This window comes from Heliconius melpomene, chromosome 9 (genome assembly GCF_056956725.1).
Source record: "Heliconius melpomene rosina isolate 202511_hmr_F chromosome 9, ASM5695672v1, whole genome shotgun sequence".
Lineage (NCBI taxonomy): Eukaryota > Metazoa > Arthropoda > Insecta > Lepidoptera > Nymphalidae > Heliconius > Heliconius melpomene.
The window spans coordinates 4,660,613-4,768,060 of NC_140397.1; the positions used below are offsets into that span (position 1 = coordinate 4,660,613).

The following is a 107,448-nucleotide window of genomic DNA, read 5'->3' on the forward strand; positions in this document are numbered from 1 at the left end:
TATTTGAAGTCGAGCAACTTTCTCAGGATAGCTCTATTACAATCAGTTAATTAAAAATAAAGTAAACCAAATTACAATTCTCGTCATTACAAATATAAATACAAATTCACACCAGATTGTATCGAGCGGCTATATTAACAATTAACTTGTAATAAATTAAATATCTATGTAAATTCTCTATAAACTCTATTTAAAATGTCGCCCTCATTATTCTTTTTTTTATTTTGACATCTTAAAATGACCATTCGATTTTTTAATTATTTATTTATTTTTTTATACGCTAACTTGAACTACTTATACGATATATTTCACTATTAAATATATATAAATTATTTATTAAATATATTTATGAAATTATTTTCAGTTTTCAATAGAGAGATGCGTTAAACAAGCTCATTTTGGGTGACGTTTTCTAACAACAAACTTTGCAAATCGTTGCTTAGCAACGGTCGCATAGCGACGGTTGTTATTAACATGGCGGAATAAATTGCATGTTAAATTAATAAGTATTTTAATATATTGGTATATATCGAAAATATTACAAATATGAGAAAAAAAAGTATCCTATGTTCATCCCGAGATTCTCAAGTATCTCCATATGAGTATTTTATGACAATTAAATTAGCGGTTTGGTCCTGATTGCTTAAAAGACAGACTGACAGACAGACAGAGTTACTTTCGAATTTATTATATAAGTATGGATAGGCAAGCATTTGTCCGCTATCTCACCTGGTGGTAAGTGTCGATGCGAACGATGGTAGAGCATGCTTGCCTAGGTAGTGCCTATTCACTCGTTCTTTAAAGAGGGCCAGGTTATACTTGTCGGGGAACAGTTCAGCAGGCAGGGAGTTCCACTCCTTAGCCGTTCGCATTAGGAAAGTGGAGGCGAAGCGCTGCGTACGTAAAGGTGGTATATCGATGACATATGGGTGATATATCTAGTGTCCCGCAGATGGAAAGGAGAAGAGGGTACTAAGTCGTGCAGTCAGTACTTCTGCACATTCCCCGGAATGTATCCAGTAGAATATCGTCAGGCAGGCTACTTTTCAACGATGTTCAAGGCTTTGCAGCTTTGCCTCAACAATCGCTATTTTCGAAAACCGAAAAATAAAGACTGCTACTATATCATATAAATAGATAATTGTTTCAATGATTTGGGTAATATAAGAGGTCCATTATCCAGGGATTAACAACATATTTTGATAAACTGAAGTGTTATTTTCTATTATCAATATAATTTTCTTAATTACGATAATAGCAATGTATAAATACTTGTATGCTTAGTATGTAGCATTATTATTTCAAAAATAACAATATGCGTGCGATCGTGGTGCTGGCTCTTGGGCTGGCGGTTGCAGTTGGTAAGTGGACGTTGAATATAATATGAAAAATATAATAGTATAATAATATTGTAATGGAGCTTTGTTATTCTTTTTTATTTAATTAATTGTAATTATATAGTATACCTTAGCTTTTAAGATTCGATCAAAATTTTATTAAAATCATTATTTGTATTTGAAACATCGGTCAATTAATTCTACTTCTTCATTTATTTTAATTTTAAATATAAACACTTCTATGTAATTTTAGCTGCACCGTCAAACCCCCAAAGAATTGTAGGGGGTTCTGTAACTACAATTGGCCAATATCCATTCGCTGTGGCTATGTTATTTTCGTCATCTGGATCTGGAAACTTCGCACAATCTTGTGGAGGTGCTATCATAAACAACAGAAGTGTTCTCACTGCTGCTCACTGCTTCTAGTTAGTATTCTTGTTAACGTTTGATTGAGACTAGTATTATTTATAAGTAGAGCTCACGTTATAAATTTTACTTTAATATTTGCGCGTTTCGCTCTTGACAGAGCGGTCGTGGTCGTCCTTTTTAAAGGTCGGTGGTACGCCACACAGTCTATACTATACTCTATACCATACACTATAGATATATATTTATTAGATTCACACTGTATCCCGCATACAGCAGGATAAGCAGAGGGAATGTTAAGACATTTCCTACCTTACTTTCCACCCAGTTTTTGAGACATTGTATGTGAGTGGCGGAACCCAACCCACCAGAGAGAAGCATTAAAGATAATTAATTGCCTTACTGGGAATCAAGCCCGCAACAGTTAGGCACTATACTGTAACGTCATTTAATGATGTCTTACTCTATTAAATATTTCTTTGGTATCTCATCACTTTATATTTGTAATCTTAATCCATGTTGACTATTTCAACAATTTAGTTTCTAATAACTGCAATATTTTATACAGATATCTTTCATTGTGATGCAATGATTTTTTATATGCAATAAACCTAATAATACTTGCTTTATTATAGTTCTAGACAAGGAAATACATGGGTACAGGATCGAGCTGTCCAATGGCGTGGTCGAGTTGGCTCCACAAATGCACACAGTGGTGGAGTTGTGCACGTATTTGGCACTCTCATCAGACACCCACAATACAATCATGCTCGCCAGGACTTTGACCACGACATTGCAATTGCTCGTGTGACTTCTGCATTTTCTATGAACAATAATGTCCGTGCTGGTAACATTCCTGGACCTAACTACACTCTTCTGGATAACCAAGTTGTATGGGCTATCGGATGGGGACAGTTGAGAGCTGGTGTAAGTATTTAAATAAAACAATGTATATATCTCGTCATGATGGTATATCAAAAACATATTACATTATACATTCAGGTTTTAATATATTTGTATGTTAGTATCTGGTTGCATGGATGGAGGCATTTTTATTTTTCTTAAAAAAAATACAAATTCCCAAATATCTGCTGAAGCGTTAAAAAATGCTAAAATGCTAACATATGGGGGTAAAATGGATAGGTGCTTCTGCCCTCTACCCATAGACCTCCATTGGTCTGTACATCAAGTTACCCTGTAATATAAAAAAATAGAAGTACGTTATATATAAAATATAAATTAATTACTATTGATAGCATCTGTATTGTAAATTTCTATTCAAATTCCAGCTTTTCCAACCGACATCTGAGCAACTTCGTCATGTGCAAATATGGACCGTGAATCAGGCTATCTGTAGGAACCGTTATGCCCGAATCCGCGCGATTACTGACAACATGTTGTGCTCTGGCTGGCTCGACGTCGGCGGCCGCGACCAATGCCAAGGAGACTCTGGTGGTCCTCTTCTCCATAACAACGTTATCGTCGGTGTATGCTCATGGGGTCAAGGTTGCGCTGAGAGAGAATTCCCAGGAGTTAACGCTCGTGTATCCCGCTATTTCAACTGGATCCAAAGCAATGTATAAATTTTACAATTAAAGTAACGTTTATACCACTTTATAATTTTTATTTTAAATAAACCAGATTTAAACTTCCTTAAAAATAATATTTTTACTAAGCGTCTTAACGGTATCTTTGTCATAAAAGGCCAGGCCGTGAGGCTACCATAGGTAAAACTAGTATCCACTCATTATTCTCATTGCACATAGTGCTGAGACGCCACATGACACATGAGCATTGTTTCAGGCAGTATCTCATCAAAACATTCTCGTCTGGCAGGATGACTGGCTATTATTTATTTTATTCAAAGCCTAATAGCATATTTGAATCTAATACAGTTTATTTTCAACTATGGATGCTACTAATTTTATTTTTTTCTTTACGTTGCTCTTTCATATGAAGCTTTAGGAACTAACATTTTTTCTTAGTTGCATAATCTCCAACAAACATCGCCACGATTCAATCTTCAAAGTAAAGTAATTGAAGCCAATTTTCCTTCATAAATCTTAAAGGGCCGTCAGAAGACAATTGAAGACCTAACAAGCTCGCTCCTGAGTGTAAGCTGCAAAGTAAGCTCGGATTACAGCAGGGCTAGCGTTATTTATAGCGGTTGCTTTTAAGATAGATCCTGAGATTTTTTTACACTTGACATATTTAGTTTTTGCGATGGCACGACGAGGCCTTTAGTTTCGATTTATGTAAATTTAATATGCCGCTTTAAATATATAATTAATGTTCTAGACAGCATGACAGAACGGTATTTGCCGTAGCCTATAGAGTTTAAGTTTACTATAGAGTACCTGTAAATTTATAGGATACTAGCGGCCCGCTCGCGGTTACACCCGCGTGAACTATGTTATTATTAATTTCTGTCTCCATGACTACGTCCTAGTGACGTCAATGCAAAATTTGAGACTCATAACATTTTGTAGTAACGAAGTTTCATACAAACTTTCAACCCCAAAAACAACCCCTTAGAAGTCGAATATTGCAAATTCCCGTCTTAGCGAGCACCTACGTCCTATAAATAACTCCTATGCAAAATTTTAGATTCCTAGCACATGTAGTTTCTGAGATTTCGTGATGAGTGAGTGACTTTTCGAGTTTATATATATATATATATAAATATTTGTAGGATATATTACGTCATTCATTTTGGTATAGCACTGTACCTGGGGCCAGAGTTACGTCAAACTCTTAGAATTTTGCAAGTGACAGCTCTTAGTCCCATTTGAACACGCGGGCGAAGCTGCAGGTCTAATATAATCCAATCTAGCTTCATGCTGTATCCCTAGCAGGGTAGTCAGAGAGTACTGACTCTACGGAGTGACTCTACTGACTGAGACGGAGTGCCAAACGCAAGAGTTTAATATACCGCAAGAGATAGTTTTACAATGTTCAAATCATCACTACTGTTGAGTCTGCATTTTATTGCAGACTCACTCGCGGCTTAAACAACACAATTACACAATTAATTATGTTAATCTTGTTTATCAGTACGTATCTACTAAATATACTTAGTTATCATTATTCTACATTATCATTTTAAAAACAATATATAGATATTGGCAATGTGTAGACATTGAAATTCAAATTCAAATTCAAAATATTCTTTATTCAAATAAACTTAGATATTATAAGCACTTTTGAATCGTTGAATGAACATATGAACAAAAAGCTACCTCCGGCACCGGTTCGGAAGGCAGTACTGCTGAGAAGAGCCGGCAAGAAACTCAACAGTTGCTGTTTTCAAAATCAATGGTACAATCTATTACATTAGTTGGCTGCTATCCTGCATTACATTCAATAGACATTAATTCCATACATGTTTGTCCTCTAAATATTCTTGAACAGTGTAATAAGCTTTACTTGTCAGAATTTTTTTTACTGATATTTTAAATGTTGGAAGTGGCAAACCTAGAATACACTGCGGAATTTTATTATATACACGTATGCTCAGACCCATAAAAGATTTATTAACTTTTTGGAGACGAAAACTTGGAGTAACAATCTTATCTTTATTTCTCGTTCCTATCGAAAACAATCGTTATTGAAAACAGAAAATGTTTCCTCCAATTAATTAAAACAGTTATTTTATACAAAATTCGTCGAACACAATATTTTATATGGATATATATACCTTTTTTATTTATGTAGTATATGCATGCATGTAAATGCTAATCGTATCAACAAAATTAGCTTTAACTTAGTCATTTAGCTTTCTTTTCATCCCATCAAACATAGTGAAGTAGAGTAAAGAAACCAAGAGTTTTTTAAATATACAAAAACTGTTTATATTTATTTCTTTATCTTTCAATTTGATACCGTTATATTTGGTCACATATATACCTACCGATATCCATAACAACACTCATTCTCTCTGCCCCCACTCTCTCAAATATAATAAAAATTGTAACCGATTGTAAGCCAATATTAATTAAAGCTAGATATATGGATACCCTAGAATTAATTGAACAGCTGGTACATAAAGTGTATTTAAAGATTCCTCTACGGCAATTCAAAGTGCAGGTACTGAATCGAATAGTTTTCTACATTACTGGATCTCAAAGCTCGAAACACTCGAATCTAATTGGACGCAGTCGAATGCACTCCGAATACGATTATGTAAATACATTGAAAGTATGCCTAAGCGTATTGTATGTTTATGAGAGAAGGTACATAAGACATATGACGTCATATCAGTAGATAGACTCCATCCCGCTCACAGCAGGGTAGGCAGAGGGAACCTTGTGTTAAGACACTCCGTTCCCCATTTTCCGCCGAATTCTGCAGGCATTGCTTGTTGAGTGGTGGAACTCAACGCTACGCTTTGACTCAACACCAGAGCGAAGAAAATGGATTTATAAAATACTTCATTTCCTTGTGTGGAAATCAGATCTACAACGAATGAGCATTTATGCATCGATTTTGCCGTATTTTTTCCGAAATTCGCCACGCAATCAAATCCCATAGGGTACTTCCAGTGGCCATACAGTTACGAAAATTGAGACGAAGTGAGAAGTTCCAATACAAATAAAGAAAAAAGCTCTTCCGAAGTTGACAAGTCCCACTTACAAATTAACTGTCCCATATGAAATGGTGGGAACATGCAAACTATGAATGACCTTCCTGAGTTGTTTCCTGAGCATTATGATTTGGGGCTTGGCCGGTAAATATCCATGGGCGAAGGTTCTCCATACCATCGGGTGTTTCTTTGGCCCGTTTACCCCTTTTAGCTATAAAAAGAATGTTTATCGTATATATTTTATGCACTTACTTCTTAAAACAATGTCTTTATAAGTCCCTAATCGTCTTTTCTCTATTTTATTATTGTTTTTGATTAAAAATAAATTAAACACATTAATATATTTTTATTTATATCGTTGATTTCCCAACGGACTGAGCACTTTAGAAGCTTTCGTATTCATCATATCTTCTAATTTTTTTTTTCTCTTTATAATTTATCCTTTCTGTATTTTTATTATTATTTTAATATTTATCATGGAATTATCTTAAGTCTACATTGAAATTGTATTTAAAAAAATGTAATAGCTGCTGTCACAATTATTATACCATGTTGTCAGAAACAATCGACGTCATAAAAAGATTGTATAGGTATTTTCATCAAAGATAAGAAATATTTTACGCTTAAACTGCTAATTACGTGAGGAAATGATAAAAACTTTATATAAGTAGTTTTTAACATTTTTAAAATGTTATTCCCCACTTACGTTTTCTAAATAAGTATTTTAACATTATAAAGAATAATGTGAGGCCGTCGGTGGGTAGAAAAACAAGTTTGTCACTATAAACACAACGGTTGTGGATTCGATTCCTACTAACTGAAATATTTAATATTTTGATTTCGTCGCTCTGCTCTCTTTGAGAATACATATAGGTGGCACCGATGACTTTTCTCAAACTTGTCTCACTTTTTGAATTTTTTTTTTTGAAACCGTATATATAAACCCATATCAGATGAAAACATGGCTTAGATATAAAGTATATAGAATGTTCATTTGAGGTATATTCAACAGTTATCAAAAGGAAAGGCCAAAGGATAGGATAAAATCAAAGAGTCCGCATTCGGTCAATGACCCATCGATTACTGTAACCTTCCGTGTTGAAAATCTAAAATAGTCTAATAAAATAGCGTTACTACAGTTTTCCATTTTATAATATTTCATACACAATAAAATTAAAAATGTTTTTATAACCTTATTTTACAGAACAAGTATGCCCGTGGTATAAAAAGTCCAATTTATTTCAGGAGGATAAAAATATGACTTATATTTAAGCTCTTAAGTAAACGAATATAAACGAAGGATTAGTTGTCGTGTAAATATTACAAAAAACTTAAATATTATGTTACGTTTGTGGAATTTTCCAAGATTGCCTGAACGCTACTTCCGGCCTCGGGCACTTGTTTTGTCAATCAAAATATTTTTACGTTTTTTTACTTAGTAAGCTAATAAATAAGGGTTTATAAAGTAAAATCTGTAGAGTTTATCATCTCCGTACATTTTTTGAAGGTAAGACAATTACTATATATTTATATAACAGTATATACAACAGTAATAAATCTGGCTTTACTTCGCTATCACTGATCATATTTGTTAAGGAACATCCAAGTTCATTCAAAAAATGCAAGAGAGTAAGTTAGTTAAATTACTTAATATATATATTGTTAGAAATCGGAAGCGGTTAACGTTTTTAAAATAACACGATAAAAACACATACCTTCTATATGTTTCCAACGTACTCGGACAGAGGTTCCACGTAATTACAATAAGTGACATCTATCACTCAATAACAACACTACGCACTAGATACCTTCCAATCAGGGCTTCCGCCTTCAAGCAACTGTTCCCGTTTGACACAATTCCACTGCTTTTATTGTCTTTTTCACCTACCCACTTTTACACGAATATGTTAACAATAATTATATTATTTACAAATATCTCTATACCCACTACGAAGAACTAACGAATAAATCTCTTGGCGCTTACACTAGTCTGCAAACGTTACTTATTTGTAAATAAATTTATTTAGAATAACTTAAAATGCTGATATTTCAATATTTCAAGGAAATAGAATATTATGTAAGTTTAAACCGTCTGTTAGTCAGCAATTGAAACCTAACAAGCGAGCATTTGGGACTAAACTACAAAGTAGGAACATAAACTTTACGTTTCCTTTAGGGTTGCCAGTAGTTAGCAATAAGTTAATATTTAACCAGACTTGTTCCTAATTTATTATCATATTATAAATATCATATATGTCTGTATTATATCATATTTTTAAAGATATATCTACACTTATAATAAATAATAATAAAATCTGTTTTTATATCAATAAAACTTATAAAGGCAAATTTATTACTACGGACTTTTGTCCTAATAAAAGAACCAACCAATTTTTATTGAAAAGGTCAGTTGTACCAAACAGAAAATATTAATTGCAAAAACTTGTAGCACATATAAAAACAGAACTGGCACTAAATATTTTCCTTGCACGACACAACAATTATGTTTAGTTTTCTTTATAACTTTCATTTCTATTTCGTGACATTATTGCAAGGTTTTCCGGTCAATTTTTAATTTAAAGGTCTCACCAAGACAAACGAGCCTAAAAATGATCTATCCACTTTTTTTAGTTGAGAAGTTCCTTTGGTCTATTTTACTAGTTTTTTTCCATAGTATATTTTAATACATAATTTGATACTCATATTACATGGGTGTTGAATTGAATTGAATTGAATTTTTGATATATGACATGGGTGTTATCCTCCATTTTGTAAACGGCCATTTTGTTGCGGCTATCATTTTAAATTAAGAGTTAAGGTCATAATCTAAATTACAGCTGAATCGGACATTGGGAAATTGAGCTTGCAAAATTTCACACACACTAATTAACACATCAAATTAAATAAAAGTAACAAAATACAGTCCGCGTGAGTTAAGCTGAGTTTTGTATTTGTGTGTGTGTTCATATAAATAAATAAAAATAAAATAAAAAAGCCTTTTATTTCCCAATGTACAACAAAATTTTACAGTGATTTTTACAGTTTTTGTTTTTTTTTTAATTTATGAAATAAACTAACTTCTATTACATTTTACTTATTATTATTATTGTTTTTTTTTTAATTAATATATATAGTGTATGAAATTAACTACAATTATAAGTTTATATTTTGTAGCATTTCGGACTTTTTCCTTAATTTGTAGGTTTTGATTAGGTACGCGGCGTATTTCATACTAGACACATATCTAAATATTCGTATCTTTTGTTACGTTGACATGGAAGCTTAATTTATTTAAATTTGATATAAAGTACGACTTAATATTTCCCTACGATCACAATCTTTTGAGAGACGTACAACAAAGCGGTCCTATAATGGTTCCGATAATTTTTCCTTTTTAGGCATAAAACTCTTAAACTGTCTCGTAAAAAAAGTTAATAATAAAAAAGAAATTAAATTGAGCTAATTAATATGAACCAAGCTAGTAGCCCTCGCTATTCGTTAACCGACAGCTAGTCGAGCGGAGATGGGCTTCGGGATTCATTTAATTAGTTTAAAATTAATGAGACGAACGTTTAGGTCGATACTAAATTGACCTGTAAAAAAGAAAATAAGCTAATACGTTATTTTAAAACAAAAAAGCTAAATTTATATGAATGGTTTTAAGTTTAAGGAAGGAAATAATTTTAATATTTTATAAGAGAAGTAAGAATAAATTATTAATTGTCGTTAAGTAACAAGTACTAGTAGAAGCACTTGTCTCTCTGGTGACATTCAAACAGTAATCTAAGGTTGTATTTTTTTTTTTAAATTAGATTTTAAATATCAATAAAATTAACCACTGCAAATACCCGATTCAAAATTAACCAAAACTTATAATAAAAACTAAAACATAATTAAGTACATACTTAAGTATTTTCTAACAATATCTAATACCTAAAACCTGCGTGACAACTAAGCCTATGAGCCAATCCTATGAAAAGCTTTAATTATAAGAGAAATATTAGTTTCATGATATTAATTGAAAAGAAATAATAAGTATAAAAGTACAATACATTGATATTATAATAAAAACTTAAGAAAATCTATAATAATCGTATCTTCAAATCAGCCAGGTCTTATCTTTTATTAAGGTATTAGACGAGTAATTCAATTACCAACGAACACCTGTAAGCCAACATTTAATCCAATTCTTACATTCTATTTTCTATATTACGATTTCAGTAGGTATCCAATATTAATATGATGTATTATAGATATACAATTAGAAAATATGTTATACATTTATGTATTTTGGTCTAACCACCGGGGACGCAAAAGACCGTGCTAAGTAGAGTAGGTTGAGTAGGAAGGCAGACCCTGGTAATAGCCGGGATTAATGCCAGGAAGAAGAAGACATTTATGTATTTTGGCACATTTTATCTATCCTATATCTTATAAAACAAAGTCGCTTTTCGTGTCTGTCTGTTGTTTCTAACTCTTCTTCTTCTAAACCACCCAACGGATTTTGAAGCAGTTTTCACCATTAGGTCGAGTATTTTTCGTAGAAGGTTTATATATAGTTTATTATTTGTACATTCTTATGTAAATTAATATAAATACGATAAATGTGTATAAAGTCCTACCCGTTGAGACACTTTCGCGCATGCGCTGCTCTAATGGTAAGTACTATATGAAAATAATGTACTGGAGTATTGTGCCTCTTAATAAGATCAACAAAAAAGTCCGCGAGAGCATATTCGTATCTTTTAAGAATAACGTGTAGTGATCATATTTCTGTCTAAAAATAATAATTTCAATATATTTTTTAATGTGAGCGATATTTTTCCATAATGGTATTAATCCTTATCCTTTAAAATACTTTATTAAATTTCTACGTTAAACGAAGATAAAATTTGCCTTTTACACTATTTCGAAATTGCGAATAGTTTTACAGGAAAACGCATTTAATTGTTGACACATCCCGCCGTTGACACATCAGCTGTATGTTACTCAAGTTTCATTTATCCCTTACTCTCAGCATATAAATAAGTATATTAGTTACGTTGGCCATTTAATGTAGATCAAAACTGTCTTTTACTGTTTTTCATTTTAATTAGTACTTTAGAAGTTGTTACAATATCAAAAAATCCTTGCTGCGAAACGGCTCGCCACTCGCCATGCGTTTGCCGCGCCCGCCTGACTTACAAGCATCGGTGGTTCAGTGGTAGAATGCTCGCCTGCCACGCGGGCGGCCCGGGTTCGATTCCCAGCCAATGCATTCTATTTAATTTTTCTCACAGGCAGCCACGTAGTGCTTGCTTTTCATCAGGGACAGAATACCCTCTTCAGCATTAACCACAAGCTCGAAAAAAAAACCCGCCTGCCTTTATAGCAACGAAGATTTAGATGCGTTTGCACGTATTGGATAATTGGAGTTGAATGTATTATTTCAGCGCGATATATTTGGTTTCCTATTTTTTGTAGTAGTTATTAGTAGGTAGGTTTTTGTTTATAATTTCTTCCGTTTAAAAGTAGTCATTTAACTATCTAAAAATAGTCATTTAAATATATTTTAATAAGTACTTGAAAAGATTAGTAGCACAGATTTAATATTACGGTACCTACTAAAAAAATCCTTGCTGTGTAAAGCAATTGGGAAATCCTTATTGAAACTACGAAAATGCGGGTTGCATTAGGGTTTAATTAATTTTCACATTGTCTTAAGTGCTTTGCAAACATACATTATATGAATAATCCAGTAGTAAAAGCGGGCGAAGCCGCAAGAGGGTCGCTAGTACTTTTAATAAAAAATAAAAAAAATTGGTTAGAATGCTTGTAGCAACGCCCGTACATTGGTGCTCACATTATTTCGTATTTGAAGGATTAGAAAGAGAAGAGAATAATAAGAGAAATAAACGTTATGACTAAAAGTTAATAATAATTCATATTATAATAATTTAAGTTTCATGGTTTATGCCGTATATTGTCTTTCTTCTCTTTCCTAAACGAGAAAATGAAACTAATTCAACCTGTGTAGGGATTGTATTCACTACTGGGATAACAATCAGGCATTATTCCACTGCGCCACTATGACTAGCTAAGCTTATAAACTTTTGTGTAAGTATATTTAAATATTTGTTTTATTACAGTTTTACATTCACTTTTTCACTATATAATATATTTGTAATAGAAATTCTAAATATGAGTAACACATTTAGAATTTCTATTAAAAGTATTTTCTCCATACTAACAGTTAGTTACATCTAAACAAAAACATTTCAACTTAGACTTACAATAAGTACTGGTATTAGGCAGGGTAGGAGATTAGAAAGCCTTTGTCGCTCCTAATATTGTTGATACACTTTTATATATATATATATATATATATATATATATATATATATATATATATAAATATATATATATATAAATATAAATATATATATATATATATATATATACCTAGTATTATTTACAGGAAAATTTCTTTTGTAAATACAAAATAACGTGCATAAATAAAAATTATAGATATAATGTAAATAATCTGAAAAATAAATCTTTATGACAAATCACTTTATTCTCTCTTTTAAATAATAATAAACAACATTCCTTGCAGATGTCTACACAAAAAAATGCATTTTCTGACTTGGTCAGAATTTAATTCAAAATATTTTCCTTGATACAATTATATCTGTAGTCAAGTTAAAATATTATTAGATCTTATAATTACTAAACTTGTCTATCACAAATATTTATTCAATATTTTCGAACAATAAATAATGATTTGATAGTAAAATTTGAAAATCTAAAATTTATTAATTATTATTAATAAGTAGACGGATTCTTTTTTATAATATTTAAATATTTATTCCTGTCAAAAATGTTACTTTCTTTGTATCATATTTTTTAAAACGAAGAACAAAAAAAGCTTACTTCTTTATTAGGTATATATAGTCGCGGATCTGGCCAGAAGACTTTGTTTGTAATAATTAACAATCTTTGTACAAACTCGCTTATCGGCCCTTCATTGCTCCACCCCTATTTCCCTCAAATGCTCCCACCGACTTAATTAAAAGATAACTGGATTCTTTTTGATTGAACCCTTAAAGTAATACGTATTAAAAAAGATAATACTTTCACTTATTTCTATTTTTTTTCATGATATGTAGTGTTATATTCCTAACAGATAAGCATCCAAAGCCTTGACTATCCTTAAATATTGTTTTATAAATTGATTCAATGTATAAACATAAAATAATAAAAGTAGTACCTTTACTGTGATATTTGCGAAAAATATCATGAAAACTAAACTAAAAAGTAATAAACAAATTTACTTGTCATAAAGTTAAATGTACTTTGATTTTGTTAAACAAATATAATTAAAGAAAGATCTTATAATTTTGAAGGCGGTGACAACCTTACTACAATATCAAATTAATAATCCTGTTTGTTTTACTTGGCACCGACGTCAAAATTTAAAAAATCTTTCATTAATTATTTTTGTTTTATTAAAGAAAATTTAAGATACCTAACGAAAAACCCAATTAACCCTATTAGCAACTAGGTTATGTACTAGGTATATTTATATAAAAAAAAAGAAATAAATATATATAAAATAAAGAAAAATAAAGATTTTAAGCGACCACAATTCTAAAAATAAAGACATTTTATAAGAAGCTGCTTTAGAACCATGAAAGCAATCTGCATAACAGTGCTAAAACAAAAGAAAATATTTCACGAGACGTCTACATAATCCAGCATTATGCATGTTTTGTGGTTTAAGCAGTTCCTTGTTAAATAAAAAATAAAATATTTTACCATATAATTGAATTTCACCGCAATGGTAAAAGTAAGTTAAAAATGCAATGCTATAAAATTTTAAATTATCACATGTGGATAAAATTTTACTAGTTTATTTATAAGAATCTCATTTGTTCTATTAATAAAATATTTATGTTTTAATATTTCCTTTTTCTTCGCTCTGATAATAAATCAAAGCGCGGCGTTAAGTTCCGCTACTCAAAACGCAGTATCTCAAGAATTCTGCTGAAAGCGGAAAACGGAAATGATTGAACACAAGATTCCCAAGTACCCTCTGCCTATTAAAAAAAAAAAAAAAATCAGGTTAAAGAAATTACTCTAATGCTATTAGTGTCTAGTCTCTACTTATGTACTTTTTTAATAACATTATACCTCCTACACATATGATATTTACTTTACATATAATTTATATATAATATATATAACCCTTTATTAAGGTTTTTTAATCCGATTATATAAAATAACAAATTTAAATCTGCAAATGTTTATGTATTTTAAGCAGTAGCATTATCTACTTAAAACAGTGCATTACCCGGTGTAAGGTGTAAGGCATGCTTTCATATACACGACAAACAGGAATTAAGTCGACGCTCTAATATAACACGAAAAAGGTGTATTTTATACTTGGGTTGAAATATTTTATAAACTACTAGTTCCTACCTAGATTTTGTCCCTAAACTACTAAATAGTTGTCTAAGTAAGGCCGTCATGGTTCAGCGGCACAAGGGTGTGACTGTAACGCGACGGTTGTGAGTTCGATCCCAACTCGAGGAACTGGAATATTTATTTACGTTTATATTTCCAGTTCTTCGCTCTGATGGTTTGTCATTTTTTTTCCTGTCAGGCAATATTTTTACAAAAAATTAAATCAATTCAAATCATCTTCACGCTGTATCCCGCACACATCAGGAAAGGCAGAGAGAACCTAGTGTTAAGCCACTCCGTTCCCCATTTTCCGCCGAATTCTGGAGGCACTGAGTATTGAGTAGCGGAACTCAACGCCGCGCTTTGTCTCGACACCAAGCGAAGGCAAATGAAAATAAAAATTTTAATAAATATTTCATTATATTTCTATAGCGTTTACAGTTACATACTTTTATGCCTTTCCACCACGACTTGCTTCGGTTCTAGATTTTCCTTGAAATAAATATCTGTATTCATCGTTGGATTCCTATATCAATATGTACACATCTTTAAAATTGTTTTTTTTCCTCATTTATCAATGAGTGAAGAAAATTTTACTTAAATAATTTTATCGTCCATAATATTTTTACCTTGTAAGTATAATCGGGGACTTCTCGGTTCTCGCGGATAGCTATTAGGTGCGACTGACAGTGACACGGTCCTTGAACAGGAGTGGGATGCATTTGAATATTATCTCTCCCTTACAACTATTGCATAATAAGAACCTAGAACTGTTACATCATTTTTAGGGTTCCGGACCTTAAAAGGTAAAAACGGAACCCTTATAGGATCACTTGTCCATTTGTTTGTCTGTCAAGACCATTTATCTCAAGATCGCGTAGAGGTAGCAAGCTAAAATTGAAATGACAAATATTCAGATCTTTGGTCCCATAAAGCACAGAAATGAAGCTGCTAAGTCAACGAAATAAAAAGATAAGAGTGTTTGTGCTATGCTAGCACCTACCTACAGAGCACTTACCATATACCTACAGTTATGAAATAAACGGCAATAAACTCCTCTGGTGTTGCACGGGGTCGTGGGCGGCGGTGATCACCATCAGGTGACCCATGCGCTTGTTTGCCTTATCATTTTTCCATAAAAAAAATTATGAAATGTACATATATGTTCATTTCACACAAAATGATAGCATATGCCCGCAAACCTAAGTTTCTCAACAGCTCTCCTCTCGTCCTGTAATTGCTACGGAAGCATCCATGTGTGAGTGCGACTCGCACTTAACCGGTTTTTAACACTCAATATTACTACAATCTTACTATCTATATCTAATTCACTTCACGTAACTTCTTATCTAATTTAGTATGAAATTTATCTTGATAAATGTTTGGCATTCTGCGTACAGGCCGCGATAAATCAGCAATATCTCACCGCGTTTCAGTTGCTGTCCATTTTAGGATATCAAATGATAGAAAATATCAACGCAATCTTATCTAACTGAAGGACTTAATATTAACGAGTCTTGTCTAATTAAGTTCATTAAGAATTATTTGATAAATACGATAACATTAGTCTTTTCTTTATAGATAACTAGTGGACCCGAACGCGGCTACGCCCGCTTGGACTATACGAATATTTATAAAATATATTTATGAAATTATTTTCAGTTTTCAATAGAGAGATGCGTTAAGCAAGCTCATTTTGGGTGACGTTTTCTAACAACAAACTACAAATCGTTGCTTAGCAACGTTCGTATAGCGACGGTTGTTATTAACATGGCAGAATAAATTGCATGTCAAATTAATAAGTATTTTAATATATTGGTATATATCGATAATATTACAAATATGAGAAAAAAACCTATACTATGTTCATCCCGAGACCCTCAAGTATCTCTATATGAGTATTTTATCACAATTAAATTAGCGGTTTGGCCCTGATTGCGTAAAAGACAGACAGACAGAGTTACTTTAGAATTTATAATATAGGTATGGATAATGTAATATACTAAATCCAAAATTATTTTAAGAATAGACACGTCATTTTATTACAGACTAGTGGACCCGAACGCGGCTACGCCTGCTTGAACTATAAGAATATTTTCGCGACGGTCATACTCATACTATGCCGCCCGAAGGCTAGATCATTTCGAATCAGTGACATCTCCTTAATTATTTATTAGTATATTATACAGTAAACTATAATTTCAATCTAGATAAAATGCTAAAAGTGACTATTATATTTATTTTCATAAGGATGAATATCAAAATGTCGCGGTAACGGTTGCGTAGCGACGCGACGGTTGTTATTAACATGGCAGAATAAATTGCATGTCAAATTAGGAAGTACTTTAAAATATATTAATTTATATGTATAATGTAATGTTATATAGCCTATAGCACTTTTGAAGAATGCAGCTTTCATACAAAACAAAAACAATGTAAATCGGACCAGTAGATCCAGAGATCTTAGCGTTCAAACAAACAAACAAACAAACTCTTCCGCTTTATTATATTAGTATAGATAGACTAAGTGTAAAAGAATATTATCAATAATCGAAGAGACAAAACCTCATACTCTATCCTGCATGTAGCAGAACCGGCAGTAACCAGTATCCCCCCTTTTTTATTGTTTTCTACTATTCTAACACAGATAATGATTACTTTGATACAAGCAATGCATCACCGCAAACCTCATATCTAAGCTTAAATTAATGAAGATATCTGATATGTCCATAATAAATTTACTCGAGGTGCCGATGCTGAATGTATATAGATTGGTTCATCTATCTTCCGTGTAGGAACTATTGAGACGAGCTCGTTGCGGTAACGCCTAACCCCATATGTAGATACAATATTATAGATAGGTATATCTACATAACATATATCACTGAGAATTTAGTTCCTATATTTGTTGTACTCTTTGGAATATATTTCTTTCCCTATTTTCCATTCAATTGCGTGTTGAGTGGCGGAACTCAACGTCGCACACTGCCTGGACACCAGAGCGAGGAAATGTAAATATAAATATAAAAAAATCACATTTCTTCCAGTGGGGATCGAACCCACGATAGTTGCAATTTACAATCACCCGCTTGTTCCCCTGCGCCACGACTGGCCTAGATGCCTTCAGAATTCACCGGAAAATAGGGAACGGAGTGTCTTAACACCTCCTCTCCCCCTCAGCCTAGCCTACATATATAGATATATTACATTAAATTCACTTCGTAGTTATTCTTTTTTTTTTATTCTCCAAACGGAATACATAGCAAGTTAACAAAAGCTTGTTTTCCTGGGAATATTTGTCCTTGAGCAACGCGCTGACTTTGAAAAACAAACTTCTGACAACCTCCGAAGAATATTTAAAGAGCTTACCATGTATCCCAAGAACTACGTCAAATACGAGAGGAAACTTTTTAACTTATGACACACAAAGAAATGTTTTAAGTCAAAAGTACGAATTCACGTCTTACTTTTGATTTATTCGGACTATGAGTGAGACCTATTATGTTAATTGTTAAATCAGCTCTACGTTGTATCCCGCACATAGTAAGGTAGGAAGAGGGAACCTACTGTTAAGTTACTACGTTCCCTATTTTACGCCGAATTCTGAAGCTTGAGTGGTGGAACGGTGGTCAACGCCACGCTTTGCCTCGACACCAGAGCGAAAAAATTCATTACCTCAAGTGGGATTCGAACCTGCAACCTTCTGATGTATTAAGCAAGTTACATATAAATAATATTTGATATATACCTACGTAAGAAATACGCTTATCCGCTGTTGACATAAAACGGTAAAGTTCCTCCATCGAAGATAGTTTACTCATTTAGCGTTCAATCTAAAAGCGCCGCGGGCTCTTTTAAGGTGCCTACAATCAAATTTACCTGCATCTTGCCAGGTTAATCGATTATTAAAATGTTGCCATCTTATGATGATTAAGAATTATTTAAAAAAAAATTAAAGTGTTATTCCACAGTTAGGTAAAAATAATACTTATTAAGGAAATCTATAATAATTAGAACGTAGCGAGATTTAAACCCGCGCCTCTTGGAAACCGTCCAAGCGCTCTGACCACTGAGCCATACGTTCTTTTGTAAGTGTGGAATAACACTTAAAAATAAGCGACAGTTGAACATTTAAGAAGAAAATCGATAGTAATAAACGACATAATCCAAACAACCCAAATCTTTGTGTAAATGTCTAACTTTTATCCAAATTTTGGGTCATATTCACTAAATATCCTAAAATATAGGCCATGGCAGCCTTCATTTACTGAGTGACAAATAATATATTTATGTACGTAAATAAACTAAACATAGGAAGGTCAAGTTGGAGGAAGTATTTTATTAGGGTTAAACAATAAACGTTACTATTTAAGATTTTTGTATATCTGTCTTGAATTTTATTTTGCTCATATAAAACTAAAGTGTTTATTACGCTTTGCATTTTAGATATACCCACAAATTAAATGGAACCACATATTTTGTGTTCATTCATATAAGTATTTATAAAATTAGTAAGCAAATATCTCAAATATCTTTGCTAAATATCTTAAAACAGACTAGATATAGTATCAGAAGATAGTAACTTATCATACATTAGCCAAGAATCGTTGTTAGGGTGTAATGTGTATGGATACATCTGCAATGCCAAGCAGAGCAGGAGTTACGCGACGCATTTAAAATCGACTCTGAAGAGACCCCGTTCTCCACCTTCCAATTATTTATAAAACATTGGAACAATCGTGACGCAGCTTTCTCAACTTTCTCTCTCTTCTTCTCCGGGAACAAAAGGAGTTTTGCCAATCATCATGCAACCTGGGGTCGTGGGCGGCGGTGATCATCACCAGGTGACCCGAACGCTCGTTTGCCTTGTCCTTTTTCCATAAAAAAAAAAAAAAAAACCTCCTGAAAATTTCATGATGTATGAGAAACAAATTCTTAACACGGATTATTAAACAGGCATCTTAACACTGGGCTCCCCCTGCCCGCTATCGTTACCCCGCTATATGCGGGATATAGCGTGAAGCTAAAAAAAGAGAAACTCATGTTTATGGTGGTCCATCACCTCAAATCAAAACCTCTTTGCCCAGTAAAATATAAAGTACCCAAATAAATATAAATAAGATATCTTACAACTATTTAAAAGAGACTATATTTATTTACGGCCTAATTCATCGGGATCTACTCCAGTACCTACAGTTTTATTATCTCCACCTCAGGTTTATGGTCTATAAACTCGACGTTCATTTGTTAGTAGAAATATCTAACACCATTATATATTGTCGACCAGGTGTCCTGTGGAACGTCATATTTTACAACTTCATCCACAATAAACCTTTTTTTATTATTGTTTCAGTTATTCTTTTTCTCAGTTGGAATTGTGGTCTCAGATAAGCGAGTTATCTAAAAGAAAATTTAATAATTTATGAAAATTTATTAATTTCATGAATGGACGAATGGAGAAAGGACCAGTGCTATAAGCTATAAAATAATAGGCTTGATTTTTTATTTTATTATATACATATAGGTATATTAAACAGGCTTATTAAAGGCCGTCATGGCGCAGTGGGAAAGCTTATGTAAACGATTATTGGATGATTATGGAATCCGTTCCCACTCGGGCAAGTGAATTACTTTCATTCTTCCACTCTGATAAGACAAAAGAAAGTGGAGGAAAAGAAGAAGCGTTTACGTCGGGCGTAAAGTAGATAAGGAAGTGTAACACTCTCTGTTATTTGCAGGATAGTGTTAAGATACTCCGTTCCCAACTTTCCACCGAATTTCCGTAGCATTGGATGTTGAGTGACGTAACTCAACGCCGGGCCTTTGACTTGTTAACAGAGCGAAGAAAGTAAAATACTAAATCATTCACCCGCGTGGAAATCGAATCCACAACCGTCGCTTTAAATTATTTAATTCAATTTCGATGTTTTTACGTAATCCTTAAAACCAAAAAATTGATAGTAACTATATAAAGTTAAATTTGTTTGTAAACTTAAAATTAAAAACTATACCTACGAAAAAAATTATTCATCAATTACATTTATATACGTTTTTCACAAGGTTACATTGAAGGTGAAGAACGCACTGAAAATTTAAAACCCCCATTAAAGTGGTTAGAGTACAATCATCCTGTCAGGTATGATATATTACCTATAAGCCTATCTAAGTGTCGGCTGTAACGACCATTTTTTTCCAACAATTCATTCCATTCGCGACGTTTCTATTGTCTACAATCAGCTCGCTACAAGAAATTCCAAAAAAAAATAAGATAAATTCCTCCAAATGTCTTTATTTACGAGCAACACTCTGTACCCAACGACTATCTCTATACCTAATGGCTTTACGCAAATGGCGGACAAATCTAAAAACAAGATAATATTTTTGGATGTCGCGCCAGCTCGTACTCCACATATGAAACCCATGTCCAGCAACTCGATAGCACCATTACATGATAACTTAATAGCCCCACAAATTAATAGGGATATTATATATGAGAATATAAAACCAGTGTTCGCTTTACTTCGTATTATGGGAGTTCTTCCCCTAACGAGACCTTCTCCAGGAGTGAATCACTTCCAAATTGCATCTCCTTCGATGTTATATTCTTTTATATTCTACGTTTGTCTTATTGGCTACATATCATACCTGACCTTGAATAAAGTGCAAATATTGCGTACAGCGGAAGGGAAATTCGAGGAGGCTGTCATTGAATATCTATTTACGGTGTATCTATTTCCTATGCTGGTAGTTCCAATATTGTGGTATGAAACAGGGAAAATTGCGGGCATACTGAATGGATGGGTTGATTTTGAAGTATGTAAATGGTTTTTTTAGATATATTAATTAAATATTGTCTATTGTCTAAACTAAATTATGATTATTTTTTTAATTACAGATATGCTACAAGAAATTATCTGGAAGAAATTTACCTATTAATTTATATAAGAAAGCTTTAGCAATTTCTGTAATCATACCAATATTGTCGACAAGTTCTGTCGTCATCACTCATGTTACTATGGTGCATTTTAAGTTAATACAGATTTTACCGTACATTTTTCTAGAAATCCTTACATATATTTTAGGGGGGTATTGGTATCTTTTATGTGAAACTTTAAGTGTCTGTGCAAGTATACTTGCAGAAGATTTTCAACAAGTAAGTTAAATAATATTAAATGAATATTTATTAAATTCAATGGTCCTCGAATGGCGACCACGTCTCGGCAAAAAGAGTACAGGCCGCCCTTCAACCAAGTGGACCGACAACCTCAAGAAGACAGCGGGAACCCGCTGGATTCAAAGGGCGCAGGACCGGACGGAGTGGCGAGCATTGGAGGAGGCCTATGTCCAGCAGTGGACTTTAAAAGGCTCATGGATAGATGGATGGAAATTCAATAGAAATATCTATATTATCTACAATAGAAAAATAGTCGTTAAAATATAGACAAATAATGTTTAAGTAATAATTAATTATTAATTTAAAATGTTTTTTATTATTTTAAAATTATACTTTCACTTTCAGGCACTACGACATATAGGGCCCGCAGGAAAAGTAGCGGAATATCGCGCCCTTTGGATACGATTAAGTAAATTGGCCCGGAACACTGGCGTCGCAAATTGCTATACTTTCAGTTTTGTCAATTTATACCTCTTCCTCATCATAACTTTGTCCATATACGGCCTTCTTAGCCAAATCTCTGAAGGTTTTGGTATCAAGGATATTGGACTGGCTGTAACTGCGTGCTGCAGCATTTTCTTATTATTTTTTATTTGTGATGAAGCCCATTACGCATCGCACAATGTGAGTAGAATAAGGAATTACACAATAATTTATTCATATTACGTACTTAGCTATAAATTAAGCTTAACAAGTCTTTTGCACATAGATACGTACTCGTACATACGTTTGCACAAAATATAATTTTCAACATAAATAAATAAATAAATAAAAATGTTTATTAGGATATAAATCTTTATTAATATATAAAAATCGCTCGCACAAATGTCTTTTATATATAATAGAAAGACATAAAAATAATACAAAATCTGTGCATAAGCGCTCGTAACTTCTGTTTGTGTTAATTTAGAAGCTTAATTTTGCTATGATCCAAAGCGATAGAGAGGACATTTGGATATTTCATTTAAATGTCCGTTTGCTACCTTGACCTACACGTTCTTAAGATAAATGTGATCTTGACAGACATACAGACGAAGAAAAAATATATATTGCACAACATTAATAATGTGCAATATATATTTTGGTGGTGGCGCGGCGGCACAAGGGTGTGACTGTAACGCGACGGTCGTGGGTTCGACCCCACTCGAGGAAGTGAAATATTTATTTAAGTTTATATTTCCATTTTTTCGCTCTGGTGTCAAGGCAAAGCGCGGCGTTGAGTTCTGCAACTCAATACGCAAAAGTGGAGAACGGAGTGTCTTAACACTAAGTTCCCTCTGCCTACCCTGCTGTGTGCGGGATACAGCGTGAAGCTGATTTATTTACTTATAAAAAATCACTTTTCAAAACTTAGCTATAATTATAGTAAAACAAATCTACTTGTAACCTATTCTCTTAATATCGTAAACCATTCTTATACTTCACAGGTGAGAACAAATTTTCAAAAGAAGTTACTCATGGTAGAGTTGTCTTGGATGAACACGGACGCTCAGACCGAAGTCAACATGTTCTTACGCGCTACTGAAATGAACCCTTCTCAAATAAGCTTAGGCGGCTTCTTCGACGTGAATCGAAATCTTTTTAAATCTGTAATTTATGATTTTATGAATTATTAGTTGTTAACACTTATAATATATTTGTATATCTTTATTGTAAATAATAACTTGACATTAATATTATGAATGTGGATGTTTGTAAGGATATTTAGTCCACTTTCACGCAAAAACTACTAAACGTATTTTGATGAAACTCTACAATAATTTAAATTATACATCAGAATAAGATCGTCTTAAAATTTATCTAATTATTTTGTATATGTTCTGGACTAATCTTATAAAACTGTGTAAATTAAAAGTAATAACAGTAAAGTAAATGTTGTATAACCGTAAAAGATGAAGCTAATAACTAAATGTTACACATTAATTTATCTTAGGTAGGACAAATAAGTTTCTTCCTTTTCATAAAAGTTTCTTTTTAACATAAAAAAACAAAACTATTTTTAAAACATTCAGTATTATGTAAAATGTATTGAATGTATTTGAATAGAACTGGCTGATCTATTACACCAACACCAATTAGTTAAAGTGCAAAACTTACTAGAGACTATACAGAACGAACCGCTCATTTACGACTGAATTCTTAAATTACATATAATAAAGAATATTTACTTTTCAATAAGTAACGACATGAAAAAAATTATAGAATAATATATATTTAAATAACAACATTATTTTGAGAAAGGTTACCTACTCACAACCATCACGTGTGCGGGATTGATTTATTATATTGAAATAAATATTGAATCGGTGTTTAAAAAAAATGACTTTTTTCGCAATTATCTTTATAAATATATGTTAAAAATATTTTTACAGCTTCTTGCCACAATGGTGACCTACTTAGTTGTATTACTCCAATTCCAAATAAGTATACCTGATGAGAGTCGAGGAAATGAATTGAACGAAAATCAAATTCCTATTAACGAAACTATAGAAGAAACCACAAAGATTACCACGTCTACCATCGCTACCACCATCTTAACCACCCTGGCGAAGAAAAAAAAGAAAAATTAAATGTTTTGCTGAGATTTTGGGATTATCATTTATCATAATTAGGATTTTGGCCCAAATATTCCTTTTACTCTTTGATAATTTAAAGCTTATTTGAGTCTCAATATTGTTCTTTACAATCTTTACAATCGTTCCTCAAATTCGTAGTTTTAATTTTCAAATATAATCTTGTTAGGTATTCGTTTTCGTCCTTTCAAGAGGTTGAATTTAAAATTCAGTAAATCGTACAGGCTTTATTATATTGGCAAGTTAGAACATCGTCAACTTGTACTGGACTATTAGGATGATATTTGGCTTGGTCCCTGGTGGTAAAAAATAGCCAAGTCAAACGTGTCAAGCAAAGTCGAGTGAACAGAGAACTCGGCGCCCATATAGATTTCTCATTCTTTGTTTATTATTTTTTTACTTCGCTCTCATTTCACATTTATGTTTTTAATGGCATATCATTACTTTTTGTAAAGAAATACTATTACTATTAATCATTAAGTAATACTTTATAATTCTTAAAATCCCTTTATTTTCCAAGTTCTTTGACTTTTTCTTACCTGATAGTAAATATCAATAATTATTCGTTTTCAGATGTTTAAACGATAATATATCAATGACCGTTAGAGTTAAATTGTTGAAATTACGTTGAATATATATGTACATCACAAGCTACAGAGTTTTAAGCTCAATAGTAACTTGAATTTGGTTCGTGTAAAATACACATTACACGTTTCCCGCTTTTTACTTGGCTGTATACGCTGGCGCGTGTCTTGATTTACGTAGTATAAATGAAAAACATTTCTATATTGTTTCGTTTTATGCAATGCTATTTATTTCTTTCCTTTGTGAAGTAGGAGACCAGAGATCACAGAACACATACCCAAAGGGGCCAGAGATGTCCGATATAAAACTATTCTAATAGTGGATAATAAAACTTTAAAAGGATAAATTATTTACGCAAAATTAAAATACAATATAATTAACATCAATGCAGAGTAAATAAAAATATATATTTGACGTTCCATTTTACGTACGCTATTGCATAGTTGGCTTGTCCCCGCATTATTTGTCACTGGAATTGATAGCCCAACGAATATTCCGGATGAACCGAATGTCAAACAAATAAAATCGCATTCTTGAGACACCTAGAAAACGCCTATAAAAAACCAAATTCTTCTAATTCAGTGATTTTTATTGAGATATATATATATATAAGGAAAATTTTTAACCATGGTAGACTACAGCAAATGGAAAGACATCGAGGTTAGTCTTTATTTTAATGATTAAAAAAACAAGACATTTTTATTAAAATTTTTATTATTACTTTTAATTTTGTTAATTTATTACTTATTTATTTACGCCTAGATTTCTGACGATGAAGATGAAACACATCCAAATATTGACACTCCTTCGCTTTTCCGTTGGCGGCACCAAGCCCGTGTTGAACGCATGGAAGAACGAAAACGGGAACATGATGAGCATGTACAACGTAAAGCTGAAAATATTAGAAAACTAGCTGAAACTAAAAAGAAGCTTGCTGAAGCGGCCCCTGACAGCACCGATCTGGAATCTTTGAAGAAGTGTCTAGTTGAACTCGAAAAAGAAGAAAGAGCAATTAAATCAAAGGAAGACGACTTGAAAAAGAAAGAAAAGAAAACTCCATGGAATGTGGACACAATAAGTGAACCAGGTTTTACGAAAACAATAATTAACACAAAAGCTGGTAGGCCTAAAGATGAAAACTTAACAGAGGAAGAAAAGGAAGCAAGAATGAAAAAATTTATAAAGGAGAATGAAACATTATTGAAACAATTTGGTATGCTACGTCGGTATGATGATTCAAAACAATTCCTTTTGGAGCACAATCAATTAGTTTGTGAAGAGACCGCTAATTACCTTGTCATTTGGTGTATTAACTTAGAAATGGAAGAGGTAATTGTATAATTTGTCTATCCATGCTTAAGTTGTGATACTATTTTTAGAGGGCCTAGTCTTTCTCAAAAAACATGACATCTGACTGTAAATGCAATGGTTGTAGGTTTTATCCACTGTACAAAATTAATAATATGGTGTTGATCTCATGAAGTGTTTTATCACTAGGTTATCAGTGCTATATGCCAGTAAAAGCAGAAAAATAAAAGAAAAAGTATTATAATTATTTTAGCCACTTCATGTACTTTTACAGAGAACAGTTATAAAGAAAATTTTAATTTCAGAAACATGACTTAATGGCACATGTGGCTCATCAAACTATCTGTATGCAATATATGTTGGAGCTCTCTAAACAGCTGGATGTGGACCCCAGAGCCTGTATAGGTTCCTTTTTCTCAAGGTATGAAAATAATATTTTATAACATTTGTATATTATTGTTTTGAAATAAAAAAAAATATTATTTTGTTATTATCAAGCATTTTCGCAGAGTGGGACAATCTAACTGTAAACAGAATAAAAGAAAATACAACAAACCTTACAAAATTATTACTATAGGCAAATGGAACCATTTCAGCACTGTACTAAGATACAGCAGCATTTCCTGCCAAATTTGAAAAACTAAAAACAATGTCTTGAAAGTAGGTTTTCTCTGCCTAACTCTCTGTGTAATGCAAATAAGTGAAGGTGCTTTGCTTTCAATACCAGAGCAAAGAAATGAAAATATTAATATATATTAATTCATTCTGCCTAGTGGGAATTGAACCCACAACTGTCGCGTTTACAGTCATACTGTGTACTGTGACTACATCACAATAACCTTATCTTTTAGTTATATTACTTATTTCTTTTTCATATAAACTATACATTACATTATGTGACCATACCTAAAAATTAATTTAATAATTATAAATAACTAATCTAAAACAGGATTCAGGTAGCGGAAAAAACATACAAGGATTCATTTGATGTTGAGTTAGAACAATTCAAAGGTAGAATCAAAAAACGTGCTGCAGAAAAGATTCAAGAAGCCTTAAGGGAACAGGAGGAAGAAGAAAAGAAAGCAAGATTGGGACCTGGTGGCTTGGATCCTGTAGAAGTATATGAGGAACTACCTGATGTATGTCACATATAAATATATATATTTTTTGCTTCACATTGTATCCTGGATATGCTAGGGTATGCAAAGAGAACCTAATATAAATACACTCAGTGTCCAGTGGTGGCACCTCAATTTATCTTATATTATTATTATTTCTATATCTTTTATTATATTCATTTCATAGCTCTACAAGAATTAAGAAATTAATATAATTAGTTTTAAAGTGTTATTCCACAGAAAAATAATTATTTAGAAAGTGGGGAATGGAGTGTCTTAACACTAGGATCCCTCTGCCTACCCTGCTTTGTGCAGGATACAGCATGGAGCTGAAGCTAATATAAGAATTTGTATGTAGCAGGACTCAAACCCGCGCCTCCTGGAAGCCATCCGGGACATTTCCATGTATGAATATAATTGATTTCATCTAGTGGGAATCAAACCCAAAACAGTCACATTTACAATTAAAATATACTGTACGGTTACTTGTACGGTTACTAAAATATATGGTTTTGCCGGCATTATGAAATGGTATTATCTAAGAGTAGCATATGGCATATTTGAAATGCACGAGTAACTCTGACTGAGGGTACAGTGGGTTACAAGGAATAATATAATATGTATGTGCCTTCCTTGAGAAATTTACAACAAATACAATCCAAACAAACTTTTCAATTTGAACCAGTAGTTCCAGAGATTGACGCATTTAACGAAACAAATCATTGATCTTGCTTTATTTTAAGAATATAGGAGTATAAATTATATTAAAACTCAAGGAAATAATTTTATAAGATACTTTTTTATTTCCCCGTAAAGCATAGTATTAAATTAGGATATTTGAGACATTTTTGTTACAATTTCAAACAATATAAAATGGGGAACAGAGTTCCATTAACAGATCCAGATCCAGATTAAGTCTAACTTAAAACTGACAGTTGTGGGTTCAATTCCTACTCAAAGAATGAAGTAATTCATATTTTCTTGCCCTGGGATCGGATCGGAATTGAAGGATCGGAAGTATCTTAATGGAGAATGTACTGTCTCCATCACTAGGTTCTTTCCCAGGTTCCCTATGCCTACGCTGGTAATATCTGGTATAGAATGTGTGAAGCTATAAGCAAAATAATATTAAATAATAATTATTATGTACAAATATTACAGGAATTAAAGAAATGCTTTGACTCCCAAGATGTTCCAATGCTCCAAGCGACCATAGCCAAAATGCCTGAAGAAGAAGCTGTATACTACATGAAGAGATGTGTAGATTCTGGTCTGTGGGTGCCAGGCAAAAATGATGAACCTAACGTGAAAGAAGACACAAAAGACACTCCCTCAGCCAGCACTGATGACGTAGACTGATTAAAATATTACTTTTATGCATTTTTACTTTTATATATTTATGCTAGTATATATATTATTGTGTATGCAAAAGATTATTTTGTTTTATAATATGTGTTACATATATATGTAGTATATAATAATTCTCTAATGTGAAATAGTAATTCCCTATGTAAAATCTAATTTGTGATATTGATAGAAACAAAAAGCTGTATTTAAATGTTTCAATTTTAATGTAATCAATAATAGCCTCCATTATGACAGTAGTAAAGCATTTATGTGACATGTTTCTTATTTTATACTAAAACACAATATAATGTTACTACTACCTTAATTCGCACACCACATAGCTGTATATTTAAGACAATTATATATTTTTTTAATAAGCAGAATGCAAAAAAAATAATGTTTTTGGCATCTTTTGAAAGTTCCCGCAGATGGAGTTAGCTGGTTTGCTAGTTAAGGTATCGAAGTGTTGATTTTATTTGGCATTTGCAAATTTATGTTATTATTCGTTTCTAAACAAATACATTAAATTTTATATAAATTAAATTATACATTTAGTACTTTAAAAAGTAAATTCTAAAAGTGTTCTAAACTCATAGTATAAGAATTTCCCTCAGTACATTTTTTAACATGTTCGTGTCGATTTTCATTTTTAGAATTCGCATTAACTCGTAATTCAACTGTAGATTCATTATTAGGTTAATGTGACATCAGTAAGAGATATGATACGTCTTTATATATACATATATATATATAGTGTTAAAAGCTAGCATTACTTTGACTTTTAGATGAACGAACAAGCATGTTATTTTGTATATAACAAAGCTGAAAACAATACAAATTAAATTATGCCTGATATTTTATTGTTTTCTTTTCAATTTAGACAAAGTATATTTATTTATTTCCTTTTTAGAGTGAGCAGAATTCACCAAGGGCAAATAAATTTTCGGGACATAAATAATAAGTCTACTGAGAAGAAAATTCCAATTCCCAGAAAATGCATTTGAGTGGGAAATAGAAAATACTTTTTTCTCCAGAGTGAAATCGAACTTGCGATTATTACGTTTACAATCACGCTGTCCACTGCGTCACGATATCTTTTGAACATACAAAATATTGACGTTACCCTTTTTATGTATGTAATTAATTCAAATGAGTATTATATTTGTTTTAATTTATTCAGAAACTCATAAAGCAATAGACGAAAAATTCCAGAAAATTAGTGGGATACAAGTGATGTATGCCGTCACTGCGAAAAAATGGCGAATGAAAATAAATACTATTGTTTATCTAATTAACGATAACCCGAAAAACATTTCTTAATTTCTCCCATATATTTCAAAAATGCTTATTGGCTGAAACCTTTTTATTACCCCCCTAGGGATACAGCGGGAAGTTAGCTCAGGAGTATTTTTTTCATCTTCACGCTGAATTCCCGCGTGTAATTAATGGTGATAGGCAGAGGAAACTATTAAGCCACTGCGTTTTCAAATCACCACCATAATTTCGAAACATTGCCCTACGTCTAATTCAAATCCACCCTTAGTACTATCATAGTGAGGAAATGAGAAGAATTATTTTCCCCGAGTCGGATTCAAACCCACAATCTTCCTGCTTAAGTCTCTAAAAAAACAGAAAAAAAGGTTATGAAATAAAAATCCATGTTTAACTTGTACTTTTATATAACAAAACTACATTAGGTGACCGCGCTACGTGAGCACGTGCGACGGTAGTTGCGGCCGACCCTCCAGTTTGCTGTAGTCTAAGTGGAATTCTTTCGCCACCTAACACAAACAAAACATATTTATTTATCTTTTATTACACACTATAAATAATGTAAAAATAATCAGAATAATATCAACTAACCTTGCGCCAATTGTGCGCATCAAAGAAGTAGTAGGTGCCGCGCTCGTACGTCGACGTCTTCTCCACCATTGGCATGCCGGGCGCCTGCGAGATCCACACCTTCTCCTCCATGTGGTACCGCCACTCGCGGTTGTATCTATAACGACGGTAACAAAAGATTTTATTCATTTAATTTTTTTTTATTTCAAATATGATAACTTTTCTAAAATTTTTAATATTTACTTTACATCTAAGGCTAAATTAAATATTTCAAGAACGCTATATCGGTTTCTGTTACGGTTACGGATATTAAATGATTACGGATTATATCCGGTAGTTCCGGATAATTTCGTTTACGGCTATTTAAGAATTCGCTGTTTATAATTCTCTTTCCTACTTCTCTCGCGTTTAAAACTATCTCTAACTAATGATAATTATATAACCTTTTAGGGTATTTCTTTTCCTAAGATCAGTAAGTTTTACCGGTATTATTCGGTTTTTCGAGTATAGAAAAATAGCCAGTCTGAATATCGAAATATTATAATATTTTGCAGGATTTTGTACGAAGTGCATCATAAGCCATCAATGAAGAGCTGAATAAATTCATTAGTTGAGTAAGTTATCTATTGATCATTTGCTGGTTTTTGTTTCAATGTGCTCTGACTACTGAAGATTAATTGCTTCTAAAACTTTCTCAAGACAACGTGAGCATCGACCGCCTTCTAGGTGTATCCTAAACCCCACCAATAAGTGTTTAGGTGTTTCTACTGCCTCTTTAAATATGTAAGCAGTTTTTTCAGTTGCTAGAGAAACCCCATATTACCAAGTTACTTTAATCTCAGAAAACCATTTGTATTGCATTAAGATAGAATTGAAACAGCGCTGGAGACTAATCATGAATTAGAATAGAATTTATCCGCACCCTACACATACATATATATTTTCAGCTTTACTCTGCAGCCCCTCTGCATAGTGTTTTTGTCATCAACACTTTAAATGAAACCAGTTTAAACTACTCTATAAAAAAGCCTAGTACAATTAAAACAAAAGAGAATATGAAAAAAATAAAGTGATTTTTTCAAACAAAATAAATAATAATATAATTGTTGTAAAATAAAACGCCATTTTTCAAGAACGACGCACACATACATAAACATATCAAAGCGACACTGTTGCACACACACAAAGCGTCACGGCCGCACACACACAAAGCGACACTGGCGCACACACACAAAGCGACACTGGCGCACACGCCTCATTCATGAACTCTCGTCGTAGGTATTGGCGGTGAAGTTCAATTGCGTAAAATAGAACGAGAGATATCTCTCTCTGGTCCTGGTATGTTTTTTGATAATGTAAAGTGGTAGACCGGCAACGCTTTTTTAGTATTTTTGTAGTAGTAGGTGTTTACGTCACTGGTATCTATTCGTAAATGCGTAATACAATAGGGATACACTGATTTAAAAAATCCTATGTCTAAGCTGTTGAAGAATCTTGATTATTTTTTTTAGGTTTGGATTTGAAATATGTTTCCCTATATCCTGCTCCCGTAAAAGGAGCGCAGACGTTTCCGACGTTCGAGGCGCTGCATGTTCAGTGACAGCACTCAATCTTTATTACCAGAGCCACGACCCTACAAACGTCGTATTTTAGTCTAACGATTATGTCCCTACGGCCTACACATATTAATGTATACTAAATAAAAATAAAAACCAAAATGTACTCACAATTCCGCAGCAGCAGCAATCTGTAGGACGTCCCCCACAAAACAGTAGAATAAGTAGAATAATAAATCCTCCTTGTATCGACTTAGCCGCAACGGCGCTAGTTTTTCTCTTATTGAACCATTGATCAAATACTCGGGGGGCACGTGGTAGTCCATGTCTTGTGGCCTGGAAATTACATTGAAATATATAATAACAATAATAATAATAATGACAATTAATATAATAGTTATAATTATTACCAGAAGCAGCTTCACGCATTTTTTACATAGCAATTACTTTATATTAAAACACTCCCTGCTCTCCCCCAACTTTTGGACATTGCGTATTGAGTGGCGGCTTTGTTGTTGTACCAGAACGAAGAAATTAAAATAAATAATTCCTCTGAGTGTGAAGCGGAACCACAACGTTCGTATTTACGGCCATATTTCATGATTAATTAATTGTATTAGTAATCACAAATAACACTTTAAAATGAGCTTACAAAATAATATTAATGACATCATTTTGGGAAATATTTAGATGTATCCGATTCACAAAATACTAAAATAGATTCAAATTGACAAAACGAGCAATGCAAATTTCCTGGCCCAAAAATCCTTTTCCTTTATATATGCATGTGTGTATTTTTGTATGTCCAATACAGTAATACATAAATAAATAAAATAAAAATAGAAAAAAAAATACCTGCACGGCGTATCCGCCCAAGGCCCAGCAAAGGTAAGGTACAAATTGTCAGGTGAATTCAAATTTAGTCCCAAAGCCGTTAAATCTTGGCCTAAGGCTAAAGACACTAAACTCGGGTCCGATTCCGCCGCTCTAATAAACGTTAATAGACCCACTATGCCAAATTGATTGGGTATCATCGTCTCTGGTATATTCGTCACTTTGCCTGTAAAAAATTTTTTTTTATGTTATTATAATATATAAAAGATCTATAAAGTAAAAACATCTAGTGTACTATACAATATTATAATAACACAAATGAAAATATAATTACAACATGCAAAAATTAAAGTTGTTATTGTTTCTATAAATAATACAAAAATTTAAAAGACATGCCATGAAAAAAAAGTACAATAAAATCATTAACAACAACAAATTACGTATTTCAGGGGAAAAAAACGCTTGAAACAAACATTTAATTTAAAAAAAAAACCCAAAATTACTTACAATTATTTTACAACGTTATCACTATCACAAAAGAAATCTATCTATCTCTATTAAAAGAAAAAAGAAAAGTTCAGAAAATCTACACAACCTAAAACAACTACTAATAAATTTTAATATAAGAAAGATATTTGGCAAAAAATGCTTACTTTTCAAATAATCATACACACCATAAAATTCCGTGTGTGCTCCTTGACTGACAACTTTGAGGACAAAAGAAATAGCAAGTTTTTATATTAACGTTAATATATAAACATGCACTGGCTCTAAATCTTATAAATTTAACTAAAAACATTAGTTTGCCTTTTAGTAACATAACAATTTAGTGCTTACTAAGCACTGATTAAATATTGATTTCTTCATTCAAAGCAAAACCAATAAATTAAAGAGTTATTAAGTTAATTTTCTAACAAATTTATCCCATACCCAAAAAACTATAGCATGGCTTTCATTTCACCGAATATATTGTTATTATATTCCAAATAGAAAAATGAACATGATGTTGATACAACAAAACACAATTATAAAATCATTTTTCTATACAACCAAAGGAATCAAACAGCATATAATTAACACTAAACCAACTAGAGTACTTTTACTTTTTCTTTATTTTATGGCTACTTAAATGAAAACCTGTAAATTAAGGTGGTGTCACATGTTCAAAAAGTGCGTAACGTAATTTGGGGTAGGAGAGGAGGTCAAAATACTGCAATAATTTCAGTTTAATTCACTATTTTGCCAACAAGAAATGCATACTTAAAAAATCTTTAAGTAAGTTCTTGCAAATTCCTTCGTAACAGATTTTAATAATATTGGTTTACAAGACCAACTGACGTCACATGGCGTCCAGTGTTCCCGTTTTAAATAGTTTTTTATTTATGGCATTTATTTATATTATATATTTAAATATATATTTTATCGTTTATTAATCATAGTATTTTTAAGAGAATTTAGGCCACTCGAAGTACTCAAGGACTCACTCGTACTAGTGCACAGCGTACACGTTGTAGAGCAAATGCTCTCAGAGTACTCAAAGTAGGAAGACGTTACATGGAGGGGGGTAAGAAAGGTTTAAAATCTGCAAAAATTGTGCTACGTATTACTTGAACGATCCCTAACCATAAAATTTCGAAAGTTTTCTTACTCTTATAAATTTAGTGTCACTGGTAAAAAAGCACAAAAAGTAAACAAAACAATACACTCACCTTCCGGCGAGGTCTGTATGCCCTTGCGGGGCGCCCCCTTGTCAGGCGCGTAGTCGGGCGCAGGGGGGTGCCCCGCTGCGCCCGCACCAGCGCCCCCGCCCGCCGACGTGCCCGGCAGCGCGGGGAAGTCCTCTGATGACATCGTGAACTCTGATTGCTCGGATGTTGGCTGCTTCACCATACCCACTGGGACAGGTGATTCTTTATATACATTTTAGGACTACTAGTACTACTAGCTTTGTAGGGCACTGTCTGACTCTTAGTTACTGACGCCGAGGTTGTGGGTTCGATTTCAATGGGATAATGATTATATTTGAAATGATTTTCATTTCTTCAAGCCAATAAGACAAGGCGATTGATACTCAACATGCGTCTATATATTAATATATACTATACTGCAATTTGGGCAGATAATATAATATTATCTGCCCAAACTGCAATACATGGCTTACAAGAAAAACTAAAAACGAATTCTGGATTATATATTGTCGTGTAAAGTTAATGAGTTGTACGAATTATTGACTAAATAGTTTATCTGGTAAAGTCTTGCAATGATAAATTACTATTCAATTTGACATAATCATTGGGCTATGCAATCAAGTTAATTTTTTTTTACAATAACTTTCACGGAGCAGCAAAAACGCAGCAAAAATTTAGGTCATCAGTTCGAGAGCAATCAAATTGACAGTTTAGAAACTTAGGATTTTAGTTCAATATATAAGGCCTTTTGTATTTTTCATCTTTACATAAGTATAGCAGTTTAATTTTGTCAGTTTTCTTATAAATCCCGTTAGAAAGCACAAAACAAACATTAAGCATTTTAACATTTTAGGAGCCCTAATAATCTATACTTATTACTACTTATAAGATCGTAGGAGGATCGGTGTCTGTACTTGGAAGATATTTAAACATTTTATTATTGGGAACCTTTATTAACGTAATAGAACCCAAAACAATGATTTTTAAAATTTTTGTCTGTTTGTCTGTGCCTTTGTAATCGCTAATCTCAGAATCGGCTTAACCGATTTAGACGCGGTTTTCACTATTGGATTCTGGAAAGCTTCCGAAAACATGTACACTCGTATACAGAATACCGTTTGAATTTAAAAAAAATTAGACAACATACCGTAAGGTTTAGAGCCAGGGGGCGGAGGCGCCGCTGTGGGGGCCTGGTCGCCGGCCCCTCGGGCCGTCAGCGACGGGAACTCGCTGAGGTCCAGGAGCGGCGGCGTCGACGTGTCACCACCCTCGCCAAACACCGAGTGGTAGTTACCCGCGTTGAACCTCGACAGATTCGCCATACTCGACTATACATACCATTGGTGGTGGTCACTAATTGTTTGATAGATGGACTACAGTGCTAGTGGTCTAGCCGTGTTAGGATAGTGTCCGAACGAAATGTTCTTCAGCCAAAATCGAAACAATATATAATCAATTTCAAAATAATTTAATATAACCAAAAAAGGTGGAGACTACGAGTGGGTACTGTACAAGATAACAAAACAAAAAGCCAAAATCTAAACAGAACTTTTAGACTTGGGTCTGGTCAACTTCTGACTGTAATCGAAACTATGGCCTCAGCTTTTTTAGTAATAACTAATTTAAACTAAAGCTGAATATTCAGTCGGACACTAATCTTAAGTAACCCCAAGAGCATAGAATAATTAAATAACATATAGTTACATATATATTTTCCATGACCACTTATTTAAATAAAAAATTTTTTTTAAATATATGATTAAATATAATATCTACCAACATAAACATTATCGATATCTCTTGTAAAATTCACACAGATGCAGTAAAGAAGTCTAAGGCAAAGTAGACAACAAAAAACATAATTATATTAATTGCTAAATTTTCTCTTACTAGTGTCTTTTGCAAGCATTATCTTACAAAAAAATTATAAACTTAAAATTCAAATAAATCTATTACAATATGATATAAACACAAAGTATAGCAAAATGCCATTGTTATATTTCCACATTGAATATTATAGGACCAAATCAATTAGTGAAAAAAATTCATCTACAACATATAATATACTGAATTACCAACAGTCCTGTATAATGAATATGAAATCCAATTATACAATGTATTCAAAAGAACTATGTATATGTATTTAAGTATTTAAAAAAATCTTTTTTATTAGGTATAGTACAAGAAAATGTTATATTATTTTAAAATTATACATATAGCATCTGATTGATTAATTTTAAATCATTTTAATTTTTCCATTGTAGTAGACAAAGCAGAACATTGGGTTCCTCAATTCAACAAATAATACTTGAAAAATCGGCCCCAGCTTTATGCAGTTGTAAGCAATTTAATTTCCTTCTATTCAATATTGTATGAAACATGTTTACTTATTCAATGCTAGTAAACACTGATTTATGAAATGATATATATGAATATTCAAGTAATTCTCACCATTGAATTTGAGTTTGCTTGTGACAGTGGTGTTGCCATAGGCACTCTACGATCTGCAAATGTTCTTTGTCCAAATAATGTTGACCTAGATGCCATTGTAGGTGGAGCTCCTCCTGGCATAACTGTGGAGCCCCGTCCTGGTGACAGGGCACCACCAAAAGTCGGTGTCACATGCCCCGAAACTCCACCGACCAATCCTGAACCAACTCTCCCTGGAACTCCTCCACTTGCTAGGCTTCTAGGTGCTTGTTGAAAATTCAGGTTTGCCATACCCTGGAAGATACAATTTATCATCACAATTACTAATTCAAATATTAGTAACTACACATTACTAAATAAGTATTTTCTTAGTCTGATAACAAACAAGGGTTATTTGTCACTTATTTGAATATCAATAAGTCGCTATTTATGTAAACAGATTAGGTATAATAATATATAAGAAGAATAACTGTAATTTAATAAATAGATACTAACATTTCATGCTGAAAGCTCTATTTCCAATTTTACTTGAATTTAACTTCGGATACAAATTGCATAGTAGATATACAGTATTCTGACACAATATATTTTATTTTAGAATTAAGTTGTACACTTTTTATTTCCTTACTAGTATATTCTAAAAGGACAATTTTTAATTTAATCATTTAAAATTTTAAACTTATTAATAAAGCTAATTTATACTTCTTGTTGTGCTGTAAGTGGTAGGTAACGTGTAAATGTAAAAATGTTGATGTATCCAAATCTGTTTTCGCAGCTTGCAAGCAGCTGGATATGGCAGCAGCTTATACAAATAAAAATTATAAAGTCTTACTTGAAGAGAGATGTACAATAAATAGTCCAATATATAGATAATTTTGATAAGGAGAGTCAATAATAACAAATTTAGTAGGTATACATATATCAAGATGGTTATTTATTCGACTGTCAAACAATGGCGACGGGGACGTTTCAAGTGTAATTCTTCTTAAAATAAATAATATTTACCTAATGTGTTCAATTCAGTCCTTGTATTAATATTTTAATAACCGTATGGTTGTTTCATAATCGAGTTTTCCTAGCAGAAATAAAAATATCCACTCGAGGATACAAACAAAAGTTTGTTGACTGTTCAATTTCTAAGGCAATTGCTCTACATACAGAATTTTATTCACAAATTAAAAGTGTTTTCATTACAGCCTTTCCATGAAACACTGCTATAAAAAACTTAAAACTTTATACATCTTTGTATATCTAAAATAAATGAAAACAATATCACTCAGATTTGTCGAACGCCACATTACCCTAAACAACTGTCGGCCATATTGTTAAAGCGGAACAAGTAAATGTAATCACACGCACCCTCATATTTAAAGTAAAAACATCTATTAAGGTTCAGTAACCAAAGTATTTTATTAAAAAATAATTATAACAGTAATAATTAGTACTTCTTCCAAATATAATAATCAAAATGATATCGTATAAATATTATTGAGAACGTCTGTTGACTTAATACGATTAATCACGATTTTAGGGTTACCGTATTAAGAAAATCTTTCGAAACTAGGGAAGAAATAAATACTAATAAAATGTTATCTAGTTCATCAACATTTTATCTAAAGTGGTCTATATAAGTAAAGTATATAAATGAAGTAATATTATATTTATATAAAAATATTACAATAAACTGAATACAAACCTTAAGGGGGGTATCTCCTTTAGAATATCGTTTTTTCATATTGGTCAATTTACAATGCGTCATATGTCTTCAATTTAATTTATGTACACTATACTAAATATGTATTTTTTATTTATTTTTCAAATATCTCATTTCTTAAACTGGCTCTAATACTTCTTAGTAAATATTTATGTCAACTTTATTTTAAAAGTACCCGAATTATATAGTATTTTTTAATGTTATATGAAAATTAATAAATCCCATTATAACACATGAATAGGCATCCTTGGAACGTCATAATCAAAGAACCATACAATACCGATGAATATGTTATTATAATAAAACATTCTAAAAGGAAAAATGTTTTTAAATAAGTATACCGTCAAATATAAGTAAGTTTTTTTTTTCATTTCCATGGATAGAATATATTTTTTCTGTAAAATAATTATATTTTATCAAATTTTACCACATTTATTTAACCAAAAATCATCAAACAATCATAAAAAAATATTTATGAAAAAAAATGCTGTAAATTTTGAAAAATTGTCTATGGTTTTAAATGGTAAAAGATCTACGAGCATGGCAACATTAATGATCATATGATTGTTCAATGTAGAAGCACGTCTGATAGGCGTCGACTTACTTCTTCTGGCCAGTTTTTTTATTTCTGGCTCAATATCGGCCGTTTTACGTGTTAGTGGTGTTAATAAATAACTATCAGCCATGGCGCTCAGCGACGCAGATGTTCAAAAGCAGGTAATATATTGAATAATACCACCTATTATTCTGTAAAATTTTACACGTCGTAATAGACATGGGTTTTGTCAGATTGATTGATTTGCGAGTTCCAATGTTTTATATTGACTTTTATTTTAACATCAGGCATTAGTGCTTTGAGGTATACACTAAAATGAAGATGTTTTTCATACATTTGCCTTTTCTCATAGATCAAGCACATGATGGCCTTCATCGAACAAGAGGCCAATGAAAAAGCCGAAGAAATCGATGCAAAGGCCGAAGAGGAGTTCAACATTGAAAAGGGGCGCCTTGTCCAACAACAGCGCCTGAAGATTATGGAATATTACGAAAAGAAAGAAAAACAAGTTGAACTCCAAAAAAAGATGTATGTGAATCTCTACTAGATTATGCTATAATGAGGGTAAAACATCTATAATGTAGATAAAAAAAAAGTCGAGATAACTTGGCTAATGACAATTCTTATATTAAATAACATTTCACAAAGTACTTAAATAATTAGAATTAGGCTTCTATTTTCTATTACAATAGTTACTATATGTTAAAAGAGCTATAAAATTCACACCTGTTTAACATTAGCGTATTGGTATTGTATAAAATGTAGCTTGATTGATTACATGTGAGCATAAAATTTAAATTCTGCTGTTGACCACTTTCTGGGTCTCCCTTTGTTTCGGCTGAAAGTGGATGGCAGAGGGATTTGGTACTAGGTTCTTTCTACCTACCCAGTTTCTTGTTGAAGTTCAGTATGAAGCTAACAGAAAAATACCTCCTCCAACCTTTATTGACCCACTGCTGAATATAAATCTCCTTTTTGGATTTGCAATTGATACTTTTGCGTGCTTTTCTCATTCCCTATTAGCCCATTATTCTGTCAGGACGGATTCTGACGAATCAACAAGTCATTCTAGGTTTCATTTACCCTGCTTAGGCTAAATTGATAGTATATCATAGCAAATAATATAACAAGAATTTTGAAGTAAATGAAGTGCCCCAACAATAGGTTATTTTTTACCTTGGGACAAAACTAGACATGTGTTATTCCTTTTAACCTGATATTGTATCCAACATAAACCAGGATATGAGAAACCTAGTGTATTAACAGTCCAGACTGTTAATCCTAATAAACTATTGGGCTTGTTTATTTTCTTTTTAGTTTTATGCAGTCGGGTTTTTTGATGTATTTAAATATTTTTTTATTAGTTAAAAAGTTCCGTATTTACTTTGGAATGTAAATATTAATGAATTACATTAATAAATATTAATTTGTTTACAGCCAATCTTCGAACATGCTGAACCAAGCCCGTCTAAAGGTACTTAAAGTGCGTGAAGACCATGTGCGTACAGTACTCGACGAGGCACGCCAGCGCCTGGCTGAAGTGCCTGGTGACGTCAAGTTGTACTCAGATCTGCTTGTTACCCTCATTGTACAGGCTCTCTTCCAGGTACTAAATAACTATTGTTTTATTGTTATGGGCATTTTCAATTAATTAATAGACATGAGTTTTTTTATTACATTAATTACTTTTATTACGTTAATTTCATGTGTATGTTTGTATTTGTTTTTGAAATACTAATAAATTTTACCTATTGATATATAATATCTTTATGATTTAGATTATTAATATCTATCTCTGATATTGGGCATCAAACTATATAGTAACTGTTGGAAGCTCTTTAGTTATAAATTTATATATGTTTTTTTATACAATAAAACTTTGGAATAGAACATTAGAAATAAATTAATTTTCAGCTGGTAGAGCCCGCAGTGACACTCCGCGTGCGACAGGCCGACAAGAGCTTAGTAGAGTCTCTGCTTGGCCGAGCCCAGAATGATTATAAAGCCAAGATTAAGAAGGATGTTGTGCTCAGTATTGATGCAGACAACTATCTAGCTGCTGACACTTGCGGTGGTATTGAGCTGATTGCGGCTAAGGGCCGCATTAAGGTAATTTTATAACTTTTTATCTTATACTGGCATGGATATGTAGAGACTCACCACTTCCCCGTTTAACCTTTCGAGACATCATATGTTGAGGGGTGGAACTCAATCAAAACTATAAATGAAAAGAACTACTAACTAGACATACACTAATAGTGTCCATTATGTAAATTTAATTATTTTTAAATTTTAAATAATAAAATTGTAATTTTTCTTTCTGATTATAAACGCGATTGTGGGTTCGAGTATCAAAAGAGGGAGTAATTTTTTTACTTTACTTTACGGAAAAAAAATAGATTTCTTATAATAATAATATTCTTTGCAGATCTGCAATACATTAGAGTCCCGCCTGGAGCTGATCGCCCAGCAGCTGCTGCCAGAGATCCGTACCGCTCTGTTCGGACGCAACCCTAACCGTAAATTCACCGATTAAATAACATATGGTCATTCATATTATTAAAACATTTATTTAAATTTTCTTAGAAATATAATAATATTACACTAAGTGTTTTCCTTTTGCCTAATTAATTATATATTATAATAATAATGCGTACAATTTAATCGCTGTTTAGAAATATTTAATGGAATGTTAAGTCAACAGAATGTTTTATGTGTGGTCATGTCATTACACAGTAAGTACTACTGTGCATTAGTTTCGCCAACTAAAGTATATAAAAATACATATTTGATGTAAAATGTTTTATTGTTACAATTCATTCGTATAATTCAATGTCTGTGTATTTAGATGTAGTTATAGGATTTCAAAACGTATTAAGAATTATTATGCTCTACATAATCTATAGTACTATCTCTAAATTCTGTAAACCAATGCAATTTATTATATGAGCAGTATTATTACAGCACAACAAACATCAAGTTTATAACATATTTCTGGTTCTATATAATATATTTATATCATTATGAAATATCAATTATCAATGTTTATTCTTATATTTGCAATAGTTGGGAATTATTGATGGTTGTAAAATTTTAATTTGACGGCAGCATCCTATACTATGTTCACTTAAATCTATAAGATTTGACTGACCGCAGCATAGTGTCAAATGAAAATTTTGCAATCTGGCAACACATTCCTATCTACATGTTTAACTTGTTTTGGTCCTGGCAATATTGTTTGTAGCTTGCTTTCGATACAGTACCGAGTGTAATCACTCTTAAAATTTCGTATCTATGTATGTTTCCCATAATGGCACTGTTAAAATTATTATGTAAATATATAGATGTGTTAAATATTGATGGTTTTATTTATTATCCCTTAATAATAATTATGTACTGTAAATTATATTATATTATGATTTTATAAAGTTAGTAGTTGTATATTTATGTGACACAATAACTCACTTTTTGTAATCCTTAAAATAGTAAAATTTATTCTAAAATCCTACCACTAAAATTATTAAAATTGAAATGATTGCAATACAAACAATTTATATAGTATAATTTAATACACGATGAGTTCTTTTATTTTAGTTTCTTTCTACCTCGCACATAGCAGGGTAGGCAGGGTAGCAAACCTAATGTTAAAACACTTCGTTAGTATAAAGATAGTTCCGTCTTACACTCCGCCAAGTTTTGGAGGCATTGCGTGTTTAGTGGCGAGACTCGATGCTGCGCTTTGCCTCGACACGTGACTGGTGAAAATATAAAATATTCCACATCGAACCCACAACCTGTCGCGCTTACAGTCGCATGTTCGTGCCCCTGCGACTCCAGCGAGCTGATAACTAATCAATTTAAATAAAGAGAAAATCAAAACTTTTGTGAGCTTGTCCACCAAAATGCAAAATAAGAAAATACCTATGATCCACGAGGGCGATATTAGAATTCAGCTGTGACCAGTGCATATTAGAATTCAGATCTTAGATATCTTAGATCAGTTGCAATGGTAAGTGATCACATGATAAACTTTGAATCACATGATTTCACTATTCAGGTACCTAACATCTGTATGGTTTGAAGTGTTCATTATAATTAATAAAAAATTAACAGCATTTACATGAAACATATTTATTATTAATTAATAAATAATATGTATAAAAAAAATTAGTGTAAATAAAGAATTTATATAAATTAGAAACAAAAAATATGTTGTGTGGCTGTGTGCTAAAAAATTTATTCATCAAAAGGAGGTAGACCAAATAACTCTGGTTTGAATTCTTCTAAACTTTTCAATACAAGTGTTGCTTCTTGTGTTAAACTTTTGTCAACTCGGGGATCTGGCACCATTACTACTTGCATGCCAGCATCCCTTGCAGCTTTAACCCCATTTACCGCATCTTCAAATACTAGGCACTAGAATATAAAAATATTTGGAAAAACATGAAAACTTTGCATATTATAAAATTCAAACTTAACTCCGTGTGGCTTCACAATGATGGTGGAAATTTTATCTTGAATACAACATAAGATTTCTCGAAAATTGGGGGTGTGGAGATCAGTAAAATAAAATTAAAGTTCTCTCTGCCTCCACCATATGTTGGATACTGCATGAAACTGAAAAGATGAACTAAATTTAAAATATAATTACTTCTTCTGGTTTTGGTTGACTAGAAAACTTAGAGGCGGCAACTAAAAATATGTCAGGGTATGGCTTTCCTCTTTTAACATTAGGATCTGATGAACCAAATGTTTTATAGTCAAATAATTCAAACAACTTTGTATGATGTTTATCTACTTTAAGATGGTAACTTTCTTTACTTGAACTTGTTGCCAATCCAATAGGAATTCCTTTATTGTGTAAATGATTAATAAGTTTTTTAGCACCTGAAATAAAAAAATAATTTATTTTTTCTATTTTAGTTTTTTTATTAACTTTGTGCTATTCGTAGAAAGTACTACTTCAAATTGAAAATTTATATTTGTGTTCAACAGTATAGGCTTTATTACTTTATGTTACAATAAATAAGATCAAGACTTGTTCCACTCTACTTAAATTAAAAATGTTACTTTACTAACCTGGCATAATTTCTGTGTCTGGAAATAGAACTTCAAATTGTTTTTTACTTTGGACTACAAATTCAGCTGGTGATATAGGCAATTCAAGATCAGATACAATTATTTCTGCAGTCTCATGACCTTGGCAACCCATTAATTTCAATTTTAAGTCGAATGTGTAAGTTTTACCATATTGCGATAATATATTTTGAAATGCTACAGTATAAAGATCTTCCGTATCTGCAATCATGAAGAATATAAGATTTAATTAATTATTACATGATTATTTAAGTAACATAGCAGAACTCAAAAAATGTTAACTTACTTAATATTAGGCCGTCCATATCAAATAGAACATGACTAACTGGCTTGAACATTGTGAAATTATAAAAAAGTATATTATAAATAAATATATTTTTATTTATATAAGAAACACTTGTTTGTGAAAAAAATATACCAGTGTTTAGGTGCAAAGAAACGATGGTTTAGTTTGGATCTTGGAGTTGCAACGATTAAAAGAAAAATGTTAAACGAAGCCTCGTAGTTATTACTTTATATTCAATACATTCTTATTAATTCTTTATGTATCATATTGCTAATAAGCATAGATCAATTTACATCAAGTAATTATGAAACATTAAAAAATTAAATCAATAAAAATGAAATCATTAAAAAATGTAAGCACTAATGATAAAAATATATTTTTATTTTGAAATATATTGTACTTAAATAGTTAAATATAATAAGTAATTAATTAAATAGTAAATGAAATTATAATTTCATTTTTTTTCTTTAAACATTTCAAACATCAAATTGACAGAACCAACCAATAAATCAGTAATTGTATAAATCAGAAACAGAACGCCATAAATAAAGAACAACAACAATAGATCAGAATAGAAAATATTCTTGCATTTTTAAGATAAAGATTAAGAAAGAAGAAGTTTTTGTTTTTTTTGAATCTATTAATCAATATTTATTTTATATGTTATTACTTTGGAGTAGAGCGATCTAGATATAAGTAAGTATATCTTGTATGGGAGCAATACTTCGAAACGTCAATTTTCCTTGTATAAATAGATTTTATGATAGTTTTTGATAATTTAAATAAATAAAAACTTAACGACTTTTAGAAAATAATCATTTCGTAAAATTTACTTTATAGTTATACTATTAAATAATGTCGCCATTGTAGGGCAGTTATTATATGTCGGAATAATACTTAGTGGAACACTGGTGGTGGGTTTAAATCTCGCACGAGGAGAAATGAACTCGTTTTTACTCTTAAGTGGCGGTTCTCAACGCCGCGCGCGTCCGTTTTTACCAGAGCATGAAACTGAAAATAAATGATTTCCCTGGCTGGGAATCGAACTAACAACTTTCACCGTCACCGTCAGACGATGACGGCCATATTGTTTTATTTGTATTGCCATATTGTTTACGTACAAAATATAATACAAATAAATAGTGTTAATAATTAAATAAATAAATAAATACAGATGTTAATTAATCAATTATTAATACTGTATTCTAAGGATACATAATAAAAAATAAATATAAAGTTTAATTATATATAATATTAATATATAATTAAACGTATAAAGATTAATTATAATAAATTTATTATATATATAATATATAATTAAACTACATATTTTGTAATTTTATATAGGATTTTATGTGGGCCGATCCCGGCGGCACTGCAATGCCGGGCCGACCCGTGACAGGAGTGGAGCGAGCCCCGAGCATCCCGTCAGCTTACAAAAATCAGTTTAATATACTGGTCCCGCGGTGCGGGAACTTTCAGATATTAAGCTGAAAAGAACAGATTTGTTTTTTTGAGGACTTCCCTCGGAAGAGGGTGAAACTATACAATGAATAGTAGCTTAACATAATACAATTATATACATAGTATATATACTGACTAGAAACTTAATATAACTGTAACACTATAATATAAAGTAAAGTAGTCATTTGACGTCTATTGCACTAATGTCACTATTATTATAACTATTGCACTAATGTCATTATTATTATTACTATTGCACTAATGTCACTATTATTATTATTATAACTATTGCACTGAGATCACTAAATAATACTGAGAGATGGGTGGATAAATACTAGATTCACTGATAGCACTGAGTTCACTGTCGTGGTGGGACTTCAGCCTCCGCGTATTGCCGGATGCCACTGACGTGCTCGACATAGATGTCACGCGACCAGCGGATGGTGTCGCTGACCATGAACCTTCTCATCATCCCGGCGTAGTATTTGTTAATGCCTAGAAGGTCCAGGGTTTTTTCATTGCGGCCGTCCCAGGCTCCGAGGGCGCCGACGACAAAGGCAGCCACTTTTACAAGGTAGCCGTCTTGCCGGAGCTGGTCGGCGAGTGCTGCATATTTACGCAGTTTCTCGGAGCGGGCGGCTTCTATGGCCGCGGGACGGTTCTCGAACGGCACGCAGACGTCGACGATGGTGATTTCCTTGGTAGCGGCGTTGCGGAGAACAATGTCCGGGCGCAAGGTTGACTCACGACCTCGCGTGCCCTCCACCACTCTGTCGGAGGTGATGACGGCTCCATCCCTGCGGTGACCGCTCGGTCCGTTGGCTGCCTTGACCAGCCGGTGCACGATGTTATGGTGGCGTTTCTGGCGGGCCGCAGCATGCACACCGCAGTGATTGAGGACATGCGGAAGCGTCTCTTGTGCGTGACCGCACTTACGGCAGCGTTTGTCGTTGCCGACCAGCCAGCGCTTTGTGCTGTTGAGCGGGAGGACGTCCAGGCGTGCTCTGTGGATGAACCGCCAGTCACAGAAGCGGGTGTTCCGGCCCGTCCGCAGGAAATGGTTGGAGCTGGCGGTTTGAGAGGTGACGGCAAAGACCTTACCCTGGTCCGGCTTCCTCAGGAGTGAATGGGTGTAGGTGGCCATAAACTCCCCTCTCAGTCTACGGTAAGCTTCACTCCTCTCCCTAGCTCCTATGGTCGTGCCGTCGCGGAGATGTAGCTGGAGCTCTTGATGTTGTTGGCTCCAGATCCAGCGGCAGCCGATCCTTTTATTCATCCGCCCAGCCGCATTTCTTACCCTGGCCCAAAATGATGTCTTCGCAGAGCTCCGGGGGATATCCAAGTCACCCGAGAGGTAGCGAGCCATGTCGATGTTGCTGGGAGTCTTGCGCAGGCGAGCTGACACCGTGTCCCTCAGCGACTTTGCTGCCAGACCGCTCACCAAGGGATCTTTTGCGTGCAGCATCCGGAAGGCGTGCGCCTGTGTATAGGCCTCATATAAGTCGCTGAGGGGCAGCAGGCCTCCCCCTCCGTTCGATGGTGATAAAAAAGCAAGCTCCGGACTGGCTCGTTGAGGAAGAGCCATCCATCCCTTGGCCAACTTCCTCACAACCCTATCTGCCTCCGCCAGATGTTCGCGGCTGATCTCGGCGCCCTGCATAGCAAAGTCCAGTCTTGGCAAGATGAAGGTGCCAGCTGCGTCTAACTTCTGCCAGGGGGCAAGCAGCGACTCATCAATCTTTCGCAGATCGGTAATCATGCCTGCGAGTGTGCTGCAGGGCGTCTGATGGACCTGGTATCCCGTAGGTATTCCAAGGTGGGAATAGGTGTCATCCGGTCCAAGGGCTGCGATCTGTGCGTCCTGGACAGAGTATCTGATGTTCCGCACTCCGTCCGGCCCAATGTGTAAGGAAGCACACTTATCCGGGTTGAAGGAGAGGCCAATCGCCCGAGCGGCCTCCCGGGTGGCCTCCAAGTGTCGCTTCATGCCCTCCTCCGAGTCCGCCAACAGCACCAGATCGTCGGCGTATGCCAGGACGCTCAAAAGCATCTCATCGTCCAACTTGAAACCCACGCCACTAGATGTTGCGTGGCGCAGGACAACTTCCAGGGTGAGATTGAAGATGTCCGGGCTTAGTGGACAGCCTTGTTTGACGCCAGCCTCCATGTTAACGATGTCAGTGAGTCCGTCGATCGTGCGTATATTCGTTCTGGATCCTATATAGAGGCGCTCGATGACGTCGCACACACTACGAGGCACTTGGTGCTCTCGCAGGGCGCGTGTGATGGAGGAGTGCGGCAGCGAAGAAAAGGCAGCGGAGAAATCCAACCACACCACCACCAGCTCTCTCTTCTCCTCTTTGGCTCGATGTATGGCCTGTTGCAGGACAAAGTTATGCTCGAAACAGCCTTCATAGTCCAGGAAGCCCTTCTGCGATGGACTGAATCGGCCGTTGACTCGAGCCCAGGTCTTCAGTCTGTCCGCGAGTAAAGCCGCGAACAGCTTTGGGCAGGTGTCACCAACGGCGATGGGCCTCCAGTTGTCGATGTTGTTGACATCCCCTTTTTTAAATATGAGGGATGTCGTGGAGTCTTTCCAAGGGTCCGGGATCATCTGCAGCCTCCAGACCGCATTATAAAGAGCCGTGATGACATAGGCCCCGCGGTCGGTTCTTCTGATTTGGCTGTAGCGGACTCCATCCGGGCCTGGTGCAGTGTCCGACCGGGACCTCAGCTTTGCGGAGACTTCTTTAGCCGAGAATGGGCTTATCAGGATGTCGTTGCTGTCCTCCGCCGGGGCCGGTAGGTCGAAAACATTCGGCCAGTCAAGCTCACCATCCCTCTTCCGCGCCAATGCAGAGAAGTGCTGAAGCACCTCCTGTTTGCCGATCCTGCAAGTTGCCGTCGAATCCTCCAATACTGACTGTAAGGCCCGTTTACGGTTACTCCTATATAGGGCCTGCAGACGAGTTGCCTCCTGCACTCGGTTGCTCGGTTGTTCAGTTCGACGGGCTTGTCTCTGCGGCCTGTGCCGGGCGGCGGCACGTTCAACACGCTTCTGGAGGAAGCGAACGACCGCCTGCGATGCATCGTCAAGCTGGTGTTGATTGGCAGCGGCCTCGTTGGTGTCGATGAGGCGCTGCTGCTCGGCTGTGGGTCCGCGGGCGATCAGTGGTTCGTCGCGAGAACAAGGCGAAGCCGCCCGGGAGACCACAGCTGCGGCCCGTAGTGAATGATGACTGCTTACCCCCGAATTCGGTGTTTGCTCGGGCTGACTACTGTGAGAGGCCGGCGATGCCGGCGCAGCAGCCAAAGGAGGCGTAGGCTCGTCCACTGCAGGAGCAGGTTCCACTTCCACTGTTAGTGAGGCCTCAGGTCTGGTCCTCAGGTTACGCCGGATGTTTTGGCGTCGTTGTTGATCGGCAACCCCTGACGGTGGTGGTAGTACGGTGGCTGCCAGACCTTCACAGGTGGTGGCGTGATGGTTGACCAGCTTCCTTGGGTACTTGGATTGGTCCGGAGGCTCGTATCCACATCCTGTACATCTGTACTTGACCGTCCTCCCTTGATGATGTTCCTTGCAATGTCTGATGAAGTTCTCAACACGTCTAGCACCCGCGTAGTGTCCTCTTCTTCCCATGCACAGCGGGCAGGAGATCTCGGTGTTCTCGGGGACAGGGGAACGAACGACGATGTAAGAATCCTCGCAAAGGATGACGGGATCGCCCATGATACTAGGCTGTAAACACTTCACTTTCACTTGATCTTCACATTTGGCACTTTACACTTTATTTACTTTGAACATGTTACACTACACTAGTACACTACACTTTGATTTTAGCCAAAAGGCCGAGAAGCGATAAATAAAAGTTGGAAGTTCTTTCCTCCGGCGCCGTGGCGCTGGGAAACGGTTGCAGGCAACAGCCCTCTGACCGTGGTCTCTTGCGGTGGCCATTACGATGGCCACGTCGTTGGAGTGGGCACTAGGCCCGGTGGGGTTGTGGCTGCCGAGGCAGGCACTGGGTATTGGAGGCTTGTTGGGGTGTAGGGGGGGGATGAGCGTTTGCCACCTGGGCGGTCAGCCCAGCCGAGTGAGACCCTTGGTTGCCCCAAGGGAGGCCCAGCTAGGCGACCAGCGACCGAGGAGGCTGCTCAGGAGTCGGGGGCTGAGGGGGAGGGGGGGATGATATCCCTCGGCAGGCGTTTGGCGGCATCCGGCGGTCGAGTGTGGAGCGGGGCGATGTTGCGTAGGTGCAGGTGGTCCGAAGCATCGGCGCGGCGATACGCGTTGCTCGCGAGCCGGCCGATGTGATCCTCCAGACTCTCTAACCGCAGGTCACGCTGTAGGGTAGCGTTCCTGACGAAGTAGGGAGCCTGGGTAACGCGCCTGAGGGCAGCGTTTTGGACCACCTGCAGGATCTTCTTCTGGGTTTCGCTGATGAGCGCGTACGCTGATGAGGTGGCAAAGCTGATCGCTTGGGTTTTGGCGATGTTGAGCGCGAGCCTCCACTCCGCCAGCCAGTCCGGCAGCAGGTCGAGGGCGCGCTGGAGCTTCACGGCTGCGTGATGGGGTTTGATCGACTTCGTGTACAGGGCAATGTCATCTGCGTAGAGTGCCAGAGTTGCGTCCTGATGCGTCGGGATGTCGTCGGTGTACAAGGCGTATAGGGCGGGCGATAAAATGCTGCCTTGGGGGACGCCTGCGGCGATAGGGTGGCTGGACGAGATCTCACTCTCCACCCTAACGCTGAACGTCCTGCCGGAGAGATAGCTCGCCAGGATTGTGGCGACGTGGTGGGGGATGCCTGCTCGTAGCACCTTGTGCAGCAACCCCGGGTGCCACACGCGGTCAAACGCGCGTGACACGTCTAGGAAGGCTGCTGCGGCAAACTCCTTCTTATTGGCAGCCGTGGCCGCGAAGTGTACGACTCTGGCCACCTGCAGCGTGGTAGAATGGTCGCTGCGGAACCCGAATTGTTCATTGCGCGGCTGGAAGTGCGTCTGTATGAGCGGCAGCAACAGTTTCTCGAAGAGCTTTCCAACCGCGCTGAGGAGGGTGATCGGTCGGTAGCTGTCCGGGTCTCTCGGGTTCTTCCTCGCCTTGGGCAGCATAATGACCAGGCCCTTTTTCCACGCCTGGGGGAAGTATCCCAGGCGTAGACTGGCGTTGAAGAGCCTGGTCAGTGCGGCGACGATCCTAGGAGGGAGATGGCGGAGCGCGCCATTGGTGATGCCGTCAGGTCCGGGCGCCTTCTTCAACTTCAGTCTCTTGATCGCCTTTGAGACGGCCGTCGGAGTGAAGAAGGGAGGAGGTGGCAGGGGGCGTGCGGGGGACGCTAAAGCGAGGGCGGTGTCGGCCTCCATCTGGGCGTGGTGGGCAGGTCGCTCGCTCTCGTTGGGCCGAAACGTGGAGGCCAGGTGTGTGGCCAGGATCTCCGCTCTCTCCGCCGCGGGATAGCGAAGAGAGCCGTCCGGGTGAGACAGAGGGTGCACTGCTGGCCTCTTTTTGGTGAGTTGGCGGCATAGGCGGTTAAGAGAAGGTTGCTCCTCGTCCGCCTCCTCTATGCGGCGTTCCCAGGCGTCGGCGCCGGCCTCCACGAGCGCCTCGCGGACGCGCTCGATGAGCCGGTTCAGTCGGGTTTTGATAGCGGGGTCCCTGGACTGTTGCCACTCCTTTCGCACCCGCCTCTTCTTCATGATGAGGGCACGAATGTGTGCAGGGACTGGAGGCAATGAGCGGGTGGAGACGGGGGATGGGGAGAGGGGGATGATATCCCTCGGCAGGCGTTTGGCGGCATCCGGCGGTCGAGTGTGGAGCGGGGCGATGTTGCGTAGGTGCAGGTGGTCCGAAGCATCGGCGCGGCGATACGCGTTGCTCGCGAGCCGGCCGATGTGATCCTCCAGACTCTCTAACCGCAGGTCACGCTATAAATAAAATTTCAGAAAATTTTGATCGTCATTAAACTCTAGAACATCTTGCCAGCGCGATTCTGAAAACTGCATACAATGCACAGCGCCATCTATGAATCAACTCAGTGCATGTGTTTACCTGCAAATATACAGGGTGGAATTGTCAGCACCACTTTAAATGAAACCACAGTTTTAACTACTCTATAAAAGCCTAATATAATTCGGAAAAAAAATAATTCCCAAAAATAAAAAAGTTATTTTTTCAAACAAAATAAATAATAAAATTATCGTTTTAAAATAAAACGCCATTTGTAAAGTATAACATAGGCACGCACACACTTACCTGTCAAATCGGAAACGTCGCACACGTATGTGTGCGTCACACAAATACAGGTATGGATAAAAATCGTGAAATGAAAAAAAAATCCTACGTCCAAACTGTTGAGGTACCTTGATTAATTTCTTAGGTTTGGGTTTGAAATATATTACCCTATATGCAGTTTCAATAAAAGAAGCGCTGCCTCTTCCACCCTGTATAGCTATTCCGCACCCAGCAGACAAAAGCCCTACGTCTACTCACCGACGCCCCACGCCCCACATGTCCGAAACGAGACAATTCGTCGGGATCTTGGCATAGAGACCCTGGATGACTTTGTCTCTCGCTTGGCACGTGGAGTTTACTCCAAGGCGGACACATCCCGCCATCATCACCTCCGCGCCATCGCCCCTTGGCATGCTCGCCCACCGGACTGCAAAAAGCTGCTACTCGGTCGCTGAGCGTCTAAGCTGGGCCTCCCTCAGAACAACTGAGGGTCTCACCCAGTGGCGTAGCTAGGGTATTTGCTGCCCGGTGCGGCTTTAGGACTTGATGCCCTTTAAAACGGTCTAAAAAAAAACTACCTTAAAGATAGCCAATGTCACACTTTAGTGTCGTCAAAAAATTTATCGTCGACTTTGATACCCCTTTTGATGCCCGGTGCGACCGCACAGCTCACACCCCCCTAGCTACGCCACTGGTCTCACCTGGCTGGGCGGATCGCACGAGTAGCGAGTGGCTCCCTACAGAGGATACACAGGTCGTTAGGAGACAGGCCCACAACTATGGGCGAGTCATTGGGAGGCTGCAACCACGGGCCGGGGGCAATGCTCCAAAACCGTTTCCTCCTTCTCCTTGCGGGGGAGTAAGAAGACCTCGATGATTATAGCAATTTATATCTATACTTATAATAAATCTGTATTTTTAACCGACTTTCAAAACAAGGAGGAGGTTCTCAATTAATTATTTTCGATTTGATATTCGATTAATTATTTTGAATTAGATTTCGATATGGGATTATTCGATTCGATTTGGATAATGTGTATGGCATATTACACATTACAGTTATTTTTCAAAGAATATTATAAATCCTTACCCAAATCAATAATTTATCATTAAAGGCTGTTTCTGAACGAGTAAATTAAATTATTCATTTACATCAACACATTTGACTGCTAGTCAATTCTGTTTATTAAATGAATAATCATGTAGTTCAAGCGGGCGAAGCCGCGGGCGGGTCGGTAGTTGTATTTAAGATTATAAATATATAATATAGTTTATGCGTGTTTTGTAGAAGCCTTACCTAATCAATAATAGGAGCTTAAGCTAATATCGAGATGCGAGGTACGGTCAAGCCGATACATTGTGATAGTTGGATAATTGTTCTTTTATGTATAAATTAAATTAAATTAGAATTAAATCAGCTTCACGCTGTATCCGCACACAGCAGGGTAGGCAGAGGGAACCTAGTGTTAAGACACTCAGTTCTCCACTTTCTGCCGAATTCTGCAGGCATTGCGTGTCGAGTGGTAGAACTCAGACACCAGAGTGAAGAAATGGAAATATAAACGTAAATAACTTTAACTTCACTTGCTCGAGTGGGGAATGTATAAATGTATATTCTAATAAGTATATGTATAAATAATAAAGAATTTGAATTATCGATGTTTATTTGATAATTTCATTATTTATTTATATATGTATTGATTTTTGTAAATATAAAAATGTATATTATAAAACAATCTTCAGATTTATTGGAAACATGAAACTCATTTGATACAAATTTAAAGTCTAGGCTCATCGCTTACAAATTAAATTTAAAAAAACCTTAAATTATTAAATTCTTATTATATTTAGTATAACATTTAATAAATACATTTTGTCTATGTCAAGATTGTGATGCTTAAAATATATTTTGATCTTTGTAAAATTTGTTTTTTTATATAAATTACATAAATATAGCAAAAAAAAACCATAATGGAGTTATAAAGTTTAAATTTAGTTTAAATTCACTTAGGGCCTTCTTTAAATTCAATTAACACCTAATAATATATATTTAGATCACAATGTAACAAGTAAAATGATTAAATCAATTCCTAATTTTAGTAATTTTTAACACCTAACATTAAATTAACACGTAGATATATTTATTTTAGTGCAAATAGATACCTAGTAGGTATTTATTGCAAGTTTAGGCATTTAACGCAAATATATATTTTCTAATTATTATAAATAACACCAAGAATAGTCATATGATACCTACTTAAACAAAATTAGTTATTAACTAATTATTTACCAACATTACTTACAATTAGTTTTAACTTTTATACTTAGTTTTATAATTGAATCAATTCAAATATATATCTATACTAATATAATAAAGCGGAAGAGTTTGTTTGTTTGTTTGTTTGTTTGTTTGTTTGAACGCTAAGATCTCTGGATCTACTGGTCCGATTTACATTGTTTTTGTTTTGTATGAAAGCTGCATTCTTCAGAAGTGCTATAGGCTATGTAACATTACATTACACATATAAACTAATATATTTTAAAGTACATTCTAATTTGACATGCAATTTATTCTGCCATGTTAATAACAACCGCCGCGTCGCTACGCAACCGTTACCGCGACATTTTGATATTCGTCCTTATGAAGTTTGATAAATAATTAAGGAGATGTCACTGATTCGAAATGACCTAGCCTTCGGGCGGCATATTATGACCGACGCGAACGGGCAGATGACGTTGACGGTTTTATAATTTTTCATACATTTTCGAACTATTGTAAATGTTTATGTAATTATTTGCTGTTTATAATTAATTTAAGCTACACTTTGGTTCTCTTCTTATTTTATTTGATATTGCCCGCTAAAATTATCCTACTTAATAGAGAGAAATGTTTAGTTATTTCATAGAGTCGATATCTATGTACGCGCGCACGAAAAACTTTAGGTACTTTTCCTAATATTAAGAATACCTATCCTTTAGTTACTTTTAATCCTTTTGTTGGTTCATTTCAATAACTCAGATATTTTTTTCTAATAATGTGTATCTACTTATTATTCTTTTTGATTATTTAAGCTTATATTTTCTTACTAATTCTATTGAAAATTGAAAATAATTTCATGAATATATTTAATAAATATTCTTATAGTTGAAGCAGGCGTAGCCGCGTCCGGGTCCACTAGTTTATTATAATGCCAAAACATTAATATTAATATTTTGTATTTCAAACATTTACCTACAAGACTGTTAATACTGAACTATTTAGTTCTTAAACTACAAGATGTGATACATCAGGTGTATACGCTGGCATGTAACGTGGAATGCGAGGTTCATCACGCCGCCTGACTCCTCTCTGGTCCACGGCCAAGCTGATACTTCCCGTTTCCTTCACCCCGTTAGACTTGGCACGACGTTGCGAAGGAAGAATCATCGCTCTCATCGATTTTCGTTTCTGTAAAATTAATTTATATTAGAAACAGCACAACCACTCAGTACTACAATAACACAAGTCTACTTACGACCATGATGGAATTCCGATGAGGGCTTACCAAATTAAGCATCTAAATGAACATGATATAGCATATTTATTTAAATATTGGTCATTAACAATATTTGTAAGCGAGACGTTTGTAAGGGGGGGACGCGAGATTACATTTTAGTTTCGATTTCGCGTTTGATGTCGATGTGGTCCATGGCCTTGGCTCGGTTTACCTCAACGGCGCCGCGCCACCGGTCTGCCGCGTGGCGCGCTAGCTCCATCCTCTTCTGCTTTCGAATCTGGTGGCGTTTGTACACCACTTCTATCACGATGAGGACTATGCCGCCTATAATGCCTGCTAATACCAGTATGAAAACCCCTGCCATGTTTTTCAAGCCTAACGTGTTCGGAGTCTTCTCGTTTTCCTCGCAGTTCAGCATATTATTTCCTAGAATCCATTTATTGTCAAATGACTCCATTACGCCACCTGTATAAATATAAGAATTAACCTAACAGTATGCTTGTATTTTTTAAACTTTAAGTCAAATATATCTGAATGTTTCTTACTTTCGTGAAAATCTAATATAGCTAGAGTAACAAGATCCGCCCACGGTGATCCCTTTTGTAAGCCCACACCGTAGCCAGATCGTCCAAATAATTCCCCAGCAGTCACCAGCTCACAGTCCTGCGCCGCTTCAAATTCTAGTCTTGAAGAGTCCCAAATAAACGCCATCAGTTTCCTATAAATAAAGTTGTTTTTTTATTTTAATATTTTTTTTTATTACTATCATTTTTTAAATATAACTACATGAATTATGTTTATTATTGAGAACGACAGAAATATCTTTGATATATTTTTTTGACGTCGTGTGAATGTATTGACTTCTTAAAAATATCACCCATTTTTAACATCCTGAATTGCTTGTTCAGCATTATCATAATTATTGGCCTCCATGGTACGGTACATGTTCGATAGTTCCACTTGTCTCCGGAAGTACATATCTACAGCAGACCCTTTCACTGTCGCGCATGTTAGGTTTTCCATTGTGTTACGTAGCTGAAAGGATATAGTATAAATAAATAATTAATTAATGTCAAATAAACAATTTTATAACCTCAATTAGTTCTTTTTCATTTACCCTGGCATCATTTATTCCAGTTAATTTTGTCTTAGGTCTCTCGAGTACGAGGAAAGCGGCGAGGTTGGCCGTGTATGAGGCTACAATGATCATGGCGAAACCAGCCCATACCATGCCTAGAACTCGCGCCGAAAAACTTCGAGGGGTACCTAAATATTAAAAAATATTAATAGTACGCTTTTTATAATAAATTCAAACAATGAGTAAGTTTTCAATTTTCTATGTTAAATTTCAACTAGTTCATATTAATTAACGCATAAACTAATAATTGCATACGTTTAAGCAAGACATTATTGTACATTGTACGTCAAATGACTTTATTACATTTTTATTTATTTCAAACATATTAAACTCATAGATTTATCTGTAATATACATATATTCTGCACATAGCAGGATACAGCGTGCCTTTGTCTTGGTACCAGGGCTAAGAAATGAAAATAATAATAAATAATAATCCATTCGGAGGATTTCGGAGAGGGGATCTAACCCACAACGAAACCTTCCTTCTACGAATTTATTTTTAGGAGAGTACCTACTGTAAAATTGATATCAATAATGAAGTAAAAAATACCTTCTCCTATACCACTATTCAACAATACACCCCAGGCGAACCAAATAGCGCTGGACAGATTCAAAGCATCCTCTTCGGTACCATCACAAGTTGCAAGTTTAAATCTTCCGAAAGGCGAAAATCTGTCAAGCAAATATAACACTAATGCTACCACGTGTACTGATACCATCACTAGAATCCATAGAGTGTTTGAAAACGGTTGCAAGAACGAAACAAGAGTTGATGAACGAGAGGGCTGTAAAGAAAATGTAAAATTACAAAAAATTCATCAAATTAAAGGAAACTATGCTATTAGAACTTATTTAAAACGTACCTTTTTCTCTAAAATAGTGATGCCTTGATATTTAAAAGGCTTGCTGAATTCAATGAATTCGGCACGTTCCGGGTTAATAGTTAACGGTGCTACAATCATATCGGCTCTTTCATATACTAATTCACCTAGAGATAAATTTGTATCGATTTTATTTAAAAATGTATATATAAATAAGACTAAGTATATTAATATACAGCTACATGTTTATATAGCTTACCAATAAGTCCCGTCCATTCTTTTTTAGCTCCAGGTTGGGAAAAATTCCGAATTATATAATCTCCAAATTGGCCATCAGGCGAAAGTGCTAGCGAGTAAGTAAAATTGATAGATCTCGATAATTCTTGTAATAGATCCATACAAAAGCCCTTGCAGCAATAGAGTCGATCTAGAGTTGTTGAAAGTTTATTACAACTCGGATAAATAAAAGTGAATGCTTCTATGCCAATTACCTACTTTATTTTTTAGTCAATAAATTTATTTATAGATTCACGTATTAGTTATAATACAAAGACAATTTATTAAATATTTATTTTTTTAAAGATACATGATAATTATATAAAATACGTAAATTATAGAAGAATGTAGATAAATATAGGTACGGCATGTAGTCGTCATTTTTTTATTACTAAATTTCAATATTTTTACTTACCAGCTTCATCACTAGAGTTGTAATGTGGACAAAATATCTCCTCAGACGTACAATCAGTTTCATCATAGACGCGGCGTGCATAAACAAATGGTTTTTCTTCAATAGTCAATACCTTAAAAAACCAAAATCATGTAAATAGTTCTTTATATAGTCAGTTGTTAATTTCAATGAAAAAAGAATTAATTACCTTAAGATGGGTGGGTATCATGAAACCTTCTGGTTTCGACGAGCTACGACCCATCCATATGATTTCATGTTCTTTTAGTTCTAAGCGCATTTTTTGAGTTTCCTTTAAAATAACGAAAAATATCTTTTACAATACTGACTCGCTCATTTTAAACAAATTACAATGATATTATCTATTGAATAATATTAAAAAAATCTACATATTTTATTAGCATTGTACTAAAATTGCTGGACTTACTTTAGAATAGAAATACTTTCCAACAGCGACGTGTTCTCCTTGAGCTCTAACATTCACCATGTCGTATTCAGCGTGAACTCTGTCTCCGTGGTCGTCGAACGCCACATGGCCTGTGGCACCATTTTCCAAGCTCTGCTTCCTGATGTAGTCGAATAGAAGACGACCCGTTGTCCAGATAGATCTGGTGCTATCACAGTCAGAAGGTGGAGTGCTGATCTCTTCGGATGTGTTCATATCTCGTATAGCAGACGCTAACACGTAGCTGTAACGAAAAATAAGCGATTTATTGTATTTCTATATTTCTCTTATTCAGATCAGATCTCTTCATTCAATCATCTTCAGAAAATAGGGAACGGGGTGTCTGAACACTAGTAGCTGTTATATGCGAGATACATCGTGAAGCTGATTTTTACTGTCATAATTAACAAAAGACAAACATTACATGGAATCCTGTATATGCGCGTGTTCATTAGTAGCGTTCACCAGTCGCAATCCAAGTAGACCTTCAGGTGCGTTTGCAGCATCTAAGGCTTGTTCTGTCACCATCCACACGTAGCCAGTTGTCGTCATATTAAGATAAGTGGCATCACGAAATATTATTTCGGCGTCAGTTTTACTGAAATCGATGTTATTTATAAGAAAAAATAATAATAATTTATGCACACATTTTTTGTGTAATAAAGTAATTGTCAAATTATTTACCTGGCGTACATGAGAAACACTCTTGCTTGTGCACTTTTAACTTCGATTAGCTTCTCACTAAACGAATCTAGTCCCGGCTCGAACTCTATCACTTGTTCCACTACCACTTTCCTGTCCACATCTTCATCAATGCTCTGTGATGTAGTTTGGAACCTGTTAAGATTTTTTTTGTAAAAAATAATATTTTTTTAATAATCTCTTTTTTGTCCTTATTAATGTATATGATGTAATTTTATATACCTTCCCAAAATGGCTCTACCATCAGTATCCGAGCTATGAATGACAATTACTTTCATATAATTGAAATGTTTCAGCACATCCACCCATACATCAGCTTGGTGCGAGTACGGAGGAACTGTTCTTAAGAATGAAACATGAATGTTTTTGTCAGAAAATGCAGAATCTCTAGATGATATTCCTATAACTGGAATAAGATAGAAGCCGCACGTGTACGAAACAGCCGCCGGAGACAGGTCTCCAGTTAAAGGATGTGAAACTACCACCGCGTATATCTAAAAGCAATAAATTACATAGTAAATTCATTTTAAAAATATCACAATCAGCTTTACGCTGTATCCCGCTCACAGCAGGGTAGGCAGAGGGAACCTAATTTTAAGACACGAGTATTGTGCTAAATGGTAAAACTCAACGCCTACCTTTTGTTTTGGTGCCAGAACGTAGAAATAAAAATATAAAGATATAATAATTCACTCCCACGAGTGGGGATTGATCCCACAACCGTCGTATTACAGTCACACCCTTGTGCCCCTGTATAACATAGTAAATTACTTAGCAAAAAAATATTTTTTAATGTTATACCAGCTTGATTTCAAAACATAACTTACCCGATGAGCTATAAGATCTTTACACACGTTGAGAGCTGTTTTTATAGGATTTGGATCCATCAAAATGGAATAATCGTGATAGGTGACTCCGCGGGGCACGTAAGTATCTTTAAAATTAAGCTTCTGTAATACATATAAAATACATACGTTAAAAACTATTAAGTAAGAATATTTTTATATACCTAATTGGATTTTATTAATATATTTACCGAAATGGTGTCTTTGAAAAACGCGATAGATTCATTACTAGAGAGAACTCCGCCGACGTTGTAATATGTGGGATTAGCAACCCGCCTCCGATCTGCATCCGCTAATACCGTACTGCAGCATATTGCCAATAGCAATAGATATAAAAAATCCATGATTCCTGTAATATTTCATTATTTATTTGGTTTTTCATATAGATATATCTAATAACTTCTTGTTTATTACTAAATTCTTAAAAATATTTTTTAGCTTGTAGTGTATAAACTCTTTTTAATTTAAAAAATATATATAGGTACACTTCATAAAATAATATACATCTTTGACTATAGACGTTTTGTTTTCATTCATAATACAGTTATTACAGTTGAACTTACCGACTTTTAGTCCTAAAAAAAGCAATTATTCACATTTTTATAAAAATATCTTCTCTTATAAAGCTAGCAATGTTGTTACGTAACATTAACAAAAACGGTCGGAGGCTGCAAAGCCCCGTCAGGTGGAGCCTCATCTCCGGTTGCCTAGGCAACGGCGCAGACGTATTCAGTGCCGATCAATTTTCTACATAAATATTGTAATGATATACTACATGTGTTAAGTATATTTTTATTCATCAGTATATACAGATATACGATCGATTTGTATGAGAAAATATATCTAGTTTATTTTTTTTATATAAGACCGGAACCAAGACCTCCGTTGACCTTTGAAGACAAAATATCAAAGATACTGGAGGAAGGTCACGTAAAAAGCATGAGGATCCCTCGGAGGGCATGCATGAAGAGGTTAATGACAGTGGACGAGGCGAAAGAGGTATGTAGAGACCGTAGCGTTTGGCGCTCCGTACTCTCTGACTACCCCGCTAGGGATAGAGCGTGAAGTTATGTATGTATTTAACCATAATCATTAACATAGCAAATTCTTAAATTTAGTTTTTTAAAAGAAAAAAAAAGTATAAATGTAAAATTAAAACATAAAAATATTCAAACCACATTTATTACACATAACTATTACATTTTAAGTATAACAAATTTCGATCATAATAAAAAAGATTGTCTAGTCGTAGCAAAAATCACGCCCAAGTCCAAGCTTTCCATGTGGGCGTCCATCCCGAAGGGCGTAGAGCTGCTGCAGCCGCAGTGGCTGCATGCTGAGCAGCACCAGCAGCACCCGCGGCACCCGAGCTTTGTATTACTGATAGCTTTAAAGCTTCTAGATCTGTAAAAATATTATATGTTATTATTTTATATGCTCGTTTAAACTCATTAGGTAAGGGAAGTTGGAACTTAGAACAAAAGCATATAAATAAATGATATAAGAACATAAGCAGTATAATTTCCAGAAATAAATTAACAACCCACAAGAAAGACAGACGACCTTGAGATAAAAACCGTCGTGGCCTAGTGAGATAACATCTATCTATAAACAAGATGGTTATGTGTTCATTCCCCACTTGGGTTAATTCATCACTCTCTTACAACATATTTGATAGATATCATCTGATAGACCGCTCAGTGTACGGTAAATCGGGCGGATCGGAACATAATATCACGTTCCAAACACGGTCCCGAACGTGTCTTAACGTAAGTTTCCCTCTGCCGAACCTGCTATATGTGAAAAACAGCGTGAAGCTAAAAAAATCTATAAACACAAAATATTTTATCACCATACCCGCATTTTGCAATTTAGCAGCTTGACTTTGCGCAGCTCGTTGTATGGCCATGGCAGCGGCGGCTTCTCTAGCGGCCGCTATCTTCTGAGCGGCGGCCGCTCGCGCCTTGGCGGTAGCGAGCTGGGCCTGCGCGTGCACCGCCGCTTGCGCCGACTCCAGGGCTAGAGCACGAGCTGCTCTTGCCGCTTCCTCACTAAAAGAATATATTTAAGTTCATACACCATAGTAGGTCAGTGTCTGTCGGTGAACCTAGAAAGGTTCGATGTCCACTAGGGGATGATAAAGTAATAATAATAAAGTAATTTTCCTACTTACCTTTTATGAGCAGCTTGTGCAGCTTCAGCTTCCTTAGCACTGGCTGCGCTCTGTTGTTCCAAAGCCGCATGCTTGGTCGCAGCAACTTCCTTTTGTGCCGCCATCACGGCCGCTGAAGCTGCCTTAGCTGCCGCTATAGCGCCGGCTACATCTGAACTGGAGTCTGATGCCTGTGATTAATAAGCAAATATTATTACAAAAATCTTCTATAGCCTGTCATCATATTTATTGAAATATAATAAAATTTAATCATATGTTTATCAATATCTATAGAATACTTTAAGTACTCCTATTCAACAAAATAATATTAGTAAATAATGTCTTTAAGACCTACCCAGGCCTGAAATTCTAAAACCAATTCAATTTCCAGGGTTACCTACGGACACCTATCTATGTTATATCATAATTTTGTATAATAACATACTGCATATAGTATGTTTTTCCAGGTTCGCACTCCGTTCTCCGCATTCCGCTCGATTATTTAAACATACTTCTTCAGTTGAATTAAAAATAATTATTATCAATGGAGGCCGTTGTGTCACAGTAGCACAAGCATGTGACTGAACGCGACCGTTCTGGGTTTCATTCCCAATTGGGGGAATGAATTATTATTTACTAATATTTTAATTTGATTCATTTATATATTATGGCTATTCAAGACGCAGTGCCTCAAAAACTTGTCGAAGAGTGGGAAACGCAGTGTCTTAAATACTAGTTTCCTTCTGCCTACCTAGCTACTATATGCGGGATAAAGCGTGAAGCTGACAAAGATAAAATAATTAAATAAAATACCAGCGCTGCCTGTTGTAGCTGCGGAAACTTGAACCAATCCCGGTATAAAACCATTCCATCCAGATGTACTCCTTTTATCATGTTTGTCAGCATTGCAAACAACAAATACTGTTGCGAATAACATCTAAAACGAAAGTAAAACAATTATTAATAATAGTCGTAATATTATTAAATGCACCCCCAAAAATAAAATAAAACAAAAATAATGTAGAAAAGATGAGTTTATCGCTAAAACAGTGATCTCTTCCAGGAAGGGGAGGAAAAAGGGTTGAGGGTGTGAATAATAAATACAATTAAGCATCAATAATAAAAATAAGAAATATTTTTAACAAACCAAGATTTTGGAAGACATTGCTAGATTTTGATAGACAGTTCGTTATGTGATGCTACCGAAGCTTATGATATTTGAAAAATGCTGGGCCAGCATTATATACTATTGACAGCGGAAGCTGTCTCTTTAAAGAAAGGGTCCATATGAGAGATGGATCTTAATTGAGCTAAGGTATCGTAATTTCTGTTAGCAATCATAAGTCTAGATCTGAAATTACTTTTACTTTTCTTGTAGCAAGAATTTAAAATCAACTGATTTTTATAAAAATATATATAATTCAAGTAATGACAGACTTCCTATAAATGTTTTGTTATATAATGTTATTATCTCAATTATATATAAAATTTATAAATCGAAATTACTTCTTTATTACTAAATAAACCTATAGGATAAATTTCGTAATATTTCTCTGTTACGTTAAAGAAGTTATCTTATCTTCTATTGTATAAAAAAATACAACTGTGCGGTAAGATTGCATAGGTACTTAGATATTCATGGTGTTCAAATATATTTTTTTAAGGATGTTTATTTTCCTTAGATTAGAGCTTATGAATCTTTCCAAGTTCTGTTGGAAACTAAGAAATGTACTTAAAAATAATTTCTGATTTTATAGCACCAAAAAAGAAGCTCTTATATAAGGTTGTTGTCCATCTGTTCATCTGTTCGACTTTCCCGTTGACCAAGTCATCCCATATTCCCATCCCATCTCTCTTCTCTCTTGATGAACCATACTAGTAGGTACCTAAACCTAGTGGTAATACCCCTAGTATTCTTCTTAGGACCTAACTATATAATACATATAAGGTATAGGTATTATATAGTAAGGTGCGCAATATATAAGAGATAGAAAGCAGCAATATATAATGGAATAGCTACTGAAGATGAAAATATTAAAAATTTCATTTCTTCGAGTGGCAATCGAACTCACAACCTGTCGCGTTTACAATTACATAATTGTATTCATTCGCCACAAGTGGCATCTGAAATTAAAATTTATGTTTAATATTTATGTTTATTGCCATAATGAAATTAGATATACCAAAATTTAAAATAAAAATGTAAACAATAATGTTGTATCCATATATTTATTGATAATTATTATTGTATTTATTTTCTTTTTGTGAAATATTTAAATAATATTATAATAGTTTAAGCAAAACCAGTGCAATATTCATAATAGATGTCTAAATTAATCTGGCAATACTTTTTCACGTTGACATTTATTTGTCAATTGGAATTGTAGCAAAACCTCTTCCGGTTGCGGTGCGATCGATTGAGGTTGTTCAATATTTAGAATTTTTACTCAAAATTCGCCATGAAAATTTTCTAATGTAAGAAATTATTGATATTGAAATTGTACGTAAAATAATAGGACAGAGGTAAGTATATTTTATATTTTGCCTTGGTTACGTAAAATGGATAAACGATTCTTTTTATTATTTTTTGAAGTAAGTATTTTTTATTTTGGTGATTTCTATTTATTTTCAATATTTACATTTTTGTAATTATATTAGTAAAATAAACTACGCCTAGTGCGACACTGAACTATTTTTTGAAAAGACGAACGCGAAATCAATGAAAATTTTAAATTACATAAAATATCTACTCCATTTCAAAACTTCACACAGTTTAAATAAAAAGGTGCAAAAGTAGATTTATTTACTTGACCTTTTAGAAGTAATCCTATGAATATTGTCTTTTTTTATTAAATTTATTCATAATTATTTTATTTCTTATAATCAGGTAAAAAAAAATTAAAATGAGTGGTTCTAAAGCAAACCAGCCACCACCTGCACAATTTAAGTAAGTATTTTTTATTCCAAACTAAGAAACTATTTACAATCCATGCTTTACTTGGTTGATTCAAAAAATTCTACATTACCTGAGTAATGTCTGAGTTACTGATAACTGTCTGTTATGTTAACTGATTAACAAATTATTTTGTAACATTTAGCACTTTATGTATCACATATGTATTTATTTAGAAAAGCAATTTATTTAATAGAAGTATAATAAAGTATGTAAATATACATTACACATTATCATGAGTATTATAAAAAATAAAATGGGATAGCCAAAACACCATTACCTGTGTAAGTTTTATAATTTACTGGTATAAATTTCCTCATTGTCTTATTAATAAATGAAATTTAAGAGAGTAAATCTATCAACATTGAAATGAGGTACCACTAAAATATATAACATGAATTATTTTTTTATTTATAAACATTGTCATTAAAAATAATAATTTAATGGTTATGCATAATATAGGATTATTTTTCTTACTAAAATATGCTTTTTCTCCATCTCTTTCTCTTTCTCTTTTCTCTCTCCATTATCATAATATTGTAAAATTATGAATGTTAGATGAAATGTAATACATTTATTGTTTATTATATACACCAAAACATGATAAATACTTACAGCCTAGCCATAATTATATTCAGCATACTTTTCTTGACAATAACTGCTTCTGTAATATCTTAACAGTCAAGTCGTTTATATCAATTTATCAATGATTTCTTCTAATAAATAAGATAGCAACAAGAAACTAGTGAATTTGAATTATAAAAGTAATTATACAAGTTATGGAATCCAATAGTACATTTCCATTCAATATTATAATGAACAAGTCGCTTGTAGCAAATTAAAGTAAGGTCATTCTAAATTAACATAAATGAAACCTAATTGTGAAGGCCACAAAGTCCATTTTCACCCAATATTATATTTAATACTGTTTTTTTTCTGTATGCTTGTTTGCAAACCATGTAATATATGACATTTCTAAAATACAAATTCACCCAAAGATCAAATGTTTTATTGTACATATAATAAAATTCCTAATAGCTTTTGCTTTTTATTACTTTTGAATGAAATAATTTTCAGCACATATTGAAAGGAAAGTATGTATTAACTACTAGTGATATTATTGATAATTATCATAAATTCCTTTTATATCTATGTTTTTTTAATTTTCTTTATTATTTTCTCAAATTATTAACAGTAAAGGAAAGAATAAAAACATAATTTATGTTCAAAGCTCTTTATTCTTTGTTCTATTTGAATGGTTTCTTTAAGAAAGTTACTAAGAATATATAACCAATGTAAAATGATTTCATATATTTTCTTGTTTTCAGTTTATTGCCAAAAATTATAAATGGCGGTATTGCCGGAATTATTGGCGTGTCTGTAGTATTTCCTATTGATTTGGTTAAAACGAGACTGCAGAATCAGACTGTTGGACCCAATGGAGAAAAACAGTACAAAAACATGTTAGTACCCTACTATTATAATTATATATGTTTTTATGAAAGAATTTAGTATGCAATATACATTACAATTTTATTGAGTTTTGTCTTAACAAAACAATTACGATATATTTTAATATACATTGTATGTACTTTAAACTCCTTTCTAACATTGGCCAGTACGCTAATAGAAAAAATCGTTAACTCTACATAGCAAGTTGTATTTTTTAATTTAATAAGAGTATTTATACTATTCGAAGAAGATTAACATATTCTATATAAATTATATTAAATCGTTTATTGTAAAAGATGCACGACCACCATTGATTTTTCATCAGCTATGTTTTTAAATTTTTTGGCCATGAAAAAAGTTATGCCACATTTTAATCAATGGTTTGGCTGTAACGTCGTAAATATAAAATTGTTGGTATATATTGACATTATTGCAAAAATATTACCCTAAGACATTGCATAATTTTAAGTTCTTAAAACAACTTTTAAATAAAATTTGTTTTAAGTGCAATATTTTACTGTACTACTGTACCGTGTAATGTATAAAAAATAAAACAGGGTAATTAAATTATTTAGATAAATAAGTATGCATAATATTCTAGGTTGGATTGTTTTAAACAAACGTACAGAGCGGAAGGCTACTTCGGTATGTACCGAGGGTCCGCTGTTAACATTATATTGATTACGCCCGAGAAGGCCATCAAGCTCGCCGCCAACGACATGTTCCGGTATCATCTCACGCTCCCAGACGGGTAACTATACTATTGTAAGGTTCCGAATGAAGTTTCTGATAGTAATCTATTAATTAATGCTATCTCACAGACAGAGGATGAAAATAAAAAATTTGTGAAATCAAAAATTATAGCTTGTCTGGCAGATAAGTCTGCCCGGGACTTTATCAGCTAGTTGTGAAACTGGCTCTAAATGTTATGTTTTAACGATAACCTTATGTTTAATTAAAATTGATGTCTATTTTTCTTTAGATAGTTTAGCTGTGGCGCAGTGGCACAAGCGTGTGACTGTAACGTGATGGTTCTGGGTCCGATCCTCACTCCTCCTCGAGGAGAATGAATTATTAATATTTATCAATTCATTTCTTCGCTTTGATACCAAGGCAAAAGTCCGGCGTTGAGATACGCCACTCAACACGCAATGCTCCGAAAAATTTGGCGCAAAATGGAGAATAGGGTGTCTTAATACTAGGTTCCATTTGCCTACTCTGTATATTAATTTTTATTGAGCAAAACTAACAGTTAGTTATAGAGTTACTATTTTTGTTACTTTTAAATTTAACTTAACTTAGCCTCATTGCCCTTGTTTCTTCAGGTCACGTTCAATAAGTGACATGAAATACCTATTCAAGAAATACTTGGTTTTTTATTCATTTCAAAATTAATATACTTAATAGTTTTGTTACCGTTACCATATTTCTTACACGATGTTAAGGTGATTGCAAAATTACGCCACGCCAGTTATGGCCGACATGCTTAATTGTAATATTTTTTTAATTTTTCTGCGATATAGAGGAATTTCTCGCTTCTCTTACGTTGAAGTATTTGCTCTTATCGGATCGGGCACTATTATCCAAATACAATCGTATGCTGAAATACAAGTACAAGAGGCTATAATTGTGGGGCAGTGAGTTCCTATTCGGGGCAATAAATTATTTTTAATTTTTATTTTCCTGAGAATAAACTGAGGATTAAGTTCCACCACTCGATACGTTGTCTCCAATTCTCTCCACCTATACTGCTTATGCGGATACAGCGGGAAAAAAAATATACCAATGCCCGGATGAGTTGAAAAACACTGCGCTATTACTTTCTTATCGAACGATAACAGCTCGTTAATAAAATTACGAAATAATTATGAATAAATATTGTAATTCAGTATAGTCAAATAAGTATAACAAATGATTCTATATAAATTTCTGAATCAATATCTTCGTTTTCTACCTAAGTAGCAACTGCGGGTGAAACTATTTATAATCTTAAAAAAAACCATACAAGGAGCGATGTCGGCTACGTAGATAACAATAAATTTCAAACGTCAAGATTACGTTCACTTTTATATATGAAGTCTTCAATCAAAGTTGAAATGGACATGATGAAATCAAAATTATGGATTACTAGTGGACCCGAACATGGCTACGCCCGCTTGAACTATACGAATATTTATTAAATATATTTATGAAATTATCGAGCTCATTTTGGGTGACGTTTTCTAACAACAAACTTTGCAAATCGTTGCTTAGCAACGGTCGCATCGCGACGGTTGTTATTAACATGGCGGAATATATTGCATGTCAAATTAATAAGTATTTTAATATATTGGTATATATCGAAAATATTACAAATATGAGATAAAAAGTATCCTACGTTCATCCCGAGACCCTCAAGTATCTCTATATGAGTATGTTATCACAATTAAATTAGCGGTTAGGCCCTGATTGCGTAAAAGACAGACAGCCAGAGTTACCTTCGAATTTATAATATGGGTATGGATAATAGAGACTTGAACAGTTTACCAATAATGGTAAACATTTCATATTTAATAAAAATGGATTTATATATTTAAAATTATACACTAGAAATTAAATTTATTATTTTAATTACATTTTATTTTCTTAAGAATGGCCTTCTTTGTTCTTAAGGAAATTTTATTTTAATATTTATGAAGATATTTTTTATAAAACAAATTTAATTTGTCAGGTCGTTACCTATCGTACGGCAAATGTGCGCGGGCGCATCGGCAGGTGCTTGTCAGATTGTTATAACAACGCCTATGGAGCTGTTGAAAATTCAAATGCAAGACCAGGGCAGACTCGCCGCTAAAGCCAAAGCTGGTGAGAATTATTGATAATAATACTAATATTTTATATACAGATGTTTTTCGTTGGATGCGTCAATACGCATCCAGATAGCATATAGCAGGATAGGCAGAGGGATCCAGCCGGCAGATTTTTAAATATTTGTGATTTTTATATTAAAAAATATACTTAAGTCAAAATGTGTTATTGCGATTAGGTGGATTGTTAACTTAAGAATTGATTGATTCTGATATTTAATTAAATATCTATTTTTGCATTTTTGTCAGTTAATTATATAGTCGAATAATGTTTAAAGAGGGGTACGTGTGTTTTCTAATCTATTAGTATTAATAGGTTTCATTAATTAAATATATACTTTAGTGATTTTTATATTTCAAGAATTCGGAAAATGATAAACGGAGTGTTTTGACACTGGGTTCTCAGGTTCTCCTCTGCCTACCCTCCTGTGCCTTTAAATTTAATTTCATTACAGAGGGAAAAAAGTTCGAGCGTATAACAGCAATGCAACTAACTCGCAATTTGCTCAAAGAGCGCGGAATATTCGGCCTTTACCAGGGCGTTACTTCGACCGCGGCGCGAGATGTCTCCTTTAGTATTGTTTACTTCCCGCTGTTCGCCACATTAAATGATTTGGGACCAAGAGATAAACCTGGTGATCCACCACCGTTCTGGTAACATGTGGTTTTTTTATTTTACTTTAATACTTTAGTACCTACTTTATAGTTATAAGTAACACGTGCCTCCAGAATTCGGCGGAAAGTGGGAAACGGCGTGTCCCAACACTAGAATACCCTGCTGTGTGCAGGTGCTAAACTGATTCTTTTTATGGTAAAAGACAAAGACTCGCGTACGTTTCACCTTATGGTAAGTGATCACCGCCACCCACTACCCCGTGCAACACCGAGGAGTTACAGCTGCGTTGCTGATGCTTGAGGGAATATAGAGTGGCTTTTTGAAGGTAGCCGAAGTTCGATGAAACCTGGAAAAATTGCCGCAGGAAGGCCATACCACAGCTGCATGGCACGTGGAAGGAATTTCCTACGATGTTTGTTTTACATTATGGATTTAGTTATGCCGTTTTTGTTTCCATTTGATTTTTTTTTATTTTTTTTCTTGCAATTTAAGAAAATTAAGAAATGTATGTTGTCATTACAAACGTTTCTCACGAGTTTGAGAATATTTTATAAATATTATTTTTTTAATATTTTATTAAAATTCCAAACCAACCAACACAATTCCTTGTTGCTTAGCGACGTTTGTAATTAACATGGCAGAATAAATTTCATGTCAAATTGAAAAGTATTTTAATATATTACTATATATCTATAATATAACCATCCCAAAACCCTCCAATATCTCTATATGAAATTTTATCACAATCGGACTAGCGGTTTGGCTCTGATTGTGTCACAGACAGACAGATTTACTTTCAAATTTATAATATACATATGAATATTATAACAATCAGGTGGTCGTTCCTATCGGGGTGCGCGGCGGGCTCGTCCGCCGCCCTCGTGGTCAACCCCCTCGACGTGGTCAAGACTCGCATGCAGACCATCACCAAGGGCAGCTCGGAGAGACAGTACTCCTCAATCTTTGATTGTGTCACGTGAGTATTATAGTGCGGCTGCTGTTGGGAGCAGGGGCACAAGAGTGTGACTGTAAAAGCGATTGGTTGTGGGATCGATCCCCACTTCAGAAAAATGAATATTTATTGAAATTTATATTTTCATTTCTTTGCTCTGGTGTCGAGGCAAAGCGCGGCGTCGAGTTGAGTTAAAATGGAGAACGGAGTGTGTTAAAACTAGGATCCCTCTGCCTGCTCTGCTGTGCGTAGGATACGACGTGCAGCTGTTTTTTTTATCAATTACCTCAAGTGGCAATCGAACCCTACTTGTCGCGCTTCCAGTCGCACGCTTGTGAGACTATCTTATAAATGTTTGAACTTAGCGAGACTCGAATCCGTACCAAACACAGAGGAGGCGTCCAAAATTGTGAAATTCGTATAACTTAATTTATGGACGAGTCCTAAACTGCTTTTAATCTATTTTCAGGAAAACGTTGAGTAAAGAAGGCATAACAGCATTCTTCAAAGGAGGTGCTTGCCGTATGATGGTTATTGCGCCGCTTTTCGGCATTGCTCAAAGTATTTACTACATAGGTCTCGCTGAAAACTATTTAGGAATTAAATAAATATACCATTAAATAAAATCATATGCCGTCAAGAAATAGTAAAATTTAAATATAATTTTATTTATTTACTTATTTATTATTTATATATGTAAAACAATAAAAGACGCACATACCTCATAATGACATTAAGCTCAGTAGTAAAAGACTAAATAAATTGTGGTCAATACTTTTTTTTTTAGTTTATAAAACAACTTCTCAAAAATCAATAAATTAATAAGATGTACATCAATTGTTATTATAAAATATTGATTTCTGCGTTTTACCCTAATTATTACTGAATATATCAATATGGAATATTAACTGTATAATATAACGACACAATTACGCCATTATATGGCGTTATAGATATTTGTCGTTAATAAGACAGTACATTTATAAATGAGGCAATATGTCAACAATGTCAATTCGTATTTCCTATAGCCAGAAAATATTGATAGTATATTGCCAATAATTCAGTTAATTGAATAAATGTTTATTAAAATTAAAAATATTAAAGTTCATTAACATTTCATGTTAGTTGAGAACTCAGCTTCTTAAAAATTATTTACTTTATGACATATCAATTTGTAGTTGTTTGTCTTCTTTTTTAAATTATTATTAAGTAAGACATTATAAGATTGTTTTATTAAAAAAGACATGAATAAAGCTATATATTTATTTATTTTTAATATTTTCATTATTTATTTATATCAAATTATAATAGTTTTGTTTGTACTAAATATTTATGTAATATTATATGTATGTGTTATTTAATAATAACAAGATATTTGTCGTAACTAAATTATTGCAATGGTATAAAATACTGTATGTGTCCATCAATAGATAAAATTTTGTATAGGCTTGTTATATTTGTAGCTTTATTTATTTTTATACGCTATAAGAGTATATTAGAAAGGTTTCGAAGTGATATTATATTTTATTTAAATTGAGATTACGTTAATGTATCACTATTGGGTTTATATAAATAGTTTTGATATAAAATTTAATATTTATTATTACTTTTCGCTTCCTTTACTACAAAATGACAATATAATATGTATTTATATAAAAATAATGTAATATGATACATTCTAGTAATTTCGTGTAATATTTGTTACCGCTTTGTAGCTGTAATATTGATATTGTTGAGTTTTACTCAAGTCTACTATTATACAAATATTTCGTTTACAGCTACATTTTCATATTTGCATTTAATTTTCTTTTACTATGCTAGCTAAAAGTCTTGCGATGTAATCAAATTATACTGCCATGACCAAATTATAATTTGCATATTTTTAATGAACATTTAGCAATTTTGGTAATTTGAAAGTGTTTCATACTTCTTAATATTTTGAGCTGTTTTTATTTCAATGAATCATTGTTAATAAATGAGTGAAAGTGGAAAAGTAGTTTATTGATAATATAATGGGTTTGCTTGATTGAAATCTATGCTATTATAATCTGGTTCCACTTCTATATAACGTTTTGTGAATTCTATGTTTAGTGTCGGTGTTTTTATATTGTAAGAAAATTTCAATTAAATAATAATTATTATTCAATATAATTTGGCTTTTAATAAGAATAACAGGCAAATAAAATATTTGTGAATATCTAAAAATATATTCATTTCATATGTTATGATATGTGATTACGTCACTATATGTTTTATGATAATTATCTGTGTGTTAACTTTCGGATTAAGTGTTCAATTACCGATTTGACAATAATAAATAATATTGAGTGTAATTGTTGTAAGTATTGTAAGTGTTGTGTATACCTATTCTAGCTCTCACTAGAATAATTGGTGTCAATTGAAGTTAAAGTCGATTAGAGCTATATCCTTCCAATGTCGTCAATAAATGTACGATGTAAACAATGACATACTTAAATTTTTGAAAGAGCTGATATTATAATTTTATGAAACAAAAAGGTAATGCATGATTTCAGTATATTATACATTCTTTAACTTGCAAATTTTGTATATCAAAGAATTTTATGACGTTAAAACTGGTTACCATATATATCTAATCTGTGTGTATGTTTTTGCCAATAATTGTGCTTAGCTTCTAAAATCTAATTTCGGAATGTTTATTTTATTTTATACACAAACTTTTTTTACAGTATTTTAACAGTATCGACTTTTGCTTTATTGGTTCATGATTTGTTCTAAATCTTAATACTCAAAGTTTTAGTATTCATTCTATATATTTTTTAATTATAAAATTATATGTATATTTATTGCTGATGACTATGAAATTGAATCATGATAATATTACAATGTCAATAAAGCTTTTAACTATTAAACTAAATTACAAATGTTATAGATATGTAGTTGTTCAGTAAATTATTACAAAGTTTTCATTCTTTTATTACACTCCTACCAAAATACTCATAATTTCATAATAAATTAAATCTCATGGGTACTTTTGACCGTTGCGCTGTGAAACAGTGTGACTACATCTGATTGTTAACAAAATAATGGTCGATCTCCTTTCGAAGGAACTATGCACTGGGGGATAAACAAACCACCTTAACGGCCGGCAACGCACCTGTAGCTCTTCTGGTGTTACACGGGGTCGTGGGCCAGGTCAGGTGATCCGAGCGCTCGTTTGGCTTGTCCTTTTTCTATAAAAAAACCCACCACGCATGTCTCGAACATTGGGTGGAAAGAAGAACGGAGTGTCTTAATAGATTGGGTCCCTCTGCTTACTCTACACTACTATAGTAGGTACATATTTGCTTAATTGTACAAATAAAAGGGCAAATACATTAATAACTATTGTTATTTAATTATTTATACATTACCTTTTACTGACATATTTGTTTGCGTAATTATAAGTAAAAGATGGTCGATGATCATTGAAAAATAAATGAATTTCAAAATAATTGAGGCTGTCGTGGCGCAGGGTTTTTATTAGGAAAAACAACATCCACAGGTAAAAGTGCCTCTCCCTTGAGTCGTACCCGTGGTCATTTGTTGGCTTAGTAAAAAAAAAAAAAAATCTGTGACTTCATTAATTTTTATATTTTAAACTTATATTTATTAAAATGCTAAAGACTAAAAATATTAAATAATAGTGTTAACTTGTTATTTGTATTTTGATAGCTGGCTACATTGATTAATGTCAAACAAAGTCGATGTGTTGAAGCGTCGCTTTGTATTTCGTGGGTTACTTAAAATTATTTGAGTTAGAATTTACTTTTAAGTGATAAGTATACTTGGATATTTATAGATTAGTTCTTGTGAAAAAAATATAAACTGTTCATAATGACTTCTCTGAGTCCCAAGAAGGACGGAGGTCCAAATGTCGAGTTCTTCCAATCACCGGAATGTTTGGCACAATTTGATCAAATCCGTGTTTGGTTACAGAAAAACTGTAAAAAGGTATAAATACAGTAAAAATACTTAATAAGAATACGAAATTGTTATATATTTTACCATAAATTTGGACAATGAATGAGATAATTTTTATAAAGATTGCTAGATTAGTCATAATATAAACTGTACATAATATATAGATAACTGCAATTAAGAAAAGAAAATATAAGAAAATGTTTGCATTTATTATTTCAGCATGTTCAAACGGATCCTCCAACCAAAGAAGGTTTGGCTCAACTTGTCATCCAGCTTATACAATATCAAGAAAACAAATTAGGAAAAAATGCTACAGACCCACCATTTATGAGGCTTCCAGTAAGTACAAAATAGAAAAAAATACCATTATATTTTTGCATAACATGCACTGAGTAAACTAATGAAAAAAAAACAGTATAAAATCCCTGAGAATGTTGGTATTTAATAATCTATATCTTTTTAGAAATATAAGAGAATTTTAATGTAGCATTAAATGTTCACATACATTGAACATATGCTTAGTGGTCAGAGCACTTGTACAGTTTCAAAGAGGTGCGGGTTCAAATCCCTTTATATATCAGCATAATTGAATTAAGTTCTAAACATAAGTGTGTAGTATATAATACATATGTTTTTATATGTTTGACATGTTTGCTTATATGTAGGGACAGTTAATCTCTAAAAGTAAACAAGTATTTAAAATTTTAAATAAACTCTACCACTCTAATAATTGTGTTTATAGTCAGATGCTGTGCAGACATGCCACTACAGCCTTGATTTTGTATTGTATTGTAAATTAAAAATGTACACTAAATATGACTAGTTCACACTGGACAAAACACATGTGTATATTCCTATCAACACTAATTATTTGTTGTTGATAGGAATATATTTCTTTATTCTGTATTTATAATGTTTTGCAATTTATAAATACTTTCTATAGTTATATCAAACATTACTTAAATGAGATTTATCGTGAGGGTTTCCTAATTTATAATTCATACTACCTAAATAAATATATCATTTATATATTTACACTTATATTTATTAATCAACAATTAACATAAATACAATTTTATTATTTCTTAACCATTTTTCGATTTAAAAAAAATAAATAAATAGCCTCATCTTAACAAAACATTATGTTTTTATTAAAGTAAGCAGATTGCTTTAGGGTGTAATGTCCCTTTGCTTTTATGATTTTACAACAAAATTTGAATTATGCTTACACAATTAGGCACTAAGAAAGTTAATAGGAACATTAAAGTAATATAAACATTTTTAACAAATTTATAATTCAAAACAAATAATAATTCCATTGTCCCATTTGCTACAGCATTAAAATGAGTATTTTAGTTAAGCTTATATTTTAGTTTAAACTATTTAATTGAATACGAATGTTGTCCTATAATCTGATACTAATACAGTATTTTTAAATAATTGTTTCTCGACTACTATTAATTTGGCCTATTTCATTGCAAATCATTATTAATTCAATTTTTTATAGACCTTCAAAGCATAAGATAACTTTTTTCTTAGAATATTGTCATTATTCCATGTCTTTTATTTAAAGTTTTTGTTTAGGCCCATTTGTTGACATTTGAAAAATCTACTAATAGTCTTTCAAATTAACTATTATTTGTATTAGTTATTTTTATTAAAACACTGTAACAACATAAACCCATGTTATAAATAGTACTTAAAAGCTGTAGTCATCTCAATAAATTCTTCTTTCTTAAACAGTACAGTTATTTTAAAGTATGTATTTGTCAGCGTTAGCAAATAAAAATTGATTTTCAGGGTATCCGGAAGACCCTGTGTAGTCAATTGCAAATAATGATCCAGCCTCTGGTTCTTTGCTTTTTTGTACTTGGTTGAGCCCTCTACTACTTGTTGTGACATAAAGTGTGGCATACTCATATCCTCCCCACATTACTGAAGTAACTTGACTAGCTGGTATTCTATGTTGTTCCATCAGTTTTCCAGCTCGTGAATCAATTTTAATCACCTATAATTTAAAAATTTAGTTGATTATCTTTGTGTAAAATAAAGTTAAAAAAATAACCATTAAAAAAGGCTAAAAAATATTATTCTATTTTTTTTATGTTTTAAAATTGTTAAAAGTATATTTTTTTATTTTTACCTTACCACCTCCAAAGCATGCAACCCATAGATTACCATCCCTGTCTATCGTCATACCGTCAGGATAACCAGTAACATTGTTGGATTGAAAGCTAAATAATGTTCTTCGGTTTTCTGAAATAATATAATATTTTTAGGTAAGTATGTAGAATACTCAGCCTGTAGTACCTTTACAATGACAAAAATGCTTACAAAAGTCTATTGGTATAAAGAATACAAATTGAATTTTAATATAATATGAATAAACAATTGATAGATGTGGGGACCAGAACAACTTATATAATGCCTATTCCCAGAAGGAATTTTTCCACATTTTAAATTGAGACATTAAACTTACTGATACAGCCACAGTCTAAATCAAAATCGAACACATCTATATTTCTTGTGGAAGTGTCGATATAGAACATGAATTTGTTGTCAGATGTCCAGGCGATGCCGTTAGATATAGAAACGGGACGGACTTTGATCTCAGGATTCTTATAGTTATTTTCATTAACCATATAAAGAGTTCCTTGATCCTTATCAATAATGTCGCCAACCTCTTTTCCCATTGTTCCTGTAATTTGTTTTAATATAACATTATTTTTTATAGTGTCTAAATTCTATATTTTATTAGTTTTTCTAATAAAATACTAACCGAACCAAAGCCTCCCTTTAGCATCCACTTTGCCATCGTTACACCTATTGTCAGGTGAACCCATGTCTACCGAGCTCAATAATTTTAAGGCGCTCTCGTCTTCAGGTGCGTCCCACGACAATAAATATAATTCCGACCTTACAGTCACTAATATTAATTTCGGATAATCTTTTACCCTTACAACCAAACTGACTGGACCATATCCTGTAATAATATTATCTATATATATAAAATCGAAAGGTCATGTGCTAGAAATCTCAAATTTTGCATAGACCTCACTAGGACGTAGCCATGGAGACAGAAATTAATAATAACATAGTTCACGCGGGTGAAACCGCGAGCGGGCCGCTTGTATTATATACGAGGTGTGTTCAAAAAGTAAGGTGACTTTGTATTTTTAAGAAAAAATATTTATTTATTTATCAATATTTATGTTGTCCCCTTCAAAGTAATCCCCCTCAGATACAATACACTTATGCCAACGGTTTTTCCAATCGTCAAAGCACTTCTCATAAGCACTTTTCGGTATAGCCTTCAGCTCTTCCAGCGATGCAGTCTTTATCTCTTCAATAGTTGCAAATCTCCGTCCTTTCATAGGTTTCGATATCATAACCATATACCCATGATTCGTCACCAGTTATGACCCTTTTGAGTAAATCTGGGTCGTCGTTGACGTCATTCAACAGTTCTTGAGCGATGCTCATGCGACGGTTCTTTTGGTCAAAATTTAGCAATTTCGGAACAAACTTCGCTGACACACGTCTCATGCCCAAAACGTTAGAAAAAATTTTATGGCACGAGCCAAGCGATATACCAACATCCTCAGCAACTTCTCTGATAGTGATTCGACGATTTTCCAGAACAATTTTCTTCACTGCTTGAACGTTTTCATCAGTTGTTGACGTGCTTGGGCGTCCAGGGCGAGGCTCGTCATTGGCATCTTCCCGGCCATCTTGGAAGAGTTTGTACCACTTGTAAACATTTTTTTTACTTAGAACAGTTTCACCGTATGCCACTTTCAACATTTTAAGTGTTTCGGAGCACTTTATTTTATTTTTTACACAAAATTTGATGCAAATCTTTTGATCCATATTTTTCGATAGCAAGAAATCGCCGAGCACGCAAAACACTTATAACCTTTACGCCTCTCCCAACCAAACAAAAAATGCTATACACTTGAAACTTGGTACAGATGTTCGGGAAGAGTGTACCAACATAACTAAATAAAAAAATCTATAATCGAAAGTACGTTGCCCGCCAAATTTGAAAAGTCACCTTACTTTTTGAACACACCTCGTATATGTTATTCATACAATTTACTTTTTAAGACCAGTCGTGCAGCAGAGGGTAAGCGTGTGACTGTAAACGTGACAGGTTGTGGGTTCAAGTCCCACTCGATGAAATTAAATACGAAATATTATCATTTTCTCCGCTCTGCGTCGAAGCAATGCGCAGTGTTGAGTCACTCTAGAGGACACTCAACACACGATGTATCTAGAATTCGGCGGAAAGTAGAGAGCGAAGTGTCTTGAAGACTAGCCTCCCTTTGCTTCGCCTGCTATACGCGGGGTACAGCTTGAAGCTGAAAAAAAAACTTTTTCATGTAAATATTATGCCTAATAATATTTTATAGTTTTTTTTATACCTATGTGCCTACTGGTGACATTGCCCGTGTCAATATCGAGCCTTAAAATATTCTGCTGTGAAATGTCCACCCAATATAATGCAATCTCGTCTTTTGCGAAATGCGGTCCTTCGAAATGCTCTCCGCCACGGTGTACCTGTGGAATTGGATGAACTGGTTATAAAAGAAGAATTGATTATAAAATAGGTTTCATTTGTTTTTAATAATTATGTATTAATTTGACATAAGGCTCGCTACTGTTGTAATATTTATCTCAAAAAATAATTGAAATGTAATGTAAGAATAATTGAAATTGAAATTATGTTGTCATGAAACGCTTGAATATGTTAATTTTCTCAGCCTTCGCACAATTTAAAATACCTGTAAATGTAATAAATTAAAAAATATGTCAAAGGGCCTTTCATAAATTTAATTACCCATGATCTATGGGATATTCTTATTTTGAATCATTATGATTAAATTTAGCCGAATATATTAAAATACATATTTCGAAGAACGATTTAAAAAAAGAAAATAAATATTATAAATGCTTAAAATGTATTAATAAATAATATAGAGTTAATAAAAGTAAAAATTTAACAATTCACGTGTAAATGGCGACAATATCTATGGTCCAGTTCAGATAGCCTTAACATAGATTTATAGACACTAACAACTAACGCCTCATTTTATTTGTAATGATTAAAAAAAAAGTTACTTACATTTTTAATTAATGGTGTTTGTGATCTGTTTGCATTTGTGCCAACCACTACTAATATTGTTAAGTATATAATATTTTTATGCATTTTATTTGAATCGTACACGTATTTACGTTATATTGTACGACTAGGCTGTTTGGCTAACGAATAAAGACTGTCGCATAAAGTTAGTCAAGTACGACAAGAATCAAGCGAGACCGACCTTTTAGGTATGGCATTGCGTGTTATAAATGGGAGCTTTCGTTTATCGTGCAACCCATATGTAAGGTGGTTTTCCTTACACTTATCAGCGGTAAATACTAAAAATAGGTCAATTAGGATTTTATAGAAAATCCACGTAAAATATATATTCTATGTAGCTTCGTTTGTAAGTACGTTGTCTTTATGGTAATTTTTCAGAAATTTACATATCAGCACATTTCCTACTGCTGTTTGCCTTTATCGTGTCATTATGTTTTACTTTAAAAGAATTTATTACTTAATAATTATTCAAAAACCTCAAAACCCCCTATTTTGATTCAAATGACTCCGTTTTAAGTTAAAATTTGTATCTTAGAAACTTTTTTTTTTGTAATTTGTAATATTTCAATTCAGTGAAATTGCTTGGTTTGGTTATGGCATTTCAAGCTTGCCACAAATTTGCACACGAAAATCTATTAATATTTTATTGATCCAATAACAGACATAATATTGACAATAAATTATATAACAGTAATTTGTAATAATAATTCAGTAAATTGTTTCCTTATAGTCCAACTTAGAAATGGGATAATCCCCACGTAACCAACTTATTTACGTAATATGTGACACAATTCTAAACTTGGGTTATTTACAAAAAATATATATATCATATATATAATACATCCACTTTGTATAGTGAAATACTATTATAACGTTATTTGTCACATCTAGGAGACATTTAAAGGAAATGTGGCGATCGTCTTCGCTTCAATGATCTTTCAGTCCACGACCTCGTCTTCTCAGGAAGTAAAGATGCATAAAAAGATTCGTTCATTGCCACTTTTCGGATAGCTTTGAAGAATTTTATTAAGTGCAATAGCAATATACATACACTCAGTTATAATTTTATCAGCGTCACGCCGTATCCCGCACACAGCAGGGTAGGCAGAGGGAACCTATTGTTATGACACTGCGTTCCCTACTTTCTGCCAAATTCTGGAGGCATTGCGTGTTGAGTAGCAGAACTCAACACTGCGCTTTGCCTCGACACCAGAGCGAAAAAACGGAAATTGAAACGTAAATAAATATTTACGTTCTTTTTTTTTTGTAAAGCAAGTTCTCTCTTGTCAAATTTCATATATGGACTTAGGGCTTTAGGAAATCCCTAGGTATAGGTTTTGCTTATATGAATGAAATACAAATATAAGTTCCTAATATTTTTTTCGTAAATTTTTATTTTTCTGATTCTTCCATCAATTGTATCCTTTATTAAGTTCTGCGTAATATTCAGTATTTTTTTCTTTTTAGGGGTCCATACTCTAAGAGGAAAAAAAACGAATCTCTTATTGGATCAAAATGGATAAATTATATTTATATTACAGATAAAACTATATTTTTATTACATATAAAAATTACAAACATAAAAATGATCTAATTATAATCCATTTCATACAAAGTGAGTGCATGGGCATATACTCTCGTTTTTTATGAAAAACAAGTTTGTCATCCTTTATAAGTTTAACTTGGCGTTGACGTACAATCCTGAAATTGGTATGGCACCCTTGGTGGGAAAGTCCGACTCATGCGTGACCGGGTTTTTGGGTGGTGCAGGCTGAGGTTGTCACCACATAGTTCAAGTGGTATTTTGTAAATTTTATGTAATATTACATATTTAATATTAGTTAAGATTCAACAAACTTTTTTTTATTTATAGACCTGGGAAAACTATATCAACAAAAAGTTATAACATTTTCTTTTAGGAATAAATAAACTGTATATTAATTTATGATCACATCGAGATCCATATTTATAATTAATGTGTTGATTCACTCTGAGACGGTTCGCCATTTTTATCCTTGGGTCCCCATCTTAACAATGCGCCATTAATTTCGCAATATGTGTAGTTAGTACTACGTAGGTATATAATGTATTGTATGAACTAGTAGGTTATTTATATTTCTAATATTGCCAATTAATAGTAAGTAATGGTTTAGAGGTCGTCGTGGCGCAGGAGTACAAGCGAATGACTGTAAACGCGACGGTTGTGGGTTAGATTCCCATTCAGGGAAGTGAATTATTTATTAATATTTTAATTTCTTCGCTCTGGTGTCCATGCAAAGTGTAGCGTTGAGTTCCGCAACTATACACGTAATGTCTCGAATTCAGCGGAAAGTGGGAAAACGAAGTGTCTTAATAGGAACAGAATGTCTTAATACTAGGATACCAGGTTCCCTTTGCGTACCCGGTCCCTGCCTATGCGGCGGAAAGGAAAAGTAAATAAATTAAATAGTTAATTGATTATTAATTTTACCTTATATAATGGAAATATTCAATCTACAGTATACATATACCTATCTATTAGCAATATTGAATAATGCAAGAAAACTACAATGGCCTCCGGTGATGTACTAATGATGCAGTAATTATGCCTCTTGCTTGATTTATTGAGTGATTATTATATAATATTTATTTATATTATTATTTATATGTATTTACGTACGTAAATAATATGAAAAGAAATGGATTTAGGTATATTGATTTCAATCCGGCCTTGGTGCAGGAGCAAAGATGCACAGGCGTGCGACTGTAAAAGCTTCAGGTTGTGAGTTCGATTCCCAATAGAGGAAATGAAATATTTAATATTTTGATTTCCTCGTACTGGTACCGAGGCAAACTGATCTCCACAATTTGGCGGAAAGTGGGTGACGGAAGTGTCTTAATAGATGCGGAATGACTTAATATTAGGCTCCTAGGTACCCTCTGCCAACTCTGGTATATGTGCGACACAGATAGATATTGAAGACACAGATTTAGTACTACCTATGTGTTTCTAACTGTCTTGTAGCATTATTATTAATGGATAAAATTTGTCAACAGATGAAAGTGTTCATGGACATGAAGCCGGGCGGTTCTTTGTGCACGGTGCTCGCCACCATGTTCCGTTTCAAGTCGGAGCAGCGGTGGCGCAAGTTCGACTTCCAGGTCGGTAAGGTATGCACCCGCACTGCCTCGCTCACCGACCCCCCCGCAGACCGCCCCCCTCGCAGACCCCGCAGACCCCGCATGCCGTGAGGCATAAGCATAACATACCAACCGTGACAAGCGTTTCGCGATACAAACACCTTCACGTAGTACAACAAAAGCTTAGATATTAGATTTAGAGTGAATGTTATTAGTTGTTTCATTCAAATAATTGAATTGAAATTATTTTTATTCGCAATTGTTACTACCGATTTTATTTAAAAAGATCCGTAGTAGTAGATATAGATGATATTATTTTGTTTATGCCTTTCTAGTACAATAGGTTTTTTTCTCCAAGATTGCACATCATAATCGCGAAACGCGTGTTATTGCTAGTCCAAACGCACGATATGGGTATGATACTTTATTAACAATTGGTGTTACTACATGAAAAAATATATTTTCCCCACAGTATTTATCTATAAACATGAACAGAATCATAAATTGTAATTAAATTTTGAGAAAATATTATTTTATTATGAGTTGTGAACAAAATAAGTAATTGTTTTTTTTTTTTTGTTTAAAAATTATTAATAAAACCTTTTATATTGACCAATAATACGAATTTATGCATACAAACAAGATAGATTCCCAATTTATTATGAACTATTATTGACTATACTAAAATTTAAAGATTTTTTTCGAAAAACTGCGATTACTTTACTATATAAATTGTAAATAAAAATTCCTTCATTCCTTAACATTTCATGCAATGGTCCATTTCGTGTATGGGAATTACGTGAGAGTTGTGTCTAAAGTTTAATGTGTTCTTCACCTGTGTGTATAATAACTGTCTTGTTTTGTTTATCACTAATTTTTTTTCGATTGGGTTTTTTTACTCACACCTCATTGTTGCATGTAAATTTCAATATCACTTTTTAATTTTAAGTTCTTTCAAGAATTTTTTCATCGAAATAACAGGGTCTTATGTTGTTCAACTTTGCTAATTTAGAAAACTATCTTTTATTTATTTTTTTTTGGGAGGCTAAGACTCCGTTGCAAATTATTTGATTAATATGGGTTAGTTAATTTGTAATAATAATTCTTTTTTTAACAATATTCAATATAAGATGGAATTATTAATTAATTTATTAGAAATGTATACCTTTGAAAAAAATAGTTGAAAAATTTTCACATATTATTTTTACATAAAATCTTTGTACTAACTCAATATATTTCTTCCCTCCCCTATCCTCCTTACGTCCTTTGCAGAATCCTTCACGGAAGGATTTGAACGTGCAAATGATGATGGAAATTGAATCTTCTTTGTTGGGTGCTGAGCTTGTACGATCTCCGTGTATTTTCATTCGTCCCGAAGTTGATAAAACCACTGCGAATAAAGTAAAAGATATTATTGTCAACCACCAAGGCGAAATATGTGGTAGGTATTTTTTTTATGTATTTTATTTTTACTTACAACAAAATTTGCCCCGAAAAATTAAAAAAAACAATATTCAGACGACACGACTATGTTATACACTCTACGTATAATGTATATTTAGAATCTGTAGAAATTATCAAACTTATAATTATTTCATATTTGTAGAGGACGAAGAAGACGCGACACACATTATCTATCCGGCAGTGGATCCTTTGGAAGAGGAATACGCTCGTCCAGTATTCAAACGTGGGAACAGTGTCCTCGTACATTGGTACTACTTCCCTGACAGCCACGACACTTGGGCACAATCTGAACTACCGGTAAAATTTATTTGTATTGGTATAGATATACCTTAATAGGTCATTATACTTTTAAGTACTCTTCTGTTATTTTTTTAAAATTTTTTATCGCACATAGCAGGCGAGAGCGATAGGCGTATCTACAAATATTTCCTTGACTTTAGCTTTAAACTACTTTTTTAATAAAAGTTTTTATTTTCTAATTAGACTTAATTTTGTAGATAGATGTACCGGAATCAGCTAACTGGGATTGCAACCGGCCGGAGCCGTGGCGTGTCGCGGCTACGTGGGCGTTGGACCTCCCTCAATACAACGAGTGGATGAACGAGGAGGATTACGAAGTGGATGTCAATGGGAAGAAGAAGGTAATAGCTTAAGTATAGTTTTAGTAAACATAAGTCTGACAAGATTTATCGATATAAATGTATATATATCGATAAATCTTGTCAGACATGTAGGTATAACGTTAAGTATATGTTTAACATTTTCAAACACAACTTTTGTTCCTAATGTTTAAGGCGATAGTGATGGTCTATTAATTTAATTTTATCTGTTATTTTTGTGAATGTTTTTACGTAATAATTTATTCTAAATATTTAATATTATTTTAATTTTATTTTATTTATCTATCATTTCAGGTGCATAAATTACGTTTATCGGTGGACGATTTGATACCTGGCGGAGAAACATCCGGTAAAGGCAAGAAGGGAAAGAGGAAGCGTTCGCCGTCACCGCCGCCTCAGAAACATAGCAAGAGAAAGGGGTAATGCTTATTTGATATATAAATGTATGAATTTTCATTGTAATGTGCTAAATTATTAATTGTATTATGTTAATTACAATTATGGGGACAAATAAAACTAGGTGTAGCTCGATAGGAACTGATTTGACAGACTGCGTAGTGGTTTATGGGACGAAGTACTACTATTCAATTATTTATTAATATACAATATAATAATAGGTCAGGTAGAAAGTATTTTCGTATTTTGAATGTATTTTTAGTAATCAGACCTTATTGGCTGTACTGAATATAACAGGCTGGTTTTAATACCATTAAATGTGACAATCTGAAGATGCAATAAATAAAAAAAAACTAGTTCGAGCCATTTTTCAATTGTTTTTCTAGCAAGTAAAATGAACGTTTGTGACGAAGATATTCGGTACATTTTAAAGATTTATAACAAAAAAAGGTAAAAATGCGACGAACACCGCGAATTAAATATAAAATTTTGCGCTTTATGCACCTAACGCGCCGATCAATAAGATTTGAATCCATCGATTCAAGTCTAATGTAGTTTTTATACTTTGAAGTTCAATTGTGGGTAAATCCTAGAGTTACAAACTATTTTCCTCTATAATAAGTAAATGTTAGATCATGGAGGTATTTATCATAATAGAAGATTTACATTTTCCTTCCTATTATACTAATGAATATTAATGTTTTTTGTAAATAAATATTAATATCATTGTTGAGGCCAGTTGTGGAGCAGGGGCACATTGTGTGACTGTAAAACAGATTGATTGTGGGTTCGATCCCCACTCGAGGAAGTTAAATATTTATTTTCATTTTTTCGTCCTGGTGTCGTGTCGAGGCAAAACGCGGCGTTGAGTACCGCCATCCAACACGCAATGCCTTCATAATTCGGCGGTAAGTGGGCAACGGAGTGTTTTAACACTAGGTTCACTCTGCCTGCCCTGCCGTGTGCGGCATACAGCGTGAAGCTGATATATGATATGAATGTTTACAGTCGAGTATCAAAACGTCGTGATAATGAAGGGGAAGACGAAGATGATAATGCATCGCGTGACAACACTGATGTAGCGCCGACGCCTGAAAGCGAACGGTCCACTGATGGTTAGTATTTACATATCTCTCTTGTATTTTTTTTTTCAAAGTAAGTAAGAGTAAGATAGATTTGGTTATTTATGAGAACTATAATATATGACAAGGCCCACCCTTAACTTTAAGTATTGTGTATATACAGTTTTAAATACTTTTTATAATTTCAAAAGTGAAACCAGTTAGAGCTAGCTTATATTTGAGATTTAATTTAAAAATGCTTGCTTGTAAAAGCTTATTTGAAATAAATATTTATTAAAATTAAATCACTTTCACGCTGTATACTGCATACAGCACCCTGCTGTATGCAGTATACAGCAGACAGAGGGTCCGTTCCCCACTAAATGTAGTATATTTATAGAATAGAAAATGTACATAAATTTTAGTAAAAACTTCGATTTAACCTCTATATGAATAACTATAGCGCCCGCTGCGGCCCCGGCGAGTGCTGCGTCAGCGGCATCCGCGGCCTCAGCGTCGGCGGCGGCCAGCGAAGCGGAGGCGCCCGCCACGCCCGCGCCCGCCATGGACGCGCACGACGACTCGCAAGGGAAACACAGCGACTCCAACACGCAGGTACACACGCAAAACACGCACACACGCTACACATAAATTTAAGAAGTCCAAAAATAAACAATTCCAATTTATCTACAGGAAATGCTAACAAAAGAAGAATTAGAAGACAATGTAACAGATCAGACCCATCACATCGTGGTGCCGTCGTATTCCGCCTGGTTCGACTACAACTCTATTCATACTATTGAAAAAAGAGCTTTGCCAGAATTTTTCAATAACAAGAATAAATCTAAGACGCCTGAAATATATTTGGCTTACAGGTATTGTAATCTGTTTAAGTACTTTTTAAAAAAAAAAGTTTTTTTGTGCCAATTATTATTATTATTGATTAAAAAGTAGTATTAATTAAGCTTATATTTTTGTATAGCAGACCTTAAACTACAAATTTACTATTGTACATTTTTTAATTCATTTATGGATGTTCGGATAAATGAAAATATTTTTTGAATACTTCATATTCCTTATTGAGTTCCTCTACTCTAGAATTCGGCGAAAAGTAGGGAATAAAGTGCCTTAACACTAGGATCCCTATGCCTACCCTGCTGTGTGCGGGATATTGCGTGAAGCTGATTTTAATATTCACAAGAAACAACAAATAAAACCCAAACTATTCATTACAGAAACTTCATGCTGGACACATACAGACTTAACCCTACAGAGTATCTCACTAGTACGGCGTGCCGTCGCAATCTAGCGGGTGACGTGTGCGCCATTATGCGCGTTCACGGCTTTTTGGAGCAATGGGGACTTATTAATTACCAGGTATTTATTGTTATAAATAAGGCTGATATTTATATATTTAAATTTAGTTGAGGTCTTCGTGGCACAGTTGTACTGCGTTTGGATGTTAGGAAGATGATTGTGGATTAGATTGCCGCTTGGGTATGATTTTTTAAATTATTTTTGGCAGACAAAGCGTGGCGTTAAGTTCTGGGACTCAACACAAATCGTAATGAGTGAAATATCTTAATACTGGGTTCCCTATGTCTATCCTGCTAAATGCGGAATAAGGCGTGAAGTAAGTTGTTATTGTTGTAAGTGTTATTAATATTTAGGTGCTTTTTTCAGCTTATTAGGACAATATTTGAAGGAAGTAAAAAGTATTTGAATGATAAAATTATCTTTATTTTCTAAATAAAGAGAAATTTATCTGTATTTTCTAAATAAAGATAATTTTATTTACTTAAAAAATCAACAGGTTTTTGTAATTGAAGGTTTCGATTTTGTAATTGAAGATTTTATTTTTGATTAGAACGTAATTTAATTTAATTAAACGTAAACAAAATTTAGTGTGTTTCTTAAATATTTCTCCAATTAATTTACAGGTGGAAGCGGAATCTCGACCAACAGCTATGGGACCACCTCCAACGTCTCATTTCCACGTGCTTTCCGACACGCCATCTGGCTTACAACCGCTACAGGCGAGGCCTACGCAACCAAGACCGGGTATGGAGAAATTTTCCCCTTCCCCACAAATTCCATGGAGTTCAACGTCGTTATGTCTTAAGAGCGAGGAAAAGACAATAATTCTTACCCCCCAGTGGGGTCCAGTCCACAATCGTCGCGTTTACCTTGTTCTATCTCAGCCACAATATTTATACTTGTATGCAGCTTCAAATTGTATTCCGAACATAGCAGAGTAGGCAAAGGGAACCTGGGAACCTGGTGTTAAGACACTCCGTTTCCCACCATTAAGACTGGTAAAATAAAAATTACAATGTTGCAATATATATTTTTATATATTAATATATTTTTATATATTTTTTTTATAATTATATATTTTTTATAGCGGAAAATGCTGCCGTACCCAAAGTGGAAGCAGGTCTACCAAATGGAACGGAAGCTGGTCCTCCTGTAAAGGCTGAACCTAATGTTAAACCTGAGCCTCTGTTAGAACTTGGCACTGCGTCTGGACTCAAGATGGATCAAGTAAGTTTGTATTTATTATTCAAATGTACATACATATGTGCCTAGATTAAATATCGTCGGTTTAGACTTTAGAGTCTAAATCTGATAACTGTGTATAGAGCAAATTGTTAGGAGAGACATTAAAACGTTTTTAGAATATTATCAGACATATTAACCAGAATGTTTGTACAGTTTTGAAAATTGATTTGTATTCTTTACTATATGACATAAATAAAGATAGATTTTGTATGTATTTTGTATATATGATAACTTTGCTAATATAATTATTTATTGTCTAAAATAATTACATTTTATTAGATAATAATGTTTTCCAGTATCGAGGCGGAGCTAGAGGTCGTGAATGGACCGACCAAGAAACCCTTTTATTACTAGAAGCATTGGAACTCCACCGTGACGACTGGAACCGAGTGGCTGCCCACGTCGGCACCAGGACCCATGATGAGTGTATTCTTCACTTCTTACGACTGCCTATAGAAGATCCGTATTTGAATGATAATTCTACTGGTTAGTATTTGATTTTAGTTCTTCTTTGTATGTGGGTTTAAGGTGAGCTATGTAAGATTTATATTAATAAAATTTAAGGATGGTGCTTTTTTTTCAAGATTATTATGATTAATATAAAACGTTATTTAGTTTAGCTTACGATAACTATAATTTTTATTTAATTTAACCAGGCAGTGTCCTCGGACCGCTCGCGTACCAGCCGATCCCCTTCAGCAAAACTGGTAACCCCGTGATGAGCACGGTGGCCTTCCTGGCGTCCGTGGTGGACCCTCGCATCGCGTCTAAAGCCACGCGCGCCGCCATGGACGAGTTTGCTGCTATTAAGGTACCTTGAGTGTTTTATATATTATTTATACATACTGTTGATCTCTTCCCACAAGATATATGTAGACATGTATAATGACATACATATAATATTACACAAACAAGCATTATATAAACGTTGTTATTCCTAAAAAAGCTATTTATCCAATAAAACACCTTTGGTTTTCTTGATTTTGACACTATTAATCGCATAGACAATCTATCCGTAATCTGGACTACTGTAATGTCGATTCATAATTTCAATCCGATAAAAAATGTTAAGTAAATATATGCAATTTAAAACTAAATACCCACAAGATAGGAAGACCTCATAAAATTTGGCACTTCTTTCTCAAAACAGTTCATAATTTCGGCAACTCCAATAAGTGTATAAGACTGATAACATTATGCATTATCCCCAGGACGAAGTGCCGGCGGCAATGATGGAGGCGCACGTGAAGGCGGCGGGCACGCATGGACCCTCGGCTGCGCTCGCCGCCACCGGCATCGCGGGCACGGCGCCGCCCGCTCCCCCTCCAGGTAAAGACCCATTCACAAATACAATATTTATTTAAATTTATATTTCCACTTTTTCGCTCTGATGTCGAGGCAAAGAGCGGCGTTGAGTTCCTTCACTCAACACACAATGCCTCCAAAATTGGTCGGAAAGTGGGGAACGAAGTGTTTTAACATTAGGTTACCTCTGCATACCCTGCTATGTGTGGGGAACGGATTGTGCGTTCCCCAAAACAATAAGAAGATAAAACATTAATTCACACCCTCAACTGGGCATCGAAGTCACAACTCTCACCTTTACAGTCAAACTCTGCTTACCATTACATTATAAATTTAAATATATTATATAACTATCTAAAGGCGAAAAGAAAGAAGGTGCACCAGAAGTGAAAACAGAAGCAATGGACGTGGACGGCGAAGCTGAGGCCAAAGTGAAAGAAGAGCCTGCTGAGCCTCCCGCAGATGACGTTAAGGACAAGGATGATGCTACGCCGCCTCCTGGTAAGTGCTATATTTATATTGTGCATAATGAGAGATAAAAAAAATCTATTCAAAGTTTTATTCAAGATTTATTTTAACGTTATATTTTTTATTTCTATAAGATTTCTCTCTGCTGTGTCGTCAGTTTCAGTTTTCAGTGATGTGTGTAATAAATGCACTGATATTGTTAAGCGTCAACAGATTCATAGGTAACTATGAACGAATTATAGGTTGATCTGTTGACCCTTTGTTTACAAGACCGTATGACATCATATTTGTATTAAATATTTATAAACTTTGATATGAATTTCAAAATTAATTTGGGTATAATAATATAAAATTGATATCTTTTGATACTTATTTTTACTTATGCTATCATATTTTATATTTATTTTAAGAATTTTATTCTCATATAGAGTATAGACCATATAGATATTATTCTTAATTAAATTAAAAGAAATATCTTTGAATCCCTTTCCATTTATTATGTTAGGCAGACATCCTAATGGAAAAAGTCATCAAATATCTCTATTCTCACTTAGATGTAATGTGTGAACTTATTGTTAAGTTACGTATAGCCAAACTGGGGAAGCAAATATTATTTAATATACGCTATCTCCATTTATCATTTTTTAAAAGCTCTTATTGATTAATTGTTTATGCATTACATGTCTAAAGTTGTAATAATATATTATACTAAAGATAAATTCTTTACTTTAATTAACTACAAAAATCATTTATATAGTACCAAAATAATATAATTAGTAAATATTAGAATGTTTCTAATATTTACCTTATACTCCAGAAGCACCAGCAGCGGTAGACTCCAAGCTCCAATCAGCAGCGGCAGCAGCACTTGCAGCAGCAGCAGTAAAAGCCAAACACCTTGCAGGCGTCGAAGAGAGAAAGATCAAATCTCTAGTCGCTCTACTAGTGGAAACACAGATGAAGAAATTGGAAATTAAATTACGCCATTTTGAAGAGCTGGAAGCCACTATGGAGCGGGAGAGGGAAGGTAAGGTTTTTTTTATCATTAATGTATAGAAATTGTACAATAAGTAATATTATTATATTACCTATTTTGCGTGATAAGACAAAAATTTTAATGTAATACATATGATTTTTTTTATTTGTTTGTCGATTTGTGTGTGTGCTTGTGCATGTCCCTGAGACCAAAAAAGTATTTTGTTGTAGCAACTTATTTGGATTAATAGGGTTATTTTTATTATTTACTTTATCGAATTGCTTAATAGAAACTTTTCTTTATTCATTAATAAGCAATTATGATCAAGAATAGCAACCTTTTGGTGGTCTTCTTATAATTTGTATTTAGACTGTAATAAAATATTTTTAATTAGGTTTGGAGTACCAACGGCAGCAGTTAATTCAGGAACGTCAGCAGTTCCATCTAGAGCAATTGAAGGCGGCTGAATTCCGTGCGAGAAACCACGCTATTCAAAGGTATGCCATTATATAATTTATAAAAAGAATACTGCATACTTGAAGGAGAGAACTTACTATTAATAATTGTACTACATATTAAATAAAAGTGATCATGACTCTATTCCGTCAGGTTACAAGCGGAATCTGGTGGTGTAGTACCAGGTGTCCCCAGCGTGGCGGTAGCAGGTTCCGGCCCAGGAGTACCAGTACCACCTGAACCACCGACCGAGGCGCCCACACAACCGCACCACGCTTAGATTTTATATAATTTAAAATTTTAATACATTTATAGTACGATCGAGCAGTCGTGGCCATCGTATAGTTTTCTGACCATTTGCGCATTGTTCGCTCGGAAAGTAGATTATCATAAGTAAGAAAAATCAAATATGCGCATCCATTTACAGAAAACTTCGGGGCGGCCATGACTCGTCAACCGTACTATACATTATTTATGGTATAAGCTAAATGTAATATGATAGTTATTTAAGACTAATGTTAATACCTCTCCATATGCATGTACTATATATGCAGGTATCAGTGAAAGTGATATGACATTTCTTTACTATGAAATTGTGTGTCAGTTTCTATTTTTAAGTCCAATTAATATTTTTTTAACACTAACTAAATAAGCTAAGGTAATTTTTTGTATGTAGAATTCTAATGTTATTAATAAAAAGCTAATTATGTAAATGGGTTCTATAGTGCATTCATGTGGAGGAGATAATAGAAACTCTTATTATTAAATTTATTGCTTTATAGGAATATCATTCTGTCAAATTATTTTATCAGTATTGAATTATTTCTTCAAAACGTCACCAAAACACGAATACGGCTAGTAGGACAAAATACGAATACGGCTGAGACATAAAGTTCTCAATGCTAAAGCGTACTAAACGTAGTCTTTATATATTAGACTTCTTTTAAATATTATTATTAAAGTTTTTAATAGGTAATAAACAATATTAGAATATTATTGTATTTGTTATTTCATTCTTTTGTTGTAACATTATTGACCCCGATATTATCAGACTAGTCAGGAGATCAAAAAAGGTTTTGAGGTCGTCGTGGCGCAACAGCACAGTGTTAAACGCGACGGTTATGGGTTCGATTTCCAGTCGAAACGAATTACTTTCATTTACTCACTCTGATAAGAAGTTCGCCACTGAGTTTCGCCACTTAAATTAAATATCTTAACACTTGGTTTCCTCTGCCTATCCTAAGCCTTCATAAGGACTACAGCACCACCAAGGAAAGGAAAATATTTAAAATTATTGACCTTAATTAAAAACTCGACAATCGCGTTAAAAATTAAAACGAACATAAATTAAAAAGAAGTAAAGATAACATATTTTAAGTTATGTAAATAATGTCCTTAACCCATTTCAGAGCCAAGCGTAATCGAACAATAAATATTTATAAATTTCTTTATGAAACTAAAGTTGTATGTCAAAAGAAATTAAAAATAGGTAAAAAAGAGTCGTGATAACTTTCAGGACATTACAATGGCCGCCTATAGGGGAAAGACAATAGTAGTAGTGATACGGGATCACAGCGATATAATGGATATTTGAAGTAAAAAAAAGAAACGAGAAATGAAAAATAAAATAAATAAAATCTATTCTTTATACCTTCGGTGGGAGACCCCGTCTCGCATGGCCGATTTTTTTTATAATACCTGTCATGGACTCTAGGACTGCGAGAATATTGGTTGATTCAGATCCTAAGCAGTCGAACCATCTTCAGTGATTGTGCTTGTGTGCCCCTAAGCATTACAAATTATTACGTACGGGAAAATTTCGAGAAAAATAAAAGGAACATACAGAAAAACCTTCACGCGATCTTGACAGGCGGACAACAAAGTAAACCTATAAGGGTTCCGTTTTCACCTTTCGAGGTACGGAACCCTAAAAAGAGACCATGCAGCTGGCGGCCTAATCATTACGTATTTTCATTAAAATAATGCAATTTTCTGTAATTAATGTTATTTAATCATCCGTGTAACTTTACAGTACCCGTGCGTGACAACGGTGACAAATTATATGATAACCTAGCGACTAGGTATTCTGAAATTTAAGGACCTACGTTATTATATTAGGAATTTCGAAAAAATAATGAAACTAATTCAATAAATGTTGATATCTCACATTATCTATATGGATGCGACTGCAAACGTGTAACTGTAAACGTGACGGTTGTGGGTTCAATTCCCACTCTGGGAAGTGAATTATTATTTAGGTATATGTTCATTTCTTCGTTCTTGTAACACGGCAAACAGCTTCGTTGAGTCAAAACATTGTCCGCCACTCAATACACAATGTCTCGAGAATTCGGCGGAAAGTGAGAAACGGAGTGTCTGTAACTTTAAAAACAAAGAGATGTTAGAGAAGGGTTTCTCTATGCAGGGTACAGTAGGAAGCTGAAAAAATCTAAATGCATCGCATAAGTGCAGGTGGATATTTTCCCGACTGCTCCGTGATCATGTTAATTCATTAGATTGAATTCTCATACGATTAATTAATCAACACCGTTAATTGATTACTGCATAGAAAATATATTTATGATAACAACCTTTGCGACATACACATTCCTATTTGTTTTAGTCCAATGGAAAGATAACATTTATGTGTTAAAAAACACCCTTGTTCTCCATTACATCACATCAACGGAAGTTATATTAATTATCTACATAATATAGGTGCTGTATGTTCCTGTCTTTTTTTTATAAGTTTTAATTTGACGGCGTTGCGAGCGATAGATAAATTAAAAAAAAATAGATTAGGTAACTGTCAATCAGTTGACGTCAGCTGTGTCTTTTAAGTAAAGGCTTTTATGGCGCCATAAATTAAGAACTGAAATGAAGACTTTTATGACCCTTAAATATTTACTGTCAAGTTAGAATTTTGAAATGAAATGTGAAATTGTTGTGGATAAAATCCATGAAATAGATAATTATGTACGTAGGTATGTATTTTAAATATTTATAATAAAGACCTCTGATAAGAATTTACAAACAAGATATTTCGCAGAATGCTTCTTAACAGTACCGTAAAATCTTTAGTTTATTATAAAAGTATTACATATCGTAATTTTATCTTCTAAAAGATTATACCATTAGCATTTTAACAAAGTCACTCAATTCAATAAATCAATTTTGGCTTGTTACTTACAAATTTTAGGGGAACTTTATCAATCGCAATCTTTATTGCATTAAAAAGGAAACAAAGAAGCAATAGCCGACTATTTTTAATTACTAGTAGCTTATCCGAATTGAGAACTACAAAAAATCCTAAACAGTTAGTAAACGGATAATTTTGTAAAAATTCGACTACATATGTACTTAACAAGCAACATGACAAAAGTCACAATAAGATACGAACCATAACCATCTTCGGACGGCCGCAATATAGGTACGTTTCAAGATTTTATAAATTAGAGATATATTAGGCCTAGTACCGTACTTGCCAATCGCAATAAGATCATTAGTGTCTTTAAGTCTACGTCATTTATCATCAGCCTGTCCTCGTCCAGGACATAGGACTCTCCAATGGCACGCCACTGAGCCACGAGTATATGCCATTAATATATATTATCCCCTAGAAACAAGAAACTCTACGTATATATATTACGTAAGTATATAATTTATATAATTAGGTTATCATTATTCCTGAAACAATGCTTGTTGAATAAAATTCCCGCGGTTTACGTCAAAAATCAAAGATGAGGACAGTGTTATAATAACCTAACGTAGATTTTTATTTAAATAGTTATAATTATTATTTTGATAAATGTTGTTTTATATATATAAATATATTGTACTACAATTCAAATTACGCATACTACTTATTGGTATTAATGATTATAACTTAATGTACAAGGTGTCTCAAAAGAAATTTTATATTTATAAATATCATTGAAAAAATTAGTTTGTACTCTCTCAGTTATCTCGTTTACGAATTCTAGTCTTTGAATAGGATCAGTGGCGTAGAGGACTTGGACCTTTAAAATAGTCTAAGGTCTAAAAAAAAAAACAAAGTGATCGTCGACTTTGATGCCCCTTTCCTTTTGATGAGTTCTAAAAAAAAACAAAATGATCGTCGACTTTGATGCCCCTTTTCCTTTTGTTGCCTGGTGCGACCGCACCGCTCGCACCCCCCTACGCTACTACCTACGCTACCTAGCTACGCCACTGAATAGGATCCTGGGGCTTCAACTTCTGCACCAATTGAATTTTATAGGGGTGCAGCTGTAGATTTTTGCGCAAAATGCGTTGAAGCAATGATCTATGCACGTTTAAAGCACTTGCACGCTTCCGAATTGAGAGGTCAGGATCAACACAAACAGACTGATTCTGAGAACGTTTTCTCCTGTCCTTGATAACCTTGGCCGTCCAGATTTTGGTTTATCTAAAGTTGAGCCAGTCTCTTCAAACTTCTTTACCCAATTCCGAATGAGAGGTATGCTTGGCGCATCATTTAAGTGACGAAAATCACGAATGTTGCGAAAATATCGCCGCGCTATAGTCGCAGAATTACTGAAAAACGCTCCATAGCAACTAAATTCCCAAGAGCCAGGCCAATTTCCAAGGCTATCGATTGACATACCCCCGGCGCCCCTCTAATGCATTGCGTTCACGCAGCAAGCTGATCAAATATATAATTTCTTTTAAGACACCCAATATTTGCCATAACGTCACGGTTTACCAATAAAAAAGGTACACGCAAAATGGGTCTTATTTTACTTAAACTTTAACTGCGCATTGTACTACCGGATTTGTTCTTTTGTGCTGGTTTCAATAACTTCATAGAACGATGGTTGCTTCAACCTATAAACAATGAACAACTCGTTAACGCTTTTGTTAGATTAAAACAAAAAAAAATAAGACATTTGTTTTTTTTTTTAATTATTTTATTTATAAATTAATTAATAACAAATAAAAATGAAGGAAATTATATGTAAATTTATGTTTTTTCTATTTCTTTTATTTCTAACACAGTGTACAGGAAGTGAACAGCTTTACAAAATTTCTATGGTGAGTCTTTTATTTATTTTTTTAATAACAAATAGCATTACAATAAATATTAATTTTAAAAAGTGTTTAATTATTTGAGGCCGTCATGGCTCAGGAGCCCAAGAGTATGAATGGAACGCGACGGTTGAGGGTTCGATCTCCACTCGAAGGAATAAATTATTTGTTAATATTTTCATTTCTTCGCTCTGCCACCAAGGCAAAAGCCCGGTGGTTCTGTCTGGCTGTCAAGACCGTTTATCTCGGGAACGTTCCCACGTTCCCCACGCTGAATTCTTGAGGCATTGTGTATTGACCGGTGGAACTCAACTGAATCTCAAAGAAATGTGAATTTCTTCGCTCCGACGTCGTTCACACACTTGTGCCCCTGCGCCACGACTGGCCTTAATTAAAACTTTTATATCTTCTATTTATGCATGGTCATTTAGGATTCATTTGATCCTTGTTGTGACTGATATGTTTTAACAATGGAATTTATTCGATTCGAAAAATATCGTTATATTTTAATACCTAATTAGTAACCGATACATCGAATTACATAATATAAGGTGTGTAATTAAGGCAATAAAGCACTTAATTTAGCTTAAAATATATGGGAAACTAATGGGTCTTGCGCGGCTTCGCCTTCTTGACTGTTTTCCTGAAAAAATAAACGTATAAGTATCTGCATCTACGTAAAAAAACTATATTACCGTTTGTATCGCAAAAAACGTGTATTTCGACACTAGGGAGGAAAGGGAATCATGTTGATGGTGTTTTATTTAATGCAACATCGATATGTTAACTGCTAACATCCATGTTCATCGAAAATCGATGATAATCGGGCATCCCTACTACAAAAGTGGAGCGGTCAGGCGTGGAGAAACAAATGCAATGCAAATGAGAAAATGGATGAGATGACGATGAATTTCAGAAATAAACAGAGACATTATCTCACAGTCGTACTAAACGCTTGCAAATGAAAAGAAATAAAATTGAAACCTTTAATTGAGGAAAACTCGAAATTAAAATCAGAAGTGAATTTTCCGAACAAAAAAGTATACAACCTCAAACGAGACTTGAGGAAGAACAATACAATTTTACATGGAGTTGAGGAAAAAGAGAAAAGGTCAATGGAATTATTAGATCTTGTACTGAACATTTAAAACAATGTAAATTTGGAAAAATGCGAGATAAGTAACGTTCAGAAATGAGGGAAATAAGAGTAGGTAAATACAGACAATTACGGACTTACGTTGCAGTGGTGAAAAAAAATATCCTATTTAATACAGAAAAATCTTTAGCTATTTCATATCTACTTAAGTACGCGCGTACGGTAGACACGGTTTTTCCGGGATTAACCAAGGGAATTCCATGATAAAAAATACCTATGTTCTCCATATCCTCTTCTACCGGTCAATTGAATCCCATAAATATCAATTCACCTGTTGTGGATAAGCTTGGGCATTGGTCCAGTGCATTTTTTTATTTACACAATACAAAAATACAAACAAACAATTTTGTTAATTCCAACTTCACTGGGCTATAATTATTTCCTTTTCCTTATCAAATAAGGTATCATCTGGTGACTCAAATAAACCAGCGCTGTGCGTGCACGCGGAAAGTCCGGTGTGGGATTCTGAATCACAATCGCTTTACTTCGTTGACGCTCTGCAGCAGAATGTCCATCGGCTCGACTATGTCTCTGGAGAAATACATACTAAACATATCGGTTAGTTCTATATCCCATAAAATTATTGTTATTTAGATGTAAGTATGCTTCAAGCAAATATAATGTAGGACGTCCTCGAGCTAGATGGGATGACGATATTCGCAAAGTAGCGGGCAACAGCTGGATGCGAAGAGTTGAAGATCGAGCTCAGTAGCGTGCCATTAGAGAGGCCTATGTCCAGCAGCTATGCAGTGGACGTGGACAGGTTGATGATGATGATGATGATGATGCTTCATGTTATTTTGTTAGGGTAGGCAGAGGGAACCTTGTGGCAAGACAGTCCGTTCCTAATTTTCCGTCAAATTCTGGCGACATCAGAGCGATGAAATGAAAATATTAAATATTTCATTTCCTTGAGTGAGAATCGAACCCCGTCACGGTTACTGCCACACGCTTGTGCCTCTGCACCGCCACCGCCGGCTTAAATTTGTTATTTGTTTTAAATGTTTAAATTAAATGTTTCTTAACAACTCATATTTTGAAGGTTACGGTCAAGTCAACGTAGTGTCTCTGGTGGCGGGGTCCCGTCGGCTGCTGGTGGCGGTGAAATCTTCATTATACTTATTGGACTGGAATGTCCCCGGCGACGCCGCATTGCGTCTGCTGACCTCGGTGGATGAGGGGTTGCCTGACAACCTGATCAATGAAGGGAAATCTGATACCGAGGGAAGGTTTTGGTTCGGTAAGCATATTTATTGATAGAGTTTGTAAATAGTCCATAGAGAAAAGCTTTTCAACATTCTACTCTTCTGTTTCTAATTATATGGATAATTATTTTTTATTGAAATTGCATGAATTAATTAGTAAGTAGCAGTTTTTCTTTTATCAAAAATTATAATCCAAAAAGTAATAGTAGTAACTAATCAAATAATAAATTGTTATCTGGCGACGTCGACGAGATTATATTTTATTATTAGAATTAGAAAGGTATTTCCAACGCCAAAAGTTATCTATCCCGACCAAAAAATACAAATATTGTATACATTTGCTCCTAATAAAGAATTAGAGATATCTATTATCTACAATTGTATCTTGAATTTAAATATTCATTGAAGTTTGTGTGTGTATATTCCTTTCTAATTCAAATACAAATGACTTTTAGGTACTAAAGGGCCGCAGATTGGTGACGATGTTCTCTCTGATAAAGCAACGTTATACAGCATAGATCAACATACATTCCAAAATCCACGCGTCCAGTTACGGCCCGTTTCCATTTCCAATGGACTGACTTGGTCTTTAAATAAAACTGTTATGTATTACATCGATTCGCCGACGCAGAAGATTGAAGCTTTCGATTTCGATCCATCTACGGGAGATTTGAGTAAGTTCATTATTATGTTATAATTATAAGGCAGATATAGGTGTATAGGTGAGGCCGGTCAATAGGCGCAAGCTGCGGGTTCGATTCCTACTTGAGGGAATGAAATATTTAATATTTTAATTTCTTCGCGCTAGTGTCGAGGCAAAGCGCGGGTTTGAGCTACTCAACACAAAATGCCTTCAGAATTCGGTGGAGTGTTAGCACTAGGTTCACTTTGCCTACCCAGCTGCGGGGGATATAACGTGCAGTTAAATATGAAAAAAAATACATCTAAAAATCTAAAACTCTTCCAATGGCGGTACAAGGGTCCGTGTCATCAGTGGCTACATAGCTCTATAAAGTTCCAAAGTGAGGGAGCTCTTTACAATACGCGCCTCAATTAATATTCCTTCTGTATCTGGTTCTTGGCCCAACGGCTTAGGGATAATTTGTTGATATGATGGTACCTACATATATTTTTGTAATAAAATATTGATAGGGATGTGCTATTTGTTTCTGTATGTGCATGTAGGAAGGCATGTAGGTAGGTGTTTTTGAATTCAATTTTATAGTGAAAGTATATAATGTAGTTTCTCTAGCCAAATCGTGAAAATATTGAAAGCAATTCTAAGTATTTAAGTTAAGATAGATTTGAACACTCTGACTTAGGCGCGTCATAAATTCCTACATACATCACTAGGGCTAGCGTCTAGCTTTATTTTCTCACACTTCATGCTTTGGTTTTTCATTCAAAACGTATAAATTCTTTATAGCTGGAAGGAGAACTATTATAGATATATCTAATTATGGCTACGTAGACGCCATACCCGACGGAATGACGATCGACAGTCAAGGAGACCTTTGGGTTGCCATCATGTTTGGTGGTTCGGTAAGAACTCTTTTGTTTTTAATATAAGAGAAACTACTTATTTGTGACAGAGTTTTCATTCATTTCATGACAACTTTAGACCAACGATCATAGAATAAACAACAGACCATAATATTTCTTTCTGTACAGACAAGAAGTACTTATGTTATTTACCAATATTTACATTAAATTATTATTGATAATTCCTTATAATAAGATAGGAGAACTAGTTTAAGAGTTAGATAAATGTAATAATAGTAGTTTCATGTAAAAGTCACGAAAATCTAATATTTTAATCCATCTATTTATTTCTTTGTAAAAGGTTTTACACATCGACCCGGACGTCAGACAGGTAGTATACGCCTACAAGTTACCAGTGTCCCGCACCACCTCCGTCTCCTGGGGAGGACCTAAGTTAGATGAGTTATTCGTAACTACTTCAAAGGATTCATTGAATAACCAACAGACTATAGGAGGAGCGATATTCACTATTCGAGGCACTGGCAGCCAAGGCGTCGACCCATATAGGTTTAAATTGGATAATGCAGACGAATATTAATTCTAATATCGTAGTGTTTATGACTCAGTACTAAATCAACCGGAGTTTTAAGATGGAAACAATTTAGCTAATTTATTTTTAATTTTATAACGTTTGTATTAATAAAGAGCAATATTTGTAAATATGTAATTAAATAGGTAATAAAAGATGGTCCTACAGGTAGTTCCTACTATATTTTTCTTTAATTTCATACCAGGAAATTTTAAACATATATTTTTTTAATATATTCATTCTTTATCAATGTAAAAAGGTGTGTTTTTCTTAACCTGTCCAAAGCACTAAAGTATCCTTTTGATTCATATGTTTTAAATATTTATACCCTTTCATATAAAATAATATTTTGTAAATAGAAAATAAAAAATATATATGAACGGGTTAAATTTTGTTTATTTCATTAATATAGATGCACTTGCTACAGACAGTGTAATTTAATTGCTGGAAATGGATTCGATTTTTCAAATTTTATGCTGCCTTTGGTTCATATAATTATTAAAATCGATGTTTAATTCTACAGAAATAAATTCACAGTTAATTAAGAGTACTAGGAAATTATAAAGAAATTTTGTAAAACGGGATAAGTTGATCAGAAATATTCTTTATTATAGAACATGCTTACAAGAGAGCTTTAACAATACAACATTTTAGACTCCATTAAGTTAACAACAAAAACACATCACAACAGCGAAGACGACTAGGAAATGTGAAAAGTCACAATAACACAATAAATGTCGAATTCCATTATGAATGTTGTATACCATCGTTTTATATCATTTTAATTTAATAACATGAAATATTTTATGTTTAATCGGCGTTTATGTAGATTTTATGTTTTAATATATTTTTTTATTGTACTGTTGTAAATAAAATAGTTTCATAATGAAAATTCGACGTAACATAATAATATTTATTTATACAATAAATGTTCACAAGAAAATGTATTGCTCATAAATTCCAATAAGATCAACAATTCCTTTAAGAGTTGTAAAGTTTAACGACATTGAGATATTAAAATTTCAATATTATAAATATATTTATTCACAACCACATAATGTGGCAGATTGATTTGTTACCTTAGGCACATTTTACCCTTAACAAATTAAAACTACGAAACATACATACAAACGTATTGACAGTATATTTATTTATTTATTTTTAATTTCTTTATATTTTTTTATTTAGTAGAATAATCTCTATAAAAAAATATTTTTACAAACTGGTTTACAGTTTTATGCAAAATAGCACATCCATTATAGTGTGTGTGTTGTAGTACACACAATTTCACCAACTATACAATTGTAAACTGTAGTACTATTTTGTATATATTGCATAATTTATTTATGAATTACATTTTAAAAGAGATAAGTAAGTAGAGCAAATTGGAGTTTGCTCAGGCATGCGGCAGACTGAGAGCTGGCAACCCTTAATTTTCCAATTCCTTATGCGATTATCTTTCAAATGATGTGCGATTCATATGAGTATGAATCGCACATCATTCGTATGAGTACAATTTTCTCCAAAAACGAGTTACAAGAAAATGTAATATAATTAAAGGTGATTGCGGCAGGATTCTTCCAGACAACCCAGGTGTAATCTGTATTATTCATTAATATAGGTTTAATTAAGAAAACTAATACGTGCAGGTTTCAACGGTGGGATCTCAGGTTATATCTACATATAGGTGCTGTATGTGCCTGTCTTTTATTTTTTTTAATAAGTTAAATAAATTAAAAAAAAATAGTTTACGTACTAACTGTCATCAGTTGACGTCAGCAGTGTCTTTCAAGTAAAGGCTTTTATGGCGCCATAAATTAAGAACTAAAATGAAGACTTTTATGACCCTTAAATATTTACTGTCAAGTTAGAATTTTGAAATGAAATGTGAAATTGTTGTGGATAAATTCCATGAAATATATAATTATGTACTTAAGTAAGTATGTATTTTAAATATTTATAATAAAGACCTCTGATCAGAATTTACAAACAATATTTGTAAATTCTGATCAGAGGTAGAAATTACATAACAATATTCGGCAGAATGCTTCTCCGTAACCGTTTTAACCGTAAAATCTTTAGTTTATTATAAAAGTATTACTTATCGTAATTTTATCTTTTAAAAGATTATACCATTAACATTTTAACAATTAAGTCACTCAATTCAATAATTCACTTTTTACTTGCAAATTTTAGGGGAACTTTATCAATCGCAAACTTTATTGTATTAAAAAGTAAACAAAGAAGCACAAAAGACGACTATTTTTAATTACTAATAGCTTATCCGAATTCAGAACCACTAAAAATCCTAAACAGTTTGTAAATGAATAATTTTGTAAAAAATCTACTAAGTATATACTTTACACGCAACGTGACAAAAGTCACAATAAGATACGGACCATACCAATCTTCGGACGGCCGCAATATAGGTACGTTTCAAGATTTTATATAGTCTGGCAAATATGTTATTGATAATGGGAAGCACGCGCGGTAAATTGCGCAGTATACTATGCGCAGAGAACGTTCGATCAGTGTTACCCTGTTATGTTGTTTCACCTCACGCTTAGCAAATCACATTTACCTCTACGATAATTAAAATATCTGATCATGTTTATGTTGTAGTAAATTATACAAAACGAAAATTTTATGAGGATATCTAAATATCGCAAAATAATCAGCTGTTCCATACATTGTTGTCGAGAATAAAATCAAGACTAGCCCGAAAAGTATAATAACATTTTTGAGTCAATAAATAATTAATCAATTCTAAGCTTCTGCTTATATAACTAATGGCACATGATATTTACGTATATGTGTATATACTATAATACACACTTATGTACAACATAAACATTCAGTGTGCATAATACAAGCTTATAAACTATGCAATATGAATAAAGAAATATCTGGCAATATTTAAACTTCTTAAAGATTATATAAAAGAAAATAATATTGGGTAAATTATTTCAATAAATTTTGAGGTACAAAAAATGAGAGTGCGGTATCCCTTTGCCATAGTTTGCCATTTGCGTCAGTGTGAGCGCTACGTCCTTACAGGAAATTCGCACCCACACATCTTTAAAGGTACAATCGAGCACACACTATATTGTTCAACCAAGAATATAATTAATTGTAAACAAAAATGCCTTTTACCGTTTTGATTATTTGCTTTATTATTTGTCAATTTTTATTTTTTACTTTCTTGCATGCATTAATTAACGTTTTAAATAAAACGGTAATAAAATTTTGATTTAATTTGGAGATATAATTTATTAACATAATTTATTTGTTAAGACCTCTATTTCCATTATTAAAAAAAAATTTAACTTACCCATAAGTTGATTTTGCATGTTGCCTAATGCGAAAATCTTGTATTTGTTTGCATGTTTTATATATTAAATGTGCTTTTTAAATTTTACTTTTTTTATTGAATTTGGATTGAGAAGATTTGTATGTGGCCTCATTTTAATAATTTAATTCAGTTTTTTATTTAATTTTTCAATTTACCATATCTTCATTTTGCATGTTGCTTTGGTGTTTTTTACTAATTTTTATAATATTACTAGATAAATATGCTCTACTACGCCATTCCGTATATATGATGCTATCATATGATATTATATTCATATTTCATAGTAATGAACTGATAGCGTTGCACTCGACTGTACCGTAGCCCGGTCACACCCCGCAATGATTCCCCGCGAGCCCTTACGGGGAATCGGTCCGGCGTGAGCGGGTGTCTATGTGCAGACATCAAAATACGCTTTCTGCGCAATTTGCCGCGCGTGTTTCCCATTATCAATAACATATTTGCCAGACTATAAATTAGAGATATATTAGGCCTAGTACCGTACTTGCCAATCGCAATAAGATCATTAGTGTCTTTAAGTCTACGTCATTCATCATCAGCCTGTCCTCGTCCACTGCTGGACATAAGCCTCTCCAATGGCACGCCACTGAGTCACGAGTAAATGCCATTAATATATATTATTTCCTAGAAACAAGAAACTCCCCGTCTCTATGTATATACGTATACTAGCGGACTCGCGCAGCTTCGCTAGCTTATTTAGGGGTGAATTCTAATAAACCATGAAAACATGTGTTCAATGAAATATTTTTAAGAGTCTAAATTTCAAATTTTATAAAAATCGGTGGCTTTTTAAAGATTTTTCTATACAAACTTTCAACCCCTTATTTGCACCCTTAGCGGGAGAATTCTAGAAAATTATGAAACACGTATTCAATTAAATACTTTTAAGAGTCTGAATTTCAAATTTTATAAGAATCGGTGCCGATTGAATTTTTTTTCCATACAAACTTTCAACCCCTATCTCACCCCTTTACGGTTAAAATTTTACAAAATCCCTTCTTAGTGGATGTCCAGATTACGAAAGTAAACATCTGTCCAAATTTCACCTTTCTACCATAAGCGGTTACGGCTGTGCGTGCGTCTTACCTCAGTCAGTGAGGACAAGTCCTTTTATATATATAGAAGATAGACTAGCGGACGCGCGCAGCTTTGCTTGCTTATTTAGGGGTGAATTCTTATAAACCACGGAACATGTGTTCAATGAAATATTTTTAAGAGTCTAAATTTCAAATTTTATATTAATCGGTGGCTTTTTAAAGATTTTTCTATACAAACTTTCAACCTCCTATTTGCACCCTTAGCGGGAGAATTCTAAAAAATTATGAAACACGTATTCAATTAAATACTTTTAAAAGTCTGAATTTCAAATTTTATAAGAATCGGTGCCGATTGAATTTTTTTTCCATACAAACTTTCAACCCCTATCTCACCCCTTTAGGATAAA

The 107,448-nt window shown here is 33.9% G+C and overlaps 12 protein-coding genes and 1 non-coding gene across 25 annotated transcripts; 7 read left to right on the forward strand and 6 right to left on the reverse strand.

The window, feature by feature from the left end:
• Positions 1-1,231: 1,231 nt before the first annotated feature.
• On the forward strand, positions 1,232-3,315 carry LOC146536301 (trypsin, alkaline C-like). Its single transcript, XM_085190283.1, has 4 exons — positions 1,232-1,361; positions 1,591-1,762; positions 2,339-2,630; positions 2,993-3,315. The coding sequence occupies exons 1-4, from the start codon at positions 1,316-1,318 to the stop codon at positions 3,284-3,286; spliced, it is 804 nt and encodes a 267-aa protein (XP_085046409.1). The 5' UTR covers positions 1,232-1,315; the 3' UTR covers positions 3,287-3,315.
• A 15,920-nt stretch (positions 3,316-19,235) lies between these two features.
• Positions 19,236-24,488, forward strand: Gr63a (Gustatory receptor 63a). Its single transcript, XM_085190332.1, has 5 exons — positions 19,236-21,543; positions 21,626-21,883; positions 22,250-22,528; positions 23,332-23,493; positions 24,277-24,488. The coding sequence occupies exons 1-5, from the start codon at positions 21,013-21,015 to the stop codon at positions 24,472-24,474; spliced, it is 1,428 nt and encodes a 475-aa protein (XP_085046458.1). The 5' UTR covers positions 19,236-21,012; the 3' UTR covers positions 24,475-24,488.
• A 1,033-nt stretch (positions 24,489-25,521) lies between these two features.
• Cdc37 (cell division cycle protein 37) lies at positions 25,522-29,690 on the forward strand. The gene is made up of 5 exons (XM_085190050.1): positions 25,522-25,722; positions 25,825-26,391; positions 26,676-26,791; positions 27,320-27,509; positions 28,650-29,690. Exons 1-5 carry the CDS (start codon positions 25,690-25,692, stop codon positions 28,845-28,847), a joined length of 1,104 nt encoding a protein of 367 aa, XP_085046176.1. The 5' UTR covers positions 25,522-25,689; the 3' UTR covers positions 28,848-29,690.
• An 806-nt stretch (positions 29,691-30,496) lies between these two features.
• Positions 30,497-39,065, reverse strand: Rga (CCR4-NOT transcription complex subunit regena). 7 transcript variants are annotated; one of them, XM_085190049.1, is made up of 10 exons: positions 38,191-38,515; positions 37,681-37,822; positions 37,207-37,479; positions 35,903-36,083; positions 34,777-34,962; positions 33,721-33,774; positions 33,089-33,293; positions 32,405-32,569; positions 30,699-30,834; positions 30,497-30,616 (listed from the first exon to the last, which is right to left on the reverse strand). In XM_085190049.1, the coding sequence occupies exons 3-10, from the start codon at positions 37,474-37,476 to the stop codon at positions 30,542-30,544; spliced, it is 1,272 nt and encodes a 423-aa protein (XP_085046175.1). In that variant the 5' UTR covers positions 37,477-37,479; positions 37,681-37,822; positions 38,191-38,515; the 3' UTR covers positions 30,497-30,541. The 7 variants fall into 7 exon arrangements, with proteins under 7 accessions (XP_085046175.1, XP_085046171.1, XP_085046169.1 ...); XM_085190045.1 differs by lacking the exons at positions 37,681-37,822; positions 38,191-38,515 and adding an exon at positions 38,882-39,065 and having other exon boundaries at positions 34,777-34,908; XM_085190043.1 differs by lacking the exons at positions 37,681-37,822; positions 38,191-38,515 and adding an exon at positions 38,882-39,064 and having other exon boundaries at positions 33,742-33,774.
• A 381-nt stretch (positions 39,066-39,446) lies between these two features.
• Positions 39,447-42,811, forward strand: Vha26 (V-type proton ATPase subunit Vha26). The gene is made up of 5 exons (XM_085189919.1): positions 39,447-39,616; positions 39,808-39,983; positions 40,893-41,061; positions 41,370-41,564; positions 41,884-42,811. Exons 1-5 carry the CDS (start codon positions 39,584-39,586, stop codon positions 41,989-41,991), a joined length of 681 nt encoding a protein of 226 aa, XP_085046045.1. The 5' UTR covers positions 39,447-39,583; the 3' UTR covers positions 41,992-42,811.
• An 852-nt stretch (positions 42,812-43,663) lies between these two features.
• Positions 43,664-45,300, reverse strand: LOC146536306 (putative pseudouridine-5'-phosphatase). The gene is made up of 4 exons (XM_085189918.1): positions 44,839-45,300; positions 44,535-44,753; positions 44,107-44,342; positions 43,664-43,871 (listed from the first exon to the last, which is right to left on the reverse strand). Exons 1-4 carry the CDS (start codon positions 44,888-44,890, stop codon positions 43,692-43,694), a joined length of 687 nt encoding a protein of 228 aa, XP_085046044.1. The 5' UTR covers positions 44,891-45,300; the 3' UTR covers positions 43,664-43,691.
• Positions 45,301-46,188: 888 nt separating this feature from the next.
• LOC146536307 (U2 spliceosomal RNA) lies at positions 46,189-46,384 on the reverse strand. The gene has a single exon (XR_014878280.1). It is a non-coding gene; the product is annotated as a U2 spliceosomal RNA (small nuclear RNA).
• A 9,368-nt stretch (positions 46,385-55,752) lies between these two features.
• On the reverse strand, positions 55,753-61,353 carry Nmdar1 (glutamate ionotropic receptor NMDA type subunit 1). Its single transcript, XM_085189920.1, has 17 exons — positions 61,236-61,353; positions 60,864-61,021; positions 60,655-60,777; positions 60,050-60,321; positions 59,810-59,962; positions 59,550-59,723; positions 59,108-59,369; positions 58,871-58,972; positions 58,684-58,795; positions 58,252-58,419; positions 58,035-58,159; positions 57,722-57,956; positions 57,149-57,297; positions 56,909-57,066; positions 56,577-56,749; positions 56,243-56,496; positions 55,753-55,982 (listed from the first exon to the last, which is right to left on the reverse strand). The coding sequence occupies exons 2-17, from the start codon at positions 61,014-61,016 to the stop codon at positions 55,800-55,802; spliced, it is 2,796 nt and encodes a 931-aa protein (XP_085046046.1). The 5' UTR covers positions 61,017-61,021; positions 61,236-61,353; the 3' UTR covers positions 55,753-55,799.
• A 485-nt stretch (positions 61,354-61,838) lies between these two features.
• LOC146536309 (uncharacterized) lies at positions 61,839-63,033 on the reverse strand. Its single transcript, XM_085189921.1, has 3 exons — positions 62,846-63,033; positions 62,530-62,723; positions 61,839-62,076 (listed from the first exon to the last, which is right to left on the reverse strand). The coding sequence occupies exons 1-3, from the start codon at positions 62,947-62,949 to the stop codon at positions 61,931-61,933; spliced, it is 444 nt and encodes a 147-aa protein (XP_085046047.1). The 5' UTR covers positions 62,950-63,033; the 3' UTR covers positions 61,839-61,930.
• A 2,150-nt stretch (positions 63,034-65,183) lies between these two features.
• On the forward strand, positions 65,184-74,587 carry LOC146536310 (mitochondrial glutamate carrier 1-like). 3 transcript variants are annotated; one of them, XM_085189924.1, is made up of 9 exons: positions 65,184-65,347; positions 65,712-65,771; positions 67,106-67,240; positions 67,831-67,980; positions 69,940-70,073; positions 70,531-70,729; positions 71,527-71,667; positions 72,113-72,292; positions 72,341-72,469. In XM_085189924.1, exons 2-8 carry the CDS (start codon positions 65,728-65,730, stop codon positions 72,249-72,251), a joined length of 942 nt encoding a protein of 313 aa, XP_085046050.1. In that variant the 5' UTR covers positions 65,184-65,347; positions 65,712-65,727; the 3' UTR covers positions 72,252-72,292; positions 72,341-72,469. The 3 variants fall into 3 exon arrangements, with proteins under 3 accessions (XP_085046050.1, XP_085046049.1, XP_085046051.1); XM_085189923.1 differs by having other exon boundaries at positions 72,113-74,587; XM_085189925.1 differs by having other exon boundaries at positions 65,214-65,350; positions 65,714-65,771; positions 72,113-74,587.
• A 786-nt stretch (positions 74,588-75,373) lies between these two features.
• Positions 75,374-94,149, forward strand: mor (SWI/SNF- related protein mor). 3 transcript variants are annotated; one of them, XM_085189927.1, is made up of 20 exons: positions 75,374-75,615; positions 75,805-75,924; positions 83,765-83,878; positions 85,121-85,289; positions 85,455-85,609; positions 85,810-85,953; positions 86,227-86,351; positions 87,337-87,443; positions 87,853-88,004; positions 88,083-88,264; positions 88,625-88,766; positions 89,330-89,450; positions 89,794-89,933; positions 90,248-90,437; positions 90,608-90,762; positions 91,163-91,280; positions 91,617-91,757; positions 92,545-92,751; positions 93,095-93,197; positions 93,310-94,149. In XM_085189927.1, exons 1-20 carry the CDS (start codon positions 75,499-75,501, stop codon positions 93,434-93,436), a joined length of 2,829 nt encoding a protein of 942 aa, XP_085046053.1. In that variant the 5' UTR covers positions 75,374-75,498; the 3' UTR covers positions 93,437-94,149. The 3 variants fall into 3 exon arrangements, with proteins under 3 accessions (XP_085046053.1, XP_085046052.1, XP_085046054.1); XM_085189926.1 differs by having other exon boundaries at positions 75,376-75,615; positions 92,542-92,751; XM_085189928.1 differs by having other exon boundaries at positions 75,376-75,615; positions 83,765-83,869; positions 92,542-92,751.
• Positions 76,715-80,865, reverse strand: LOC146536312 (regucalcin-like). The gene is made up of 6 exons (XM_085190345.1): positions 80,711-80,865; positions 80,010-80,145; positions 78,365-78,568; positions 78,065-78,283; positions 77,729-77,841; positions 76,715-77,593 (listed from the first exon to the last, which is right to left on the reverse strand). The coding sequence occupies exons 1-6, from the start codon at positions 80,792-80,794 to the stop codon at positions 77,339-77,341; spliced, it is 1,011 nt and encodes a 336-aa protein (XP_085046471.1). The 5' UTR covers positions 80,795-80,865; the 3' UTR covers positions 76,715-77,338.
• A 1,847-nt stretch (positions 94,150-95,996) lies between the features above and the next one.
• Positions 95,997-102,805, forward strand: LOC146536313 (regucalcin-like). 3 transcript variants are annotated; one of them, XM_085190373.1, is made up of 8 exons: positions 95,997-96,140; positions 96,356-96,586; positions 98,173-98,208; positions 99,760-99,916; positions 100,401-100,598; positions 101,019-101,237; positions 101,990-102,105; positions 102,407-102,805. In XM_085190373.1, exons 3-8 carry the CDS (start codon positions 98,206-98,208, stop codon positions 102,641-102,643), a joined length of 930 nt encoding a protein of 309 aa, XP_085046499.1. In that variant the 5' UTR covers positions 95,997-96,140; positions 96,356-96,586; positions 98,173-98,205; the 3' UTR covers positions 102,644-102,805. The 3 variants fall into 3 exon arrangements, with proteins under 3 accessions (XP_085046499.1, XP_085046500.1, XP_085046498.1); XM_085190374.1 differs by lacking the exon at positions 96,356-96,586 and having other exon boundaries at positions 96,019-96,140; XM_085190372.1 differs by lacking the exons at positions 95,997-96,140; positions 96,356-96,586 and having other exon boundaries at positions 97,907-98,208.
• Positions 102,806-107,448: the final 4,643 nt, after the last annotated feature.

Coding starts and splice junctions, on each gene's coding strand:
- LOC146536301 (XM_085190283.1), top strand. CDS start 1,316: ATGCGTGCGATCGTGGTGCTGGCTCTTGGGCTGGCGGTTGCAGTTG. Junction 1,362..1,590: donor TGGGCTGGCGGTTGCAGTTG/GTAAGTGGACGT, acceptor ATGTAATTTTAG/CTGCACCGTCAAACCCCCAA. Junction 2,631..2,992: donor GGGGACAGTTGAGAGCTGGT/GTAAGTATTTAA, acceptor TTCAAATTCCAG/CTTTTCCAACCGACATCTGA.
- Gr63a (XM_085190332.1), top strand. CDS start 21,013: ATGTCTTTATTTACGAGCAACACTCTGTACCCAACGACTATCTCTATA. Junction 21,884..22,249: donor TTGCAGAAGATTTTCAACAA/GTAAGTTAAATA, acceptor TTTCACTTTCAG/GCACTACGACATATAGGGCC. Junction 22,529..23,331: donor CCCATTACGCATCGCACAAT/GTGAGTAGAATA, acceptor TATACTTCACAG/GTGAGAACAAATTTTCAAAA.
- Cdc37 (XM_085190050.1), top strand. CDS start 25,690: ATGGTAGACTACAGCAAATGGAAAGACATCGAG. Junction 26,392..26,675: donor TTAACTTAGAAATGGAAGAG/GTAATTGTATAA, acceptor TTTTAATTTCAG/AAACATGACTTAATGGCACA. Junction 27,510..28,649: donor TATATGAGGAACTACCTGAT/GTATGTCACATA, acceptor CAAATATTACAG/GAATTAAAGAAATGCTTTGA.
- Rga (XM_085190041.1), bottom strand. CDS start 38,944: ATGACGCATTGTAAATTGACCAATATGAAAAAACGATATTCTAAAGGA. Junction 33,294..33,720: donor TGTGTATGATTATTTGAAAA/GTAAGCATTTTT, acceptor AATTTTTTACAG/GCAAAGTGACGAATATACCA. Junction 30,617..30,698: donor ATGCGCACAATTGGCGCAAG/GTTAGTTGATAT, acceptor TGTTTGTGTTAG/GTGGCGAAAGAATTCCACTT.
- Vha26 (XM_085189919.1), top strand. CDS start 39,584: ATGGCGCTCAGCGACGCAGATGTTCAAAAGCAG. Junction 39,617..39,807: donor ACGCAGATGTTCAAAAGCAG/GTAATATATTGA, acceptor CTTTTCTCATAG/ATCAAGCACATGATGGCCTT. Junction 41,565..41,883: donor CGGCTAAGGGCCGCATTAAG/GTAATTTTATAA, acceptor TATTCTTTGCAG/ATCTGCAATACATTAGAGTC.
- LOC146536306 (XM_085189918.1), bottom strand. CDS start 44,890: ATGTTCAAGCCAGTTAGTCATGTTCTATTTGATATGGACGGCCTAATA. Junction 44,754..44,838: donor TATGGACGGCCTAATATTAA/GTAAGTTAACAT, acceptor TCATGATTGCAG/ATACGGAAGATCTTTATACT. Junction 43,872..44,106: donor GTCAACCAAAACCAGAAGAA/GTAATTATATTT, acceptor TTTATATTCTAG/TGCCTAGTATTTGAAGATGC.
- Nmdar1 (XM_085189920.1), bottom strand. CDS start 61,016: ATGGATTTTTTATATCTATTGCTATTGGCAATATGCTGCAGTACGGTA. Junction 59,963..60,049: donor GGTAGAGCCATTTTGGGAAG/GTATATAAAATT, acceptor AAATCTTAACAG/GTTCCAAACTACATCACAGA. Junction 56,750..56,908: donor ATTCAGGATGTTAAAAATGG/GTGATATTTTTA, acceptor CTTTATTTATAG/GAAACTGATGGCGTTTATTT.
- LOC146536309 (XM_085189921.1), bottom strand. CDS start 62,949: ATGGCGGCACAAAAGGAAGTTGCTGCGACCAAGCATGCGGCTTTGGAA. Junction 62,724..62,845: donor GCACAAGCTGCTCATAAAAG/GTAAGTAGGAAA, acceptor ATATTCTTTTAG/TGAGGAAGCGGCAAGAGCAG. Junction 62,077..62,529: donor TGCTAAATTGCAAAATGCGG/GTATGGTGATAA, acceptor ATATTTTTACAG/ATCTAGAAGCTTTAAAGCTA.
- LOC146536310 (XM_085189923.1), top strand. CDS start 65,728: ATGAGTGGTTCTAAAGCAAACCAGCCACCACCTGCACAATTTAA. Junction 65,772..67,105: donor CCACCACCTGCACAATTTAA/GTAAGTATTTTT, acceptor TCTTGTTTTCAG/TTTATTGCCAAAAATTATAA. Junction 67,241..67,830: donor GAAAAACAGTACAAAAACAT/GTTAGTACCCTA, acceptor ATAATATTCTAG/GTTGGATTGTTTTAAACAAA.
- mor (XM_085189926.1), top strand. CDS start 75,499: ATGACTTCTCTGAGTCCCAAGAAGGACGGAGGTCCAAATGTCGAGTTC. Junction 75,925..83,764: donor CACCATTTATGAGGCTTCCA/GTAAGTACAAAA, acceptor ATTTGTCAACAG/ATGAAAGTGTTCATGGACAT. Junction 90,763..91,162: donor ACGAGTTTGCTGCTATTAAG/GTACCTTGAGTG, acceptor CATTATCCCCAG/GACGAAGTGCCGGCGGCAAT.
- LOC146536312 (XM_085190345.1), bottom strand. CDS start 80,794: ATGCATAAAAATATTATATACTTAACAATATTAGTAGTGGTTGGCACA. Junction 80,146..80,710: donor AAACACCATTAATTAAAAAT/GTAAGTAACTTT, acceptor CCAATTCCACAG/GTACACCGTGGCGGAGAGCA. Junction 77,594..77,728: donor CATGCTTTGGAGGTGGTAAG/GTAAAAATAAAA, acceptor TTTAAATTATAG/GTGATTAAAATTGATTCACG.
- LOC146536313 (XM_085190372.1), top strand. CDS start 98,116: ATGAAGGAAATTATATGTAAATTTATGTTTTTTCTATTTCTTTTATTT. Junction 99,917..100,400: donor AATACATACTAAACATATCG/GTTAGTTCTATA, acceptor CATATTTTGAAG/GTTACGGTCAAGTCAACGTA. Junction 102,106..102,406: donor CCATCATGTTTGGTGGTTCG/GTAAGAACTCTT, acceptor TCTTTGTAAAAG/GTTTTACACATCGACCCGGA.